At 37.2% G+C, this 144,179-nt stretch overlaps 2 protein-coding genes across 4 annotated transcripts; both read left to right on the forward strand.

The window, feature by feature from the left end:
• The first annotated feature begins 24,271 nt into the window (after positions 1 to 24,271).
• IBSP (integrin binding sialoprotein) lies at positions 24,272 to 38,458 on the forward strand. 3 transcript variants are annotated; one of them, XM_047719917.1, is made up of 7 exons: positions 24,272 to 24,345; positions 26,782 to 26,849; positions 26,943 to 26,993; positions 27,090 to 27,167; positions 31,383 to 31,448; positions 36,183 to 36,347; positions 37,154 to 38,458. In XM_047719917.1, exons 2-7 carry the CDS (start codon positions 26,796 to 26,798, stop codon positions 37,688 to 37,690), a joined length of 951 nt encoding a protein of 316 aa, XP_047575873.1. In that variant the 5' UTR covers positions 24,272 to 24,345; positions 26,782 to 26,795; the 3' UTR covers positions 37,691 to 38,458. The 3 variants fall into 3 exon arrangements, with proteins under 3 accessions (XP_047575873.1, XP_047575875.1, XP_047575874.1); XM_047719919.1 differs by having other exon boundaries at positions 36,186 to 36,347; XM_047719918.1 differs by lacking the exon at positions 24,272 to 24,345 and adding an exon at positions 26,017 to 26,114.
• Positions 38,459 to 52,976: 14,518 nt separating this feature from the next.
• Positions 52,977 to 65,272, forward strand: MEPE (matrix extracellular phosphoglycoprotein). Its single transcript, XM_047712999.1, has 4 exons — positions 52,977 to 53,030; positions 57,452 to 57,505; positions 58,425 to 58,517; positions 63,581 to 65,272. The coding sequence occupies exons 1-4, from the start codon at positions 52,977 to 52,979 to the stop codon at positions 65,057 to 65,059; spliced, it is 1,680 nt and encodes a 559-aa protein (XP_047568955.1). The 3' UTR covers positions 65,060 to 65,272.
• The last annotated feature ends 78,907 nt before the right edge of the window (positions 65,273 to 144,179 follow it).

Raw genomic sequence — 144,179 nt, forward strand, 5'->3', positions numbered from 1 at the left:
TTTTTCTTCATTTAATTGTTTTTTTTTCAGTGACCCATAATTCATTGTTTATGCACCACACCCAGTGCTCCATGCAATATGTACCCTCCTTAATACCCTCCACTGGGCTTACTCAGCTCCCCAACCCCCTCCCCTCCAAAACCCTCAGTTTGTTTCTCAGAGTCCACAGTCTCTCATGGTTTATCTCCTCCTCTAATTTCCCCCAACTCACTTCTCCTCTCCATCTCCCAATGTCCTCCGTGTTATTCCTTATGCTCCACAAGTAAGTGAAACCATATGATAATTGACTCTCTCTGCTTTTAAAAAGACATCGTATCATGCATCTTTCCCAACCAAAACAGTAAGAAACTAGAAATCAATCACAAAAAAAATAAAGTTTTGGAAAGAAAACAAACACATGAAAGCTAAATAAGATGTTACTAAACAATAAATGGGTCAACGAAGAAATCAAAGAGTAAATAAAAAAGATACCTGGAGGCAAATGAAAATGAAAACACAGTAGCCCAAAATCTTTGGATGCAGCAAAAGTTGTTCTAGAGGGAAAGATTATAGCAATACAAGCCTATTTCAAGAATAAAGAAAAATCTCAAATAACCTAACCTTACACCTAAAGGACCTAGAAAAAGAATAGCAAACAAATCCCCAAGTCAGTTGAAAAAAGGAAATAAATGAAATAGAGATTAAAAGTGTCTTTTGACTATTTAAGAGCAGAAGTAAAGGGCACAGAGAACAAAACAACAACAACAACAACAACAACAATATAACTGATCAATGAAACCGGTAGCTGGTTCTTTGAAAAGATCAACAAATTTTTTTTTTCTTTAGCCAGACTGATAAAAGAAAGACTCAAATAAATAAAATCAGAAATGAAAGAGGAGAAATATCAACCAACAAAGGATTAAGTCATTAAGTTATAAAAAATTATATGCCAAAAAAATGGACAACCTAGAAGAAATGAATAAATTTCTAGAAATATATAATCCCCCAAAACTGAATCTGGAAGAAACAGAAAATTTGAACATAAAAATTACTAGCAATGAAATTGAATTAGTAGTTAAAAAACTCCCAACAAAGAAAAGTCCAGGACCAGACAGCTTCACAGGTAAATTCTACCAAACACTTAAATAAGTTAAAACCTACTCTTATCAAACTATTCCAAAAAATAAAAGAGGAAGGAAAGCTTCCAAATTTATTCTATGAGGCCAGCATTACCCTGATGCCAAAACCAGATAATGGTACTACAAAAAAAACTACAGGCAATATCTCTGAGAAACATAGATACAAATATCCTCAATAAAATATTAGCAAATTGTTTTCAACAACACTTTTAAAAAATGATTCACCATAACCAAGTGGGGTTTATTCCAGAAATACAAGTGTGGTTCAATATTTGCAAATCAATCAAGATGATATATCACATTAACAAGAGAAAGGATAAAAACCATATACTCATTTTAATAGACGCAGAAAAAGCATTTGACAAAGTACAACAACCATACACGATAAAAATGCTCAACAAATAAGTCTGGAGGGAACATACCTCAACATAATAAAGTCCATAAGTGAAAAACCAACAGCAAATATCATAGTCAATGGCCAAAAGATGAGAGCTTTTCTTTTTTTTTTTCTAAAGATTTCTTTTATTTATTTGACAGACAGAGATCACAAGTAGGCAGAGAGACAGGTAGAGAAAGAGGAGGAAGCAGGCTCCCTGTTCAGCAGGAAGCCTGATGTGAGGCTCGATCCCAGGACCCTGGGATCATGACCTGAGCCAAAGGCAGAGATTTTAATCCACTGAGCCACCCAGGCGCCCCGAGAGCTTTTCTTGTAAGATCAGGAACAACACAAGGATGTCCACTCTCATTGTTTTCATGCAACATAGTGCTGAAAGTTCTAGCCACCACAACCATACAAGAAAAAGAAAGAAAAGGCATCCACATTGGTAAGGAAGAAGTAAAACTTTCACTACTTGCAGATGATATGATATTATATATAGAAACCCCTAAAGACTCCAACAAAAAACTACTAGAACAAATAGATGAATTCAGCAAAGTCACAGGGTACAAAGTTAATATACAGAAATATGTGCATTTCTAAAACACTAATAATGAAGGAGGAGAAAGAGAAATTAAAAAAAAAATCCCATTTACAATTGCACCAAAAAGAATAAAAAACTTAGAAATAAACTTAACAAAGGAAGTGAAAGACCTGAACAACTAAAACTATAAAACACTGATGAAAGAAACTGAACATGAAACAACATGTGGAAAGCTATTCCATGCTCAAGGCTTGGAAGAATTAATATTGTTTAAATGTCCATAGTACTCAAAGCCATCTACAGATTCAAAGCAATCCCTATCAAAATATAAATAGCATTTTTCAAGAACTAGAACAAATAATCCTAAAATTTGTATGAAGCCACAAAGATTTCAAATAGCCAAAGCAGTCTTGAAAAAGAACAAAACTGGAGGTATCATAATTTCAGATTTCAAGATATACTACACAGTTATAATAAAGGAAAACGGTATGGTACTGGCACCAAAACAGACACATAGATTAACAGAACAGAATAAACCCATGTTTATCAGGTAAATTAGTCTATGACAAAGGAGATAAGAATATGCAACGGAAAAAAGACAATCTCTTCAACAAATGGTGCTGGGAAAACTAGAGAGCTACATGCAAAAGAATGAAACTAACTAGACCACATTCTTACACCACACACACAAAAAAACTGAAAATAGATTAAAGGCCTAAATGTGAGACCTAAAACTATAAAAATCCTAGGGGGGGGGGAAAACATAGGCAGTAATTTCTTGGACATCAGTCATAGAAACAGTTTTCTAGATATGTCTCTTTTGGCAAGGGATACAAAAGTAAAATGAAACTGCTGGGACAACACCAAAATAAAAAGCTTTTGCACAGAGAAGGAAACAGTCAACAAAACTAAAAGACCACCTACTGAATGGGAGATGGTATTTATAAATGATATATCCAATAAATGGTTAACATCCAAAATAGATAATTTATAGAATTCAATACCAAAAAACTAAACAATCCAATTTAAAAATGGGGAGAGAATCTCAATAGACATTTTTCTAAAGACATACAGATGGCCAAAAGACACATGAAAAGATGCTCAACATCACTCATCATCAGGGAAATGCAAATTAAAACCACAATAAGCTATCACCTTACACCTGTCAGAATGACTGAAATTAAAAAAAAAAAGAAAGAAATAACAAGTATTTGAGAGGATATAGAGCAAAAGGACCCCTTGTGCACTGTTGGGGAAATGCAAGCTGGTACAGCTAGTGAGGAAAACAATATGAAGGTTCCTCAAAAAATTAAGAATGTAGGGCACATGTTGTGACAAGCACTGGGTGTTATATGCAACTAATGAATCACTGAACACTACATCAAACTTATGATATACTATATGCTGGACAATTGAACATAGAGAGATATGAGATATAAGACATAAAAAATTTAGAATGGAATTACCATATAATTCATTTATATGGGCATTTACTCAAAGAAAACAAAAACATTAATTTGAAAAGATACATGCATTGTATCTTTCCATTTACCCAAAGAAAATAAAAACACTAATTTGAAAAGATACATGCATTGTGTTCATTTCATCATAAGGAAGCAACCTAAGGGTCCATCAACAGATGAATAAATATCTGATATATATGTATATAATAAAATGCTACCAGCCATAAAAAAGAATGAAATCTTGCCACTTATAACAATAGAGATGGATCTAGAGGATATAATGCTAAGTGAAATAAGTCAGAGAAAGACAAATACCACATGATTTAAGAAACAAAACATTCTTTTAAATTTGTTCTCATGATTCTTATTATTTTTTTAACCTACTTACCATTACAACTAGATATGTAAATACAACATATTCCATGATAAGTTTTTAATTTGAACTTTTTTCATACATATACCTTTCTTTTTTTTTAAGTATATATATAGATATAAGCTTCAAGGTAGTCCTTTTTTCCTATTCAATACTACTCCTATATATAAACCAGCTTTAATTTCCCTATATCTCTGGAAAGTTGAGTTCTTTAACAAAGATAACAAGATACACTGAGAAAGAACTGAAATAACCTTTGTGCCCACAACAAGGGTTTATAACCACCTTCCCATCTTATTCTTCTGTCAGTGTTTCTATGTATTTGTTTTTGCACTATATAAATCTTATTCTCGGGGTTCATTTTGGCTGAGTTTTTCTTTCTTTTCTTTTTTTTTCCCTTTTTTTTTTTTTTTTTTACTTTTGTTGGTCTTTTTGTTTGTTCATTTTTGTATGTACCTTATAAATGTACCTTATAAATCTTACTTCTGGGGCTAATTTTGGCTGTTTTTTTTTTCTTTTCTCTTTTTCTCTCTCTTTTTTTCTTCTTTTTCTTTTTGGTGGTGACTTCAATTGCTCTGAAGCTTTCTAAGGTGCACCTTGACTGTACTGTGGTTGATATATTCAGCTATACATCCCCTCAACCAACTCTCACCAAAATGACTAGGAGGAGGAACACCCAATAGAGGAAAAATTCAGAGAATGTGACCTCTGCCACAGAACTACTGGATATGGACATAAACAATGTGTCAGAAATGGAATTCAGGGTAACAATTATCCAGGCAATGGCTAGGTTGGAGAAGACTGTTAGTGGCAACATAGAATCTCCAAGGGCAGAAGTGAGGGCTGATCTCTAGTACTTAAATATGCTATCAATGAGATCCAATCTAATCTAAGTACTCTAACAGCTAGGGTAAATGGGGCAGAAGATCAAATTAGTGATCTAGAAGACAAGCTGATAGAAAAGGAGGATCAGGAGGATGCCAAGAACAAACATCTTAGATGCCACGAAAACATAATTAGGGAAAAAATGACACCATGAAATGTTCCAATGTCAAAATTACTGGGATCCCTGAGGAGGTGGAGAAAGAGAGAAGACTAGAAGATATAGTTGAACAAATTCTGGATAAAAATTTCCCTAATCTGGGGAATGGAACAAGTGTTCATGTCCTAGAGGCAGAGAGGATACTGCCAACATCAACAAGTCTAGAAATACCTCCAGACTTAATTGTGAAATACACAAATCATAAATTCAGAGAGGAGGTGTTAAGGGCAGTTGCGGGAAGAGATTCCTTATGTACAGAGGAAGGACCATCTGACTAAACATCAGATCTGTCCACAGAAACCTGGCAAGCAAAAAAGGGCTGGCAAGACATATTCAGGGCACTAAATGAGAACAACATGCAGCAAAGGCTGACATTCAGAATGGATGGAGAAATAAAGAGCTTCTAAGACCGGCAAGGTTTAAAAGATAATGTGACTGGCACTACAAGAAAGATTATGTAGCTGGCACTACAAGAAATATTAAGGGGGTTCTGTAAAAGAAGAAAGAACCCAAGAGTGACATAGAACAGAAATTTACAGAGACAATCTATAGAAACAAGGACTTCATAAGCAACATGATGTCAATGAAAACGTATCTTTCAATAATCACTCTCAATGTTAACAGCCTAAATGCTCCTATAAAACGGCACAGGGTTGCAGACTGTATAAAACGACAGGACCCATCCATATGCTATCTTCAAGAGACACATTTGGAACCTAGTTACATCCAGACTGAAAGTGAAGGGATGGAGAACCATCTTTCACGCCAATGGGCCTGAAAAGAAAGCTGAGGTAGCGATTCTCATAACAGATAAATTAGATTTTAAGCTGAAGACTGTAGTCAGAGATACAGAAGGACACTACATCATTTTTAAAGGGTCTATCCATCAAGAAGATCTAACAATTGTCAATATTTATGCCCCCAACATGGGAGCAGCGAACTACATAAGCCAACTGTTAATCAAAACAAAAAGTCATATTAATATGAATACATTAATTGTACGGGATCTTAACACACCACTCTCAGCAATAGACAGATCATCAAGCAGAAAATCAACAAAGAAACAAGAGCTTTCAATGACACATTGGACCAGATAGACCTCATAGACATATATAGAACATTTCACCCGAGAACAATACTCGTTATTCTCAAGCGCACATAGAGCTTTCTCCAGAAAACTGGAGTCCACATACTGAGTCACAAATCAGGGCTCAACCAATACCAAAAGACAGATTATTCCCTGCTTATTCTCAGACCAAAATGTTTTGAAACTGAAACTTAACCACAAGAAAAAGTTTGGAAGGAATGCAAACACTTGGAAGCTAAAGACCATCATGCTCAAGAATGTTTGGACCAACTAGGTAGTCAAAGAAGAATTTAAACAATTCATGGAAACCAATGAGAATGAAGACACATCAAAACCTATGGGATACGGCAAAGGCGGTCCAAAGGGGGAAATACATAGCCATTCCAGCCTCACTCTAAAAAAATAGAAAAATCCTGAATATACCAACTCTCTTTACACCTTAAAGAACTGGAGAATCAACAACAAATTAAGCCTACCCCATGATAAGAAGGGAAATAATTAAGATTAGAGCAGAGATCAATGAGTTAGAAACTAGAGATACAGTAGAACACATCAACAAAACTAGAAGCTGGTTCTTTGAAGGAATTAACAAGATCGATAAACCCCTGGCCAAAATAATCGAAAAGAAAAATTAATAAATTATAAAATTATTATAAAATTATGAATGAAAAGGGACAGAACACGACTAACACTAAGGAAATAGAAACAATCATCAGAAATTATTATCAACAGTAATATGCCAATAAGTTAAGAAACCTAGACAAAATGGATGCATTCCTAGAAACCTATAAACTTCCAAGACTGAAACAGGAAGGAAATGACAATCTGAATAGTGAGTATCTAGTAATGAGATTGAAGCAGTGATCAAAAACATCTCAAAAAACAAGAGTCTAGGACCTGACGGATTCCCTGGGAAATTCTACCAAACATTCAAAGAAGAAATAATACCTATTCTCCTGAAGCTGTTTCAAAAAATAGAAACAGAAGGAAACTTCCAGACTCTTTCTATGAAGCCAGCATTTCCTTGATCCCTAAACCAGGGAAAGACTCGATCAAAAAGGAGAATTTCAGACCAATACCCCTGATGAATATAGATCCCAAGATCCTCAATAAGATCCTAGCTAACAGGATCCAACAGTACATTAAAAAGATTATCCACTATGACCAGGTGGGATTTATCCCTGGGATGCAAGTATGGTTCAACATTCGCAAATCAATGTGATAGAACAAATCAATAAGAGAAGAGAAAAGAACCACATGGTCCTCTCAACTGATGCAGAGAAAGCACTTGACAAGATACAGCATGGTTCCTGATTAAAACTGTTCAGAGTATAGGGACAGAGGGAACATTCCTCAACTTCATAAAATCTACCCATGAAGAACCCATGGCAAATATCATTATCAATGGGGGAAAACTGACAGCCTTCCCATTGAGATCAGGAACATGACAAGGATACCCACTCGCTCTATTGTTGTTCAACATAGTACTGAAGTCCTAGCAACAGCAATCAGACAACAAAAAGAAATAAAAGGTATTCAAATTGGCAAAGAAGAAGTCAAACTCTCTCTCTTCGCAGATGACATGATACTTTATATGGAAAACCCAAAAAGACTCCACACCCAAACTACCAGAACTCATACAGCAATTCAGTAATGTTGCAGGATACAAAATCAATGCACAGAAATCAGTTGCTTTCTTATACACTCACAATGAAAATATAGAAAGGGAAATTAGACAATCTATTGTATTTACTATAGCACGAAGAACCATAAGATACCTTGGTATAAACCTAACCAAAGAGGTAAAGGATCTGTCCTTGAGGAACTATAGAACAGTCATGAAAGAAATTGAAGAAGACACAAAAAGATAGAAAAGCATTCCATGCTCATGGATCGGAAAAATAAACGTTGTTAAAATGTCTATACTGCCCGGAGCAATCTATACTTTCAATGCCATCCCGATCAAAATTCCACAAGCATTTTTCAGAGTGCTGGAACAAATAATACTAAAATTTGTATGGAACCAGAAAAGATCCCGAATTGCCAAGGAAATGTTGAACAAGAAAAAACTGAGGACATCACATTATCTGATTTCAAGCTATATTATAAAGCTATGATCACTAAGACAGCATGGTACTGGCACAAAAACAGAGACATAGACCAGTGGAACAGAATAGAGAGCCCAGGTATGGATCCTCCACTCTATGGTCAACTAATCTTTGACAAAGCAGGAAAAAATATCCAGTAGAAAAAAGACAGTCTCTTCAATAAATGGTGCTGGTAAAATTGGACAGCAATAAATGGTGCTGGTAAAATTGGACAGCTATGTATAGAAGAATGAAACTTGACCATTCTCTTACACCATACACAAAGATAAACTCGAAATGGATAAAAGACTTCAATGTGAGGCAGTAATCTATCAAAATCCTAGAGGAGAACATAGGCAGTAACCTCTTTGACACTGTTGGTGGGAATGCAAGCTGGTTCAACCACTCTGGAAAACAACATGGAGGTTCCTCAAAATGTTGAAAATAGAACTACCCTATGACCAGCAATTGCACTGCTGGGTATTTACCCTAAAGATACAATCGTAGTGATCCGAAGGGGCACGTGCACCCAAATGTTTATAGCAGCAATGTCTACAATAGCCAAACTATGGAAAGAACCTAGATGTCCATCAACAGACGAATGGATAAAGAAGATATGGTATATATACACAATGGAATACTATGCAGCCATCAAAAGAAATGAAATCTTGCCATTTGCGACGACGTGGATGGAACTAGAGGGTATCATGCTTAGTGAAATAAGTCAATCGGAGAAAGACAACTATCATATGATCTCCCTGATATGAGGGAGAGGAGATGCAACATGGGGGGTTAAGGGGGTAGGAGAAGAGTAAATGAAACAAGATGGGATTGGGAGGGAGACAAACCATAAGTGACTCTCAATCTCACAAAACATACTGAGGGTTGATGGGGGGAGGGGTGTTGGGGGGGGAAGAAAAGTGGGATTTATTCCAGATGTGCAAAAATGGTTTAATATCCAGAAATCAATCATCATGCTAAGTAAGTTAACAGAATGAAGGATAAAAATCATATGAACATCTCAATAGATGAAGAAGAGTATTAGAGAGAATTCAACAGCCATTCATGATAAAAACTTAACAAAGTGGGTATAAAGGAACCATACCTCAATATAATAAAGACTATATATGACAAACACACAGCTAACGTCATACTTAATGGTAAAGAGCTGAAAGCTCTTCCTCTGAGGTCAAGACAAAGATGTCTACTCTTGCCATTTGTACTGTAAGTCCTGGCCACAATAATCAGACAAGAAAATGAAAGAAATATTTAAATTGGTAAAGAAGTAAAATTGTCATTATTTGCAGATGACATGATACTATAGAAAGAAAACCTTAAGGACTTCACCAAAAAACTGTAAGAACAAAGAATGAATCAGTTAAGCTGCAGGGTACAAAATATACAGAAATATGTTCTGTCTCTCTACACTAATAATGAACTAGTAGAAAGAGAAATTAAGAAAGCAATCCCATTTACAATTGTACCAAAAAGAATAAAATACCTAATAGTAAATTTAATCATGGACATAAAAGACCTGTACTCTGAAAACTAGAAGACACTGATAAAAGAAACTGAAGATGACACATATAAATGGAAAGATATTCCAGGCTCATGGATTGGAAAAACTAATATTGTTACCTTAATATATAACTCATACTACTCAAAGCAATCTAAAGATTCAAAGCAATCTATAAAAATATCAAAAGCATTTTTCACAGAAAGAGAATAATCCTAAAATTTGTATGGAACCATGAAAAACCCCAAATAGGCAAAGCAATCTTGAGAAAGAAGAACAAAGCTGGAGGTATCATACTCCCAGATTTCAAACTATTCTACAAAGCTAAAGTAGTCAAAATAGTATGGTACTATCACAAAAATAGGTATATAGATCAACATAATGCCTAGATAAACCCACACTTCTATGGCCAATTAATCTATGACAAGGGAGGCAAGAATATACAATGGGGGGAAAAGACAGTTTCCTTAATAAATGCTGCTGGGAAAAGTTGAGAGCTATATGCAAAAGAATGAAACTGGATCACTTTCTTACATCATACAAAAATAAACTTAAAATGGATTATAAAACTAAATGTAAGACCTGAAACCATAAAACTCCTTGAAGAAACATAGGCAGTAGACTCTTGGACATCAGTCTTGGCAATATTTTTTTTTGTTTGTCTCCTCTGGCAAGAAAAACAAAAGCAAAACCAAACAACTGAAACTACATCAAACTAAAAGGCTTTTGCAAAGAAAAGGAAACCATCAACAAAATGAAAAGGCAACCTACTGAATGAGAGGACATATTTGCAAATAATATATCCAATAAGGGGCTAATATCCAAACTATACAATGAACTTACACAACTCAACCCCAAAAACAAACCAATCTGATTAAAAAATGGGCAGAGGATCTATATAGACACTTTTCCAAAGAAGACATACAGATGGCCAAAAGACACATGAAAAGATGCTCAACATCACTAACCTTCAGGGAAATAGAAATCAAAACCATAATGAAATTATCACTGTTACTGGTGGTAGAGTCTGCATTGTGTGAATGGAGGTTTTGGTTCTTGGATTCCCCATGAAAGATTTAAGTGAGGATCCATGCTCAAAAAAAGACAGCTAGAGGAAGGTAGCAAGTATAAAGCAGTTTATTATGGACACTACACTGTCAAGAAGGGAGAGTGGGAGGCCCAGAGGTGGCAATTGCACTGGGGCTAGGGCTGTTTTTCCTTTTAATATTTGCAGAAGTTATGGGTCATGACCATCTTCCCCCCTTGGAGGGTAGAAGTGTTGAAACCACAATGTAAATATACTATAATGAAGCTATAGGTTACGCTGGGCAGAGGTTGAAGAGGAAAGCACATGCTCTATACCTGGGGCTCTTGTTCTGTCAGCCCTGGGGTGTTGCAAGCCATGAGGTCAGGACGGTAAAAGCCACAAAGTCAGGGTGTTGTGCTGTCAGCATTCCAACATGTCACCTATTTATTACCGCCTTTGCCTCCAGCTGAAGTCTAACTAATTGCCTACTCTATGATCACCTCACAAAAGTTAGAATGGTTAGTATCAAAAGAGAAGAAATAACAAGTTGGTGTGCATGTGGTAAAAAGGGAACCCTCATGCACTGTTGGTGGAAATGTAAATTGAGGCAGCCACTTTGGAAGTTTGTACTTATTAATCCCATTCATCTATTTTGCTCATAGGTGGGGGGCCACCTTCACCCCCACCCCTCCAGCAATCTCGGGTTTCTACTCTATATTTAAGAGTGGAAATGATATACGTCACTTCTAGTTCTGTTCTCCAAAATAAATCTCCCACTGTATGATCTGCTTTATTTCTCCCATCTGCTTGTTGGTTCCTTATAACCAGCATGACTTAAAAGCTCATATATTGTATATCCCAAAGCCTCTATCTGCCTGGGCCTTTAGGATGGTATGGAGTAGAGGCCCCAATTCCACCACCAGACAGAAAAACTCAGACTGGGATTTTATTTATTAAACCAAAAACATTAGAGGGTTTTATCCATCAGAGTATGTCCAGTTTGATGCATTAATTTGCCTTATGTAAGTTCAACCACAGAATCATCTACATAAAACAATGCAAAAAATGTTTTTAATTTAAATCTTGTCACTGTCTATAGGATACGAGCCAGCACTCAAATTATAGTCTCAATATATTCTCATTTTGATACATAAATTATGATACCTCTGATTACATTTTATATAAATTAAATTTTCTACGACCTTAACTAGAACATCCCATTTAAGGCAAAACTAATCAATGGGATAAAAATCAGATGAGTAGAAGAAAAGACACTTCAAATTAATACAGAGTAGAGTATTTTTTTTTTAATTTATTTGACAGACAGACCACAAGCAGGCAGAGAGGTAGGCAGAGAGAGACAGGAAGAGGCAGGCTCCCCACTGAGCAGAGAGCCTGACTCGGGACTCGATCCCAGGACCCTGAAACCACGACCTGAGCTGAAGGGAGGCCTCAACCACTGAGCCACCCAGGCGCCCCCAGAATAGAGTATTAACCAGAAAATGTAACTCATTGTTCTGCCTTGATCAAAGAACACTATTAACTCATCCTGCTCCAGGAAATAATTTCTCTCACTTTTCTCAGAAGTGTTCTTAAAAACGATATTGCTGTGAAACCCTAGATGTACAATTTACATCAATTTCAACTTCCTTCATTATTCTGCTCAGTGATTAATAGTCTTAAGAGTAAGTAGTACACTATTTTGTCAAATTGGGGTTAATTCCTTCACCATCTGAGTGGCTCAGTAGGAAGAGGGTCTTTACATCATGACCAAAGGCATTTATTTTATAAAATTTACTTAATTTATAAAGAATAAATTAGAGTTATTGACATATAGAGATTACTTCAGGAGAGTTTAAAATGTCTTTTACATTTACTGTAAAGTGAATGACAATCATATAACATTGAATCTAGTTATAAATTAAATACTTACATTAAAGTACAAGTAAAAGGGTACAGAGAATAATGAAGAGGCAGTAGAGGAATACTATTTCTTAGCAAAAATGTGTTTTAGGAAATTATAATCTTTAATTCTTCATATTTTGGGATAAATGTCTAGATTGTGTTAATCAAAGTCTAACTTGAGGGGCGCCTGGGTGGCTCAGTGGGTTAAGCCGCTGCCTTCGGCTCAGGTCATGATCCCAAGTCCTGGGTTCAAGCCCCGCATCGGGCTTTCTGCTCTGCAGGGAGCCTGCTTCCTCCTCTCTCTCTGCCTGCCTCTCTGCCTGCTTGTGATTTCTCTCTGTCAAGTAAATAATTAAAATCTTTAAAAAAAAAAAAAGTCTAACTTGAAATATGAATTTTACTTTAGAAAACAAATGAGGCAAAAATAAATTTTCTCCTACTACTATCATAGAAGAACTTCTTTAAGCTCTGAATTTTCTGTCCCTTTCTTACAAAATATCCCCACAGGGACCCTGAGATGGACAGTCACACCCTTGCAATCCAGTACTTCATTTGATATACTCCACTGGCTTCTTTAAGTCCTTTAGATTCGATTGTTCCAAAATAATCTATTCTTTTGTGAAGTTCCCCTCTAGTACTAAATAGAAACTACTACCATTTTTTTAAAATTTTTTATTTTTTCAGCTTAACAGTATTCATTATTTTTGCACCACACCCAGTGCTCCATGCAATCCATGCCCTCTACAATACCCACCACCTGGATCCCCCAACCTCCCACCCCCCACCCCTTCAAAACCCTCAGATTGTTTTTCAGAGTCCATAGTCTCTCATGGTTCGCCTCCCCTTCCAAAACTACTACCATTTTTAAAGTGCTTATTTAAATTACAGTTAGTTAACATACACTGTAATATTAGTTTCAGGTGTACCATTTAGTGACTCAATACTTCCATGTAACATCTGGCACTCATCACAAGTCCCCTCCTTAATCCCTATCACCTATTTAACCCATTCCCCACTGACCTCCCCTCTGGTAGCCATCAGTTTGTTCTCTATAGTTAAGAGTCTGTTTCTTGGTTTTCCTCTCTTTTTTCCCCCCAGGTTCATTTGTTTCTTAAATTCCACATATAAATGAAACCATACGATGTTTGTCTATCTCTGACTTATTTCACTTAGCCTAATACTCTCTAGTTTCATCTATGTTGTAATTATGTTTTCCTGTAATATAGCTCAAAAGCGCCTGCTCTACATTCGAGTTCATACTTAATTAAGGTAAACGGGCAGAGTGTCTGTTTCTGTTGGTGCTACCGTGTCAAAGAGTGAAAAGCCACCACCCGTGGAGACCAGACATGGTCTTTGTGGTGAAAAGCGTGTTGGCCACCATGAGAGACAGAAGTTCCCTATGGATTGGGATGTTTTAGGAACTTCTGTCTCTCATGGTGGCCAACACGCCTTTCACCACAAAGACCATGTCTGGTCTCCACGGGTGGTGGCTTTTCACTCTTTGACACGGTAGCACCAACAGAAGCAGACACTCTGCCCGTTTACCTTAATTAAGAATGAACTTGAATGTGGAGGAGGCACTTTTGAGCTATTACAGGAAAACATAATTACAAGGAGGACCTGGCTCTGGTTTGAATCAGCCTGAAATTGTAGGTAAATCCTTTGACCCTTCACCCTAGATGTAAAGCTACAACACCAAAGGAAGACATCATCTCCTGATGCCAGCTCATCAGATTTAAAGAAAAATAAGGAATTCCATGTGTTTTAACAAATTTTCTAACACTGTAGAATTAGATCACAAAACTTGACTTTTAATGGGCTCTCCAGTCCACCATCCCATAATTGTATTTACTCTTTTCCTTTCCTTTTTTTATTTTTTGAAGGTTTATTCATTTATTTGACAGAGAGAGACACACAGTGAGAGAGGAAACACAAGCAGACGGCGTGGAGGAGGGAAAAGCAGGCCTCCCACCAAGGAGGGAGCCCAATGCGGGGCTCGATCCCAGGATTCCGGGATCACGATCCAAGTAAAAGGCAGATGCTTAACAACTGAGCCACACAGGCACCCCACTATTTTCCTTTTTTGATGGAAATACTGAATCTGGCCTATTTGGGCTGTCACTTAATTTTATATTTCTATCAAGGAATGACAAGTTCTAGGTCTTTAGATATTTCTACCTAAAAATGAAAAAGAATATCAGACTTTTTTTTTACATATAGAAGTTGTTCTTCCAAGATGGAAGATAGGTAAAAATAGGCATTTTAACATTTTTGATAGTAATAGTGATGATATAACAAAAGATCATGATTTCCAGAGTTGTTATATTTTTTTCTTAATCTGATTTATTTTATTTTTGACTTGGTCTATATAACTCACCATCACTTTATTCCATCTAATTCTATTATGGTATTTTAAATTTTTTTATATTTTAAAAATTGAGGAGACATGGCTCTACAGGGAGAGTATGAAAACATATATATAAACCATCTTGAGTTTAAAAATCCCTCCAAGAGGGGTGCCAGGGTGGCTTAGTTGATTAAGTGTCTGACTCTTGATTTTGGCTCAGGTCCTGATTTCAGCATTGTAAGAACAAGCCCTGCCTAGGGCTCTGTTCTGGGTGTGGAACCTGCTTAAGATTCTCTCTCTCCCTTTCCCTATGTCCTTCTCCCCATTCTCTCTCTCCCTCTCAAAAAAAAAAAAAAAAATCCCTCTAAGATATACATTTCCTAGGCATTTATAATTTTGAATCTAAATAACTGACATCTTATTCTTTAGGGTAAAAGTAGGTAGTATTAGGAGGAGGAAGAAACTCACATCTGCAGCTCAAATTCTGGAATAGTAGGAAGACTTCATCTTCAGTAATAAGGGTCATATACAAGAAAATCAATCATTCAGTCAGTCATCCAATATTTAATAAGTTCTTTCTATACTTACAGTACCATGATAGCAATAGAGGAAGTTATTTGAGGATATAGAAAAAATCAATTTATTAACTAGAAAATATCAAAAGAAAAAGAAAAAACTCTAAAATCAGAAATTTTTAGGACAGAAAATCTAGATGAAAACCCAGGTAAGGGGATAAACTAGTTTCAAGAAAATGAGACATAGATAAATTATTCTTCCAAAGGGGAGACATTTGCTTGGAATGTGCTAAGCCAGAGGTATCTCTAAGAATCTACACTGGACACATTCAAGCAAAAAATATCAAAGTAAATCCCAATAAAAGTCCATCAAATGGCCAGCTGGCCTCGGATTTCCAATGAGTGTTGTAAACTTTATGGTTGATGCAATGCAATGAGCCATATCATACAAAATTACAGCAAGACCACAACTAAAGACTGGCAGTGACTTGTTTTCTGTGGAATCACAAACTGTTATTATTGCGGATCATTGCAGAAGGCCCAAGGCAATGAAAAACCTATGAAATACCAAAAATATAACCCCAGCTAGTAACTAAAAGACCATGTTTGTGAATTGTGAAATCTCAGAAATTATTTCGGAGAAAACATTTTTCAGTTTTTCACCAAAGAATGTGCTGATTTGATAAACACACACACACACACACACACACACACACACACATATAATATTGATATTAGACATTTAACACCGCAAAGTGAACATTCAGGAAACAATCAGGTTATTTACAAAGTAACTGAATAATTCGGTAATAGCATGAAACAGAAGGTTCTATTACTGTACTCTGGTAAGTAGAAATTTGCTAGCAAAAAAAAAAAAGAAGGGTGATGAAAATTATTAAATAAAGAGCAAGATTAAAAGTATCCCCTAATCTGGGGCGCCTGGGTGGCTCAGTGGGTTAAAGCCTCTGCCTTCGGCTCAGGTCATGATCCCAGGGTCCTGGGATCGAGCCCCACATCAGGCTCTCTGCTCCGTGGGGAACCTGCTTCCTCCTCTCTCTCTGCCTGCCTCTGCCTACTTGTGATTTCTGTCTGTCAAATAAATAAATAGAATTTTTTAAAAAGTATCCCCTAATCTGTCTGTATGTAGAAAAGAGTTTCTGATTGTTTCTTCTTTCCTTAACTGTGGCTGGTACAGATATAGACATGATAACTGCCTTCTAGAATTCATTATAGATTCCCTTACCCATTCTTAGATATTACAGTGGTATGTGACCTTTCAAAGCCCAACTCTTTCCAACAAAATCTTATTCCTTAGTTTTTGATTTTTCTCCTTAGGGAGACATTAATTTAAATTAAATTTTTCTCCTAAGTGGGCAATAATGAAAAAATACTGTGAAATACTGTTAGTCTTTTAGGTATTCGTTCTTAGTCCATCAGCCATTCTTTAGTACATTTATTGAATAAATGCCCTACTCCAGGCACTGTGATGAGTAGTTGGAGATACAGTGGTAAATAAGATCCTTTCCCTGTCCTCAACAAGTCCTAATCCATCCAAACAGCAAAAGAGATAAGCAACCAGCCACGATAGAGGACGAGTGCTTAGAAACACAGAAGAGGTATCCAACTCAGCCAAGGCAGAGATAAGAATCAGAAGAGGATTCCTGAAGGCTGTAACTTCAGACTGAGTTCTGAATAACAAGTCAAAGTTAGACAAAGATAGCATGTATAAAAGCTCCCAGAAAAAGACATGGGGCACAGGGAAGGAAATGCAATACTTTAGCATAACTTAAGCTTAGTGTGAAGCAAGAAAGTGTAAGGGGTGGGCTGAGGTCTTATGTAAAAGCAAGAAACTGAAGAGCTTTTTTATTTTATTTTATTTTATTTATTTATTTGAGAGAGGAAAGAGCATGAGAGGGAAGAAGGTCAGAGGGAGAAGGAGACTCCCTGCAGAGCTGAGAGCCTGATCCTGATTGAGCTGGGAGACTCAATCCTGGGACTCCGGAATCATGACCTGAGCCAAAGGCAGTGGCTTAACCAACTGAGCCACCCAGGCACCCCTGAAGGGCTTTCTATATAACATTGAGAGTTTAACTTTTATCCTGAAGGTATTAGAGCCATAGATTTTAGGCAAAGACTGAAAATATATTATTGGTGTTTCAGAAAATTTATTTTGGTCATGGTATAGAAAACAGATTGGAGAGAAAGTAAAGATGTTCTTATATTAGCCCAGGTGAGATAATACTGGCCTCAAATAAGTATAACAGTGGTAGTGGTGGGGTGTTGGATGAAAGTAAGATTTGAGGGCTGTGGGACTGATAGGAATCGATAGGACTACAGTGAGATGAAAGAGGAAAAGGACAGATAGGTGATAAGGATGATATCCAGATTTCTAGCTTAAGCAAACAGAAACAGAACAAAGAGCAGTTGAGAATTTGAGGTAATTTTGGAACTTCCAGGTAGAGATTTCCATTGTAAGTACAATATTCTACCCTGAAGTGCAGGAGGAAAACCCATATTAAAATCCAAATGAGTAAATGAAGCCATGGAAATGGAAGAGATCCAGAGAGACCCTGGAGAATGAAAAAAGGAGATGGACAAGGACAGAACCTTGAAAACAACATTTAAAATATGGTAGAGGAAGAGCAGTACATAAAAGCAATTGTGAAGAGGAGTGCCTGGGTGGCTCAGTCGTTAAGCATCTACCTCCCGCTCAAGGCATGATCCCAGTGTCCTGGAATGGAGCCCCACATCAGGCTCCATGGGGAGCCTCCTTCTCCCTCTCCCCCACTCCCCCTGTTTGTGTTCCCTCTCTCGCTGTGTCTCTCTCTGTCAAATAAATAAATAAACCTAAAAAAAATAAAAGCAATTGAGAAGAAAACCAGACAATACAGTACCATGCAAGTGGTAGGTAGGTAGAGCTTTTGAAAGAGGAGAAAACAGTCAGTGGCATCAACTAACAACGGTAGCAGAGAAGTGACTGAAAGTGTTCATTCCAGCTAACCAGCAAGCACTCACTGATTAACCAGAATGAAGTCATTGGTAACCTTTATGAGATAAGTTTCCACAAAGCTTTGGGGGCAAAAACCCATATTGCAGTAGGTTGAGAAATGAGCAGAAGGTAAAGAAATTGGGTTATTAAAGTTGACAGCTCTCAAGAAACTTGTGAAGAGGAAAAAGAAGTTTATGAGTAGCTGGATGGGAATGCGTATGGACAAAGGAGGGTTTTTGTTTCTGTTTTATGAAACAGATTTGAAAATTAAGTACCAATGAAAGGGAGTCAATGGAGAAAGAGAGTAGGTGATTAAGAGAGAAAGACACCTTAGAAAGCTATGGAAAGATCCAACAATGCTTAACTGTTATTCATTCCTCCCAAATCTTGAAGAAAGAAGATTTGGAGAGAGAAACAAATTCAGGAGCTTTCCCTTGGAGACAGGAACCACCTCAAGAGAACAGTCTGTTAGTCTGTCCTTAAAACTACCATCTGCTAACAGCATTGTGTGTTAACCTCTGCCTTATCTTTTAGAAAGGGCAAGGAATCAATTGATGGATCTCACTAATGTTCACCTGATGTCAGTTTCTATGAGAATATCCAGTCTTATGTAAATAACCACAGATGTGGTTTCCCTGATTCTATATACAGTAATATAAATAGGTACACTCCTTGCCCTCAAGAAGCTCACAATAAAAAACAGATGACAGGGACACACATCTACCACCACCACTACCACATGAGGTCACGATATTACAGTAAGAGAACATGACACTTCTTATTTTTTTTATTTTTTTTAAAAGATTTTATTTATTTATTTGACAGATAGAGATCACAAGTAGGCAGAGAGGCAGGCAGACAGAGAGAGAGAGGAGGAAGCAGGCTCCCCATGGAGCAGAGAGCCCAATGTGGGGCTCGATCCCAGGACCCTGGGATCATGACCCGAGCTGAAGGCAGAGGCTTTAACCCACTGAGCCACCCAGGCGCCCCGAGAACATGACACTTCTTAAACAGGAATTTATATTAGGTACAAGTTTGATATTTGTTATTTCTGGCTATGGATTACATGAGAGTTTTATTGGAATATTGGGTGGGGTTAGGAAAAGCATTACTGGACTTCCACAAAAACAGAGGAGGCCTGGGAAGTAAGTGGGGAGGGAGAGCTTGACAGATCTATCAATTCTGAGGAAAAAAACCTGTTGTATGTAAATGCTCAGTAAATGACAGCAATTCACTGATTATATAAAGTCCTAGATCCAGAAACTCATTAACGGAAAAACTAGGTTTTTCAACTAGGTTCAACTAAGGTTGAACAGATAAGCCTGGATGGAAGACAGAATGCATTCTGGAAATCAAAGGATTAAAGGGGTATGAAATCTTAGACTGGTAAATGTTTCCAGGAATGGAATATCAAAGAGCAATCGGGCTGATGAGACAGTTCAGGAGAATATTGCAGAGATGAGTGTTGGTACCCAAACTAGATACTATTAACTTTTGGTTTCAGAGAGAAAGCGTGGATATGGAAGTAATAATAGAATTCAGTAATAAACAGAATGTTGGCATAGCCAAGATTATAGCATTTTTCTAATGGAGGGGAAGAAATTTTATCATTTATTCTAGAAAATTCTAGGTTATTAAGATTTCAATTAAGAGCTACAAAGAGGGGATGCCTGGGTGGCTCAGTTGGTTGGAAGACTGCCTTCGGCTCAGGTCATGATCCCGGAGTCCCAGGATCGAGTCCCACATCGGGCTCCCAGCTCCATGGGGAGTCTGCTTCTCCCTCTGACCTTCTCCTCACTCACGCTCTCTCTCACTGTCTCTCTCTCAAATAAATAAATAAAATCTTAAAAAAAAAAAAAAGAGCTACAAAGAGACTCACATGAAAACATGTTTTGAAAGTATCTACTTTTTTGACTTGGCTATTCCTAAGTCTCATATAGAGCATCTTGCAATATATTCTAGCTGGCAAGAAGTATAAATGATATTGGAAAAGAAAGTTGGGGTCAGACTTTTTATGTTGAGAGAGTTTATCCAAGTCAAACGCTAGCAAGAGAAAGCACCAGGACTCCACCTTAATCTCTGATTCTAAATCTTGTAGTCACAGAATATTTTGGAAGGGGAAATAGGCAACATGCCCACAATTGGAATATTACTACTATAACCTGGCAAGAAGTAATGAGGATTTGAACAAACAGGGACAAGAAAAAAGAGAAGTTTGGATTTCAAAGAACTGTGGAAGTTGTGTTAATAGAATTTGACAACTGACTACATGGGGTAGGTAAGAAAGAAGGATACATCATAATGAATATGGGGTTTCCTCAGAAATGACTCACCACACAGTGCAACTTGGTTGTGGCATGCCAATGAGATGAATATGTGTCCATATGTCATCTAAGAGAATCAATTCATAACAACCTGCTTAAATAAAGATTATCATAACAATGAGACTACAACAAAAAGCATTGTTGAGACAGCCCTGATTATAGAAAAAGCAGAGTTAGTAAGGATCTGTGATTTTTCTTCTCTAACACTACTCCCTAGAAAAAATGCTCCAATGAGCATGCATGAATATATCTAATCAAGTGAGAGGTAGAGTTTGACTGGACTAGAGGGTTACTGGAAAGGATATATCAGCCTCATATAACTTATTAAAACTAAGAGATTAGAGAATATTAGAAATTGAAAAAGTGCTTAAGATTTAGCTCAATTATTTCCATTTAAAAAAAACTGTTTATAGACCATTTCCAACATACACAAAGTGAAAAGAACAGTATAATGAAACCCTAGGGTAACCTATTACCAATTCAATAATTACCAATTTATAGCCACTCTTGTTTTGTCTTTATCCACACCCCCAAAATGGGGAGAGGAACTGAATAGACCTTTTTCCAAAGACATACAAATAATCAACAGACATATAAGATCTCAACATCACTAATTATCAGGGAAATACAAATCAAAACCACAGTGAGATCTCACTTACACCTGTCAGAATGGCTAATATCAGAAAGACAAGGATGTGGGCAAGGATGTAGAGAGAATGCCACCAGTAGGGTGGTAGGAATTTGTTGGTAGGAATGTAAGTTAGTACAGCCTCTGTGGAAAACAGTATGGAGGTTCCTCAAAAAATTAAAAATAGAAATACCATATGATCCAGTAATTCCACAATTAGCTCTTTACCCACAGAAAACAGAAACACTAGTCTGAAAAGACATATGCACACTTATGCTCATTGCAGCATTACTTACTTGTGTCCACTGATGAATGAATGGATAAAGATGTGGTATTTAAACACAATGGAATATTACTCAGCCATAAAACAGAATGAGATCTTGCCATTTTGACATGGATGGACCTAGAAGGTATTACACTAAGTGAAATATGTCCAACAGAGAAAGACATATGTCATATGATCTCACATATATGTGAAAACTAGATAACAAAACAACTAACAAATAACACAAAAAGCAGAAACAGACTCATAAATAGAGAGAACTAGCTGCCAGAGAGGAGGAGAGTGGAAGGATTAATAAAATGGATGAAGGGCAATGGGAAATACAGGCTCCCAGTTACAGAATGAATAAGTCACAGGGATGAAAATTTTCTCTAACCTGGTATATATAGGCTTCATCAGATTCAAGTCCAATTATTTGGCAAGAATGCTTCACAGGTGATAGAGGCACACAATGGCTGGCTCTTTTTTGGTCTAGAACCTCCCTTATTTTAATTTTTTAAAATATTTTATTTATTTATTTGAGAGAGAGAGAGAGAGAGCATGCACACAAGTGAGTATGAGTAGGGGAAGAGCAGAGGGAGAAGCAGACTCCTTGGTGAGCAGGAAGTCCAACCCAAGACTTGATCCCACGACTCTGGGATCATGACCTCAGCTAAAGGCAGACACTCACCTGAGTCCCCAGGCACCCCATAAACCCTCCTTATTTTCAAAATATGGATGAAACTGAAGCCTCAGCATTGTTAAATACTTCATACAGTGATAAAATCAAGAACAAAACCCCAGCCTTTTCATTTTCTATTGTCTACTCCCTTCATTATGTCATATATTGCTAACATCTTGCTGAGTGATTATAGTACACCAATTACTCTGCTATGTGTTATATGAAATATAGTCCCACCACTCACCACTTATTACCCAAGCCATAAATCCACAAGTCATTCTAGGTTTCTTCACTTCTCTTACTTTCACTAAGTTCATTAATTTTATCTATTTAGTATCTCTCTCATTTGTTCCATCCTTTCCACCCCCACAGCTGCTATTCGGACCTTTCTCATTGCTTTCCTGAATCACTAAAATAACTGCTTGAAGCCCCCCTCCTTCACAGTTATCTTGTCTTTTTCAACCAAGATCTACCTTGTCAATAAAAGATTGTTCTAAGTTACAAGTCTAAATATATTCTTTTTTTGCTTTAACCCTTTGATAATCTCTCATTTCCAAGGTGGAGTCTATATTCATTAATGCAACCTACAGTACCCTCCATCACCAAGGCTTGTCTATCCAACCATCCTCATCTTCATTACTTCAACTCACTATATTCCAGTTTATTGAATCATTGAAGCTTTCTGAATATGCCAGCAAGGATATATAGTGATTAAAAGTAGACTCTAGAATTAGACTTGAATTTAATCTCTATATTCCCCCATTTACTATCCCATGCAACCCAGAACATACTTACCATCTCTGTGTCCCACTTATCTCACCTGTAGAATAGGAATAGTCTCATTGAATTATTGTGTGTGTGTGTGTGTGTGTGTGTGTGTGTGTGTGTGTGTGAGAAGGGGGTCTGAAATAGCACAAGTAAAAAACTAGCAAAAGAGCACTCAGTGCATAATTGGATAGTGTTGGTGTCATTATGCTGTTCATTCATTTCTGTATCCTTTAAATCTATTCCCAAGAACACTTTACTCTTCTTTCTTGATAACCCCTCCCTTATTAATAATCTATAAAATTCTAATTCTGATTTCTAAACCTTGTAGATATTTGCATTGCTGTGCCCTATGGCTATAAGTCTGTCTCTCTACACAACTGAAAATTTTAGACAGGGACAAGATCCTTCTTATATCTGGTTCTTCATGTCCTAGGACACAAGCTCTCCGCTGTCCTGGTTCAATGGAAAACTCAATAATTCAAGTTTGGTAAACTGAACAAAATTGATGGTGTTGACTTCAATGATATCAATTTAAATTTCTGAGTCACTAAAGCATATTTTAGGAAAAATATAAAATAGTTGATATTAAAATATTAATTGCTCATCAGCTCCTTTTCTTTGTCATCTTTTTTTAAAAAAGGTTTTATTTATTTATTTGACAGAGAGAGAGCAGGGAACACAAGCAGGAAAGGTGGCAAAGGGAAAGGGAGAAGCAGCCTCCTTGCTGAGCAGGCAGCCTGATGCAGGGCTCGATCCCAGGACCCTGGGATCATGACCTCAGCCGAAAGTAGTTGTTTAACCAACTGAGCCACCGAGGCACTCTATTATTTCTTTTTTTACTAAATTAATAATGTAGGATTATATCTGATGACAGTAAGTTTCCTTTCAACAGTGAAAAGTTTGTATAATTATAAAATTTTTAAATGGTTAAATCTTTTGCTACTTATTTTAATTCAAATCCAGTATATTATTATATATATTCAGAACTCAAACTATTCATCTTCATCTGAACCTTCAATTAAATTCCACAATGCAAACCTCTTGGCACTAGAACCACATTTCATGTTTATTCAACTGAGACTGTGTCTTGAAAAAGTGTTGAAGTTTGGGGGTTTTCTGGTGAGAATCCACATTCTGACATCACCTTGCCCATGACAGCGATTGGCTGCTGGAAGGCAAAGAAGAGTTTATAGCCAGTCACAGCAAGCAAATGAGTGAGACAGCAGAGGAAATATTCAATCTGTGTCACTCACTCCTGTAAGACTGTCTCCTCACTCCAGAACTGCAAAAGGGTAAGATTTACTATGATGGCTTCATTTTCTTAAAATTGAACACTCCACAATTTACATCTCTAGACCTGGCTTTTAATTTTTTATTTTAATGTTGATGTTACTGAATTGTGTAGAATGGCTATGTAATTTAACACTTGTTTACCATTAAACTAGTACCTCAGAGTTTAGATTTTTTTCCCAAAAGGTTAAGCTTATTAACCTACGCATGTAAGTAAGTCCTTAATATTGTGCACATAAACTAGAAAATTTTGTGGCCTACTTTCTATGTCTCCACCTCACAAATAACTATTTGTTTTCTCCTTGTGATGTATTCAAGATAACCTGAGTGAAATACTATTTTTCACTTGTAACTCTGCCGCAATGAATGCATATTTCACCATAAATTATGCCTAATCTATACTTCAGTTATATACAATGTCTTTTCAATACATTCAAAGTGTAAATATCCCGTATCTCTAAAATCAGTATAGAAAAATACATAGTACTAAAGAAATAAATAATGGTAGCTCATCATACTTTTCCCAATGAAAACTTGTAATTAGACTTTTAAAACTATCCGTTAAGAATGTTTTAATTGTTGTCTGGGTTAGTAGTAGTCAATATAGACGTCTTTGTTTTTTATGAATCACAAAGTAAATAAAATGAGATTTATGGAGGCAGCCAATTGCTGCCTCCATGAATCACTTGGTTCTTTTTATATTATTCCTGCTATGTTTTCACTTAGTTGTTTTGACAGTGTGCTATGAGAAATTTATGTAATCAAAACCCTTTCTACAGTTCCATGTATTTAAGTTTTTAGCTCTTTAAGACATCATAAACATTTCGACTCTTTTAATCAAGTTGCAAGGCAATAATCTCCCTGCTTGCTAGCAAGCCTGATCATGGGTAACAAAGCTCAAAGTATTACTTTAAGCACCCCAATAGCAGTAAAAACTTCTTAGACAAATGGGTCCACTTCAGGGGCAAAGCCTCTTTTATTGTTGTGTGGCCATTAAGAACTTTTACTAAAGTAGACAGAACTGTGAGGAAGTCTGTAGACATCAAAATCAAAAAACCCAGTCTGCCACAAATAGAGTGTGACTTAGGACCCAAGACACTGTCTCCAGGCCTTAAATTTTACTGTGTGTAATGTTTTAGTGTTAGATATTCAATAAGGAAGCAATAAACGTGGCTAATGACAAAATGCAGAATTGAACTACAGAATACAGTATATGACATGGCTTTCATACATACATTTTAAGTATTACTTTTTCAAGTGTGTTTATGGGGAAATTGCCATCATTGTTACATATTGCTTCTAAAATGTTGCCAGAACTGTCACTCTCAGTTAAACACTCAGTTAAACATATGTCAGTGCAAATGGGTGGGTATTAGCAGGCTTTTAGCTAAGTTTATTCAACCTCTATTAAACTAGGATTTTATCAAATAGAATGAAATTAAAGTAGGATAGGATTTTACTATCTCTCTCTTTTTATTTATGAGGTATCTAGGTGGAAGTGAGATCTTTGCATGGCCGCAAAACCCAGGACTGTTTGAGAACTATTCCCATTCTGAGAGTCCATCTTCAATTCTTCTACAGAATTGAATTCTATAGAATTCTTCCATAGAATTGAATTCTTCCATAGAATTCCATAGTCTCCATGATGACTACTGCTCTGACCCTGAAAAGCCCTTGACCCCCCCGTGACAGTCTCCCCACTAGTGATGGAAAGCTTAAATCGCACGGAAGAATAACCTTATTTGAGGAAATCTGCCCCTGATATCCCAAGGTGAAACTCTGATGAACTCTTCCAATAGACTTATCCTTCGACATGGCTGTCTGGTGCTATGTGCTATGAGAATAGAGTTTCGCATATTATGGATCATTTCATACACAGAAAAAAAATACAAAGTATTCTAAGGTATTCATAGGAAAATGTCTCCTATTTTCCATCTTACAAATAAAACTTTGGTTCAAAACCCATATAGAACCAATATATAGAATATATATATAATCACTGGTGTAAAAGCAATCATTTAAATGTTTTCAATTTTTGCTTAGTTTTCAATTATATATTAAAAAAAAAAAACCAGGTCACATAACTATACTAACGATTCAATTCCTTAGCTGATATTCCTATATCAATGATATTAAGAAGACTCTTTGCCCCAATGTGAAGTACACCAAACATTAAAGCCCCTTATAGTAATGAAATGGTCTGCCACTGACAAATCACAGCTGATAGGGTAAAACCAAGTATGGAACTAAAGATTACAGGTAAAGTTAGTTTTCTACCACTTAAAAAGAACAATTTTAAAATAAAAGCCAGAAAATTTGTCTTAGTCAAAACTGTAACTGGACAGAAATGAAAACAAATATTTCATCTTCTAGTATGAGTAAAAAAGTTACACTCTTAGTTTTAATATTTATTAACTTTACCACTTCATTAATTCCAGAAGCAATCACCAAAATGAAGACTGCTTTAATTTTGCTCAGCATTTTGGGAATGGCCTGTGCTTTCTCAGTAAGTTCTATATTAAAAACCTATAGTTATTTCCTTTTTTGCCTTTTTATGTAAAAGATAGAGTATGTAATAATTAAATGTTTTTTCAAACAGATGAAAAATTTGCTTCGAAGAGGCAAATTGCAGGATTCTGAAGAAAATGGGGTAATTATGTTTAGCATCATTCTTGGTCTGACTATATACTTCCTCTAGATTTATTGTACATTAAATATGAATATATCATTTATTTTGGTTACGCAGGTTTTTAAGTACCGGCCACGATATTCTCTTTACAAGCATGCCTACTTTTATCCTCCTCTAAAACGATTTCCAGCTCAGGTAAGTATAAAAAATAATTTTTCTTTCCCACCCATTACAATTTAAAGGGGATCAAATTTAACTATAAAACAACTAAATTCAATTCTCACTGAAAGTCAGCCAGAAAGATTTACTTATTATAAAAAGTTTGTTTTAATACAATACAATAAAATTTATTCCTAAGTTCTCTTTTAAAGCAGAGATATACATATCATTTGGGCCCAGTCTAGAATGATATAATAAAAGCAAACACCTTGGTACAGAGTTCAAGTATTCTGGTTAACACATTGATGAAATGAACACTTTATCTATTGCTGACAATTAAGTCAGTGATAAGGTCACTAACTGTCATGTTATAGTTGAGACAATACTGTCATACAGCGGTTAACATCTGATAATTTAGAGCCCTTTAACTGGTAAGTTAAAGACTAACTTCATGGGACTCCTGGGTGGCTCAGTTGGTTAAGCGGCTGCCTTCCGCTCAGGTCATGATCCCAGGGTCCTGGGATCGAGCCCCGCGTCGGACTCTCTGCTCAGCGGGGAGTGTGCTTCCTCCTCTCTCTCTGCCTGCCTCTCTGCCTACTTGTGATCTCTGTCTGTCAAATAAATAAATAAAATCTTTAAAAAAAAAAAACACTGCTGATAATCAGTGGTGATTGCTGAAGATTTTCTGAACCTCTGACCTGTGTTGGTCACGATAACAGAAGTGTGGCTCAAGAATTGTAGAGGAGAGAGAGAAATTCATGAAGTGAATTATGAGAGTGTCTGTGAGAAAAACAAAACATCCTTAAAATTTGTAAACAAAAAAAGAAAATAACAAACACTAAAAATAAGAATTTGTGTTTTTACTAGGTTACTAGTGAAGAAAGCCTTTGAAAACTTGAGGGTGTGGTGTTGATTTAAAATACTCAACAAACCAGAACTGTGCTATTTTTACTACTATACAGTTTGGGTTCAGGGCACCAATTATGCACCATTTGACCTGGGACTCCTGAGATGCTAAAAGCAGTCAAGATGCTGAAAACGATGCCTCAGCACAGTGGCTTGGCAGAGCATCCTACCATATGTTGGGCTAACCCATTTCTAACTGAAACAATGATAGGAAATGATAATCTTAAAGTATTTATAGCACCATAATAATTATGGGGAATGTGTGTGGCCACAGAAATATGAACACAGATGATACAAGAGTTGTGGGTTTTCAGAATTGTCTTCCATTCTTTGGTACACTTCAGACCCACAAATAAACAGTGCTCATTTGAATGTTTGCCTCATTCTCTTTCTTAAAGTAAATGAAATGATAAAAATTTAAATTTCTGGGTAGCTCCACAATTTTTCTAAAATATCACAGAGATATTCCCATCTGTAAATTTTTATAGATATATAAATGTGATCCAGTTAAAACAGCCATAGTGAAAAGATATTAGGAGAGGTTATAGTTTTCATTAATGATAAATTCAAAGTTCAAAAATCTCTGATTTTTAATATACAATATTTAGAGAAATTATATGCAGACAAACTCATTTCAACTAATGTAGAATTTGTTATTAGTAAGACAGTTGTATTTTAAAAATATCTGGGGGCGGGATGCCTGGGTGGCTCAGTCATTAAGCCTCTGCCTTCGGCTGAGGTCATGATCCCAGGGTCCTAGGATGGAGCCCCCCCACAACGGGCTCCCCTACTCAGCAGGGAGCCTGATTTTCCCTCTCCCCCTGCTTGTGCTCTCCTGCTTTCTGTCAAACAAATAAATTAAAATACTCAATAAAATATATGCCCCAGTCCAACAGTCTGGTCTGACCTGGTATTGATGATTTATTCTCCTACTTTACAAAGCTTGATTTCCAGAATTTTTTTCCCTTACATGTCTACTTATATATTTCCCATAGCTCTGTATTATTTATCCTGCTAAATCTATCAAGTATTTGGTGCTCAGATTGTCACCCCAAAATGCATTAAGCTGTATTGGCTTTGAAATTTTTGTTTTATTCAAACAAATCTGTGTTTACATATGATCAGTTCTTTTTTTTTTTTTTTTAAGGTTTATTGATTTATTTTAGAGAGAATGTGCACAAGTAGGGAAAGGGGCAGAGGGAGAGGGAGAAAGAGAATCCTCAAGCTGATTCCTGCTGAACATGGAGCCCGACATGGGACTCGATTCCATGACCCTGAGATCATGACCCAAGAGGAAATCAAGAATTGGCCACTTAACAGATAGAGCCACCCAGGCACCCCTACATATAATCATTTCTAAAATACCAACTTCCATGAAATATGTCATATCAATTATAAAGCTATAAAAAGTCTACCTATAGCTTATCTATCTGCTTGGCTATAGAAATGGAAGCATAAATAAGCTTAACAACCTAAGCATTTTTAATTAAGGAAATGCCTTCTTTCAGGAATCATATGTTATTTGAATTGTATGTGAATTCTTTGAGGGCAGAAACTTTATATTTCTTTCATTGTACTGATCTCAGCTATCACAGTATCTGACATAGGGAAACTGTCCATGTTTCCAACTTTCTCTCTTGCTACCATCCTCATTTTCAAAATAATGCCTGAAACATATCTTTTGGGATTGAATAAATGGGAATGATAGAAGTTGAAAGGAGTAATGGTGAAAATGCATATACATACATATATGTGTGTGTAAGTGTGGTGTGTGTATGTGTATTTGACTTCTGGAAGAATAATATGTCTTAGTTACAAATTGGCATAAATGAAAGAAAGGACAAAAAGAAAATGTTAAGGCTCCCGGGCATTTCATGAAGCTTTAAAATTGTTCTCACTGCAGACACTAATTGAAGAGTCATGTGGTTGGGACAGCAAGAAGGCTAGGGGTCAGGAAGCTTGTAAAAAGATTCAAACACTCCCACTGAGACAAAATACGTTGCAAAAATATGCTGTCCTCTCTATTAACTAACAAAGAGAAATAGTTTACTGTAATTCCATGCTTTATTTACCCTCTAGGCTGGGAAAGTACAACAATTAAGGTCATGGAAGTGGAAGAGCAGGTCTAATTATTCTCTTTTCCACCCAAGGTTATTCTTGGCTCAAGGGGACAAGCATTCCCTTTTCTTGAGTGGATGGCATGGCCACTGAAGAATGACCCCTACAGAACAGCCCTGGGCAGGACTGGAACATGAGTGAGGAAATACTCACTGAGGTTCTTCTGCAGCTATATTTTCTAAGACTCACAGAACTTAACTAGGTCATCAGAATCAAAGCCAAGATTTGTAGTAAAGAAAAAACAGCATCTTAAGTCGAGTATCCATTTATCTACCTGGTACCATTAGAGGTGGTTGCAGAAAGAGAAAGAAAATTTAATTTATCAAGATGAAAAATCTCCTCTACTGTCTTAAAGTTTCTGACAACAGGTGTTTAGACTTATATTTCCTTTTAAAAGGAAGCGAAGCTTGTTAACTTATATTTTTATATGCAGACTCCTTGGTTTAAAATATTCTCATTCAATATTGAGCTCTTTAGAGGGATGGTACTCTATAACTCTCCTAAATGAGTAAGTGAATTAATTTTGTTTTTATATAATTTTTACCTCATATATATATAATCTCATTTATATATAGAGAGAGGCTTATTTTATGAAGCAGCTTTAATTAGACTGAAAGATACTAAAAATTATGTGTAAATTAATTTCAAATCAAATTCTAATTTAAATTCATCAGGACCTCGTTATTTAAAAGAATCATTCTTTTATAAATAAATAAATCATTTATTTTACAATAAGCCTAATCATCATTTCCTTTATATTTTATAAAGAAAATAAAATAACATGATCTATGTGCTAGTTCATTTGCTTTGAACCAGGTGGAGAAGTCACAACTGCTCTGGGCTTGATTCCTTCTCTATAAAATAAATTGAACCAGATAATCCTCTTGTTCTTAAAGAGTTAGACAATTCTGTGATTCATTGCTCTACAAAATGTTTCAACATATTTCCTGTGTATCTCATTTCATATCTTGATCACTAAAGATGCCTTTTTCTAACCTTATTTTATATATCCCCAATCTCCTTATATCTCTCAGATTCATATGAGAACTGTTCTAATAAATCAATCAAGATGGTAATTCTCATTAGGGTAAATATTTGTACATATTTTATCTTAATTCAATCAGCAGGAAATTTTCTTTGGTGTCGAAAGTATGTGTACATAAATATGTACATAGATATCCATATATGTATGAATTCACATATATATATATACACTTTTTTTTTTAGAGCAGTAGTGACTCATCTGAAGAAGATGGAAATGGTGACAGCTCAGAAGAGGAGGAAGATGAGGAGGTAAGGAATTTCTGCAGGATTTTTCATAACAAACCAGGCACCATAAAAACAAATAGGAAACTGGTCTACTGTAGCCTGGATTCAGCAAATAGCTGTTGCCAGTTTACCAGCTACCCACAGTCTTCTATTTTGGACAAGGGGAATGTTATTGAAATTGGAATCAACTAAAATGACTTGTTTAAAATACTACTGCAATTTGACATTAAAGTAACCTGTAAGCGGTATACAAAACCAAAAATGTCTCCATTATAAGTGTAATTATAATTACATTATAATGTCTCTGTCATAATGTATTTATAATTAACTTATAATAAATTATAATTATACTTTATAAATTCTGTTAAAAAGAAAAGAAAGTATTATTTATACTTAGGTGGACAGAACATGATGGTAAAAGACAAGTACCTAAACTCAGTGCAATACTTGTATTAAGGATTAAATTTAAACTCAATTTACTAAGTAGGTAGTATATGAAAAGCTAATCTATATCCTCTACAATGGTATTGCAATTCATTGGTCTTTCTTGACCCACAAAGTAGGGTTGTTCTTATGTGGGAATTATATGGGAATTTCATATGTCTTTTTGTCTAATAATAAAATTTATGTTCTTATAGAAATATGAATACTCAAGATGTATAAATATATATAGCATTGTATAGTACTATAGATTCTACACATAGTACTGCACAGCTCTCTATAGTACTACAAATTAGTAGAGTTCACAGTTAAAATTCATCTGTATATCATGGAAATTGTGCTAACATATTTATAACTGACACACTTGCTCAATATACTAATTAGGTATATTTTCCTGGAGAGTAAATTATAGCTATCCATTTCTTTGGGGACCTTCTAAATTCGGGTATTCTTAAGTGTTGCTTATGAATAGGCAGTGACAGTAAAAAATGGATCATATATAAACATCTGTTATCTTGAAAATAAAATGGTATGGGAACTTAAAATGTGACAAATAATTAGTTTGATTTTTTTAACCATAAAAATCATTTTTATATGATTTGATAGTTTTAAAAAGTATCATCTCCAGTACTATAATTTACCCTAATAGCTTAAGGAAGACCTTACAAGAATATCAAGCCAGTACCAGGAAAAATGCCACCTACTAAATCCCACAGAATTTTACCCAGAGTTCCATTTAGTAATCTTACACAACAACTAAGCTGAGGTAATCCATTTACTACAACTGTTTGCTGTACAGTGATCACAAAATTGCCTTGCCAACTGGATTTCCCAATTAGATTGCATACCTTTTGGCAAAGATTCTTCATTTGTTATGACAGTGGTTGGGAATGGAGGAAGATTAGGATTTCTTTAAAACTGTGATGAAATCATGCATACTCAGAATGTTGTCAACAATCTCTGAACATTTAACATCTTCCCAAAACTTATCTGAAACTTTTCATGACCCAGAGGACTAGAGACCATATGTTTCATCTCTGGTTTGGGTAGAAGCAGTGCTGTACTCTCCTTATACCTCCTCACATTACCTAGCACAGTTTCTTATACAATATATGGTATCTAAAAATATCTGGGAGTTTGGTTTTGAAAACTTCAGAGAATAAATACTCCAAACATCATTCATTGAAAGTGACCATAGGAAAGTGGTTAAATAAGCCTGGAAGCTTCTATCCTGAAGAGATTCTAGAACTTCCTTTTTCCCCATTTCCTCCCTAAAATTTCATTGGCAATTCAGGTTAAATACATAGAATCCCCAGGAATTGTATTCATATGAGAGGGTGCTAGGGAATGTTTTCTATTTGGCGATCAAACATTTTTTTCCATTAAAAAAACTTTTTTATTTAAATATAATATACACAATTATCATGTGTATAGAGGTCACTGAAATTTCAGAAACTGAACACACAAGTGTAACCCATATCAAAAAGCAACACATACACTGTGCTCCATTTCATTCATTAACCAAAACTGCCAAGAGTAACTGCTATTTTAAGTCCTAACAAGATACTGGCTTTGCCTATTTTTGTGTATTATGTAAATGGAATCACACATTGTACATTATTTTGTGTGTTGTCTCTTGTACTCTCAACTTCAAAGATTGATCTGAATTGTTCTACGACTGTGTATCATTCATTATCACTGTCAGTATCTCATGAAGTGAATGTACCAAAATGTATTACTCTCCTGTTGATGGGCATTTGGGTAGTTTCCAAGTTTGGGCTATTGTGAACATTCTAGTACTCCTTCTGGTGAACATAGGCATTTATTTCTGGAGGCCATTTTACTTAGAGATTAAACTTCTAAGTCAAAAAAGTATGCTTATGTTCAATCTGAGTAGAAGCAACCAAAGCAGGTATACTGTGATCTCCCTCTGTGTATCAGTTGCTTCACATTCTCACCAACACTTCTTTCATTTTAGCCATTCTAAAAGGTTAATAATACTTTTTAAAAAAATTATTGCTAATTTTTCTATTCAAAAAGACATTTGATACTTAATGCCCATTAATAGACTGACCTGTTTTCCTTTTTAATTCACTGCAACAGGATATCCTTAAATAAAGTATCTAATAAAGAAAGGGCTTTGTAGGAGAAAATATAGAAGTTCATGAGTTGAGAGTTTGGATCTTTAATCATGACCTCACCACTAATGAACCATCTATTTGATGGGTTTTTCATGAGTAATATGACAGTACAGAACCCTAATTGTATGTTCTAGTCTAAGAATCTTTCCTCTTTCTCCCCTGAAAGGTTTAGTCTGTTGGAATAAAGCATAAATGAGAAAAAATAAACAGCATGGTGTTTGTAGGTTATTTGACACAATTAGCTTAGAGACTGTTTTGGGGTGGATTCTAGCAGTCCCAAAAGTTTACTGGAACAGTGGAATTTACAAATTTGATGAAATAAACATATTCTTCTTTAGTCACTTTGTTTTAGTAATAAGGCAGCATAAATCTGGGTTGTGTTTATTTTTAAATTTTTATTTTTTATATAAACTCATTTTCTCCTTCTAGTATTTTGTTTTGGAATCTGTGGATTATCTTAAGTTTTTATTTGAATTCCAATTAGTTAACATACAAGATAATATGAGCTTCAGGTATACAATACAGTGATTCAACTCTTCCAGTGAAAAGTGTTCGTCACAAGTGCCCGCCTTAATCTCCATTGCCTATATAGCCCATCCTCCCACCTCCCTCCCCTCTGGTAACCATCAGTTTGTTCTCTGTAAAGAGTTTGTCTCTTGGTCTGCCCCTCTCTCTTTTTTTCCCTTTGCTTGTTTTATTTCTTAAATTCCACATATGAGTGAAATCATATGGTACTGTCTTTCTCTGACTTATTTCATTAGCATAATACTCTCTAGCTCCATCCACATCATTGCAAATGGCAAGACTACATTCTTATTCATGGCTGAATAATAATCCATTATATATATGTATACATGTATGTATATGTATATGTGTATGTATCACATCCTCTTCATCCATGCATGTTTTAAAGTCTTGACTTTTAATATTAGCTATGAATCACATTAGACTAACTCCATTAACAAACAACTGCCTAACAACATAAAGGCCAAGAATACAATCTTAAATAAGATTATAGTAATATTATAAGATTATAAGAAGCTTTCATTTGAGGAGTGTTAATTTTTTTAAAACCTCTTTCTGCAATAACTTTATATACCACTAAAAATTTCTTGGAGTGCTTAGTTTCCTCATTGCATGGTAAAATTGACTGTCAAATGCCTAAAGTTTTCTGAATATTGCATACAATACAGAACTAGCTTATATGTTGGCAGATGACTTCTGAATTAAATTTTTTTTTGTCTAAGTACACTTGAAAGCATTATGAAAAATACTCACTTTTTTGCCAGTAAATAAGACAATGCAATCAATTTGTTTGAAGAGAGGCATTTCCATAAGAATTCCTTTCAGAAAAAATATCCTAGGTGTAGTGTGGACATTCATATAAATCCTCTTCCTCATCAAAAACATCACAGTGCATTACAAAGGGCTCAGCTTTTTAAACTAGAAAGATACAGCTTCATCACACATAAGACCTTAAGCAAGTTATTTAGCTTTTCTGAGCTCACCTTCCCTTTCTAAAGTGAATAATAATCCTACCTTGAAAAACAGGTCTAAGTTCTCAGCTGATTTGTCAGCAAATGTAAGAATCTATTTGCTACCATGTTTTAATAGTACTGATAAGACCTTAAGAGCCTTGGCGTGCCTGGGTGGTTCAGTCATTTAGCATCTGCCTTCAGCTCAGGTCATGGTCCCATGGTCCTGGGATGGAGCCTCACATCTGGCTCCCCGTTCAGCGTGAAGCCTGCTTCTCCCTCTCCCACTCCCCCTGCTTGTATTCCTTCTCTCACTGTGTGTGTGTGTGTTTCTCTCTGTCAAATAAATAAATACAAAATCTTAAAAAAAAAAAAAAAGACTTTAAGAGCCTAAGGCATCCAGGATATAATATGAGGATATAGTCAGTTATGCTGAAATTATTATAAAAGTCTATTTTATTGATTAAATAGAATACAGAAATGTCTAAAACAGACTATGGTGAGATAAATAGAAAGAGATAATTGAGTTGAGTTCTAAGAAGTGAGAAGTGTAAATGGCACAAGAGGAAGAAATTGTTAGCATTAGGTGATGAGCTGGCTGAGGAATACAATGTTTTTCTCAATTGTGGCTCATGACACCAACAAATTTTGAGTTCTCTTCCAGCTAAAATAACTTATCTTGCTCTGGATATTTTCACCAGGAGACTTCAAATGAAGAAGAAAACAATGAAGAGAATGCAAATTCTGATGAAAACGAAGATGAAGATGAGGCTGAGAATACCACCCTTTCTACCACACCTGGCTATGGAGAGACCACACCTGGAACAGGGTATATAGGTCTAGCTGCAATCCAACTTCCCAAGAAGGTAATCATTCCTCAAAAATGTTAAATCTGATTTCACTTCTTTATTGAAATCAAAGGTTATTTCGACACCAAACAGGATGTTTTATATTATCTTCATTAACTCATTGAAAAAGCAAGAGCAGGGGCACCTACGTGGCTCAGTGGATGAAGCCTCTGCCTTCAGCTCAGGTCATGATCTCAGGGTCCTGGGATGGAGCCCCGCATTTCTGCTCAGCGGGGAGCCTGCTTCCCCCTCTCTCTCTCTGCCTGCCTCTCTGCCCGCCTCTCTGCCCACTTGTGATCTCTGTCAAATAAATAAATACAATCTTTAAAAAAAAAAAAAAAAGAAAGAAAAGAAAAAGCAAGAGCAAACTCAATATCCCTGTTTATAAATAAGGAAAGTACTCATCCCAGGTTATTACACTGACTTCCTACAGTATAGCAGAAAACTAAGGACAAGCAAGCATCTTAGCAATGGATAAAAGGTCCTGCAAGATGCCACTGTATTTCAGGGAAGAGGGCTCTAAGACAAAGTCAAGAGCAAAGCTATAAGAAGCATCTCCCACAGAGAAGGCTTATTTATCAAGTACATTCTTCTCCGTCAAAACCCAATGACAGAGGTACTAATCCTGAATTCTTAAAACACCCACCAAAGGTGTTTTTGAATTTTTAAAACACCCACTAATTCTTTTATAAATTAAGCTAGCTTCAATTCAGAAATACATCTAGAACAAGGCCTTAGTATAGCCTGAGTTGAATGAAGTTAATTGTCTTAGGTTTTTACATTTTCACACCTAGATCTGGATTCTTTCAAACTTTTCCTTACAGGCTGGGGATAAAAGACACAAGGCTACAGAAGAGGAGGAAAGTGATGAAGAAGAAGAGGAAGATGAAGAAAATGAAGCAGAAGTGGATGAAAATGGGCAAGGCATAAATGGCACCAGTAGCAACAGCACAGAGGCAGAAAATGGTAATGGTAGCAGTGATGGAGATAATGGAGAAGAAGGTGAAGAAGAAAGTGTCACTGAAGCCCAGGCAGAAGGAACCACGGTGGCTAGAAAGCAGGACAATGGTGGCTCTAAGACAACAACCTCTCCAGATGGTAGGTTTGAACCTACGACTCCACCACCAGAGCTCTACGGGACTACCACCCGACCGTCTGGGGAAGCCACCCCCACCGGATATGAGGAAGAGTACGAACAAACAGGGACTAATGAATATGACAATGGATATGAAGTCTATGAAAATGAAAACGGGGAACCTCGTGGGGATAATTACCGAGCCTATGAGGATGAGTACAGCTACTATAAAGGGCGTAGCTACGATGGCTATGATGGTCAAGATTATTACTACCGCCATCAGTGAAGGCCCAGCCTGGGATGAATTCCTCCATTCTGGCATTTCATGTGGCTACCATTTTCAAAGTTCAACTCAGGAAGGTGCAATATAACAAATGTGTATATTATAATGTGGAATGGTGCTACTGTTCCAAAGTAATTTTCTGTAATTGCTTCTGCAAGTAATGGGCTTCTTGTTGCTTTTCCCTGGTTTATTATTGAAAGGTTATTGTAAATCAGGGCCATTTAAACCTAAATCCATGAGATGGAGTTCAATTACATGTTCTGAGGTTGTAGTTCTATAAATAGTATTTTTAACATGTTTGTACTATTATTAACTGCTAAAACTACTCTTCATGCAAGACGTGCTTCTATGAATTAACATTAATGACACTATATATAAATATGTGTAGTTCTTTAATCACCTACCTACCCAGCACTGTATATTATGTTTAATTATCAGCTTCATGTATTTTTATGTGATCTTTATGTATATTCTATCCATGGGTTCTATCACAAATAAAAATGCAGTCTTTCAAATATGTTACAATTTTAAAAAAGAGAGAGAGAGATTCAGAATTGAAAACAATGAATCCAATGGGGGACAACTAAGCTAAAGGATAAAAGCTTATTTCCAGTATGGTTTAAAACTCAGAAGAACTCTAAGTATTTTGTCATGGATAAATCAATATAACTAAGATTTTGGCATGCTTGTAGGCAGGGTCAACCATATATATCAGGAGAATAAATGGCTCTTTAGAGTTGCCAGGTTTAACAAAAATATAGAATGCCTAGTTAAACTTAAATTTCAGATAAACTATGAAAAACTTCTTAGGTTAAGTATGTTCCATGCACTATTTGGCCTCTGTGAATTATTTGGGACATATCTATACTAGATAAATCACTCATTATTTATATAAAATTCAAATTTGATGGAGCATCCTATTTTGTATCTGGCAACCCTACTCTGATTTGATTTGGTTTTAGGTGGGGTAAGGAGAAGGATGAAGTAGAAAACTCACACACACACGCACACACACACGCACACCATTATAGAGTGGTTGCAAACATCATGATATCATAATGCTTCACCCCTATATACTTCAGTATTTAGTATAAAAACAAGAAATTCTCCTATATTGCTACAATACCATTCTCATTCTCATTCTAAAGAAACTAAACATTGCTATGATAGTATTTTGTAATATACGGATCATATTCACATTTTTCCAATTATTCTAATAATTCATTCAATCCTCACAGAACTCTATCGGTAGATATTTTTGTCATCCCCCATTCTATCGATGAAGGAACTGAGTCAGGCACAAAGAGATATACAGCTTGCACAAGGTCACAAGTGGCAAAGCTGAGGTTAAAACAAAGGCAGAGTGGTTTTAGAATCTGCACTCTTTACCATTATATTCTATTCGTTAGTGTATATTTATCAGTAATGGATGTCAAGCCATAAGTGAGCAGGAAAGCTTTAATAATGAGAACACTGGTGAAAAGTAAGCTTGCCTTGTATCACAATTTTCTTAGCCAGGTTTAATGACTTGAGCCCTAAAGAATATTTTCTTTTTCTTTTCTTTTTTTGTAAAGATTTTATTTATTTACTTGTCAGAGAATGAGAGAGAGAGAGAGAGCACAAGCCAGCAGAGTGGCAGGCAGAGGAAGAGAGAAGCAGGCTCCCCGCTGAGCAAGGACTTGATCCCAGGACCCTGGGATCATGACCTGAGCCGAAGGCAGTGGCTTAACCAACAGAGCCACCCAGGCATCCCAAAAGAATATTTTCAAAGCAAGGGTCTTCTCATATTTTGGCATAAGTTTTTACATATTGTGCAAAGTGCATGAACTCTCAAGTTAGATGGACTTGAGTTAAGTAAATTAATATCCTCCTCTAGTCCTCATCACCTCATCTCTTACATGTGGTGTGTACTCAGTAGTTGCTGTTCAGAGCCCAACATGTTAATGAGGTGCTCAGGATCATCATCTCTCTCCTCTCCACTCCCCTTCCTTTCTCCATCTTTTTTTTTTTTAAAGATTTTTTATTTATTTATTTGACAGAGAGAGATCACAAGTAGACGGAGAGGCAGGCAGAGACAGAGAGAGAGGGAAGCAGGCTTCTTGCTGAGCAGAGAGCCCGATGTGGGACTCGATCCCAGGACCCTGAGATCATGACCTGAGCCGAAGGCAGCGGCTTAACCCACTGAGCCACCCAGGCGCCCCCTTTCTCCATCTTAACACTTGGGTGCATCCAATTGTTATATAATTACCTGGTCCTTCCGAAACTCAAGGAACATTTTTTTTCTTGCCCTAATGCATCTTTGTAAACAAAAGCTTTTGATGAGATTGAGGCCTTGGGGACAGTCATCTGATCAGCAACATCAGAAATGCAAATTCTGGAGCACCACCCAAGACCTACTCAATGAGAAACTGGGAGTGGACAGGTGATTCTTGTGCACCTTAAAGTCTGAGCACCATGATTTTCATTGATATAGTAGCTAATGCTTATTATACACCTACTGTGTGCCACTTCTATTCTAAGCATTTTACATATATTACCTCATTTTTACATACATTACCTCATTCTCAACAAATACTATAAGTCTACCACATTTTACAGGTAAGGAAACTGAGTTACAGAGACATTTAGTAACTTGCCTGAGATGATGCAGCTATGAAGTGGAGGAAAGGAATCTACTCCAAAGTGCACATCCCATATATCTCTCACAGCTTCTTTATAGAGAAAAGTCACCCTTTTAAAAGAGGAAAATTTGGATAAGAGCGCATGTAGTAACCCTATCTAAGTTTTTACTTCTTTGTCCTTTGGTATTAATAAGAAGATATAATTTTACAGGTTTCATGTCATAATCAGGTGATCAAAAAAGGATCTTTTTGAGAACAGAGACTGTGAGTAAACAAGGAAAATAACCCTTTATGCTGTTGTAAAAATAGGACAAAACTGTCAAGCACTGCCCAAAAGGCAGTGTGATTTGTAACAGGGCCATAAGGATCTCAACTGCAGCTGCTAGGTTTGCATGTCATAAACACTGATTCAGCCAGCAGGGAGACACCAAGCTCAAATGAAGTTAAACAGTTTATTACTTTCACAGAGAGCAAAAGCAGGATCAGCATGGTGTCAGCTCTCTGGGCCCAGAGGATGATCACTGAGCCGAAGGGTCCAGATGACAGACAGCACAGGAAAGTAGGTCATTCCGCTGTGGAGGAGCCAGCTCTCACATATGGCTAAGTAGAGAGACTTAAGAGGAAATCTGCAGTGGAGCCTTAAAGGGGAAGAGGCTGAAAGTCTTAGGATCAACTGAAACCAGGGAGATGGATGAGAAATAGCTTTGGACCAACTCCCAAAAGAAGAAGAGGTGGGAGAGCTACTGTCTCTGGAATTTCTGCTCCAGGCTGCTTATCCCTCCTTGCTCCAGAAGGAATCACAGGGTATTTGGCCAAGCCTCAGGTCAGACTGTAGTCAACCTTTGCCCATGTGGTCCATATGGGGACATGCCAGATTCTCAGGAAGTGGCGATAGAGTTCTTCGCCTACACATCTCTTCCAGATCCCAAAGTCTGGGAGGTTTATGAGTTTCTTGGATCACATAAAGAAGGCTGGCCACATAAGGGAGTTTGGGTAAATTAAGATAGGTCTTAGGACATGAGGAGGAATACTTCTACAAGATGAGCCCCAGCAAACATGCGGGCCCTCACCAGGCAATGGTACACTAAAAGTCTTCTCAGCATAGGCTATACTATGGGGGTGCATGGTCTGTGGTTATTAGTGTGGCCACAGGGCAGAGAGGGACTCTGTCCCTCTCTCTGTGGTCACTCTAAGTCCCATCCGCTCATTTCAAGCCCTTCCTACCTCCTTCAACATGATGCCTCTCAATCAATATCCTCCCTGGCCGGCAGTCAGGTAACCCACATTTAATCAGTGGGGAACACTAAATATCACCCTGCCCCGCTTTTCAATTTACTATTGTGACATATTCTACACCCTGCTTCTTTCATGACTAACCCTGCTGATTTTCTGTTACCCTTTCTGAACCGAAAAACCAAACTTTAACTTTCCATTTGGATTCCTTTCATTAAACAAACAAAACAAAAAATCCCCAGTCTATCTCTAGGTAAGTGAATACCTCTGAATGACCAAGAGAAGAAATAATGAAAGTGGGAGAAAAGCAGAAAAATATAAAAACACTTTGTTGGAAAGGATAATCTAATGTCAGGAAATACGAGTCTCACTTTAAAAAAAAGAATCAATACTAGTTAAAGGGAAACCATGAAGCAATCACTCAGACTTTTGTTTATCCAAGTGCGAATATTTGTAAATATTTCTGCCCTTGTTTAAACTATTCAGTGGGTTAAGAACTCATTAACTGGACTTGTTGGTTAATTGTAAAAGTTCCCATGCAAATTACTCTGGTCTTTCTCAGGTCTCCCCTCTTCAATTTTATGACTCCTAGAGTACCAAAAAGATAAGACCTGTATCAAACTACAGATGTTGGCAAGGATGAGAGAAAGGGGAACCCTCCTACACTGTTGGTGGGAATGCAAGCTGGTACAGCCACTCTGGAAAAACAGTATGGAGGTTCCTCAAAATGTTGAAAATAGAGCTACCCTATGACCCAGCAACTGCACTACTGGCTATTAACCCTAAAGATACAAATGTAGTGATCTGAAGGGACACAGGCACCCCAATGTTTATAGCAACAATGTCCACAATAGCCAAACTATGGAAAGAATGTAGATGTCCATCAACAGATGAATGGATAAAGAAGATGCAGCGTGTGTGTATCTATATACACACACACAAACACACACACACACACACACACACACACACACACACACAATATGGAATGCAGCCATCAAAAAAACCAAAATCTTGCCATTTGCAACTAGACGGTATTATGCTAAGCGAAATAAGTCAGTCAGAGAAAGATAATTAGCATATTATCTCTCTGATATGAAGAAGCTGAGAGGTAGGGTAGGGGGTTGTGGGGGCTAGGAAGGAAAAAAAATGAAACAAGATGGGATTGGCAGTGAGATAAAGCACAAGAGACTCTTAGTCTCACGAAACAAACTGAGGGTAGCTGGGGGGTGGGGGGAGGGATAAGGTGGCTGGGTTATGGACATTGGGGAGGGTATGTGCTACGGTGAGTGCTGTGAGATGTGTAAGCCTGATGATTCACAGACCTGTACCCCTGGGGCAAGTAATACATTATATGTTAATAAAAATAAAAGATAAAACATGCATCAGTGTGAGAACTTGTCATCTCTTTTTAAAAAACACAAATTTAACCCTCACTATTTTACTCAGGGGTCAGCAAACTTTTCTGTACAGCAGGAGTCAGTAAACTTTTTCTTTAAAGGACCAGTTAGTAAGCATTTTTGGCTATGCAGCTCATATGGATTCTGTCACAACTACTCCAATCTGTCATTGTAGCAACAGCAGCCATAGATGTATGTGAACAAACAGATACGGCCGTGTTCCAATAAAACTTTGTGATGATGGAACGGATTTGGTTCACAGCCCATAGATTACTGACTCCTATTTTAGATGATTATATAAAGTCATAACCATGATAAATTGTTTAATTTTGGGGCGCCTGGGTGGCTCAGTAGGTTAAGCCTCTGCCTTCGGCTTGGGTCATGGTCCCAGGGTCCTAGGATCAAGTCCCGCATCGGGCTCTCTGCTCAGCGGGGAGCCTGATTCCCCCTCTCTCTCTGCCTGCCTCTCTGCCTACTTGTGATCTCTGTCTGTCAAATAAATAAATAAAATCTTAAAAAATAAAAAACTTTAATTTTAAAGTTTAGCTGCTGTTATCACTTAGGATATAAACAAACTATTAGTAAATTGATGATCTTTCCTTTTTTTAACTTGAAGTTTGGCCCTTTATTTTCAACTCACTTTAAAATTCAGTAAAATTTCTGGTGTTTGGTACAGCAACTCTGAGTCAACAGAGGTGTCCAAATGAAATATTATCTCGAAGTAAAACTCAGTAAGATTAGCACTTGAATATGTGGACTTAGTAGACTTTCCCCCCTCAATGGGTAGGCATCATCCAACCCACTCAGGGCCAGAATAAAACAAAAAGTATTTTGTTTTTGTTCCCACCTGGCTGCTTGAACTAAGAAATCTGTCTGCTCCTCCCCCTAGAGTGGGTTTTATGCCATCTGTTCCCCTCACTCAGACTGGATTTATATCACTGGCTTTCCTAGGTTTCCAGGTTGCAGATGGCAAACTATGGGACTTCTCAGCCTCCATAATCATGTGAGCCTATATGGAAATAAACAAACAAACACACACGCACACATGCAGACACATACATACATATATGGGCTCACATACATATGAATATATATATATAAATCTCCTACTGGTCCTGTTTCTCTGGGGAACCCTCACTAATACAGGTACACCAAACATTCTGAATTGAATGCCTTTTGAAAGCTCAATACCTGCACTGTTATCAGAGATTGACTTGGGCACACTGTAGTCTCCAAAAATGATTCCTATGGTATGCCCATTCTACAAGCTCTTCGGCAATGAGACACTGTCACTTCTCTACATCAAGGCATGGAAAAACTACTTCTGCACTCCTCTGGATCTAATGGCTTTGACCAACATAATGACAATGACTCCATAACAATTCCAGGCTTAACTCACAAAACTGGCTTAACAACTTCTTCTGTCCGGTTGAGACCTGGAATTCATGAAATATAAGACAGAGGAGCCCACTTGAGAAAGAACAGAATATGATAGAATGTAATTTGCATGGGAATTTTTATTAAGCCAACAAATCCAGTTAATGAGCTTTCAGCCCACAGAATATTTTAAAGTACTGAGCCACCATGTAAGAAGTCCAGTCTGTTCTACCAGAGAGAGAGAGGTCATATGGAGAAGCACCAAGGCACCATCTTGGATGGACAGTTCAGTCAAGTCTTTGGATAACTTTGGATAAGACTTTGCACTTTCTCCTCTCTTAATGTTCCAAATGAAAGATCCCAAGTGAGGATCTCATAGCTAAACCAAATCACACTACAGAACCTTGAGAGAAAATAATATATTGTTTTTTTTAAAGATTTTATTTGTTTATTTGACACAGAGAGAGAGAGAGAGCACAAGCAGCAGACAGAAAGAGAGGGAGAAGCAGGCTCCCTGCTGGGCAGAGAGCCTGACATGGGCTCAATCCCAGGCCTCTGGGATTATAACCTGAACCAAAGGTAGTTGCTAAACTGACTGAGCCACACAGGCACCCCTATATTGGTGTGTTTAAGACCAATAGATAACTGGAACAGGAGTTGACAAGCATAGAGAAAATCTGGGTTCATGAGAAGTAAGAAAGTCATGAGAGAAGAGCTAAAATAAAATACTAACACTGAAAACTAAAAACTGAGAAGAGGGCATATGCTCCAATTTGGTAAAAAAATATTAGTATGTGCCCAATGCAATGAATAACTAGCTGGTAAATGTTGTCATATTCTGTCTCCTAAGGACAAGATTCTCAGTCCTGAAAAACAAAACGACAACCTCTGAAAAACACTATTTTGAGAATGAAAGATATTTCCCCTCCTTGAGGTAACAACAAAGTTTTACAGCCACTTCCAGCAATGTCACCATGTCCTGAAGGAAAAGACTGGTATCATTATAATTATATTTTAACTACATCCTCTGAGTTACATTTTAAGGTGTAATAAGACATCTTTCTAATATAAAAATAAAAGTAAATTATATTGACATGTCTTCTCTCTGCTAGTAATAGCTGAAAGAGTAAACAAATAGCCAAGAGAAATGAACACAGCTAGCTTCATGCTGCTCTGTGACCCTCCATGTTTCCCTATCTGGCTGAAATTTTTATGTACTTCTGTTGAAATTCTCAAATACTGAGAGGAAAAAAAATAAAAACTAAAAATAAAATTAATTTTAGGGTAGATGAGAAAATTGGTTGCAAGTGATGTTTTAGAAAAAGTGACCTTTTTTTAATTTAGGATGAATATTGATATACACATGAATGAACATATTTAAAACAAAAACCTTTTCTTCTCTAAACACAGGATAAGACTCCCAGCACACCCATTCTGGACTCCATTCTGAAGATTAAGGGGGAATAAATACTTCTATGAAAACCCTAAAGCCTTGACCAATCTTTAAAATGTCTTCTTATAGACATTTTATAGATAAAAAGGAAATTACTCAACACAGCCCGTATTTTCTAATCACAACACTGTACTGATACCCCACTGAGTCTGGAGAGGAAATGTACATGTGCTGTGTAAGTAAATTAGAAAAAAAAGAATTAATATATATATATTTATATACTATATATAATTTCTGCCTCTCCCTCTCTCTGTGTATAATAATATGTTTACCTCTAAGATGATACAGAGAAATGTGTTGCAGAATAGTGTTAAAAATAAGTTGGGGGAAAAAAATAAGTTGGGGATCAAGATACCAGAAGATAAAATCATTTCCTGTAATATTTTTTTAAAAATATCTATCAAAGCAATTGGGCTTAGAGCACAAGTACAGGGAAGATGGGTGGAACATTCCAGAAATAGATGGGAACACAAGACAAAACAACTGAAACCTCACTCCCAGATGAGGGTCCAATAGCTAGAACTGATAGTGTAGGTTCCTAGTTAACTAACATTTTATATGATTGCACTCACTCAAGTGAAGGGTAAGAAATGAAAAAGCCACCACAAAATGCAACATTGACATGGGCTACTTTCATCTTAAAATCTCTTTGAGGAGCGACTCTGGGTCAGTGTGACCCAGGAAAGCCAGGCTAGGTATGTAATCTGTGGAGGTGTCGTCCATTCTTCAACTGTCAGCCAAACACCAGAAGAAAATCCAAGCGTCCATTTCTTGCCTTCTCTATTGCTTCCTAGTTTTGTTTTGTTTTGTTTTCCAGTTAAATAGGGATGGTGTGAGGATAATTTATTTTTTAATAGAACACTGTTCTTTATCTCTGGTTATTTATTCCTAACAAATGTTATAGCAAAACTGTTTACGACACAAAAACATTTAGAAAACTTAACGTTGAATTTTTGTAGTTCAAGCTTAACTAGAGGCAAGTCAAGAGGGTAGAAGTAACAACTCCACCTCAGAGAACTTTAGCAAATGATCGCTCTAGGTTGTCCCCACCCCACCCCCCCCACCCCCCGCCGCTGCAGTTTCTTCTCTGCAACCTTAAAACCAGAATAGGCTCTTTTTTTTTTCTTTTGTCAATTGTAGGTTCTAAATTTAAGGCCCAAGTTGATTTTTTTTTTTTTTCCTGAAGCTCTGAATTCATTTTAACTTTGGGAGCATATATATTTAGCTACTGCCAGTTTACTCCTTGCTAGGACTAGTAGCTAAGCAATTTTTTTTCTCTTAAAATTCAAAGAATTTTCTCTTATTAAACATGATACATCTATATAGAAGTAAACATTTTCCCGTCAGTGACATATAGGAGAAATACCTCACAGGTTCTAGGCAGCTTCACCTGGAACATCTCCGCGGTAAGCCCGTCCACCGCAAGCATTTTCCTCACATACCTAACTAACCGTAAAGCAACTTTGCCGTAAAAGATACAATCACGAAAAATAAAAGGGGCATTCATTAAAGGGGGCATAATGAAACATGAAAAATGAATAACAACTTTAAAAAAAACTTTGCTCCAAAATACAAAATATTGAGTACATTCAAAATGTATAGTGCAGATTTGAGGTAATAGCACACAAATAACTGATTTTATTCTGTAGATTATATCTAGGCCCGTGTTATCAAAGTCTTCCATTCATAGAATTCTACTTTTTTTTTTTTTTTTTTGCCTGAAGATTCATCTCATTGGCATCACATCTTTTCTTTTTTCACTAAAATTTTTTCCTCCATTAAGAGAAGTATAAGGAGGCCTGGGTGGCTCAGTCAGTTAAGCATCCTAGTCCTTTTCTCTTTTTCTTTTTTTGAGTTTGAGTTTGGAGTGGTTTATTATGAAGTACTGCTGTAACAAAACAGATACAAAAAAGTACTGCTGTAACAAAACAGATACATTACTGCTGTAATACTAAACATGGAACCGTCAACAAGCATCCAATCAATTGTAAAAAAAAATTGATTTAAATAAATCATTAGTGTCATCACAATACTGATAATTGTGTTCCCTTAAAGATTTTTTTTTCAACCTTTTACTTTTCTAAATGAGAAAATAGTATTCATAAAAAATTTTTTTCAGAAGATACTCAGATTTTTTTTCACATCAGAAGCTAGTGATTTGAAAACCAACACTTCAGTGCAGCTGCTCCATATCATATGAAACATCTGAGTCTTGATTTTGGCTCAGGTCATGATCTCAGGGTGTGAGAAGGAGCACTCCCCCCCCCCCACCAGCTCCATTCTCAGGGGGAGTCTGGTTGAGATTCTCTCTCTCCCTCTCCTTCCACCCCTCTCTGCTGTGCTTGCCTATGCACATACACTCCTACTCTCTCTCTTTCAAATAAATAAATCTCAAAATAAAATAAAATATAAAATAAAAAAACAGAGACGTATCAGTTTCCAAATACTAGGATGCATATTAGTAATTGAACTTTGTGTCCCCTTGTGAAAGCCTTCTACACTGTTGTTTGTTCTTGGCATATTGTCACATGTCCGGTGGTAAATGTCTATTAAGTTCTGTGGGAAATGTAGGTTCAAAACTCTGCACCATTGTATAGACCATTATGAGGGTAAGGTTTAAATAATGTAAAAATGGGAGTACTGTTGTCAATGGAGAAATCAAACCAAATGGTTAAGCCAAACTGTCAAACAGTAATTTTTTTATCTTTTATGACAAAATTGCCTTACAGCCAATTCCTTATGTGGTGAAAATTTTTTTTAACTGGGATTTTTTTTTTAAGATTTTATTTATTTATTTGACAGACAGAGATCACAAGTAGGCAGAGAGGCAGGCAGAGAGAGAGAGAGAGAGGAGGAAGCAGGCTCCCTGCAGAGCAGAGAGCCCGATGTGGGGCTCCATCCCAGGACACTGGGATCACGACCTGAGCCGAAGGCAGAGGCTTTAACCCACTGAGCCACCCAGGTGCCCCTGTGGTGAAAATGTTTTTGAGGAAAATGCTCACAGCAAAGTTATCATTCAATGAAAGTTTAGCTTGTGACTATGCTCCTCATTTTCAGATGAAGAAATGGAAGTTCCGAAAGATCCCATTTAGTTGCTTAGGCAACTGACCATAACAAACAGGTGGTAGAGTCAGTTTGTTTTTTTTGTTTGTTTGTTTTTTTAAATTTTATTTATTTATTTGACAGATCACAAGTAGGCAGAGAGAGGGGGGAAAAGCAGGCACCCTGCTGAGCAGAGAGCCCGATGCGGGGCTGGATCCCAGGACCCTGAGATCATGACCTGAGCCGAAGGCCGAGGCTTAACCCACTGAGCCACCCAGGCACCTCTAGAGTCAGTTTTTGAACTCAGGTCTGTTTGATTCCAAAGCTACTAGATCTAAATGTCTCTGTCATTAATGACAACACTCAAATATTCTAAAATCCATGGTTGAATGGTGAATCAACCATAGCTCCAGCCCAACAGCTCAAATTCTAGTCCTGGCAAGTGTTTTAAAAACCAGCTCCAGACACTCAAAAAGGATCTGCAGAATTTCGACAGAGCACAAATAGGGATTCAGCCGAAACTAGAAAAGACACCATTCTCTCAGCTAAAGCTGTCCAAGGGTTGTTTTTTTGTTTTATTTTGGCTTTTGTCTGTTTTGGAACTTGGGAGAAATGGGAAGTTACATTTAAATCTCATTATATATTATTTACAGTTTGTTAAAATTGTGTTTAACCAATTCTTATCATTTGGTATGGATTAAATAATTCTTATATTATTGTACATTAATGCTTCAATTATAGTTCTAATGTAAATTATCCCTCCAGGTATTGTAATATTTTTAACCCGAACTATTGCAATCATTATTTTGGCACACAGAATGGGCAAAAGAGGAGAGAGCAGGCAATTGCTCCAGAAAGGCTTATTCTAATATGGGTGTACTCCCTGTTTCACTGAGAAAGTCAATGTCCTAAATTGACCATTCTGTAATATTCATATCCAAACCAAAACTCTCAATGTTTCTCCCCAAACCACTTCTTCGACAGTTTCCCCCATATCAATAAAAGACAACTTCAAACTTCTGGTTGCTCAGAGCAAAAAACTTTGGAGTCACCCTTGATTCTTGATTTTCTCTCATACTCCACATCTGGTATGTCAATGAATCCTACTGGCTTTACTTTCAAAATATATCCAGAACTTGACCAGTTACCCCATCCCTTCTGTCATCACTCTGATTCCTAATCACCATTTGCCTGGATTACCTTGAGAGCTTCCTAGCCCATGTCTGCCTTTTCCTACCTCAATTACTCTACAATTACTTCTCTGCCTAAAACCTCCAAGGGTTCCTTCTCACTCAGGGTAAGTCAAGAGCCTTGCAATGATCTATACGCCCTATGTCATCTGCCATCTACGACCTTTTTTTACCTCATGTCCTGCTACTCACTTCATTCAGTCTTTCTAACCAAAATGCCCTCTTCTCTATTTCTGGAACAAGTCAGCAGTCTTGTCTCTGGGGCTCTCATCTTTTCCTTCCTTCTACTTAGAATTCTCTTCCCCTAGATGCCATGTGTTTACACAGCTCAAAAGTCACCTTCTCAGTGAGGCCTTCTAGTATTTCAACTCAGTGTCTCCATGACCTGACCCCCAGTGTTTGTCATCCCCTTTCCTTACAATACTTTTTCTTCTTAGAGTTTGTCTTTGTCACTATCTACACAATATATTTTACTTATTTTGTTTATTGTCAGTTTCCCCACCAGATTATTTTTTTTCTGTCTGCTTTGTCACTGCTGTTTCCCCAGTGTCTGTCACATATTAGGTACTCAATACATATTTGTTAAGTGTTGCTGGGTTTAATACAGAAAAAATTGAAATTATAAACTTTCTACACAAAAGGATAGCTAAAATGTTTCCACTTACAAACTTGTTATTCAGAGAGTCCTAATTAATAGTTCTGAAATCAATTTGAATTATCTGACAACATCATACACCAAACTGAGGTATTTATATGTTCTGTTTATCCTACTTTCTGGAACATTTGATAGCAGCTTTTCACCACAAAAACATTTTTAGATTAAAATTACTTTGCCCCCTATGGTTATCTGTGGGCACTGGTAACAAATTGTTTGCTAGTGCTAAGTGAGTCTATGCTGATTGGCCATTGGGAACTCTAACAAACTTTAAATTTCAGCAAAATTTGCCCAGAGACTGCTAATCCTGTGGAAGAAGCCAGGTATTCTGAAGGTAAAAGATACCAGGTAATTTGGCTCTCTTGATATTCTTGATAGCAAATAGCTTTATAACATAGTTTACATTTTAAGGTATATGTCATCCGGTAGGGAGATTGCTTTTGAAAATAAATATATATTGAAAGTATTCTCTGCTCAGCACAACTGTGTAATATTTAGTGCTTTGTTTTATAAAATACAAAATGTGTTGCCGAGTTCTGGAAATCATCAACTAAAATTGGTAGCTTGATAACAACTTCTTCTTTGATTAAGTCTTAGCATTATCAAGATCCACCATAATTTAAAGACACTAATTTTACTCTTTACCTTCACTTACAAACCAGAATAAGGATAATGTGATCACACTCATAGTTGTAAACCTCATCTGTGCAGACATTTCTACTGAGCAACACTAAATCATTTGATAAATTATTTGTAATGTCCTTATCTCTAAAATACTTGGATGGCTAAATTACAGTTAAAATTAAGATCTTGAAAATTATATTCTTTAGAAGAGAGTAGACTAGAGCTTTAGAAAATATTTAACAGTTACATTATTTCTTCAAATAAAAATTTTACCTTGAAAAATTTCAAGATAGCAACAGTATTTATTTATTTATTTATTTATTTAAAGGTCTTATTTATTATTTGACAGAAGGAGAGAGAGATCACAAGCAGTCAGAGAGGCAGGCAGAGAGAGAGGGGGAGGCAGGCTCTCCGCGGAGCAGAAAGCCCGATGCGGGGCTTGATCCCAGAACCCTGAGATCATGACCTGAGCCGAAGGCAGAGTCTTAACCCACTGAGCCACCCAGGCACCCCTAGCAACAGTATTTAGATTATTATTGCCATTAAGAGCATTTTCCTCAGCTAATCTCAAAAAGTGGTGTAAAATTTTTTATGCTCATATTGGTTGCTATATGTCTATGTGGTAAATGCTTAATATTACTCGAAACCACAAGATTAGTAATTCACAGTTATACTGACATTTTTTTTCTATAATGGCTACTTGACTTAAATGAGCTCACTAGGTCCTCTTAGAATATTCACCAAAGTATAAACATGTACCTTTATCCATAGCTAAATGTTAATGTTTACACCTAATTTTGTTGAGCTCAATATAAAATATTATTTGCCTTTAAATCAACTACATGTAGACTTTTCTGTAATAAGACGAAAGAATAAAAATTTATTCAAGATGGCATAGAGTCATCATTAAGACTGCTGGCTCTGTAGTTAAATTGCTTGGATATTAATCCCAGTTCTGTCTCTCAATACCTGGGAATTCTAGGGCAAATTATTTGACTTTCTATCTATTTCATATTCTAAAACAGGAAGAGTAATACCATCGAACTCATAGGGTTGTCATGAAGCTCAATAATTGAATATATATAAAACTTTTAACACAGAGGTATTTTAGTATTTTAGTACTCAATAAATTTTAGCTATTAATATATGGATTACATAAATTGTTTCACTCTCCAGCCCATGAATGGTTACTAGCTCAGAATATAATGAATATAAGGACATATATTGGGGGACTATCCTGGTAGCAGATAAGACTTTATTCCTCACAGTGAGACTTTCTTTGCTGGCACCCATGTAAAGAGTCTGTTATGAGTTGTTACACTAATTTAATATTATTATGAATTATAGAAATAATTAAATTAAATTATCTCTAAACACAAAAGGGAAAAGTTTGGACTGACAATATAACAAGTAATTATATTTATAAAATTCATTTCTATCAACTGACTTCATTGTTTTAATAATATTGGCCAATTTTCACTTTCACATCAGAATAATTAGACATACGAAGGCTCTTAAAGTATCTATACTTGGATATAAATTATACATGATTTTTTTTTAAACAAGGAAATGAACTACTGGGAGGAGGATGTTTGTATATACTTCTGTGTTTTATTTATTCTTAGGAATATAGATCATACTTGACAATGCTTTAGGGTAAAATATTATTATCTTTTTTGCAGAGAGTCTCAAAGATGCAAATTGTCTGTTTGGGACTGCTTCTTTTCAGCGTGACCTGGGCAGCACCAGTAAGCATTTATAATCTCATTTATGCATCATATTATCTTCTGGTGTCTTTATTTTTTCTAAGCAATATTTTTCATTTTTTTAATTAGTAACCCTTACCTAGTTCAGTTGCAATAAAGTACCAAACAAAAAGAAAGCATCCAGCACTTGATACAAATGTCTATCACCAAGGAGGACCTCAATAAACATGTGCTGAATTATAAATGTCAACATATTGCTTTTTAAGAAATGCCAAAAAGTATATTTTTGAGAAAACTAATACCAGCCACAGTGTTTCAAATCAGCTGTTAATGAGTAAATGCTCAGAGACCCAAATTTTAACACATCTAAAGAGATTCTTGATATTTTACTAAAAACTGAAAAAAATTTGACTTGACAGTTTTACAGCTGACCAACTAGATTTTGTAAATACGTTGGCAATGGAAAGAAACCAGACCTTTTCTCTTATTCTTGTAACCCACCAATACTGAAATCCTGCTAATGATTTTCTCTTCATGTGCAAGGCTAAAGATGGGAAGAAGGACCCCTAAGCTTAACATAAATTGAGTTGCAATTTCTTTTTTTTTTTCTCCCTCTGATTCACCCAGATGAGTATTCAGGATGTGACTAAATTATCTTGTGAAAATGCTGAGTGTTACCAATATTTTCTGCTGTGCAGACACAGTGCTAATTAGACAATGTCTGAAAAGCATCCTAGCCTTTCAGAACAACCATTTCAGTTGGAGAGCATGGAAACAAGTAGTCATTCTGTTGCCGGAAGTGCTTAAATATAGGTCCTGAGCCAGTTGAGTGACCAGTGGGGTAACCCAGTGATGAGCATGCCATCCAGTAAGGACAGCAGAAGTTGAGGAAAGTATGACCCCTCATAGCGCATATCCTTTGACAGTCCTACAGTGGGCCATAGTGCTTAAAAATAGACATCTGCCAGGCCCAATTCACACAACTCAGCTCAATCACGACCAAGGGGCATGTGCTTAAGCATAACAGAGATTGAGTGGGTCTTGCTGACCCAGCTCAAACCCACCAGCTGAGGATGAATCTATTTTGAGCAACACATTCCAAGGAGCAGCTGAAGGGGCACCTTCTGAACATTTTCCAGTAACTGTTATGTCAATATCAATCCAGTGACCTCTGGTCAAGAGGAGGAGCCAGCAGGCCACACTCAAGCGTGGGAGAACAGAAAAGTGGGTGTGAGGGGAGGTGGGAGGGATGTATATTTCAGATGAAAAAGGCTCAGCAAGGACATAGAGGCAAAATTTTGAATTGTGAATGACTAAATGTGATGTTTACCTAAATTATTTATTAATAGATTGTGGTATCAGAAATTGGAATATATTGAGTCACTTACATCTGTTTTGGAATTATATTCTAAATTCAAACTGTAGGAGAAAAAAAGTTTTCCTCAATCCTCTTTGTGTTCATGGCTCTGTCATAAAGTTAAGCTGATAAGGACAGATTAACAGGAGAAAGCATACAAATGTTATTAAATTTCTACATGTGCATGGGAGCAGTCATAAGAGAATGAAGACCCAAAAAGGTAACCAAAGCAGGAAGCTTTTACACCTTTTAGACGAAGAAACAACAAATTTATGAAAAATTGATAAGACAAAGGGATTTGGGCTAAAGGTAATCCAACTAGGTCTAGGTAGTCCTTATATTCCTTACTGAGAAAGATTAGGATTAGTTTCACAAGATTTGTGGATTCCTCCAGCGTCATCTCTGAACTGCTAAGAGCTGTTCACCAGTAACAAGACACTTTGTTTCCTACCTTTAGGCAGAAAAGGGGGAACTTTTTCTGCATTTATGACTTAACTGCCTTCAGTTCAAAATAATTCTTATGTCAAAGAAGCATATTTTGGGAGTGACATTCTGGTTTCCTTCAAAGACAAAATTTGGAAGTGGAAGAAAACAAAAGATGGATATTGGGCCATGCAATTCAATTAATATTCATCAACATGCAATTAGACTATAAACACTGTTAAAATTTACTTTATTGTAAGTTCATGACTTATTACTGCCAGCTTTATTAAGGTACTCTATACTAACAAGTATGTTTTTAATTCATGTGTGTGTATGTTCTATGAGAAGATGCTGAATATCCCAAACAATTGTTTTTTTTTCTTACTTAGTATCTAGTCATCTCATTTTTATGTTTTCTTTTTCCTATAACCCCATATTCAAAATTATTTTCACTGTTTTGATATTTTTGGGAAATGATGTAGTGATCTAAATTTACATGCATAAGAGAATTAAAAAACAGCATAAGAAAAAAGTCAGTAATGGATGGAATTATAAATTATAAAATATACCTTGAAGGTACTTAATGTAAAATTCAGAAACATTTCCTCTTATTATTAATATTTTTTGGCAGGTAGCAAGCCATTTAAAAATTTATTATTTTAACCCTGGGAATTTGAGACAAAGGTTTTGGTTAAAATATCTCCTTTACTTCTACAACTGCTACTGCATGTTTAAGTGTAGTTAATTTTGTTTATTCTACTGCCTAACTCACAGGGGTTATTATGGGAATCAGATGAGATTAGGTATACAAGAACAGCTTATAAACTGTAAAGTGCTGTGTAAACAGAAGGTGTTACTAACAAACTATTTTTGTTTCTAGGATGTAATGGACTGTTAGGCAGGTCTGCCTTGGAGCCAAGCCAATAGGGCACTTTTACTAAAGTTTTGAATTTATTTCTGAGACAATTTCATCAATCAGGATCCAGTCAGGACAATAAAATAAAATTCCCATGACAGGGAGTTCAGTAGAGGGATTTTATTTGGAGAATAGTTATTAAGTATAGGACAAACAGAAAGAGCAAATCATGCGTAGTGAGACAACCCAAAGATTAAAACTACTGCTACCCCTTGGGCTGAAGAAACAAGGAAGGATGTGCCCTGAGTGGGGAAGGGCCCCAGCAGAGAGGCAGGACCACAAAAGAGATGTGTCCAGTCCTAGAGATGCAGCCCCAAACAGAGAGAGCAGGAAAAGACATACTTGTTCACTCTATCCTTCTACCCTCCAATCTCAGGCTAGGCCTCCTGTCAGCCAACCCAGACTGAAGGCAGATGGCAAAATTGCTCAAGAAGTGTAGTTTGTAGAGGTCATTCCTGAGAGAGCAGAAGCACAATATCTGAAAGGATAATTGCCTATATTTTATTGCAGAAAAATACAGAACATTAAGGTTTATTCAGGAAGAATACTCTCTAGGTGATCAAGAACTTTTTCTTTCAGCTTTCCCTTGAGGGGTTCTCTTTTTTCTATGACTGATACCACCATGACTCCTGTTTCCACTTTAGCACATGCATTTAAACACAAACAAGTCCCACCCACTGGTTCCTCTTCCCAAATCTGAGATACACTAGGAATTTCAAAAATCAATAAGAAAATTAAAATACAGGGGCACCTGGGTGGCTCAGTGGGTTAAGCCTCTGCTTTCGACTCAGGTCATGATCTCAGGGTCCTGAGTTGAGCCCCGAATTGGGCTCTCTGCTCAGCAGGGAGCCTGCTTCCCCCACCCCTCACCGCCTGCCTCTCTGCCTACTTGTGATCTCTCTCTCTCTGTCAAAGAAATAAATAAAATCTTTTAAAAAAATTAAAATACTGGGAATAAAAGAATCGTTGTGTCTGTTCTTCCACAGCAAACTTGTTCCAAAATTCTCAGGTCATCTGCGTGCTCTCCTGTGACACCAAAATTTTAGCCCAAAGACCTAGAACATGCAGCCTGGATCTAGTCCTTCCTAGTTTCTGGCCTTTCTCCACCTCAATAGCTATCTCTCACCCCAGGTATTCTCAAGATCTTTGGACATGTCTGTTGCAGATCACGAAGAGTATTTGTCCCAATCCGTAGGCCACTCCATTTTCCTTTCCCTGACAGAAATCTCTGCTCAGGTGACTGGGAACAGCAAAGTCTCATCCTTGGACATGATCCTACACCTTATGGACAGAGCTATGGTTTTACTTTTGCTGGACCACCAGCAGCATCAAGTCTTTGCTTGTATAGTAAACTCTAAATTCAAGCAATTCATGCAAACTTATAATTCTCATCACAGGACTCTGATTTTGGTTCATTGATACTAAACAACTTCCAATGTTCCAGTGAAAATATATTTTTCAGTTGATATCAGCAACATCCAAGCTTCCACATCTGGAGTGACACCCCTCCCCAACTTGGCAATTCTGTGCTTGAGTGTGATTCTAATGTTGATGTCATTGTCTCCCTCTGGTGGACGAATGCTGGCACCCTCTTTTGTAAGACTAAAACCAATATTATTGTAATATATCCATCTTGTTTGGTTGGAATGATTTTCCACATTGAATAATACAACCCAGTAAGAGAAAAATAAATGAGACATTTATTGTTGGCAGAAATGGACAAAAGAATGAATGTTTTGTGAAGTTGTATTTCTTGTTTCCTTCCAGACATTTCTGCCACAAACTGAGAAAACTAAGGAAGACTGTGTGGAAGAACAGAGGGTAAACAGAATTATTCTTCTCAGATAAATCTATTTCAACTCTTTTAAAGAAAAAAACTCAGGAGAGGAAATTTTTAACTGTCAAAATATTCCTGTGCACTTAGAATGGAAATGAAAAATTACACAACATAATTTTGGCACTTAATTCAGACAATGTTTGATAGAAAAGAGAAACATTCTGAATGGGGATTTGTTTCTCTTCACTGTGATTTCTTTCTCCAGAAGTAGTGAATAAAAATCCTGGTGTATTATTAGCAAGCTATTTTCGCACACATATACACAAGAACAAAACAACAAGTGAGGGAGGAAACAATGGAAAGGGAGTTAACGAATCTTAATGTGGAATTCTGTTTACATGGAGTTACTTTTCCATATGCATGTAGAAAGTAAAACAAGTATCCTCAGCTTTTCATGTCACCAAATTGCAGCCTACCATGGTTTCTTCTGGCAGCCTCAGAAATTCTGTTCTAGGACCTAACAATCTTCTGTTCTTTATCTCAGCTGAAAATTACAAAGGCAAAATGGCAAACATCAGAGTCTGAATGTTCATGCTGTGTCTTTCCAATTTGACATCAGACATGAATACTGTAAAACCCACATTTCTCCTATTTCTTACAGCCCCTCCCACCTGCAAATATCTCCACACGCTCCCTGTCCATTGAAATTTGGTAATAAAATTAACACACCCAGGGAGAGAGAGCCATTGATAGCCATCCTTAGAGCAAACAGACTTACAGACATGTAGAAAAGAAAGGGACAATGTTTATAGGTGCTCTTCTGTGATTATAAGAAGAACTACCATTTGTCAGAAGCAGAATTTGACTTCATTTAAGTTAAAGAATATCTCGTACAATCAAAAAGAGAGCCAGACAAGTTAATAAGACATAAACACATCTTAATACAATGTTATGTTTTTGTAGATAATGTACAAAGGCCACCATGAGAAACACGGTTATTATATTTTTAAGTATGTTTACACATCATCTGGGAGGAAAAATCAAAGTGACATAAAGGTAAGCTTAATCTCTGAGAGAAGATCCTTACCATGAGCCAAATTCTGGGCTAACCCTAGGGGAAACTGTAGAGGAGACAAATTTATTTTAATTACTCTGGGTTTCTGTCTGTGGTGGGTGCTTTTGCCCTTTTTCCATAGTCCCTGGCTCCTTAAACATCTTTGTTATAGAACTCACACAGATGGGCCACCCTGCAGCTTAGCCCAAATCCTGCCCCGCTTTAGGACTTTCCCCAGCAGGTGTGATGCTGGTGGACCTCTAATGCCCGTGACCTTTGCTTATTGCTTCCAAGTAATGTTTGATCTTTTATAAGGAGGGTTTCTGAACATAATCTATCATGTGTTCTAATGATGAGGATTAGAAGACTAACAGGAAAAATCACTTTAGCCTAAAGAGTGACATGTTTTAGTGTCCCTTAAATTCATTCCAGTGATGACTCCATTCTGGGTCAGAATGCTTGGAAGAGAAAGAATAAGGGCCTTGTCCCTGGAATAGGACAATAATTCTTTTCATTCAGCCCCTTTTTGCAGATTCATTGGCCGAAGAGCTGGAAACAGCTTAAAATGCCATCAGCAAAAGGACTATTTACTTTTTCCAAATCTGGCTTCATTTCCCATGAAAGTGGTAGCTTCTCTTCAGAATGTTATTTTGTTCTGCTCATTATTCTTTAGATGGCGTCTCTAAGACTAACTGCCTGTTAAGCTAATTTGTTACATTGAGTAAGTTAAAACTTATTTGTTGTAATAAATGTATGTTGAGCTCTTCCTATGGTGCAAGATACTATGTGAGATTAAATGATTGAGAAAACTTAACTCTTTCTCTCCAGGAACTTAGAGTTAGAAAAGAAAAGAAAAATGCATTTATAAAATCATTATAAAACTCAAGACAGAATGTGCAAAGTGCTGTGAGAGTAGTACCCCCAAAAATATTATTTTAGGGGCTTAGAGTAGAAAAAGATTAGTTCTTAGTCTGGTGTTTAGGGAAAGCCTACATAATGGAAATAATTGAGCTGGGCCTTGGAGGTTGAGTACAATTTAAGCAAACAAGTGGATGAGAGAGGCCATTCCAGACGAAAAGAATAATATGAACTAGGGCATGGAGACAGAAAGACAGAGCACAGGAAATCAGACCAGCCAACTGATATAAGGACCACCATGCAGTTAGTGCTGCAACCAGAAATCATTTAAAATAACAAATACAAAAAAGATTGACCATCACATTCCACACATTATAACATTTCATAAAACCATTTAATTCCCCCAACAATCCTGAAAGATAACTATCATTTTTCTAATTTTCCTATTAAGAAAGCTGAGCCACAGAGAAGTAAAATAAGGTTTTTAAGATCACATAGCTCATCAACGGCAGGGTTGGGCATCCGGTAACTGTGCTCTTTCCATAGTACACCTACTTTCAATGAACACTTGACTGACGGATCAAGAAAGACCATTTGACTCCTCCTGCCTGCTGTTCCACTAAATATGATTCTCCATTATCCTGACTTCCCTGAATGTGGGTTTTCCATCTCCTTTACCTTCCCTATACCCTTGCTGTGTGAGTGCAAGCCTCCAACCTGTCTATACTTTCTTCCTCCATCTGGGAGCATTTATGTATTTGCACATATTTAATTAATACATTCAAGAAAATGTCTACATGTTCAATAGCAGCCAACAGACCAAAGTGGTGGCCAAAAAAGGTGGGACAAAATTAAGCTGTATTAGTAAAAATAGTAAAAAAAAAAAAAAAATTAGTTAAAAAAATAAGTAAAAATAGGTGGCCAGGGCAAGGAAGCTACTAGAAGCTGTGTGCTCAGGGCTACCCAGACCACATCGGAGTCTGGGGCCATCTGGAACCACACAAGCTAAAGGAGATCTGTAGTCAGATGACAGCCCTGAACATAGTGACCTAATTAATAAAAGAGAACCACAAGTGTCAACTTGGAGAAGAGAAAGAAAGCATCCAGTGAATTTAGAGAAAATCTTAATTTTTCCAAATATTAAAAAGGTTGCATATGAAAGAGAAAATAACCTTAATAATTGTTGCATCAGTTACTAGGTACAGGTTACAAAAAAATTGAAAAATAGAACATAATGAAAATTAGAATATAAATGAAAAGATCTTACATAAAACGTAACAAGCAATTAGCCTGTAAAGTCTTCAAGGAAGGAACAGTTGACCATAGGTCATGAAACTGGGAAGGACTTGCCCTGGGTGACCCTGTGAGGCTGGGATACCTGACCCTTTCTCTAACTAGGTATTGTGTTTCGAGCTTGGGTGCTACATTCTCACAGCATCAATCCGTCCAATATTAAAGTTGTTCTCTTTTTCTCTTGTCTTCATTTTTGCAAATCAATATTCCAGTCCATTTTAGTTATTAACCCACCTTCTGGCTGAACACCAGTAGAAGGGTTTTTTTCCTTTGTAATGTTTTTCTCTGGCATAATCCAAATCCAAGCGATTATATCTCAGTCTTGAACACTGCAAGTCCTCCTTTCTTACCGCTGTGTATGAAAACATACATAGCGCTTTCTTACCGCTATTCCTCTTGAGCTGTTGATTTTTATTTTGTTAATCCCTTGCTTATAAACCTTCACTAGCTCTTCACCCTTTGCAAAATAAAACCAAATTCTTTACCCTCAAGTCTCAGGTTCTAGAATGCTCCAATACCCTGTATGTCTGTGAGAACCCCAGTTGGATATGAGCTCCCTGTCCCACCGCTCTACACCCCCGTCTTTGGTCCTGCAGGTCTACTGCCTCTGCCATTCCATGAGTCATCAGGTATTGCTTAGTGCATGGGGCATCCACCCACATTTCCTACTTGTCCCTGTCCCTCAATTAATGCCTCTTATTTCCATTTCATATTACTCACCAGTTCAAAAGCCTATGTCATGGTGTTGTCAATTTTACCTCACCCTACAATTTGGAGGTAGAGAGAAAGTATCTTATTTATTCTGTTTATAATTGTTCTGTTGCTCAAGAGTTCCCACCCAAGGAGTAATGAGAGGAAGGGGAGAGTGTACAGAAATTAATTTAAATTCAGCCTGTTTAAACTTAAGGTTATCAAATCATTATAATAGTTCTTTAAGTAAGTCCTTTAGTTTGGGTAAAAACACTCAGATACTCTCTCTCTCTTCTCTCTCTAAGATAGCATACAGATATATGAGGCAATAGGGTATGGCTTATATCATCCACTACATACAATATGCCATTTGTACAAACATGGCTCCCACCACAGTGGAAGGAAAGATGTGGAATCCTCAGACATGCATGGGCAATGTTGCTTGACCACTTGTGTGCTATTCCCCCTGCTTGTATTCTAAAATGAAGTCTCTGGCTGCCATAGCTTAGGATCAGCACAGTACAGCCTTGGTTGGGGTCCAGTGGTGTTTCAGTCTCTCTTGGCTCTCGTAGACGATTTAGACCCCTGTGTGTTTGAGTATGACTCACCTTTGTCCATAGTGTATATGTTCCTTCTAAGTGACTCCTTGTAGAGCCACCTTTCATTGATTTAGAGCCACTTCTGATTCCAGAGGGTATCACTGTGGAGGATACCCTCTGGAAAATTCCTGACCAGACTCTCAGACACTTTCATATCTAGCTTATGCCATAGAAATACTGTGAATGTCATGGGCAAAGTTGCTGTCAGCCCCTTCTTCTTTTTGACCCCATTGTCCTGCCAAGCTTATTGCAACTTGGCTGCACCTCAAGTTGGTAAAGTACAGCCTATGAAGCAGCCTTTTTATAGGCTCCCCCCAAAAAGGACAAATGGAGATACATGTATAAACACTTCACTTTCCTTCTTCACTTTCTCTTTTTCATCCCATTATCCCTCAGGAACTTTCCTTGTCTAGATCTCCATACTTCAACTTTATGATCTAGAACTGTAGTTCTCAAATACAGTCTATAGACCTGCAACTATCAACATTACCTGGGAAATGTTATTGAATACAAATGCTAGAGTCTCACCCCAGATCTACTGGATCAGAAACTCTGGCCATTGGTTCCCACAATTTTTGTTTTATCACCTTCCAAACTGTTCTGATAAATGCTAAATTTGAGAACTATTTATCTAAACTATCAAATTTAGTTTATTACATGACAACAGGGAAGAAAAGAAAGGTAGTGAATCCTTTTTCTGACAACAGTTGGGTTTGTAACACTTGCTGCAAATCCTTTGTTTGAATGTCAGAAACTGAGTATTATCTAGATTCATCTATTTGTCTATTTTCTAAAAACGAGGGTGGGGGGAGAAGAAATAAAAAGAAATAGAAAATTTCCCCCTAGGCAGATGAATATCTCTGACGACCAGGGTAAGAACACACACACACACACACACACACAGAAAGGAAGACAGAGAGAGAAAATAATTATTTTTTAAAGTATGACCTCCATTTCACTTGCAATGGCTTATGCAAGATGAGGACAGCTTTTTTTTTTGCTAAAAATATTATTATTATCAATCTTCATTTAAACATCTTATTGTTTAAAGCAGTAATCATAAAAATTTTAACAGTGAACTTTCCACTTTAAGTCCAAATATTTTTCTTTGTCTCAACAACAAATAATGTTGTCATTGAGACTTTAATCATGGTTTCAATTTCTTTTATTTTAGCAAATATGTCTCTGTGTTTAGGGGGACCACTCTTGAATCATATGCTCCTTAAATTCAAATCTTCCTTCAAGAACAGACCCTAATCTACATTTCCAAACTTACTTATTTTTCGCTTCTTTAGGATTTCTCTATTCAAACCATGGAGTTTTATTCGTATTATCTTTCAAATGTTTCCTGTTTCCAGACATTGAATATGCCACTTATTCTTAAAATATTCTCACTACTATCCTATCACATATTTGGATCCTACCCATTCTTCAAAGCTTGCTCATTCTTTATCCATGAAACTTGCTTTGATCATTTCTAAATTATCTCTACAAACAAACCTCTATTGAGTTAATAGTCTTTCTCTTAAGTATCTGGTGGGTAATTCTTTTTAAATCGCTTAGGAATTATTAATTTTTTAAAATTTAACATAAAATAATACTTTATGTTGAAAATTATACTTTAGCAGGAAGAAAAAAACAAAGACAATATTGCTCTTCAAAATTCTGGCAAGAAAAGAAATCAAGAGCCAGCACCTAAAGAAAACATTGCCCAGGAAAGAGAGAAAAACTCTTCCATTCTTGGAGCCAATGAAAATTACCAAAGTAACAAAACCCAAACTCTTTTTGAGAGCAGACAGAAAACAAATGAAGATGATAGTATTAATAACCAAGGAAATGCCCACAGTGACCTAAAGATGTCCATTTATCCTGAATCCACTGGGAATAACGGGGCTGAGGATGAAGACAATGCTGTCAACAAACTCCGTAACCAAGAAGAATATGGTGCAACTCTCATCAGGAATAATTTGCAATATATAATGGAGCCAAGGACTGTGACTGAACGCTTGGCAGAAGAAAACAAAGAGAACAAACCCAAGAATGTTCTAAGCAAAATCCTAGCAAGTATGAATTATGTTAAAGTCTCCTCAAAAGATAGAAAGAATTATCAAAGAGATCCCCAAGCCCAGAATATTCCAGTTAAAAGCAAAAGCACCTACCATACCCAACACAACATTGGCTATCCAAAACAGCTCCCAAAAGTCAAAAAAATCCCCAGTGATTTCGAAGGCAGTGGTTACCCAGATCTTCAAGAAAGGGGCGACAATGATATCTCTCCTTTCAGTGGAGATGGTCAACCTTTTAAGGACATTTCTGGTAAAGGAGAACCTATTGGTCCTGACTTAAAAGGTGCAGATATTCAAACAGAGTTTTCTGGCCCAAGTGAAGCCAATACCATCAGTCCTGATGCAAGAGGGCCAGGTTATAATGAGATTCCAGAGAAAGAAGAAAGTGGCAGAAGTACCATTGGAACAAGGGATGAAACAACAAAAGAGGCAAGCACTGCTGATGTAAGTCTAGTGGAAGGCAGCAATGATATCATAGGTAGCACCAACTTTAAGGAACTCCCTGGAAAAGAAGGCAACAGAGTAGATGCCAACAGCCAAAATGCTCACCAAGGGAAAGTAGAGTTTCATTACCCTCATCCTCATCTACCCTCAAAAGAGAAAAAGAAAGAAGGCAGTAGGGATGTTGCTGAAAGTACTAACTATAATGAAATTCCAAAAAATGGCAAAGGTGGTAGCCGAAAAGATATGGAGCATTCTAATAGGAATCAAGTAATCTCAACTGAAAAACAAAGATTTCCCAGTAAGGGCAAAAGTTGGGGCCAGCTTGCTCCTTCTCATGATCTTGATAATGAAATTAAAAATGAAATAGGTTCCCATAATGGCCTCAATAATGAGGAGACTATAATAACACAGAGCAGAAAAAATCATTATGTACCCCACAGACAAAATTCTACACGGAATAAGGGGGTGCCACAAAGGAAAGGCTCCTGGGGTTACAGAAAACCCAATTCCAGGAGAAGGTTTAGCCCCCCTAGAAAGCATGACAGTAGTGAATCATCTGACAGTAGCAGTTCCAGTGAGAGTGATGGTGATTAGCCACTAGAAATTCCCAGCAGGATTAAGGTTCAAATATCTAGTCATCTGTAACCTGACAGAAAAGGAGAGCCAACTGAGAGCAGACCAGGTGAGAAAGGGCAGAGCAGAGAATTGAGTAAACCAAGAAACCTGGCCTCCTGGGGAGATTTGTTGCTATTGTAAAAGTCACAGTATGAGATTCTATTCAAAGTTACCATGCTCTTTTTCAAGAAGAAAAATTAATTAAGGATATGTGGAATAACATTTGAATAGATGTCATTCAAAACTAGTTTGTAAATGTCACAAAACCCTTCGTTTGCTTTATAAATATGAAAAGCACTAATATTGCTCATATGATAATCTGTAATTAAATAATCTATTAGAAAGTCTGTTGTCTGTGGTGCTTTATTTCAGAGGCAACAAGATTAGTTCTGCTTCTGGCAAAGGCAGTGTTGCGAAGTTAATCTGTTGAATAAAGCTTAACCACATTCCCTCATCCCACTGTGCTAAGCCGGCATTTCCTTCTTCATCTGACCTCCCTGTGCTGTACCGGAGATATCCTGCTTCATAGCTTTCTACACTTCCTTCCTGTGTTGCACATTTATAACTTCTTATAAGGCAAGCTTTATTTCCTAAAACAAAGGTCCATGTTATCGCTTTTCCAGACAAAGAAGGAAATAGGATAAACAGGAGTGAAGGGAATGGGAGGAACAGGGATAATTTGAGAAGGAGAAGCACGAGTGCAAAGACCAGACCAAAACTTACTTTGGTGGAGAGTTTTCATTGGCTGATCCCAAATCACTTCCAGTTTTTTTTCTTTTCCCCAATCTTTCATATAGATGCTTTTCCAGCTAATGGCCTTCTGACACGCTTCTGGAAATTAGACGCAAGCTGCCTGGTAAGGGAGGGGAATAAAGTTCTGGAGGACTTTTGCTCTTCTTGATAAGAGAAGCTTTTACAGCTAGTACCGTGCTTCCTCCTTTCTTACCCTAGTTCTTCGCTTGACATTAACATGATGCTCAGGGGTGCAGCAGCATTTTGTAACCATGAAGAAAAGGTGTGAGACAACAGAAAATATACATATTGGTCTCTGCTCCTGGTTCCTGGCATAGGACTCTGAAAACTCTTATAATTTCCTAAGTGATAAGAGCACTAGGAGCATCTTTTGTTCTAATATTTGGTCTTTGACCCTAGTTCCTGACACTGAGCTCCTAAATCCCTTGGAATTTCCTGGGTCTTTTGTTCTAGTGAGGTGGCTCTTGGTGGGCTCCTAGTTGGGGGCTGGTCACCAGAGAGGCCAGATTAAAAGCTTGAAATTTTCAGTCCTAATCCCCCATTCTTCAGAGAGGGAGGAGGGGCTGGCAATAGGGTTAATAGTTATGCCTATGTCATGAAGCCTCCAGAGACACCTCAAATGTCTGGTGTCCCGAGAGCTCTCAGGCTGGCAAACACGTGGAGGGGACAGGAGGTAACCTACCTGGAGAGGACGTCGAAGCTCTGTACCTCTTCCCACGTACCTTACCCTTCACCTCTCCTCCATCTGGATGTCCATCAGTATCATTTATCATATTCTTTTACAATAATCTGGCAAACAGGAAGTAAACTGTTTTCTTGAATGCTGGGGGTTGCTCTAGCCAATTAACTGAAACAGAGAATGGGGTTTGTGGGAAACTCTGATTTATGTCCAATAGGACAGAACCATAGGTGACAACCTGGACATACAACTGGCATCTGAATTGGGGAGGAGGCAGTCTTAAGGGACTGAGGTCTTAACCTGTGGGATCTGAGGCTATCTCTAGGTAGATAGTGTCAAAATTGAGATAAGTTGTAGGACACACAGCTGGTGTCACAAAAGTGCTTAGTGTGAGGGGAAAACTCACCTGGCTTGTGTCAGAGGTATTGTGAGTGTGGTAGAAGTGTGAGAGTAAAAGAGACACACAGAAGAAATGTAGGTCTTCTAACACAAAAAGACAAAATAATCACAGAGATACCACTAAACCAGCTCCCCAGCTCATCAGCCTCCTGCCCCCAGAATGCTTGCTCTGTGAATAAAACAATTCTCTCTGTGTTAAGCAACTGTTCTTTTTTTTTTTTGATAGCTGAATTGAATTACTATTTCATATACCTTTCTGTTTCTGATATTCTTCTAAATGAGAAGGACCAAGAGAAGAAGAAAGGTAGAAGGTAGAGAAAAGTGCCTACTATTTCTCTTGTCTCTCTAAGATACAAGTTTCCAAAAAGCAGAAATCATGACTGGTGTATTCTGGACAGCACCTAGATTATTGAGTTGAATAATGTATATAACACAAATGAAAAACAGCAATGTCAATACAACACCATGGTGCCTTCAAAAAATCTAAACTGTACATTAGGTTAATAGAAGGTACTTTTTTTGCTAAATAAAAATTGCAATATAAGCTGTGCAATATAAGATTCTCCACATACACCCAAATAATAATAGCTAAATGTGCTGTGCTCTGTTACAATCATTTATCTGCACATTGTCTGACTATATGGGTACCACTACTATCCCCAATTTACAGTTGAGGAAACTGGGCCACAGAACTGTGAGTAAGTGTCCCAACTAGTAAGCTAGGATTTGATACAGGAAGCCATGTTTGCTCTTAAACAGTCACTGTACTGTCATACATCACATAGATAGATAGACATAATACAGAATATGCATTCAATATATGGATGGATGGATATACAGACACATATACATGGACAGTGTGCGTACATATCCATATACACATGCATATGCATGTACACATGCAGACACACAGCAAGAGAGAACCTGCAAGTTGAACCTGAAAACAAGAAATATCTTCTTTCCCTCATTTAGTCTCCATCTTCTAGGTACAACAGTAATAAATGTCCATGAAAAGAGTTAACATATCTCCTAATAAATTACTCACCAACAGAATTCCAGAGTAAGCTCTTCCTAGTACTTTGCTTTTTTATTTTTTTATTTTTTTGTAAGACTTTATTGATTTATTTGACAGACAGAGATCACAAGTAGACAGAGAGGCAGGCAGAGAGAGAGAGGAAAGCAGGCTCCCTGCCGAGCAGAGAGCCCGATGTGGGGCTCAATCCCAGGACCCTGGGATCATGACCTGTGCTGAAGGCAGAGGCTTTAACAACACTGAGCCATCCAGGTGCCCCGTACTTTGCCTTTTTAAAGATAAAAGACAATTTTGGTGCACACGTACACACACACACACCCTGAGCAATTAATGAAATGAAGAAAACTACATCAGAATTTAAATTGCAGAAAAATGAATTGAAATAAACCCTCTATTTATATCCCAGATTATATCAGACTTTTACAAGTAAATGGACTGTTCACATGAAAAACACTTGGTGTTGTAAAAAAAAGAAATGAACTGGTAGAGAAAACGGATGTTTTCTTTGGGTAATTGTAGGCAGGAGCTTCCAAAGGCCATCAGTCTTAGTCTGCTATCTAGTGGAGAAATTGCACATTTCAATTCTCTCAGATTTTCTTCTCACCAGGCTTGAATATTGGTGCACGGTCACTTAAAACACTGACAATGTTCAGATTTTCATCCATTTAAGGGAAACTGGAAATGTTTCAATATCTTCGATGCCTTGCCAAGGGATCCAGACACGGAGGGCTGAGACCAAAACTGAAGGACAACAGATCCGGAAGCACCACCGGCAGTCAGGCCGTGGGTCTGCGTTGTGTCCAAACACAGATTTCAGCCATCAAGCTGTACTGCTTCACTTTTTTTTTTTTTTTAAACAAACATAGATTTCCAAAACAGGGCAGAAAATTCCAGCTTCACAAAGGGGCCTTTTATGCAATGATTGATTGCATAAAATGGGCATATTCTGCCACCTTGTGCCCAAAAAGAAAAAAATTGCTCCAGCCTCTGGCATTTATTCCAATGCTGGCTACTCCCTCCAACCTCACCATCCTACGTTTCTCTGCTTAAAAATATCTACCTTGATTTTGCAGCTAGAGTTCCTCTATTTTTAGCAATCTAGCTAGTCAGGACAATGTATCTGATTCTGCTTGATGTAACATTCAGCTCTGTTGTAAAACGTTTACTGAATGACTACATCTTACAAAATTCCAAGGGGATCAAAAGGAGAGAAGAGATGCTTCTGGCCCTTATCAAGACTATCATTTAGTCAAGGAGAAAGGCGTACAAAAGATACAAGATAACTGAGGTAAATTTAATAATAGAAACATAAATAAAGAGATTATAGGAGTTCTGAGGGAAGAGATGACTCTAGATGAAGGTAAGAGCAAACATAAAGTAAAATCCATTTTCCTTAAGGTATTATACATTCAGAGGTGCTGCAGACAGTCAGTTCCAAGAGACAAATGAGGGCCTGATAGTCAATGACCTTAAACGATATTAGATGTATTTTAGGGCTTAAGAAAGATCACTTCAACTATAGGATGGGGAAGTGGTGGTGGGTGAGAGGTGTAGGATGAATTGGAAGGCAGAAGACTGGCTGTAAGAATATCCATGGACGGGGTGCCTAGGTGGCTCAGTGGGTTAAGCCTCTGCCTTCAGCTCAGGTCATGGTCCCAGGGTCCTGGGATCGAGCCCCACATCTGGCTCTCTGCTCAGTGGGGAGCCTGCTTCCCCCCACCCCCCACCTCTGCCTGCCTCTCTGGCTACTTGTGATTTCTCTGTCAAATAAATATTTGAAAAAAAAAAAGAATATCCATGGACTATTGCTCTAGTCTAGAAAAAACATAATATTGTCTCTTCACTCAGCATATTAGGACCTGCTTTGAACTAAGTAGGTACTCAAGATGGCAACAGTGGCAAAGACATTATGATGCTTTCATAGAAGTCCAGATTTCAAAAACCAACTTCTAATAAGGTAAACCCTGTTAGTCGAGATATTGATATCTGGAATCACAGGTGTTAAAATATAATATTAGGGGCACCTGGGTGGCCCAGTCAGTTGTGTCCATCTCTTGATTTCGGCTCAGGTCATGATCTCGGGGTTGTGAGATCAACCCTTTCATCAGGCTCTATACTGAGTATGGAGTCTGCTGGAGAGTCTCTCCCTCTCCCTCTGCCCCTCTTCCTGCGCGCTCTCTCTCTCTCTCTCTCTCTCTCTCTCAAATAATAAATAAATAAATCTTTTTAAAAAAATACATAGGGGCACCTGGGTGGCTCAGTCCTTAAGTGTCTGCCTTTGGCTCAGGTCCTGATCCTAGGGTCTTGGGATCAAGTCCTGCATCAGGCTTCATCTATAAATAAATCAGGCTTCATTTATAAAATAAAGTCTTCATCTCCCACTCCCCCTGCTTGTGTTCCCTCTCTTGCTGTGTCTCTCCCTGTCAAATAAATAAATAAAGTCTTTTTAAAAAAATAAAAAATAAAAAATATATAATATTAAACAGTCCAAAGAAAAAAGAGAAGAAATAGATGGGTCTGGATTAAAGTCATGGAAAGGGAAATTGGGAACAGAAGGGTAAGTGAGGAATAAAGGCTTACAAAAAACTTACTGGAGAAATCTGAAAAGAAGGAAAACAAAACTCCAATGTACTCTCAAGGCCAAAAACCCAGATGAGAAAAAACTAAAAATGATGAGTGGATTAACCCAACATCTGTAAGAAAATCTACATGAACATAGGTGGTTTTTGCTTTACAAAAGAACAGGAAGAGCTACAAGTGGGCTGTTTTATTGAATGGACGATACCTTATAAATTCATGAGAATAGTGTAGAATAGCATATGTACTCCCTAATTAGGAGTATGATCATTGCTATATTTAATATTAAGTAGATTTTTACTATTGTTAGGTTAACAAATTACCAATAGAATTTAAACAACTATAATTTTACAATTTTTATTTAAAGCAGTAAGATAGAGAAGCTTCTGAAAGATCTGAGAGAGACAAAGAAAAGATTAAAAATGTAAAGAAAACTGCTAATGAAAATAAGAATATAACACTGGGTAAATAGAAGATAAAAATGAAAACAATTTTGTGAATATAAATTAGAATATTTCTATGAAGTAGTCTTTTCTGGGAACATACAAATCCTAAAGAAATCTTAAAATCTGAATATATTGTTAACCAGGAAGGAAATTGGAAAATGTTATCAAAAAATTACTTCTCAAAATATCCCTATTGCCAAATGGATTTGCTAGCATATTCTCTCATAATTTCAATGAATAGATAATTGGCATGATACATGCACTGAGCACTGTTTTGAAAGTAATGAAAAAGATGGAAAGCTGCCCACTTCATCATGTAAAGCTAAAATGACCTTGAGAACAGAGACTATATACAGTAACAGTCACCTTACAGGCAATACAATGGCACTAAATTCATATCTTAATAGTTACCCTGAATGTTAATGGGCTAAATGCCCCAATCAAAAGACACAGGGTATCAGAATGGATAAAATGACCTTGATATCGACCCCTTAAAAAATGAGCAAAATAAGAAAACTATAAGACAGACATCACTTATGAGCACAAATTGGGAAGTCCAAGCAAATTTAATTGCAAAAGTACTTAAAAATTTGTTTTACCTTTTAAATTTGAGTATGGTTGACACATGTGACATTAGTTCCAGTTGTACAACTTAGTTATTTGACAAGTTTATACATTATGCTATGCTCACCACCCATGTACTACCATCTGTCCTGTTACATTGCTATTATGATATCATTGACTGTATTCCTTATGTTGTACCTTTATTCCCATGATTTTTCATTCCATAACTGAAAGCCTGTATCTTCTATTCCCCTCCACCCATTTTGCAATCCCTCCACTCCCCTCTTCTCTGGCAACCATCAGTTTGTTCTCTATTTAGAAGTCTGATTCTGCTTTTTTGTTTATTTATTTGTTTTTTTTTTTTCTTTTTACATTCCACTTAGGAATAGAATGATTCAGTATTTGTCTTTTTCAGTTTAACTAATTTAACTTAATATAATACCCTCTAGGTCCATTCATGTTGTCTCAAATGATCGGATCTCATCCTTTTTTGATGGCTGTGTAATATTTGACTCTCTGTGTGTGTTTGTGTGTCTATATGTATCTATATGTAAATAATAGATATGCCACATTTTCCTTATCCATTCACCTGTTGATGAACATTTAGGTTGTGTCCATGTCTTGGCTATTATAATAGTGCCACAATAAACATAGGGTGCATATATCTTTTCCAATTAGTATTTTCATTTTCTTTGGGTAAAATGCCCAATGGTGGAATTATTGAACCATATAGTATTTCTAGTTTTCATTTTTTGAGGAACCTTGATACTATTTTCCACAGTGGGTATACCTATTTATTTATTTTTTTATTTATTTGACAGAGAGAGAGCACAAGTAGGCAGAGCGGCAGGCTCTCCCGCTGAGCAGAGAGCATGATGAGGGACTTGATCCCAGGACCCTGGGATCATGACCTGAGCTGAAGGCAGACGCTAACCGACTGAACCACCCAGGCACATCTTTACCAATTTATATTGTTTCAAACAGTGTGTGAGGGTTCCTTTTCCTCTACATCTTTGCCAACAATTGTTATTTCTAATCATTTTGATCTCAGCTATTCTAACTGATATAAGATGATATCTTGTTGTGGTTTTGATTTGCACTCCCAATGATTAGCATATTCTTATGTGTCTGTCATCTTATATCTTCTTTGGGAAAGTGTCTATTCAGTCCTCTGCCCATTTTTTGCTTGGACTGTTTGTTTTTTAGGTTGAGTTGTATAAGTTCTTTATGTATTTTGGATATCTTTTTGGATATACCTTATTGTACATATCATTTGCAAATATGTTGTCCCATTCACTAGGTTGTCTTTTTGTTTTGCCGATGGTTTCCTTTGCTATGCAAAAGCTTTTTATTTTGATGTAGCAAAAGTACTTTTTAAAAATTGTTTCAGAGGTAGAATTTAGTGATTCACCAGTTGTATATAACACCCAGTGCTCTTTACATCAAGAGCCCTTATAGAGTCATTCAGTATGACCAAAAAGAATTAATCCTGGATGTGCAAAAGTACTTCTTTAAATAATATTATAGGGCGCCTGTGTGGCTCAGTCAATTAAGCATCTGCCTTCGCCTCAGGTCATGATCCCAAGGTCCTGAGATGGAGCCCCACATCAAGCTTCCTGCTCAGTGGGGAGTCTACTTCTCCCTCTCTCTCTACCCCTCCCCCCAATAGTGCTCTCTTTCTCTCACTTTCTCTAAAATAAAAATAAATAAAAGATTTTAAACATAAATTATAAACATGTAGTATTATAATATTAAAATATTAATGTTCAATATTATACAATCTAATTCTATAATATATCACATCAGTAGCTCCACTCCCACCAAAAAACAATGACATTGTTATTCATTCAACAGATGGTTGAATTGGGTTGAGCTCAGATCAGATCTATTGACCACCTACAATATGCCAGATGCTGTCATCAGTGTTGAGGACGCCCTCACAGAACTTACATTCTAATGAAAGAAAGAAAAGCAGTATACAGATAAAAAAGGAAAAGTATGTTAGATAATAATGAATGTTGTAGAAAGAAGCAGGGAAGGGTATTAGGAATTGCCATTTTTAAACTGAATAGTCTGAGAAGGCTGCACTGGGCTGACATTCAAGCAGAATCAAGGAAGAGGAGGGAGCTCATATGTAGATATGAAGGAAAGAGGCTTTCCAGGAAGAATTAATAGCAAGTATAAAGGCCCTGGGGCAGTATCCTGCTGGGTGTACAGAGGAAAGCAAACATGGTTTGAGTGGATATACAAATGGGCAGTGGTAGGAGAGCAAGTCAAAGCAATGAGATCATAAAAGACAGAGCCTTGTAGACTAAGGAATGAGACAGGAATCTAGTTAGAGATTGTGGACAAAAAGTGGATGGCCAGACTTATCTTAAAAGGATAACTCTGGCTACTGTGATGGAGAACACAATGTAGTCTGGTAAAGCTAGAAGCAGGTTAGAGTTTGAAGGCTGTTCTAGGTGAGGGAGGGGGTGAGAAGTAGTCAGATTCTGTGTGTGTGTGTGTGTGTGTGTGTGTGTGTGTGTGTGTTTGTGATGAAGTAGACACAATTCACTGATGACTGGATATAAGGTTTTAAAAGAAAGAAAAAGGGCACAACCAATTTAAATTTTTGAACTGAGAAACTGGAAAATTATAAAATGCCATTCTCAAATACTCCACACGAATTTCTGGTTTTCAGATTATTAGTAAACAAGAAATACCAGGAAGTAGTATACTTCCTGGTATTTGATATGATAAAGAATGATAAATATGATATGATATGATGTATCATATTTAAATATGATAAAGAATGTGTATTTTAAAAACAAATAATTTTATGAATAACAGTGAAATACCAGTGGCAATTAGATTTAATTTTAAAAACCAAAAAAAAAGAATTTTTAATGGAGAAAATCCCAGAAAACACCAAATATCCTTCATAAGTAGATTGAACAAATTGTGGTAGAGTTACATAATGAAATTTTTAATGGCTTAAAATATTTAATAATGTGGTAAAAGGATACCTTAAGTTAACAGAACAGGATACCAAACAGAATATAAAGTCTTGTATCAGCTTTTTTTCTTTTCTTTCTTTTTTTAGTGTTTATAGTAGTTTATTTACAATTGCCAAAGCCTAGAAGCAACCAGGATGTCCCTCAACAGGTGAATGAATACAGAAACTAAGGCACATCCATACAATCGAATATTATATTTAATGATACAAAGACATGAGTTAATACCAGTTTTCTTAAAATGTATATAAATGTATGCCTACAGAAAGGACTGAAGGGAAAATGTATTGATGCATCTGTGATTTTTCCTTTGAATTTTTCTTTTCTTTTTTTAAATTTTATTTATTTATTTATTTGAGAGAGAGAGAGAGAGAGTGTGTATGTGTGTGTGTGTGCATGCACATGTGCAAGTAGGGAGAGGGGCCAAGGGAGAGGGAGAGAATCTCAAGCAGATGTCACAGTAAGCACATAGCCCAATACAAGGCTCGATCCCATGACCCTGAAAGCATGCCCTGAGCTGAAATCAAGAATCAGATGTTTAACCAACCAAGCCACCCCAACACCCCGAATTTTTCTTTTCTTTTATGATTAGAAAAACTATAAACATTATTTTGACAAAAAACACATGCAAACTGATTTAAGGCTTACTCTCAGATGCTTTTAATAAGTGATCAAGAGTAAGCTAAAATAATAAAATCTCATCTACTCAAAAATACATCATCCCTTTAAACCATAAGTTGGAGAGTCAGAGTGGAGACTCATTTCCATTGGCTAGAGGGAGGCTTGGGTAGGCCCAAGGGGGGCTTTCACACCCAGCTTTCTCTATTTTCAATGATTCCTCAGTCTCCCATCTAGAAGATGTTTGTCCAACTGAGGGGCCTTCCCTAGAGGAGACTCATTCCTTTCAACAGTCTGGGTGTCTGTGAAGAGAGAACTCTAACGCTAAACAGATTATGAAAGTCAACTCTGTAGGAGAACACTACAGACTCACAGATTATTGCTTACAGATTCTGCTAAAGGAAGATTCTATTAACAGGAGATAGCTGCCTAGAACCCCAACCTTTGGGAAACGGAAAGTAGAAAACACATCTCAGATCAGCCCATTGTGAGCTTTTGCTCCTTTTGCACTTTCAACTTTTCCATCTTTTGTTCCTTCTTTGTTTCCTTATTGCACTTTCTGTTCTCTTTTACAGAGACATAGGGTGCAGTCATATCCTGTTAGAGTGACTGATTTGTACATGACATGATGGCTTGCCATAGCTCTAAAGCCACCAGATTACTTTCCACATGGTGGCCACGTCTACACACTGGGAACAAGTTGAGTTTCACAAGAGCTTGTCTCAAGTTCCATGTTTGAAGAGTGTCTGGAAGTTGACTTTAAATCATATTTTCATGGGCATGCTATCTCTTTAGTTTAGACTGAAAGCATTCCCACAATGCCAGATTATTATAGAGGAAGAGCTAGACTGGCCACAGACCTAGAGGAAGCTGATTTGTGGGTACCTGGGAAGATGCCTATGCTGGTAATTTCAAATGTTGATTGTATTAGAATCATTTGAGGAATATGTTAAAAATGAAAATCCTTAAGTTCCATCCATGGCCTTAGGTCACAAATACTACTCTCTCTACTCACTAATGCAGTGTTTCTAAGATTGACTCCAGACCATTGACTCAGAATCACCTCTGCTAAAAATACAGCTGCTTTTCTCACATAATACATCTAGGGTATCAGCACATATAGAACTATCTCAATCTTTTTATTTTTTAAAAAATTTTCAATTTATTCATTTGACAGAAATCACAAGTAGGCAAAGAGGCAGGCAGGGGGGCGGGAAGCAGGCTCCCTGCTAAGCAGAGAACCCGATGCAGGGCTCGATCCCAGGACCCCGAGATCATGACCTGAGCCAAAGGCAGAGGCTTAACCCACTGAGCCACACAGGCGACCCTACCTCATTCTTTTTAAATGGTCATTTCAGTGCTTGTATTTACTGTCATTTTTTTTTAGGCAAACCCTACCGATGAGCATGTGCATAGTTTTTAGTCAATCATTAAAACTAGTGTTACAGTAAACATCTTTGATTGTATATCTTCAGGTATAGAGAAGGGTCAATTCTAATTGTGCCAAGCCTATTTTGGGATCAAAGATACAGAGATGCAACACCAAGTTGCATATGCCTAAAACCCGGTTTTTGGAGCAAGTAGGTAAATACCACACTTCCCATAAATTTGCTCCTGCAGCACTTCATCCCACACACAGCATGTTCCCAGGGCAATTAATTCCAAACACTGGTGATAAACTAGGCCCGGAGTAATCATCTGAAGATATTTAAAATAAAGCAGAACCTCTGGAGCCCCATCTCCAAAGATTCTGATTCCAGTTTCAGGTGAATGTCCAAAATCCATAGTTGGGGAAACTTCCAAGCGAGACTTGTGAGTTGCATATGTGAGAACCCAGAGCCTCCTAAACTGAAAACCAGAAAACAGTCACTAGATGGCAACCTCACTCACTTTTTTTTTTTTTTTTTCTAACTGGTTCAAAATTAAGCAGGACACTTGAGACAAAGTGTCTTTTTTCTTCTTATTTGTGTTTCAATTTGCAGACATCTCCCTATAGGAAGTTATTTTTTTGAATATATAAACAGGTGCCTCTCTTTTACAATGCTCATATCCCATTACTTATCCTAATGAAAAATACCTGTTATTTGTATTAATGTCTGGATCTCATTAAAGACAAAGACCAGCTGTGCTCTGCTTTGTGAGATTAAAGCCCCTGATTAACACTTCGACATTCTCTTCTTAACTCAGCCAACAAAGGTCCATAGATTCATGGAAGAAATGACCTCAGAGGTCATCTAGTCCAGTGTTCACCTAAAGCAGGATCACTTTTTTTTTTTTTTTAATCCCTGATAGCTGGTCCTTTTGCCATTGCTTAAATACTTAAAGTAGCAGGGACACTATTTTCCACTTCTGGTTCTAGGAGGAATGATTTATTCTTTTTCCACATGGCATCTTTCATGCTCTCTACCCTTTTCCTCATCAAATTAAACACTTTTCAATGGCCTTTCATGTTACTTGTCACCAGGTTTGTCACCTCCAATTAGTTGGGCACAATGCCCACATATCATCCACACATCTTAGCATACAATGTTACAATTACCTCCCTTATTCTGGCCACTCCCTTCTGTTAATATAGTTTCTGTAGCATCTACAAGATGCTATGCCAGTGCTTGGCCCAAAATGCAAGCTGAATTAATAATGGTTTCCTTTGTTTTCTAAATTTCTAATCACATAAGCACTATCTTCCTTCCATTTGTTGTTTGCTTGTTACTTGCTCCATAAGAACCAATACCAGACCAACACTGCTCCTTATACTATATTATATAATTTATTTTCTGAATCAAGATGCATAGTGTAGTATTTATGATATTGTTTTATCAACGTTTTTTGAATCTTGATTTTATGATCCTATGTATTAACATGTATTAACTACTGCTGCCAGTTTTTTGAGATGCAAATGTCAAGAAGCAAGAATTTCCTGTCCCCTTCAAAGGTCCTTCTAGCTGGATTAAGAATCATATTGACAGTAGAAAGTCAAATTTAATTTTGTACGTATGGGGATTCCACACAGACATGGAAATTCCAAAGAGAGTCTGGTAACATGAGGGTATGGGGGTAGGTATCTGGGACTTCAAAGGGAAGGAATGCAATTTGCAGGAAGATGAAAAAGAGTAAGTGTTTGGTAAACAAATGTTTGCTGGGCCACTGAGAAACAATGGCACATAGAGGACTTTGACCAAACAGGTGTAGCTAGGTTCCTCTCTGTCTACCACGTCTAGTTCATAATGTAATGTAGTTATCTATTGTGATAGCCCTCTTCCTAGAGTAGGTCCTATACATCTCAATTCTTTTTAGGCAGTTGAAGAGGAAGTAAAGAGCTTTTTCAGAATCGTCTGGGTCTTGATTACATTTTAACTCAAAGTAATCTTCATGCCAAAGAGGCCCATCTTGGGGCCACCTGCTCTACCAAATATATTATTGTCTTTTAACATTCATCTCAGTTATTTGTACAAATTTTGAATAAGGTGGAGGCTAGGGCAGTGCCCTGTTACATGCTAATGTTGGCTCCCCTGTGCTCTTCCGGATTTTTAAAATCCATATGACCAGTATTAGTATTAAAATTAGAATGGCAAAAAAAAAAAAAAAGAAAGAAAGAAAGAAAGAAAGAAAGAAAAGAATGGCAAAATCAGAATCGTGACAAAACTATGCAAAAAATGGTGATAATGTAGATTTAAATACCATAATATCCCCTTTCACTACTTTTTTTCAACATCATATGGGAAGTCCTTACTAATGCAATAAAGCAAAAAGGAGGAAAAGATATACATATATATATATATATACACACACACAAGGAAGAAAGAAATAAAACTTTTTCTGTTCACAGATGCTATGATCATCTATATAGAAACCCAAAGAATCAACCAAATATCAAAACAAAAATAAACTGCTGAAATTGATAAGCAATGATTAGCAAGATTGCAGGATACAAGTTAACATACAGGAAATCAACTGCTTTCCTATATAGTAACAATGAAAAAATGGTATTTGAAATTAAAAATGCTAATACAATTTTCATTAGTATCCCCCAAATTAAATATTTGGGTGTAAACCTAATGAAATATGTACAGATCTATATGAGGAAAACTACAAAACTCTGATGAACAAAATCAAAGAATAAATAAATGGAGAAATATTCCATGTTTATAAATAGGAAGACTCGTCAGGATGTCAATTCTTCCTAATTTGATGTATAAAGTTAATGCAATGTCAGTCAAAATACTGTCAGTTACATTATGTTTAAGTTACTTTACTTATTGGTTTGTTGAAACCAATACTAAAAGTTATATGGGGAGGCAAAAGACCCAGAAAATCAAACACAATACTGAAGGGGAAGAACAAAGTGGAGGACTGACCCCACCTGACTTCAAAATTTACTGTAAAGCTACAGTAATTAAGACAGTGTGGTATGGCAAAAATAAATAAATAAATAAATTTTAAAAAGTAAATAAACAGGTCAGTGGAAGAGAATAGAGAGCCCAGAAATAAACCCACATAAACATAGTCAAGTGAGCTTTGAAAAGGAATAAAGACAATACAATGGAGCAAAGATAGTCTCTTCAACAGATGAGGCTGGAAAACTTGGATACCCATATATAAAAAATTGAATCTAGACACAGCGTTTATACCCTTCAACAAAAATTAACTCAAAATATATCAGAGACTTACATGTAAAATGCAAAACAATAAAACTCCTAGAAGATAATACAAGAAAAAACCCAGATGGCCTTGGGTAGGGTGAATACTTTTTAGATACAACAACAAAGGCATGATACATGAAAGAAACAATTGGTAACCTGGACTTCGTTAAAATTAAAAACTTGAGCTCTACAAAAGCTGCCAAGAGAGTTAAAAGACAAGACACAGACTGGGAAAAAAAATTTTACAAAAAGACACACCTAATAAAGGAATGTTATCCAAAATAAGTAAAGAACCCTTAAAATTCAACATAAGAAAACAAATGACATAATCAAAAAATCAAAAAATATGTCAAAGATCTTAACAAACACTTCACCAAGGGAGATATGCAAGTGACAAGCAAGCATATGAAAAGATGTTCCACACCGTATGGCATCAAGAAATGAAAATTAAAACAATGAGATATCACTATGCACTTATTAAAATGGCCAAAATTTAGAACACTAATAATATCAATTCCTGGCCAGGATGTGGAGCAACAGGAACTCTCATATATTGCTGATAGAAATACAAAATGGTACAGGCACTTTGGAAGATAGTTTGGCAGTATCTTACAAAACTAAATATACTCGTTTTATCAGCCAGCAGTCACTCTCCTTGGTGTTTGCCCAAAGCAGTTGAAGACATATCCACACAAAAACCAGCACAGGGGATATTTATAGCAGCTTTATTCATAACTGCCAAAACTCAGAAGCAACCAGAGTTCCTTCAGGAGGAGAATGAATAAATAAATAGTGTTACATCCAGACAGTGGAATATTATTTATCACTTTAAAAAAAAGAGCAATCAAGCTCAAGATATGCAGGAAACTTAAGTTCGTATTACTAAACTAAAGAAGCCAATCTGAAAAGACTACTGAACTATATGATCTCAATTATATGACATTCTAGAAAAGGCAAAACTATGGAAACAGTAAAAAGACCAGTGGGAGAAGGGGAGATGAATATGCAGAATAAATAGGATTTTTAGAGCAGTGAAAAATACTCTGTATAATGTTATAATTATGGCTATATGTCATCATGCATTTGTCCAAACCCATAGAAATGTATAACACCAAGGGTAAACCCAAAGATAAACTATGGACTTTGAATGATCATGATGTGTCAATGTAAATTCATCCTTGATAACAAATGTACCATTTTGGTGAATGATGTTGCCAATGGGGGAGGCAATGCATGTGTTAGGGAAATGGGTATGTGGAAAATCTCTGTACCTTCCTTTCAACTGTGTTGTGAGCTTAAAACTGTTCTTAAAAATAATGATGGATGACTTTCACTTCTGAGAAGATGGAGTACAGGTATCTTCCCCTATTCCTTCCATTTACTACAACTAAAATCCCTGGACATATATGTAAAACAAACCAAACAATACTCTGAACAATGAAGAGAATTAAACAGACTGGCCAGGGACCATGAATTCCAAGGAATGACAAGGTTTTAAGTTTCCTCAGTTTTATTTTTACCTCATACATGTCAGACTTGGAGCTGGAGATACTGGCAACCCAGAAATGCCAATAATAGTAGACAAAAAATTAAAAATAAGCCCCAACAAAACCCTGCACTCTCTAGTCAAAGGAACAGAAATAGGGAAACCTAGCAAGACTGAACGTTTTAGATAATAATTACTCTACTTCTTCCAAACACTACAGGAAAATGTGTGGCCCTACTCCCACAGATGTAAGCCAAGGCTAAGTGAGGATTCTAGACTTCTACATTGGAGAGGCTATAAGAAGGTGTCCCATGCCCTCACCCACACCACTGGGGTGGTGTAATAGAAGGCTAAGAAGGAAAATGAGACTTTCATTTTAGCCATCCTGTGAGAATCTTCCCCTGTGGTATCCCTGGGAACCATGAGGGGAGTATAGATCCACTTTCATCCTGCACCTCTCTACTGAAGTGATGTCAGAGAACATCTAGTGGAGAGTTAGGACTTTCACCACTACCTAGTGCTAATGATGCCACCCACCTATGATGCCAGTGGAGACCACATGGGAAGCCAGAAATCTCATTGCCTGGAGTAATGTGGAGCCACAGACACACAAGCACTAGATGTTATCAGAACCCATGTGGGAAACTGGAGCTTCTACTTCCCCTGACCCTGATGAGGCAGGGCATACCTCTCCTCTTTTGGAGTGGAGTCAGAGAAAGCCAACCAAAACAGAAGTTAAATAAGGTCCAGAGTCTCATAGTTTATTATAAAAATATCCAGGACTCAACTGAAAATCACTCTCATAAAAAGAAAGAGGAAGATCTTGAATTGAATGAAAAAAGATAATCAATAGATGCCAACACTGAAATGACAAAGATGTTAGCATTATCTAACAAATAACCTTACAGCAGTCATCATAAAATTCTTCAATGAGAAATTTATAAACATATTCCAAACAAATGAAAGAAAGCCTCAGAAAACAAACAGAAATAATAAGAAACAAATGGAAATTTTAGAACTGAAAAATATAGTAGCTGAAATAAAAAACTCAGTGGATGAGTTCAATAGAATGGAAGAGACAAACAAAAGAATCCATGAACTGGAAGATAGGACAATAGAAATTACCGAATCTCAACACAAAGAGAAAAAAGACTTAAAAAAAAAGAGCCTCAGGGACCAGTGGGACTATAATAAAAGTTCTAACATTCATGTCATAGAAGTTGAAGAGGAGAGAAAAAAGAAGCCAGGGATGGAAAAGTACTTGAAGAAATAAAGGCAGAAAACTTCTCAAATTTAACAAAAGACAAAACTTACAGATTAAAAAAGCTGAGTGAACTCCCAAAAAAATAAACCCACAAAAACACCAGCAAGCTAGAAAGATCATACAAGAATCTCTTTTCCAAGTGAACAGAGTGAAAGAGTCTGATGTACCCAGTAGCTTAGTTCATCTAGACTAAGGTCTAGAATAAGCCTCCCAATTAATGGGTATTCTATTTCCTAACCCAAGTAGAAGGTAGCCTGAACCTGTCATCAAAATGTCATTGCATTTGCCTAAGAGTGAATCTTTCATGCAAGGTACTTTTTGGAAACGCCTAAAAGAACAGACAGTGAGGTCTTCTTGTGCCTTGGTTGTTTTCGTCTGTTTGCTAATCCATCCTTAATTGTGTTGCAATTTCTATCTGAGATTGTTTTCAAGTTTCTGCAGAAGGAGTCCTGTAACTCCCAGCCACTCCTAGTTATTGGAGACTACCAATACTTAGAAAAACTTGAAAACTATGACTAGCTGAACTGATGTATGTCATTCACAACATGGTACAAGGCACACCTATTATAGGAAGCAGCCTAAATAAGTAGGCTATTTTCTATAGGTTATATACTTAGAACATATTAAGCTAATCTTCTTTATTTAATAATGCTACTGTCAGCAAATCTTAAATAAGAAGGTCAAATCATGTGGTTTAGATGGAGGAAGGGATAGGATATATTCATCAAATATAATTAAGCCCTAAGGGTAGGGCTTAATTCTTAATTAATTAATTAATTTGGATAGTAATTAGGGACATATACACTTCAGTAGAGATCCCTTTAGGAATGTGAAATAAATAAATGTTAGGAACCAAAGGAAAATTTTAAAATGTAAAAACAAATGTAGATTTGATTCAAGAAAATATATCAATAAATATTGTTAACTACCTTAAAATTTATGGGCTCAAAATGATAACAGTTTTACTTAGCTCATAGACCTTTGACTTGACTAGGTGGCTCTTTCATACTAGACTGCTCAACTGCTCTCTCCTGGGTTCTCTCAGACCACTGTTGTAAGCTGGTTTATTAGCTGAGTGTCGGATGATCTGATACAGCCTCACTCATGTGTCTGGTGTTTGGCAGGCAATATTGCTTAGTTCTCTTCCTCATCACCTTATGTCCTCCAGCAGGCTACCTCTGTCTCATCCTCCTGAAAGTCTTACATGTAAGTCCTTTCCAATACCCTGCTTGCCTCATGGTTGCTAAAGACCCATTGGCAAAAACAAATCACAAAGTCAAGTCCTGAGACACACAACTTCCCAAGTAACAACTACTTAACTAAGGTTGTGTTTAAAGAAGGGGAAATATTGTAGTCATTTTTCATCATTCTCAAAAAGAGTGTGCCAACTTGTGCCACTGTGCATGTTATACCAAGTAATGTTAATCTCTTCTACTGTCAGGTGCCTCCTTAGCGCAGTAGGCAGCGCGTCAGTCTCATAATCTCTTCTACTGTCTTGGTAAATAATTTTCTTGCCATGGAGAAATGGCATTTTCTTCTCATTGTCAGATATGGCATATGAATTAATTTTGAAAGGCTTTATGATTCAGATTTGAATAAAAGGAAAAAACCATATGATCATCTCACTAGATGCAGAAAAAGCATTCGACAAAGTACAACATCTATTCATGATTTTAAAAACTCTAAACAAGGTAGGATTAGAGAGAACATACTTCAGCATAGTAAAGGCCATATGTGAAAAGCCTATGCTAATATATACTCAGTGATGAAAACTGAGAATTCTTCTAAGATCAGGAACAAGACAAAGATGTCCATGGGGCACCTGGGTGACTTAGTTTGTTGGGCATCTGACTTTGATTTAGGATCAGGTGATGATCTTGGGTCCAGAGATCAAGCCCTACATCAGGCTCCATGTTCAGTGGGGAGTCTGTTTGGGATTCTCTCTCACCCTCTCCCATTCCCATTGCCCCTCCCCCTGTTTGCATGCTCTCTCTCTCTTTCTCTCTAAAATAAATAACCTTTAAAAAATTTTTTAAAAGACAAGGATGTTCATTCTCACCATTTTTACTCAAAGTTGTACTGAAAGTCCTAGCCACAGCAATCAGACAACACAACAACAAAAAAATAAAAGGCATCCAAATTGACAAGGTAGAAGTAGAACTTCCACTATTTACAAATAACATGATATTCTATATAGAAAACCCAAAAGACTGCACCAAAAAACTACTAGAACAGACTAATGAAATCAGTAAGGCTGGACAATGCAAAATTGATATACAGACACTTGTTGCATTTCCATACACTAATAATGAAGTAGCAGAAAAAGAATTAAGAAAATAATTTCACTTACAATTGCACCAAAAAGAATAAAATCCCTCAGAATAACTTAACCAAGGATGTGAAAGACCTGTACTCTGGAAAATATAAAACATTGGTGAAAGTAAGTGAAGATGACACAAACAAATGGAAAGATATTCCAGGCTCATGGATTGGAAGAAATAATATTGTTGAAATGACCATACTACCCAAAGCTATCTACAAATTCAATGCAATCTTATTAAAATACCTTCAGTATTTTTCACAGAATTAGAGCAAATAATCCTAAAGTTTGTGTGGAAACACAAAGCAATTTTGAGAAAGAACAAAACAGGAGGTATCACCATTTCAGATTTCAAGACCTACTACAAAGCTATAATAATCAAAACAGTAAGGTATCAACACAAAAACAGACACATAGATCAATGGGACAGAATAGAAAGCCCAGAAATGAACCCATACTTCTATGGTCAATTACTTTATGACAAAGGAGGCAAGAATGTACAATGGGGAAAAGACAGTCTCTTCAATAATTAGTCCCGATAAAACTGCACAACTACATATGAAAGAATAAATCTGGACCATTTCCTTACACCATACATAAAAATAAACTCAAAATGGACTAAAAGACCTAAATGCAAGACCTGAAACCATTAAACTACTAGAAGAGAATACAGGCAGTAATTTCTTTGAGATTACCTCTTGCAATATTTTTCTAGACATGTTTTCTAAGTCAAGAGAAACAAAAGCAAAAATAGATATTGGGATGACATCAAAATAAAAAGCTTTTTTGCAGCAAAGGAAACCAACAACAAAACAAAAAGATAACCTACTGAATAGGAGAAGATATTTGCAAGTGATATAACTGATTAATGTATTTGGGTTAATATTCAAAATATATAAAGAACTCATATAACTCAATACCAAAAGAACCCCACCCAAATAATCCAATTAAAAATGGGCAGAGGACTTGAGTAGATATTTTTCTAAGGCAGGCATACAGATAGCCCAAAGACACATGAAAGCATGCTCAACATCAGTAATCATCAGAGAAATGCAAATCAAGCCACAATGAGATATCACTTTACAACTGGCAGAATGGCTAGAATCAAAAAGACAAGAAATAACAAGTGTTGATGAAGATGGGGAGGAAAAAGAACCCTTGTGCACTGTTGGTGGGGATGCAAATTGGTACAACCACTGTGGAAAGCTGTATGGAGTTTCCTCAAAAAATTAAAAATAGAGTTACCATATAATCTAGTAATTTCACTACTGGGTATTTACCCAAAGAAAATGAAAACACTAATTTGAAAAGGTATATGTACGCTAGTGTTTATTGCAGCACTATTTAGAGTAGCCAAGATTTAGAAGCAACCTAAGTGTTCACTGATAGATATATGGAGAAAGAGGATGTGGTATATACATACGTTGGAATATTACTCAGTAATAAAACAGAATGAGATCTTGCCATTTGTGACAACACAGATGGATGTAGACAGTATCATGCTATGTGAAATAAGTCAAAGAAAGACAAATACCATTTAATTTCACTCATATGTGGAATTTTAGAAGCAAAACAAATGAATAAACAAAAAGGACATAAAAAACAAACAAACAGACTCTTTACACACAGAGAACAAACTTGTGGTTATCAGACAGGAAGTGGGTGAGGGGATAAGTAAAATAGATAAAGAGAACTAAGAGTATATTTACTGTGTTGAGCACTGATTCATGTATAGAAATGTTGGGTCATTATATTATGTACCTAAAACTATTATAAAACTGTATGTTATACTTCAATTAACAATTCTTTTTTTTTTTTTTAAGATTTTATTTATTTGTCAGAGAGAAAGGGAGAGAGAGCGAGCACAGGCAGACAGAATGGCAGGCAGAGGCAGAGGGAGAAGCAGGCTCCCCGCCAAGCAAGGAGCCCGATGTGGGACTCGATCCCAGGACGCCGGGATCATGACCTGAGCCGAAGGCAGCTGCTTAACCAACTGAGCCACCCAGGCGTCCCCAATTAACAATTCTTTAATTAAAAAAGTAGAGTACTGGGGCGCCTGGGTGGCTCAGTGGGTTAAGCCACTGCCTTCGGCTCAGGTCATGATCTCAGGGTCCTGGGATCGAGTCCCACATCGGGCTCTCTGCTCACCAAGAAGCCTGCTTCCCTCTCTCTCTCTCTCTGCCTTCCTCTCCATCTACTTGTGATCTCTCTCTGTCAAATAAATAAATAAAATTTAAAAAAAAAAGTAGAGTACTATGAATTTTATTCATTTATTCAACAAATATCTATTGAGAGCCAAAAAAAGAAAAAATACCAAACATTGAGGGTAAGCAAAAAATCCTGCCTTTAGGAGCTTAAGATCTAGGGTAGATACAGGTCATAAATAAGATAAATAAATTAAAATATATAGTATGCCATATAGCGCCAAATACTAAGGAAAAAAACTAATTCAGGAAGGAGAGTTAGGAATGTGTGGGAAGGGCTAACATTTTACATAGGGTGGCAAGGAAAATTCTCAATGAAAAATAACTTTTGACTAAAAAATGAAGGAAGTTAGGAAGCAAGCCAAAATGATATCAGGTGAAAGAACACCGCTGGCAGAGGTGACAGCAAATACAAAGGCAGGACTGTGACTGCCTAGCATGTTTGAGGAGCATTAAGTATGATTTATATGACTGGCAAAAAGAGAGTAGTCAGAGTAAGAGAGGAGGTCAGAGATACATTGAATTTAGGGCAGGAAAGTGCCGATACATAACACTGTTTAAGTCATAGGAAGTATTTTGGCTTTCACTGAGTGGAATGCAAAAGTATCTGAGTGTTTGAGCAGGGAAGCTCCATCATCCAGACCTACATTTTAAAAGGACCTCTTGGCTGTCTGGTTAAGATGGGTGAAAAGGTAGAAGCAGTGTGACAGCTAAGGTGGCTATTGGGACAATCTAGACAAGAGGTGATGGTGGCTTGGAGTAGCGGTGGAGTGAAGGATTTGGATCCAGGGTGTATTCCAAAAGTAGAGAGGACAGAATTTGCTGGTTGATGGGATCTGGAGGATGAAGGACAGAAAAGACTCAACAATGACTCCAAGGTCTTCAGCCAGAGCAACGGAAGAAAGGAGATACAGTTCTGAGATTGGCAATTCTGTTGGAAGCGTGGGTTTGGAAGCAGTGACTATCAGAAGACAGGTTAACTTTGAAGTGTCTGTGGCAGAAGTGGTTTATGGTCTTCATCTGTCCTCTTATCCACTCCACTGTACACCTGCCCAACTTCCATTTCCAGAAATTTACATCTTTGCCTGATGATGCTTTTTTGCCATAGGAGTCTGCTTTCCACCAAAAGTGGCTGGATGTGCCAAGGAATTAATATCCTCCAAGAGCAGCTGTCAACCAGTAACTGACAGGATTTGGGGTATAAGTACCCCAGTTCCCTCACCCTTCAAGAGGAATAAGTGAGCCTTGTGTTTTACACTGGTCTCCAGAATTCTCCCAGCACTCCATTTGCCCAGAAGGTAGCTGGTTTGATAATGAATCCTTTATTGGATTTCTTCATTTCTTTGTCTCATTTCCCCATTTCCTTATTTTTATCTCCCCTACTCCAATATAAAACATAACAAAAATATAACAACAGAAAAAATCTGCTAGTATTTGAATCCTTTCTGGTAGAGCTGAAATGAAGACAATACCTATTAGACACCCAAAAGGCAATGTCATGGCAGCAGCTGGACACCCAATCTCTAAAACTTATGGAAAAATCAGGCAAGAGATATAAATTTGGAAGTCATCAGCATATAGATAGTTTGGAAGTCATAAGAGAGGATGAGATCATTAACAGTGAGTAAAAATAGAAATGCAGTCTAAGAATGGGTTAGAACCTTTGGTCACACTCAAGTTTAGAAGTAAGAGAACTGGGGAGGAACCAGCAAAAAATGCAAAGAAGCAGCAGCCAGGGAGGTCAGAAGAAACTTGGGCAAATTAAGAAAATATTTCTAGGAATTAATAGTACTGATTCCTGGGTCTCACTGCAGATCAAAAGAACCAGGGTCTCTCTCAGTTCACACAGGAAGCTTGCAGTTTTGAAGCCCTATTGGATATTTTTTAAACACAATAAGATTCAAGAAACACTGAACCTTAGAAACTCCTATCTTCTCAGGGACACCTGGGTGGCTCAGTCCATTAAGTGCCTTCAGCTCACATCATGATCCTGGAGTCCCAGGGTGAAGCCCGTCATCAAACCCCACCATTGGGCTCCCTGCTCGTGGGAGTCTGCTTCTCCCTCTGCCCCTCACCTCTTTCTCTCTCTCTCTCAAATAAATAAATAAAAATCTTACCAAAAAAAAAAGAAAGAAAGAAAAGGAAACTCTTACCTTCTTTTTGGGGAGGGAGGGGGAGTTGTGGTGTAGCTAGCATGGCACAGATAAGACTTTATTCTTTCTTGGTGAGTCCCCAACATTATAGGTGGGTATTTAAATTGACTTCTCTAAAGCTCATCCTTCTACTTAAGCATAGTGTATCCTTATAATTAGAGGTTATATCCATGCACAATTTTGAATTAGCTAAATATGGATCTTTTTCTCTGTAATTGAGGTTATCCTGAGTTGATAATGTTAGTTGCTAGGTGTTTCACATTCTTGAACTAGATCATTTACCCCAAACAGGTCTATAGAAAATGTGGGTCTCGGGGCGCCTGGGTGGCTCAGTGGGTTAAGCCGCTGCCTTCGGCTCAGGTCATGATCCCAGGTCCTGGGTTCGAGCCCCACATCGGGCTTTCTGCTCAGCAGGGAGCCTGCTTCCTCCTCTCTCTCTGCCTGCCTCTCTGCCTACTTGTGATTTCTCTCTGTCAAATAAATAAATAAAATCTTAAAAAAAAAAAAAGAAAATGTGGGTCTTTTTAAGATGTGAAATCAGATCAGAGAGCAAGGTTTTAACTTACTTTAATTCTACAGGTAACTTTTTTGTAATCATGACTAATAATTATAAGATGAGTTGTTAAATTATCAGTATTTATACATCCAAGTGAAATCTCCTTGAAGATAGTCCTCCTAGGAAGCCATATGCTACATATCTGAAAATCTTTAGAAATACCCTCAGTATTCATGACAACTACATTTGACAACTACGTTTGATTTTAGAATTACTTATACTGATACTAATGATAGTTAACTCCTTTTCATGATTTCCTGTAAACTGAATGTGTGCCCCCAGATTCATATGTTGAAACCTAACCCCAATAAGATGGCCTTTGGAGGTGAGGCCTTTGGGAGGTGGAGCCCTCCTGAAAAGGAATTTGTGTCTTTATAAATGAGAGCCCAGAGAACTACCCTACCCCTTTCCACATGTGAAGTTATAGGAAGAGGGCTGTCCAAAAACCAGGAAGCAGGCTGTCACCAGACACTGAATCTGCTGGTGCCTTGACCTTGGACTTCCCACCCTCCAGAACTGTGATAAATAAATATTTGTTGTTTAGGCATTCACTCTATGGCACTTTTGCTATAGCAGCCTAAACAGACTAGGTCAGTTATTAGTGTAAAATGACTCTACAGAGTAGCCTCAAGAAGGTTTGCAACAAAATGTTATAAGTTTAATAGATGAATATAACCACTTCTCGGAGAAAACTCTCAATTGGCATGCTGTTATTAGTAGAATAAAAAAAACTATAGAGTTCCCCAAAGAGACAAGAGCAGTCACATAATTTGCAAAGCCCAGTACAAACGCAGGGCCTCTTATTCAGAGAGCAGGGGAAGGTGTCGTTAGAAGTGTTAAATTATAAAGTTGCTCAAGCACATGCTCCCTAACTCACCAGACTTCACTTAGAGAACACAAGTTCAAAGATAATCATTAATTTAAAGACGGCATCCGCAGAGCATTAGTCCCAGTGTGGGTCCCTTCCGAGTATGGCGTCTACGTGGCAACACAGGACACTCACCCACGAGCCAACCTGCCCATGGAGCCAGCCCTGCAGGATCACTGCTATTTAGATACTAGTGGTTTCTCCTGATAGGAAAGTTAGAGACTGTCTTTCCCTCCTCTTTTAGATAGAAAACTTCTTGTATTTTTAACCTTTGTTTCCTTAGTAAAAGACTAAGAAGATTCGGGATGTCAAGAAGAGGTGTACTCATTAGGGCAACAAAAGCAAGGCCTTTACAGTGGGGTGAGAGGCAGGGAGCTACATGGACATAGTACCTTCCGGGCTGGCTTGCTGAGGCAGGCCAGGAAGTCCAGGACATGGAAGTTTATTTTACCTCAAGTTCCAATAAAACAGCAACATTTCCCCTGTGGGTAGGATTCAGCAAACATACTAAAGGCCACTTAATACAAAATTTCATGGAAACACAGTGGGACAAAACAAGCATCACCCCTGCCCACTCTCTGTCCGACCTCATTTCCTAAGCTTCCTGTGGCTGCCATGTCTAATTCAATAGACAACCACAAAAATATGGGCTCTTAAACAACTTAAGGTTCATTCATAATCTCATCATGTTCTAGGTTTCTGCAAAAATACACCTGAGTGATTTAAAGGGGTAAGCTCTGAACCTAAGTTTCTCTAATTCCCTGATACAGTGCAGTTTCCTATGAGGGCTGTCTTATCTTGTCAATGGTAATTTTCTCCCTGGGGTGAGGTGGAACAGTTAGTTATTTTATATCTCCCATATTCTTTATTATAGCACTAAGCATAGGACTAATTATATACTGAACAGAGTTTAACTATATACCATAATTGGAGGAAATGTGTAGAAACTACACATAAATGTTCCTTTTTTTCCCTCCTCTCCAAATGTAGACTATTTTATTTATTTATTTGTTTGTTTGTTTGTTTTAAACAGAAGGCATGTAAGTTTATCCTCTGGTCAGTATTTTTTTAAAAGGTTTTATTTGTTTGACAGAGAGAGTGAACACAAGCAGGGTAAGGGAGAGACGGAGCGGGAAAAGCAGGCTTCCTGCCTAGCAGGGAGCCAGATGTGGGGCTCAGGGCTCAATCCCAGGACCCTGAGATCATGACCTGAGCCAAAAGCAGACATTTAATGACTGAACCACCCCCGGATGCCCCATATCCAATTTTAAATATAAATCTTGGGGTACCTGGGTGGTTCAGTCACTTAAGCATCTGACTCTTGATTTCAGCTCAGGTCATGATCTCAGGGTTGTGAGATCGAGCCCCAGATTGGGCTCTATGATGGGCATTGAGTCTGCTTAAGATCCTCTCTTTGCCTCTCCCACTGCCCCTTCCCCCAGACACTCTTCACTCTTTCTCTAATAAATGAAGAAATGTAGCTATTAACCCTGATTCACTTCCCTAACTACTACAGTACAGGACAATTTACAATGTTACTCAAATCCTGTATATGCCAATGGTAAGAGTATTGGAGTGAGGTTACTATATTTCTGCCTATACACCATATAAATCCATCAATTTCTAGGCCCATTTATGACACATCACAGACTTACTTCAATCATTGGGAAATATTTTCTGAAAATTTTAAAAGGGTCTCATAACAAAACAAACTTTATCTTTTTTTTAAATTTAATTTCTTTTCAGTGTAACAGAATTCATTGTTTATGCACCACATCCAGTGCTCCATGCAATACGTGCCCTCCATAATACCTACCACCAGGACAAACTTTATCTTAATTGATATTAATCATGTAATAGTTTTAGGAGAAAGTGAGGATATCATAAAATCCATTTTTAAAATATCAGGTATTCTTTCTACTTCCATAGATTTCTTCTGTCATTACTTCACTCATATTAATACTAATACTGAATTGAGGTTGTGCCAGCTATCTTGCCTCACAACTTAGGTCTCAGCAATAAAGAACAGTATCTTTTTATGTGAGGGAAATAGCAATTACTAAGATAAAGTCTGTATAATACAATAGCACTTTAGGATGACATTGGGGAAGAAACTCTTAGACCAATGAGTGAAACTTTCCATGAAGGTTCTCAGACAAAAGAGAAGAAGGCAAATCAGTGAAGGAAGAAATTAGAACAGTAAGGACTAAAATTTCCCCAAAGTGAACATGAGGTAAAAGATTTTCCAGTCACAATGAAAATAGAATTTGCTGACAAGGTCATGATCACATCAGACAGCTCACAACTGGGAACAAGGAATTTAAAAAAAAAAAACACATTATTTATCTTTAACTATAAATTTGGAATGTTTCCAAGCTACATCTGGGAAATGTCCGCCTGCCCTTGACCATTATATTGCTCAATTTTCCCTCTTATATCTCATTTACCACACTCATGCCACCTTAAGGGCAGTAAGGAGTTCACTGACATGAGGTACCTAATATAGTAAAAGACTCATAGAAACAGAGTAGAATGGTGGTTTGCCAGAGGCGGGGGGACATGGGGAGTTGCTCTTTGATGGGTATAAAGTTTCAGTGATACAAAGTAATTTCTAGAGATCTGCTGTAAAACATCGTGCCTATACTTATCAACACTATATTGTACACTTAAAATTTGTTTAAAAGGGTAGATCTCATATTAAATGCTCTTACTATAATTGTTTTAAACGTAGTAAGGAAGCCCTCAATTGCATTTAATTCTAGCCATATTTTGCTTCGTGAGTGGTAAAATTGATTCAGGTGATTCAGACATTCATCACTGGTAAGGTGTTCCTTCTTAAATGAATTGGAACATCTGTGCTCCTAATTTAATGCAAAACCCCTATGCCTTTCTGATCTTTGGGACTTGGCATTATTTTTGAGAAGTCCAACTGGGTATTTGTACTGTAACTGATTAACACACATCCTCACACTATAGTTCAGAGCAGTAAACCCCCCTGACAACCGAAAGACTTTATTCACAATACAATGAACGAGAACAATACTATCTTATTGTTTTAAGATAGTAAATGGAACAAGGTGGACTTCTACTCATTTCCCAAGAATGATATTGATTTGCAGCAAGATCTCTCTGAAGAATCATTTCTCTACCATTAGAAGACAGAGTTCCTTCCTAAGGCCAAGAAAACACTTAGGATGCTTGTTTCCTTTGTAGGTACTAGATCTTTGGACTTCCTGAACCAGTAGCATTCATGTAGATAGGTGTTTAAAGTTGCACAAAACACAGTTTAATGCCTTTGAGGCAGCTGGAAGGAACCGAAACACTCCCTCCAGACCATGCAGCTTTACTAAAGGGGTTCTGGGATAATTAAATGAACTCCATAACCCAGATAAAATCCAGGGTTCATGAGGCCTAGTCTCTTTGGGTGCTACTTTCAAAGAGACACAATTGTTGTGGCTTCTAAATAATATGGACTTAAGGAATTAAATTATTGGAAGGTTGCTAGAGAGCCTATGGTAGCCATATTTCTGTGGCATTTTACACAAGATTGAAAAAGAGCAGATTATCCATCTCAGAGAATTGACTTTCTTGATGAAACCACGTAAGTTCAAAAGTCAAAACTAGGTAGGTGTAATTCTAATCCTTACTTGCTTCTTCAGACAAGCATCAAAGGGAATTCAATTCACAATCCACATCATTTTTAAAATTCCCTTTTCCCATGGAAAAACGGTCCTCTTTCCCATCTCAGCTGAGAATGCATAGCTACAACATGGGTGGGACAGCAAAGGGGAGCGGGAACTGATGGGCAAACAGTGCCAGCCGACTGCAAGTTCTTTTGTGAGAATCCCAATTCTATTCCCTTTCTGCCTACTTTTTAGTCACTTGGGTGTACCACTCTAGCCCAGGCCTGTCCTAAGTAAAACTTTATAATCTGGTCTCCCTTCTTAGCTTCTGGCTTCTCTTATTTTTCTTGGATAACTAGTACCCAGCAACACTTCTTTCAAAAGTCATTCTTAGGGTGCCTGGGTGGCTCAGTGGGTTAAGCCTCTGCCTTTGGCCCAGGTCATGATCTCAGGGGTCCTGGGATCCAGCCCCACATTGGGCTCTCTGCTCAGTAGGGAGCCTGCTTCTCCTCCCTCTCTGCCTGCCTCTCTGCCTACTTGTGATCTCTCTCTGTCAAATAAATAAATACAAATTTTAAAAAAAAAAGTCATTCTTACTTTTGCACCCAATAAATGTCAAGGCATTTGGAATCTCACCTCCTTGCTATCCTTGGGGTAATTTTTTGCATGTTACAGACTAATCCCACAAACTTGATATCTACTCCTCTGGAAATCATTTACATTTCCCTCAAAAAGGAAACCATCTCCCTTCCCCACAAGCATTAAGTTTTGCTGGTAGTTCAGATACCGTAGAAACTGGCAGGGAGATGACCTGGAATAAAATATTCTCTAAATATACCTTTAATCATAAAAGAATAAATCACTGAGGTGACCCCTACTCTGCCTCTTCACACTACTCAGGATGACTCTCTTACCCATCACCGCTCTCCCTGATAATATTACCTATTCCTCTAGACCTGAAGCTTGTGTGGGAAGGGAGGGCATCCTTAATAGCTTTGTAGTCATTGTACCATCTAGCACAGTATGTTGCATATTGCTGTCACTCAGTGAAGCCAAACTGAATTCCTAATTCCATATATTTCTCATTTTAAGAAGTAGTCCTGTTTGGCTTCTGGGGTCTCAACCTCTTCAGCCCTCAGCTAAAAAAAAAAAAAAAAAATCCCTCTTTCTATCTTCTCTATATGCTTAATTAAGATTTCTATGAGAGACAGTAGTGTGGTGGTTGTATTTTCAAGCTTATTTTTGCCTCCAACAAAGAGTAAGCATTACATTTCACATCATGACCCATTCTACTGAAACACACACACACACACATATACAAAGTTTCACAAAACAATGTTATGTAGGAGGTACCCTGCTAATTACTATTTTATTTCTTAACATCATAGTTATGACCCACTGCATCATTCTCAAGACCTAGAAAGTTGGCTGTGATCTGAAGTTTGAAGAGGTTGAGAGCATCTCAGGGTTTTGAGTCAGAATCTGAAATGGGTCCAAACTTGGGCACTTTGATGCTGAACAAATGATTTAGTCCCTATAGGCTTCGGTGTTCTCTCCTTTAAGATAGAAGTAACAATAATGCTTACCTAGAAAGAGTGTTGTGGGAGATTAAATAATACATCCAAAGGCCCTTTGTTCAGCATAAGGCATGCAATAAATGTTAATAACTGTTAGCTCTCATTATTCACTCTTCAAATTCTTTTGAGAAGCTTGGAAAAAGAAGTTATGTAAATGTAACATAGAATACTTTTGTTTCACTATGTGCTTAACTATGTTCTACCATTTTTCTAAAGATTTATTTATTTATTTTAGAGATAGAGGACATGAACAGGGGGAAGGGGCAGGGGAAGAGGGAGAGACTCCTCAAGCAGACCTCCTTGCTGAATCAGGAGGCCAACACGGGGCTTGATCCCAGGACCCCAAGATCGTGAGTTGAGCCAAAACCAAGAGTCAGGTGCTCAACCAACTGAGTTCTATAATTTTATGCCTTTAATTCATTGAGTAATTTTACGTGCCTATAAATCTTGTCTTCTCAGCTGTTACAACTATGCCGGAACGCCTCAAAATTTTTCTTCTACTGCATGTAGCATTAACCCAGAGCTGAGATTCAAGTACTATTGAAGTTCTCATCTAGCTGCTTTTTTTGCAAATGATTTTTATAACATGTAAAGGAAAATGGTAATGTAAAATAGATTAAGGAGTGGGGAAAGGGTAAATTACTTGCAACTGTGCATTAATACCTCCAACAATGGCTGAAATTTATCTTAAAAGAAGATAGTTTTCATTACTGTAATATGGAACTTTTCCCAAACAGTAACTTAAAATAAATATGAGAAGCCCAAATCATAGAATCATGGTGTTTTTGAGAAGTGCCACTTAGAGTGAAAATGTCTTATGAAAACAAGTACTCTCCACTAGCTTTGCCCTCATAAATCAGGAAGCGGTATTCCAAACTGATGTAGGAAAACTGAAAACTGGTTTTCAGTTCAAAAACTGAAAACCAGTTTCTGAAAATTACAAAACCCTATCTTGCTATGCTCAAAGGTATAACAAGATTACTCCCTAAGGGAAGAATATGATCCTGTATTATACTAAAAATGCATTTTTATGAAAGCATTTTATACAAATAATAATAAAACAGTACAATAAAGCTGATGTAAATAATGATATAAAAATAATATAAATAAAGCTGATATAAAAACATTATAAAGAGTAAAATCAATAATTATTCATTGAACACATCAACTAAAAACTGTGGAGGATTAAAAAGTTAAGTGCTCAAGAAATTAATATGCACTTGGACAACTAAGATGAATACATGTAAACTTCATTAGCAAATTGAGTTAAATAATATGTTGAGACAACATGAGAGACATCACAGAGGAATGCATGGCTGATTCAATGAAAGAGGGAAAGATTGCTGTGGGTGAAGATGCTAGGAGAGTGTTAAATTTAAGAATTGACACCAACTGCTCTCTGCAGTCATCCTTGTGGAAAAGGACTGGCACTATCTGTCTAAACCCCTGACAGGAGGAATTAGTTAAAGGGTTACTGAGTGTATTAGGTTCACTATGAACTCAACCCTTGACTAGACCTAGGACATAATAGGGCAATGAAGTGTTTGAAAATTCTGATGACTTCTGTTGTTTACAAATTGGAGAAGAATTATATATTTTATAGACGGTGGATACCACTCTGGCATCCGTTAAGGATCCACACAATTCCCTCCCTTTTTAAATATAGTAGTTGTGTATTTAGGATTTGAGGTTAGACACATGTTAAAATATGACACAGTCTTTCCTGCTGGATAGCTCAGAACACCCAGTTATAATTATGTAAACACTGAAAAAAAATGTTACAGAGGAAGTGAGAGGTTTACATATTAAAATGAACACTAGCATTACCAATGGTACGCAAATATAATTTAAATCTATTCTAAGTAAAAGTTCAAGATTTGTTCCAATTGTCTCTGCCAAATTTTGTTCCCACTTTGTGCTAGAATTTTTGAAGAGTAGAAATGTCTTAGAGAAAGATTGGTGTTTTATATTATCCAAGAAGGTAATTTCTATTAATAATTGTCCCCTGGTGACATCTGGAGCCTTGACAAGACTAATGAGGACAATGGGACTAGTGACTAAGCATTATTATATTGATTTTTCAATTTATCCTCCTTCAATCAGGTTTTCAGGGGACTTCCTGAAGTTGACAACACAGTGGCCCACCAAAGAGGAAATGATTTGGAAAAATAACAAACCCAATGCTAGGGAGGATAATTTGCAGTTAAATATAGTATGTATATATCTAAAATTACTCTGAAACATACTTAAAAATATTAATAGCTAGACAAACCATCAACTAATCAACTAACAATTTGTTGGCCTTGGAGTAAATGAAGAGCCTTTCAATTATCTTTTTAATTTAGTTATTTACTTCGGAGACTCAGAGTACAACCACAGATGAAGAAGAAACATCAACCCTTTGAAGGTTTAAGCAAACACTTTCTGTATGTGCATAATGTGAGTCCACATGAGAGAATCAACCAGGTGCTCTGGGCAACAGGTCTTGTGTTCACACAGCAGATGCCCTAGAAAGATAGCAGAAATGTTTTCCTCTAATTGAACACATAGCTATTACAGTTGTGCTCTTTAATTTAAAACATAAGAAGATGAGTTGACTGTAAAGTCAGTATGAACCAAAGGTTGCACATGTGTTAAAAGGCTAGGAATTATCTTAGTTCATCAAATATATCCTCTAGTCAGATAATACTTGTATCTTGATGGGCTGGAAAGCCAATCGCATGAAGAAGATTGAAAGCGATGTGGTTGCTCTCTTTGTAAAAAAGATCATCGTAGGAATAGTGGCAGTGACTTCAAAAATTTTAAGAGCTAATATGTATTAGGAGTAGACATTGTCTATTTTATGTAGAGGGCAGCCCTTGTAAGTGGAGATTAGAGGAAAGATTTCAGCTCAACAGAGAGAAGAACTTTTTAATGAGCGGAAATGCTCTCATAATAGTGAATTCCAACACAACCCTATAGATTTGAGCTAAGAATGCATGCCTCTCAGGAAATACCAGAGTGCTGATGGAAAATTACATCAGAAGCGCTAAGGATCTGCAATTTTAAGCATGAAAAAATTTTATATTCCAAGTCTCATTAAATTCTATGAACACAATCTAAAACTTTTAGCTCAAGTGAAGTTGCTGAACTCATAGAATTGGACAAAATTTAATACAGGATTATGGGAGAGTAGAAGCTTTATAGGAAATTGAAAATACATTTTTTGCCAGTTCCTGGATTTGAAATGTTTCTCATCAAGAAGAAAGTGCCGAATAGGAACATGATTATATTTACTGGTTGGTTTATTTCAAAAAGTACATTATTCTGTCATTCTTTTGAAATCTAAAAGCACCCTGCTCCTTGAATTAATAAAATATTTTATTTAGACACAAGAGTGAAGGAACCTGTAGGCTGCACTTCGGTTTAAGAAACAAAACACTCTGGTTTTGCCCGTTTCAAAATAGGGAAAATTGTAAGCAGCACTGTTGGTTGCACTAATCATAAGACTCAGTGCTTCTATTTTTCCCCTTCTCTACACACTGCTTAGACTTGTTGCTTTCCTTTGCTAAATATAGCTGGTTTCCTGCTATTTTCACAGCCAACTGGAGAATTTCATTAGGAAGGTGGAAAGCTAACACTGTCACTCTGATGAATAAAACGGTCAGCTGATATCTCTTCTTGCTCCAGTGGAAAAATTTACAACAACTAGAGGTGCTGAGAGATAGAATGGAGTTTTGTTAAAATGGCTAATTAGTGCAATAAGCGAAAGGCAAAAGGTGACAGCCTTCTTCCCACTGTTTTCGCTTATCAGGCAGGTGTTAAAAGCTCTAGTTGAGAGCTGGAAAGGGGATGGTCTTATTATCTTGCTGAAACCTGGCCTCAAGGATGATTTCATGCCTGTAGCCTTATAAAATATGATTGGCTATCACTCTTCTGTGACTCTATGAATGAAGTTCAGGGAGTCTCGCCTCCCCAGATCAACTCTGCAAATTTCCAGGGACTTCTTGTTGCCTGCAGAATAAAACCCACAGCCCCAAACCAGACTTCAAGGTCCAGATATATCTTTCTAACCACACCCACACTTCTTGCCTACATTAGCCCTTTACTTCAACCGAAGTATTCTGTATACCTTCGCCCCAACACACCTTTGTATCTTTGTCATCTTTGTCTGGAAGGCTAATCTCATCTGTCTCATCTATCCCAATGTACCAAAGTCTGGCTCAAATCTCTCCATCTCATCTCTGATTATCCTCCAACTAGAATTCAGTGGTCCCTCTTATCACTTACATGTCATCCCCTAATGCAGTGTCCTGAGCTCCTTCCAACTGACATGGATCATTTACCTAAGAGCCAAAGTTCTTAACTGCTGCCCACCACCATTGGTTAGTGTTATTTAGGATTAAAAGTGAAGTATCCCTCATGATTTAGCAATTGCCAACAATAAGATCCTGCATGTAAATTAAATATCCTCATAGAAATACTGAATTTGCATCAAATTCGTTTTCCACATCTTATCTTTTTTGTTGTTGTTAACTAATTGGAATTTAATTTTTTATTTTTTATAAACATATAATGTATTATTAGCCCCAGGGGTACAGGTCTGTGAATCGCCAGGTTTACACGCTTCACAGCACTCACATAGCACATACCCTCCCCAATATCCATAACCCTACCACCCTCTCCTGATCCCCCTCCTCCCAGCAACCCTTCCACATCTTATCTAAAGCTATAGATAATTTTATTAGATTTTATTTCTGTTTAAAAAATAATGCTTTTTCATTTTTTATTGTAGAATTGTATATAGTTCATTATACTAGAATCCTATTCCCTGCCTAGCCACAAAAGCTGAGTTCACCAATTATGAATTCTCTATATCAATACATAGAGATTTACTTAATATTTTGTAAAAATTGCATAGTAGCTCATCATATGTATATAAAACTATTTGCTCAATCTTCTGCTAAAGGAAATATGGGTTATTTTCCCCAGATTTTTTATTTTAAGTAGTACTTTAATGAGCAATTTGTTCATATATCCTTGGAAATTATCTCTGGAATAAATTTCCTAGAAGAGGAATTACTGGCTCATAGGGTTTTTGGCATTTTTTAATTTAGAAAGAGCTTGCCAAATTATACTTTAAAAACAATGCTAACAAACTCTGCAAGTAATAACTTATAAGTTGTTTTGGTACTTACTAGTTGAAATGACTAATTCAGAAACTTTTCTTATGACTTAAAAATATTAATGCACCACATTTTTTTATTGCACCACTTTATTAAGAAGAAAGATATTACTTTGGTTCTTATAGTCTAGGAATACATGACATTAATTCTAAACCCATGCAGAAGTGTCAAGAAACTTGTTGGTAAAAGTCTATGAACATTAATTAGAAGTTGCATTTGAAGATTTGTGAAAAAACTGAGAACTTCTTAGTAACTAAGGAAATATGAATAGGGCTTGGTTCTTGTTAGGAGAAGGAAAAAAAGGATGTAAGTCTTTCTATTGTAATAGTGAGATTAAAAGTCAATGAAAAAACATAATATTACCATCTGGAAATCCTAATGAATTAATAGATCTAAACAATGTTTACCAATCCCTGTTAACCTCAAAAAAGACACTCAGATGGCATATATCTCTTGATAAAAATACATAAAATGACCTATGATATACTCTTGACCAAAAAGTCAAATCTGCATCTGACCTAGATTTGAAGTCTAGATCTGTTCACAATTCACAGAAAACACAGAAACATATTAGACACTAACACAAAGATGCAATCAGCAAAAATCAGAAAAATGACCCATTTTCTTAAACTACATAGAGGGAGAGAAGAAAGAAAGAAAGAACATACATATTAAAAGAGACTTACAGAGATGTATGGGCAGCATTTGGACCCTTATTCAAACACTACAAAAATAAAATATAAGATAACTGGGAAATTTTAATATTGACTAGATGATTTTTTAAAAGATTTTATTTGTTTATTTTAGAAAGAGAGAGAGAGGGAGCACCCAAGCAGAGGGAGGGGCAGAGGGAGAGAATCGCAAGCAGGCTCCATGCTGGGCATGCTGGGCATGGAGCCTGATGCAGGACTTGATCTCACCATCCTGAGATCAACCTGAAGTCAAGAGTTGGACACTTAACCAGCTAAGTCACCCAGGTAATGCTAATATTGACTAGATAATTCATGAAGTTAATTAAGTATTGTTATTTTCAGGTATTATAGTGGTATTGTGGTGATTTTTTAAAGTCTTTTTTTTTTTTAGAAATACATAGTGAAATATTTTAAAATGAAATTATATGATGTTTGGGTTATGCTTAAAAATACCTTGAGTGGGAAGAGAAGTGGACTAAGGTGTAGAAAAAATAAGATTGGCTGAAAGTTGTTAATTGTTGAAACTGGTTGAGAAGTACATGGAAGTTTATTGCATTACCCTATGTATTTTCTATGTTTGAAATTCTCCACAATTAAATATTCAAAACAAAAAAAGGTTTTCATTAAGATGTTTTGAAATGTTCCTCTCTAACTACTAATATCCCTTTAAAGAGAACAGCTTTAGGAAATTTGAAGGCTCCTACATAATGACCACAAGCTCATTGAATACCCAGAGGCTTGCTTCCAAACCTTCTGCCTGTGACTTTAGACAAGAACAAAACAGGAGCCAGATAGTATGGAAAACATACTTACAAGCAGATTCATGAGCCAAGTGAAAGCTATAATTTAAGGGAAGGAACCAACAGTCCTCTTTAGCTTTAAAAATGTTTTGAACTCTGAAAGGGGCATGTATAGCACTCCAACACAAACGTGTAATCTTTGGCCCAGACAAATGGATGCTCTTGTAGACAATGACCATGTAGAATTTGTCATCTCTTTCACATGGAATTTCTTCAGTTGCACCATCTCACCACATCCTTCCTTAGGGGGTCCTCTTTTTCCTCTTTCACTTTATGTATTCGTCACCCCCCTCCAACCTGTACCAAAGGAAAGAAAACGTATTATTTTCTTTGCCTAGCTATTCAAACATATCCCTGCAAGAAATCACTTTTTAAATACATAATACATTGGATTGCTTCTGACCAGTCTGACTAATGGTTTTTGTAGCAGTCAAAGCCCAGACTGACTAGTTTATCAGAAGACTGAAAATAGTGCTTCTCTACAAGGTTACTAATAGTAACCTTATTTCCATAGTTTTTTGGTTTGTTCTTCAATTGAATCTCAACATCAAGTGACCTTCAAATGCGCCTTTAATTTCCATTCAATCATCATATTACTCCCTCAACTTCTCTATTTCATTAAGTATATGTAGAGTTCACCAATTAGTTGTCATACAGTGTAATAATAGTTTCAGGTGTAGAATTTAATTATTCATCACTTACTTGAAAAAAGAAAAAAATAGAGAACATATTCCCATAGGGGGTGGGGTGGAGGATGGGTGAAACAGGTGATGGGGATGAAAGAGTGCACTTGTGATGAGCACTGGGTAATGTATGGAAGTGTTGAATCACTATATTGTACACCAGATTCTAATATTACACTATATGTTAATCAACTGGAATTAAAATAAAAACTTAAAGAAATTCTGGAAATTAAAGAAAAGACAAGAGAAAATATTAAAAGCATCCAAAGGAAAAAGAAACCACCATTTCTTTGTATAGGAAAAACAACTCTAATGGTATATGATTTCTCATCAGAATTCATGGGCACAATATTTTTCAAGGCTTGAAAGAAAGTAACTGTCAACCCGAATTCCTATATCCAGTGAAAAGATCCTTGAGGAATGAAGAGGAAATCAAGATATTCTTACATGAAGGAAAACTAAGAGGATCTGTTACCAGAAGACACACCCTAAAATAAGGACTAAAGAAAGATCTCTAAACAAAAAGAGAACAGTAAAAGAAGAAATCTTGAGACATCAAGAAGAAAGAATGAGTAAACAAAAATATGGCTAAATATAATTGACTTAGGCTCCCCTCATAATTTCTAAATAATGTTTGATGATTGAAGCAAAAATTATGGATTCACTGAAGAGTCTACCCAACATTTAAAAAAAATTAACACCAATTCTACACAATCTCTTCCAGAAAGTAGAATAAGAGAAAACATTTCCTAACTCATTGTACAAAACTGGTATTACTCTGATATCAAAACCAGACAAAGATAGTACAAAAAAGGAAAACTATAGATCATAATCGCTCATGAATATAGATGCAAAAATCTTTCACAAAATATTATAATATATAATTAAATAATTTAAAACACCATGAAAAAGTGAGTTCATGAGGAAAAGAGACTGAAGAAAGTAAGGGATTTATCCTCAAGTCACAAAATTAGGAGTATGGAGCTGAAATTAGATCTTCCCCTCTCTAAGTCCCTGCATTCTTCATTATACCAAACTATAATATACAGGCAAATAATAATATTTTAAATGCATAAAGACATTTCAAAATTTTAAATGGCTTCTGCATATGTTGTATTATGTAATCTTTGAAATGATCCTATGAGTTCAGAAGGGCAGACATTAGTCTTTTACTTTATTCTTAATGAAACTAAAATGGCAAAAAGTTAAAGACTTGCCTAAGGTCAAGTGACAAACTGAGGCTGAAATCAGGGTCAAAGCCAAATCCCTGAATTTCCAGGCTAGAGTTATGTTTCATAATATCAGACTCCCTCTGGTGTCCCTATAAAACAACAAGGTCATCCCAGCCTAAGGAATTGGAGGAGAATCCTCACCAGCCTCAGGAAGTGGCACTGGGCAGGGAAGAGGGGGTGACATAGCTATGACTCAGAACTGACTGGAGCCTGGAGGTCAGGGAAACCCACCCTTCAGGTGAGGCAATAAGCCACATCCTTGACTACTTGTGTGAGCGTTTAGAAGAGTTCCCCTACTACCTTCCTCAGGAATTTTTCTTTGGCATAAACTTGCCATTTTTGGTTGAAGCAAAATACCTTTCTGAGAATTTTAACTAGATACCCCTTCCTTGACTTCTTGACCTGCAAGTGTTTTTCAGCCCTCATATTTTGAGATGCCTCTGTGCACCCTGGGGGAGGTAATCTTTTCAGGATGTTGACATATTTATAGGGAAAAAGTTCAGGTAATAAGAATAACAACATGAGAAAGATAAAATGAAGAAAACGAACTGAGAAGGAGCTAACATTTGAGGGCTTACTCTCTGCCAGGTATTAGGCCATGTTCCTTACATGAATATTTAATTCTCACAACACCCACAAGGTAGGTGCCATTATTGTCATTTTGCAGACAGGGAAACTGAGGCTTAGAGAGGTTGCGCAGTTTGCCTAAAGTCACAAAGCCTGAAAGTGACAGAATGCAGATTTGAAGCCAGGTTTCCTGACTCCAGAGACTCAAAATACTAGCTCTGTTGGGTGGGACATACTTTGGTCACCCAGAAGGTATATTCTTCTTGAGAGAGTGAACAGCTAATAGCCCCTATCAGGTGCAACTACTCCTACTATTATTAATACTAATCATCATAATTAACACCAAGTGAGCACTTGTATGCCAGACACTGAATGAAGATTTTACACCTATCATTTCATTTAATCCTTGCAACAATTCTATGAGGCCAGCTATTACTATACAGTCAATTAGCAAACAAGAAAACCAAGAAGCAGAGAAAGTAAGTAACTTGCTCAAGGTTAGACAGCAAACAATTGGTTTAATCCAGGAAATATAATTCTAGTACTATCAAATATTTTTAAAAATAATAAAATTTTCACGGAGAGTCTATGGTCAATTAACAGAAATCAAGCTTACCCATTCAAGAAACACTGAATACAAATGTTTGTATTGAGAGTATTATGTCATTAGCTGGTGTATTATGTCCTAAACCAGCGAAGTGAACTAGTTCTTGACAAATCCTGAAGACGAATCTAATGGCAATCATTTATAAGACATGTCAACGGGAAAATTTCAGTGTTTCAAATGTGGCCAAGTTCTAAGACCTCTACAAAGTACCCAATGATGACAAATTTTGCACATTTTTCCCAACACACTTTGTATTCTACACCATAATTTGCTCTTTACTTAAAAATACTAGAAAGTCATTTCATCTACTCATAGGCAAATAAAAAATAACCTGGGTATTTCATAATGTCTTACAACAAAGGTGTTAACCTTGCCTAAAGGAGTAACAAAGAAAAATAGACTTTCAACTGTTTTTTGGGTATTGAGGTTCTCAGAGCTGGACCTCAATATTTCTACACTTTTAAAGAAAGCAGGAAAAGTGCTTAGTAGTACCAGTTGTTTTCTGTTACTCTAGGTGGGGGCAGACTTTCTTTGGGGAAAGTCTGGGTTTGGCACAAAAGTTGATGGGTCATTGGTTATGCAAAAGTAAATGTAAGCATTCTGCGGGAGGAAGAAGAGAGGGGATGGGGAGTCAAACAGCTCTAAGTGTTCATGTGGAAGGTGGACTTCACCTCCCACATGCGGATTCTGTGACTTGGCAATGCTAACTTGAGGGTGGTCATGGACAGTTGATTTCCCTGAGTGGTCAATCTGGAACCTATGAATAGAAGCACCCCCTTGGAATGGTACCTGGCCCCCCACCACCTGCACGTGGGGCATGAAAATAGATGACCCTCAGCAAAGGCATGAGCTCGTAAATGTTACAAATATCCTGGACTTGTATCTATTGCTATTTAATCTAGTATAGAGTTTCATGGTTTTCTTCCTTTTCTGCATTATAACTTCCCTCTGTAATCCATGAGACTTTTGAAAAGCTTTCTAAGTGCTGCTACCTGGTGGTACTTTGCTTTGGGGAAGTAAGGAAGTGGCTCACATCCACATTTGGGAAAATCTGTAAGAAGAGAAGAGGAGAATACTGGAAAGCTGCTTCTCAAATGGTCAGAAGTGACCTTCCTTGGTTGGGAAATGACCAAGGAGGATAAGAACAGTCAGAACAGAGATACCAAGAAAAAAAGAATCTAATGAAATAATCGGATTTCTAAGGTCTCGCTTGCTGGGAGCATGGGCCGTTTGAGTATTAAACAGGAGATTCCCAAAGGCACCTTGGATCAGCGTACTTAATTTTTTCTGTCTTAAAAGATTCCAAATTATTTTTATCATGAAAAAGTAGTCGCTAATGGCTCTACTATATACATAGTGGCCTTAGGAAAAATAGGGTAGAAGGTACTAGTAAAAGCATGTGGTTCAGAATTAGAAATCCCTGGGTCCCTGTTCCATCAATTATTTAGCCTTTCTGAAACTCACTTTCATTATTGATATATTGAATATCTTCATACCAAATTTTATGTGATTACTGGGATGAAATCAAGTGACGTACATTAAGTGACAGAAATTTTGATTTAAGTTATAAATGAACAAAAAACTAAGCAACTAACCAAAAAAAAAAAAAAAAAAGGATTTTACAGTTGAGATGTTAACTGAAGAAATCCTTACAATCATTCCTTCAGTTTTCTGACAAGTCCATTAACATGATATACACCTTATATCACCAAAAACAATAGTGGGGAGACCTCCAATTTCTTTAATACTGACTGTTCAGCACAGTCCCTCACTTTCCCAAAATGTGTACTTTGTATCCTATGACTATTTCTTGGGAAACACTAGAAATAAAGAGCAGTCCTGCCAAAAATAAAGAACAGCCAATGTTTCTTTTGTCCCAGTTCTACCAATGCAAGACAAAGAAATGTTTTCTTTCAGGAAAAAAAAAAAAAAGCTTCTCTTCAAAGGTATTAGGGGTAAAGGGGAAATAAGGTGGCTGTGAACCTTATTTTCATCAAGGACACCTGCTTAGATAGCTTATCTAAGTCTAATCTTTCACACTTACTTCTATCTCAGCTTTCCAGTGCTTCCTACACACGCAAAAAGGAATGTATTTATCTTCCATTGATATAATTTTAGGGAAAAACAAAATACCTTAGATCACTTGCCAAAAAAACCCAGAATCATAGTTGGGTTGTTTTCATTTTGTTTTTTTGGTTTTTTTTTAAGTAAATCCATCTCCACAAGTCATCCCTTCCTTTTGGATACTTCTTAAAGGATACAGAATGGCAAAAACTACCTTCTCATCTAGGAATTGAACTGTATTAAAGGAAAAATAAAGTAGGAGCAGGAGCATTTCCTTTTTCATGCTCATTTTTTTTAAACTGATGGTGAGATCTTGCTTGGCCTAAACTCTTTCCAAAGACGACAGAAAGCTGCCCACATAAAAAAACTAACAATTTAAAATTCTTGCCTCCCTTTTCCTCATTCAAGCTCAAAATATTACCAGTATTAATTTCAGTGCTCTGCCTACTTATTAAATCACAAACCACACTGGCTAGTGAGAAACAAAGAAAGAAAAGAGCCATTATTCCAGTCAAACCAGACAGTTGCACAAATAGCTCTGTAAAAGTCAACTAAATTATGATTTTCACTCCCTCCTGAGTCAGAAGGGAAAGTTTCTAACTATCCAACTATGCAAGTTTAGGGTAGAAATTATTAATTAGACAAGTAAACAGAGCTTATTTGAAAGTGATAAAAGATCTGCAGAGAAAGTATACTTGGGTTGGTAATGATTTGCCAACTTTCCTCTTCCAGTGAAAATGCACTACAGAGCCCAGAGAGCTGGGGATCAAACTGGGCTCCCAGGCCTGTCTCCTACCCAGCATTATCGCACAGCACAGAATGCCACACTCTGCCATTCTGCTCTACATTGCCCCTACCATGTCTTTCCTTCTCCCTTGCTCTCCTCCCTCAGCCCATCTGCTCCCCATGTCTTCTCCTTCCTTCCCTGAGAAATTCCCCATTCCCATCCTCCTTCAACCACAAAGGGCATTCTCTGTCCAATTTTCCCAAAGTATTTTATATTTCTATATATCACTTACCCTCATTTTTCCTTCTGAATGTTAGCCAGGGGCATGTTCCCTACTAGGCTGTAGAAAAGTCTGAGAATGATGAATCTGTCTTTTCTCATCCATTAGTTCCCTCATGTGCTTTGACATGAACACATGAACAACATATTTTAAATTCTTTCTAATGTCTGTACTTTTTCTTTTTTTGAGAGAGAGAGAGAGAGAGAGAATTCCTGGTCCTACAGTGTTTTCAATCTTGCTTAAAGCACATATGTACAGAAGAGGCTAATTAATAGTATAAGGTAATTGCCAAATGGGCCTCCAGACAAGTTTGTAAATACCACACAAACCCTTATTTGCACCAAAGCAAAAGCAGGCACCCATGGACAAGATTTAGGTAGATAGATGGAGAATAGGCCAGCAGGTGGGGAGAACACCCAAAGAGGACAAGGAATGGGAGTGGGGAGTAGATCAGTCTACCCAGAGTCAAGGGTTTGTTTAGGGAAGAGTGGGGCTTTTTCTCCTGAAGAAACACCCAGAAAGGACCCAAACAGATTTCAGTCCCAAACACCCCCAGCCCCACATGCATGTTCACACACACATACACATACACCAACAATCCCTTCACCACTAATGCCTCTTCCTTTCAAATGCAAATTACTCCGGGAGGTTTACACATACTGCTCACTTAGTAATATAGTTATATTTAATGTGTGTTCTTTTATTAGTGAGCTAGGTTTCCTCCCTTCTCCCCCATTCACCACATACTTTTAAAGCCAAGAATAAGGCAGGAATAGGAAAGATTCCAGGAGAAGAGAAATGTGTAGTTGCAAGGGACAGGCAGAGAAAGGAAGCAAGGAGGAAGACCTTGGTGAGAGGATACAGGAAGTCAGGGATGTATGGTCCAGATGTCTCTGAACTTTAGCCCAGGAAGCAAAGAGCTAAAAAACTCAGAGAAGTTTCATGAAGAGAGGGAGACCTCCTAGAGCTGAATGAACAATCATCTGGCTTTCCAGGGAACAAGGGAAGAAGAAATAAAGACTCACAGGGAAGCACAATGTCCACAGAGATGCTCCCTCAGAAGTGACAGAAATGCAGTGGTGTGCTGTTATTGGACAGACAGACAGACCAGTTAGCACTTGTGCTCCTCCCCTGGCTCTTTTTTTTTTTTTTTTAAGATTTTATTTATTTATTTGACAGAGATCACAAGCAGGCAGAGAGGCAGGCAGAGAGAGAGGAGGAAGCAGGCTCCCTGCTGAGCAGAGAGCCCGATGTGGGGCTCGATCCCAGGACTCTGAGATCATGACCTGAGCCGAAGGCAGCGGCTTAACCCACTGAGCCACCCAGGCGCCCTCCTCCCCTGGCTCTTAAGCATATCAGAGGAATCCAAAAATGCCAGTGTGTCCCAGAGTAGGACAGAAGAAATAGTTAATCAGAGAGCTGGAAATCTTACCAAAGGACAGCCATAGTGAATGAGGGTATATGTATATCCCACAAATCCTATATTTCATATATATATAATCTCCAAGATGTAAAGACTATAGGATATATCCAAGATAAAGACTACAGATGACATGGCAGAGATTCAAGAGATTTGTAATGTCAGCAAGAGTCAAGGTAAGGCCAAGTTAGCCCAGGAAGACCACTGGGTCCTGTTCCAGCTGAGAGCATAGGTCACAAATTCACCAGCTGCAGATTTTTTCAACAGAGGACAACAGAAGATTTAGCATCCATCCTGAGCCCCGAGTGGACAGTGCAAGGAACATAGTAGAGGGTAAGGATTCTTCCCTTGCTTTAACTGAGCAAATTAGTCCTGTAGCCAAGTATAATTGACGTTATGTGAGAATAATCCCCCAAAAGGACCTACTTTCGCTAATCTAGGGAATTTACATATATCCGTTTCACACGTGTGACAATGTGTCAGTGTAGACTTTCGGATGTCTGACTCTCTGACAAGTAAATGGATCTCCTAAGAGAAGCTTGTTCTAGCTCCCAGATCAGAGACTCTCAGTTAATGACACACGTGAAGTTCAAAGGCACCCGCAAACTCTTGGTCTATTACCAAACAAAGACAGAATCCACTCAAGAAGCCATGTATACCGGGGCGCCTGGGTGGCTCAGTGGGTTAAGCCTCTGCCTTTGGGTCGGGTCATGATCCCAGGGACCTGGGATTGAGCCCCGCCTCGGCTCTCTCCTGGGCAGGGAGCCTGCTTCCTCCTCCCTCTCTCTCTGCCTGCCTCTTTGCCTATTTGTGATCTCTTGTCTGTCAAATAAATAAATAAAATTAAAAAAAAAAAGAAGAAGAAGAAGATGATGAAGCAGCCATGTATACCAGACCCAGTCAAGGTCTGCTTACTTCATTACAGGGCCACATTTTGTTGCGTCAGTGCCTTGATATTCTGACCCGGCATTTTGCCCAACATGTCCCAACTAGCCCAGGGAACTTGTATCACCTTTTCAAAGATATCACGATGTTGTATAGAACAGAAAATTATTTAAGAAAAAGAAACACAAGGGGCGCCTGGGTGGCTCAGTCATTAAGCGTCTGCCTTCAGCTCAGGTCATGATCCCAGAGTCCTAGGATCCACTGGCATCAACTCCCTGCTCAGCAGGAAACCTGCTTCTCCCTCTGCCTACCCCCCTGCTTCTGTTTCCTCTCTGGCTATCTCTCCCTTGTCAAATAAACAAATAAAAAAAGAAAGAAAGAAAGAAAATGAAACACAAACTCAGAATGCTATAGGTAAATTAAAGTTCAAGGCCATCATTTCTGTAGGCTGGAAAAAAATCATAGCATTGGCAAGTGTGCTCTCTGCATCTTAAAGTAGTACTCAGATCCTTATCCTCCCATTATACAAAAACAAAAGCAAGCAAACAAAAAAAAAACATTCTTTTAAGCAACAGCCCCCAAAATGCAAATTTTACCAAAGATTTAAAGGGAGACACTTAGAAGTTGATATATACCACACAGCAAAACAACATGATGGAAATTCCCACTAAACATTTCTATTTTCCTATCAATTCCTTGTCAGATGCCAAGTTCAGGTGTTTCCCCCACCTCAATCCTTCCACTAGACCATCTTTAAAACCTCCTCTAGAGGTTCAGCTCTGTCCCTAAACTTGCAAACCTAATCAGAAATGTGAAATCCTGAGTCCTAAAATGAGCCCAGTGGTAATTGAGCAAGAATCTGTTGCTCTTTCATCATTGTCTCAGAAATTTCTTCCTCATCCCTCCACACCAAGTAGATTGCAAAATATTCACCCCAAAGTCATGGATTTATCTACTTTTATTAAATGTACATCACTGCATACAGATTTACAATTGTGTTATGAACACATGCTTGGGGAGATCTGGGTTTATAAATCAGATGGGGAATTTAAAATTAGTAAAGTGATTATATCTTCTCACTTGCCTGACTTTATCCCCCACCTGATGGGCCTAATATCACACAGATCCCTTCTGCTGGGACATAAACACCTACTACTCTGTACTAATACCACACTGAATGGGTGAGCACCATTCAGTTGTAGATGTACAAGAACCATTGCTAGTATAGTCTCTCCTCTAACTGCAACATTGATTAATTTCACACATACATTCTTCCAATCTGCATCACATTTTCATGTAAGTCCATTTTAAAGCATAAAAATGTGATCTCGTACTTAACAAATGTCTTATTCTCACACCTGAGTCCAAATCAGAAGCTCCACAGAGAAAAAAAAAATTGGGTAATTTATTAGCAAACCTATCATTTTCTGATGTGGGGCATTCTTAAAAGCTTTTGGGTTTTGCCCCCAGACAAACCTAAATTTAGTATCATTTTGCCACTTGTTATTTTCCTGATTTTGGACACATAGGTCTCTGAGCTACAAAAAATAATAATAAAACTTACCACTTAGAAGAACAACAATATTGTAACTGAGTTACAATAAAGTGTGTGACAATTTGTGTGAAGAGTTAATGAGATGATGAATTTAAATTCTGGTGCATGTAAGTCAGTACGTGTTAGCTCTTATGAGTCAGGCACTGGGCTAAGGATTTAATGTATGTAATTGTATTTAATCCAGACAACCCTGGGACTTGGGCATTACTATTCCCTCATTTTAATTAATGAGAAAGCTAAGGTATAAAAAAGGTTAAGTAACTTACCTATATTGATTATCAATAAGTAATGAAGAGGAAATTTTATGCCAAGTGAAATAGGGATAATAATTCCCTCCTTACAGTATTATTGTCAGGATTAAATTAACGAATCCCATAACATAGAGCATCAGTAGCCATTCAATTTTTCATTTTCTTTCCCTTTTTGCCTTTACATAACCCGTGTTTCACATTCCATCCCATTAAATAACAAATTATTAATACTATTCCTTAGTATTGCTACCTCTGTAAAGCTTATCAACTTTTGCCAAGAAATTTTTTTGAGTAAGACTATTCATATTCTCATATAGAGCATGGCAATATGTATCTATTGCATTGTCATATTCCCAAAACACACCAAGATAAATGCAAACCCTGAAGTTTACCATTTCCTTATTGTCAGAATGGATATTCAGATGGTAAACCAAGTAGCAATTTACTCAGATTAAATACATTTCTAATAGTCACCAAGTAATTCACAGATAAAAAATACTGTCAAGAAGATTGATTTGTTATTAGGGATTTTTTTTAAGACTCATTTTCCTTTTTACCATCCTAAAATCCATACATTTTCATCTTCCTCCTGGTCCCAGGCAAATTCAGGCCTATTTAAATTATTTTCTCCTGGAGAATTTTCCTTTTCTGAGGTCAATCTTATTCCTTATTCATAAGTCTGCAATGGTTCCCTGACACCTATTTCATTAATTGCAAAATCTTTAGTCCAACATTTGAAGCCATCTATGACCTTACTCAAAATGAATATTTCTGCCTTAATCTCACTCCTTATTACATCTATCCCACTCTGTATCAAACTAGTCCCTCAAACACCCATTCACTGGGGCACCTGGGTGGCTCAGTGGGTTAAAGCCTCTGCCTTCGGCTCGGTCATGATCCCAGGGTCCTGGGATCGAGCCCCACATCGGGCTCTCTGCTCCACGCTCCGCGGGAAGCCTGCTTCTCCGTCTCTCTCTCTCTGCCTGCCTCTCTGCCTACTTGTGATCTCTATCTGTCAAGTAAATAAATAAAATCTTTAAAAAAAAAAAAAAACACCCATTCCCTTACTTACTTATGGTATTCCCCTTACCTACATCCCAGAAAGGCATTTTTACTGACCTTTTTTCTGTATTTTCCAAATCTTCTCCATAAATATTTTGCACATGTTTATTAGTTTTATCCCTTAATACTTATAACTTTTGTTGCCACTTGAAATGTATCCTTTTTTTTCTAATGTATTTTCAAATAGATCATTCCTGGATAAAGAACATTACCACCTATAACAAGTGTGTCAGACTCTTATTAGGTCTTTCAGCAATTTACTACAGATTATATATTATTTCCATTTTTAAAAAATATTTTATTTATTTATTTGAGAGAGAAAGCACAAGCCATGGGACAGGCAGAAAGAGAGAGAGAGAGAGAGAGAGAGAGAGAAGCAGTCTCTCTGCAGAGCAGGAAGGCCGATGTGGGATTCAATCGCAGGACCACCAGGATCACAACCTGAGCCAAAGGCAGGCACTTAACCAACTGAGCCACCCAGGCACCCCAATACATTATTTTTAAAATAAATTTTTTTCCAAAAATAACAGTAGCAAACATTTACATGCTATTCATACATACAAGAACTGTTCTAAATGCTTCATGTAGGTAAACTCATTTAATCTTATTGAAGTAAATTTTTATTTTTAACCCTGGTTCACAAATGAAGAAACAGACATACACAAAAATGAATTAACTTGCAAGAAATCCCCAAACCAGGAAGTAAGGAGATTGGGATTCAAAGGCAGTCTAGGTCAAGAGTTTGCATTCTTAACTTCAGGGCATATTGTCTGCTTTTATAAGAAAGAGTCATGGAGTCAGAGGGTTGGGTGTAAGTCTGGGTCTTCTAAACTGGAGAAGTCACTAGCTCCCCATGTTTCAATTTATTCATCAGGAATAAGAGGTGAACAATAGCTACTTTACAGAGCTCTTCCAAGGGCTCAATGAGCAATTATGTGACAGCATCTTGTGCAGTGTAGGATAAAAATAATAGCTACTAGTATCATGGTTCCCTTCTCTCTCCAAAGAGTTTTGTTCATCTCTTTCTGTTGAAATCCCACCGATCTGTCTCTGAACTCCCAAGAACTCTGTACTTCTCTTTTGGTAGTTATCATGTACTTTCCTGCCCACCAGCGATTTGGCACCAATCTGACCTTCCCTGTTAGACTGTAGCCTCCTTGGGAACAGGAACCACACCTCATTTATTTAGGTTTCCCCACAACACCAGTGCCTTGTCTTACACATAGAACCTGCTCAGCAAATATTTGTTGAGTTTTCAAATGCACTACTTGTAAAAAATATAAATACATCTGAGTCTGGTTTGTATCAGCTTATTCACAAAACCATGTGATCATCTCGGAGCTGCAAATTTCCATATAAGTAAACCTGCAAGAGCATCAGCTTATTTTCCATTTACACATTAGTAGGTATTCGTATAGTCCAATTACTACAAACCCCTTGTATGCTCTACAAACACATTATCCATTTGCTTCCATTAAAAAAAAAAATAGTCCCTGGTTATTTTATGTGGAAATGGGTTAATCACAGTGACCTGCCTTGTTTCATTCACATGGGACAGTGGCATTGGTGGAGGGAAACTAAAACAGAGAAGCTATGTTGAAATCATTGTAAGAGGAAGAGAAGCTGTCTCCTCTGAGTGGGGCAGCCTGCCATGCATCACACCCAAGGAGGTTGATTCATTTCCTCCCCTCTCCTCCATCACCTCCAAAGCCTTTTCTCCTTTCTCCACCTCTTTCTGAACCCCTCCACCCTCACTGCTGATAAAGTGAATCACACAGAGATCACCCAACCAACCAGGAAGAAAATCTAAAGTAGGAGAAGAAGAAATACGCTGTTTTTTGGTTTTTGTTCGTTTTTAATTAGAGAAAAATAAAGGGAACTCTTCATTGGGAGATTTCTATAATCATTAGTAGAGTTGATTGTGAAAATCTTCTTAACAATCTTCTTACTGAGGTATAACATATATACTGTAAAGTGCACAAATTATACTGTGGAATGCAATGAATTTTCACACACATATGCAGGGTGTGTGCACATAAACCATGTAATCCCACCCAGATCAAAAGATAAGATGTTACCAACACCGGAGGAAGACCTATGCCCCTTCTCTGTATATAAACACCATCTGCTTCCACAGAGGTAGCTAGTCTGACTTCTCTCACCACAGATTTGCTTTCCTTGTTCTTGAACTTCTTGTCATTGGACATGTCGTGTCATGCTATCTAGCATTATATTCTTTTCTGTCTGGCTTCTTTCAGCATTATGTCTATGAGATTCATTCATATTGTGTACAGTAGCAGGCTCTTTTAATTACTATTTATTATTCTGCTTTATAGAGTTTATGAATAAAGCTGCTATTATGAATGCAGTGCTATAAACATTCTTTCATGTCTTTTGTTAGAACTGAAATATTCAAAGGCCTTTTACCTAATCTTCCTACTTCTGCTTCTTTACCTCAGTTGCTACCATTCCAGGGATCTCCCTAAATCAGCTTGGACCCTGGCTCCCCACAGAGCTCTCAGAGGATCCCTTGCTGTCTATAGACTTCATTATAATCTCAAACCAGGCTTTCAAGGACCTCCATGATTTGGCTACATTCTACCTCCAGGCTTATTTCCTGTCGAATTTCAAGATTTATTACTCTCCCGTAGTCTCCAGTCAAAACACAAAGCTCACTGTTTTCCACACACACAGTCCGAAATTTGGTTTATGAATATATTAATCCCTCCCTATCCAGAAAGTATTTTCTCAACAATTATAAATTAATAATAAATATTTTAATTTTTAAAAACTGTTTGTCTCAGATTATTTTAAAGACATCTTCCTGATATGACATTATGGAAAGGTTATAAAAAGTAACAAAAACTTAAATGGAATTTTCCATCCAGTTTGGAAAAAGCTAGGAGCATATACATGGGACAATTTTGTACATAGATTAAGATTAGGGGCTTTGAGGAATACCGGTTCTGTCACTTTCTAATTTATAATTAATTAATAAAGAAGTTGTACATCATAGAGGCAAAGAGTAAGAACTGGGGAACCAGGCTGCCTGGGTTCAAACCCCAGCTCCACCACTTTCTAGCTGTAAGACATGGGCATGTTGCTAAGCAAACTGTGCCACAGCTTCCTCATCAGTAAAATGGTGATTAGAATAGTACCTTCTTCAGAGGGCTGTCGGAAGGATTCAAAAAGTAAATATATGTAAAGCACTGTATCTGGCACCCAGTAAGTGATATGTACAACTCAGCTACTTAGAGTACTGGTATTATGATACAGCAACAACTACTATTACTAACCTCATTAACAGAACACTATTACTCTTGGGGATTTGAAGTCTTGAGAGACAAGGAAAATTATTAAAGGAAAATTAACTTAGCAGTGTTTTTTAAGAAGAATCCTTCCAAATGAGAGAAAAAAATTCTGTAGGGGCAGAATAGTGGACTCAGAAGTACCAATGGTTTGAACAGAGTATAGTCAGTGAAACATGCCGACAGTTTTAGGGGGCCCACACAACAGAGTCACCAATGTCCAAGGTGAATTCATAATTCAGAATAGGCGTCTCTGAGAGGATTTGTTTCTCCCTGCTAGTTGGGCTACCCATTGTGCAGATGGCAGAACCTGGTACCTAGCAATTCACACTGATGCCATCTGTGTGTCTTGAGACCCATTATCAACTTTATCTTTAGAGCTTGATCATCTCAGGAAAATAATGCTCCCTATGAGTAGCAATCCAAGGTATCCCAGAGTAATCCACATTTTCTAAAGACAGGTTACAGGTTAACAAGAGAGAGGCTAGAGTTTAGTGTCGATGGTGAGTATAATGATTCCTTTTTATATTACTTTATTACCATCTCACAGATAAGTAAACTGAGGCAAGAACAAGTTAGTTGTCTACGATGAAATAGCTCAGAAGAAACAAAAATTGGATATAAATCTATAAACTGAACCCGGGGCCTATACAATTTCAACACAAAGAGCAAAATTTTTAATTTTTTGGTTGGCAGGAATTTGTTACTAGTAACTTTCAACAGATTAAATGCAGTGGAACAGTAAGTTCAGATAAGAAATTCTTCGGTTTTAGGGCGCCTGGGTGGCTCAGTGGGTTAAGCCGCTGCCTTCGGCTCAGATCATGATCTCAGGGTCCTGGGATCGAGTCCCGCATCGGGTTCTCTGCTCGGCGGAGATCCTGCTTCCCTCTCTCTCTCTGCCTGCCTCTCCATCTACTTGTGATCTCTCTCTGTCAAATAAATAAATAAAATCTTTAAAAAAAAAAAAAAAGAAATTCTTCGGTTTTAGATTCAATGAAACAAAAAAGGGGCAGATACCTCAGGGGCTATTCTTTCTGTGGAACTCTATGGGTATAGTTTATAGCTAACAAGAAATGGAGTGTGGAGGAGGGGATACAAGAGCAACAACTGCCCTGCCTTTCATGGAAACATAATTATCTGATGAGAAGAAACAGAATAGGCATCTCAGTGCTATGGAATGGAGGTGTTGGGGGTCACCGAAATCTCCAGGTAATTTATAGGAAGTTTTATGGTCCTACGGTCACATTTGTCCTCGTAGAACCCTTCTAGGTTCCATTACTCCCTCTATATTCCTACCTTACCAAATTTTTCACTTCTGCCGAATCATTTTTAACACCTCAACAATTATGAGTTGGTAAAGAGAAAAGATTTGAAATGCCTCATTTTTTAAAATGGTGACATCTGTGTATTTTACTTAAGGGTTGGAAATTTTCTCCATAAGCCCTGTTATGACTTACAAATGTTAAGATAAAACTTCCTTTTTAAATGTCTAAGGCACTATATTCTTAACCTGAATGTGTGATGACCTGAAGCATTAATCTGCTTAACAGAACTGTGTTAAATGTTGTTTGGAACTCATGGTTGTCTTGGATAGAAACACTAACACGGACAGAAAAAGGAGAAAGACAACTAAACAGGAACACCACACGAACTAAATGCCCTCCCATTTATACTGTATTTAAGACAAGTGCCAAGAGCATTTTGTGTTGTGGTAGGTGAAGCAAGCTGAGGACGTGCTGATGTCAATTGGTTACTTCTGCGCAGAGAAGGCCTCATTACTCCCTCTGCTTTATTTGGTAGGAAGTACTTCATGGAGAGAGGTGGGGTTGAAGGAAGGAAAAGGAGAGTCAGAAGAAACCCATCCAATGAATCAAGTGCCACTTACAATGAAGTTTCAAGGAGACAGAGGACAATAATTATTTTGTAGAATGGGAACTCTGAGATTGCTTCAGGAAGCAAAGGGGTTGGACACATTTTATGTGGGCATATTACCTCTCTGGGGGCTCTAATTCCTCTCGTAGTCACTGCTCCTACTCTTATTTCTTTTAGAATACTGGATTTAAAATATTTTAGAATATTGGGTAATATTTTCTGAGTAAATGAATACATTTCCCTTTTCCATTATTCCATACTCTGTTCCTAAGCGAGACTGCTCTTACCATATTTCATATTAAAGAATGACAATTTCAGGCTAAGTTAAAATCTCTCTCTTGAATTACCATTTTCTGTTTACACACAGGCAATAGCTGTTGTATTATTTTCTGTTGTTAACTTCCACTTTTATGCACCGAAACGTTCTCTTCCCAACCCTGTCAAGTTCAATGAAGCCAAAGAGCAGCAACTGTGCTTCTTCGTTGAATCCCCATAATATACGCTCTATGCACTTGCACATAATAAATACTGATTGCAGAGATTTACAAATCCAAAGGCATATTTGTATCTTTCAGTGGAAACCCTAATGTTTTGCATTCTATTTCTATGAATGTTGCTGTTCTCCATATTTCAACCTATTGTTCTGAGGAACAGGCTATACTGAAATGAAGTTTACCAAGGGAGGGAGTTCGGTACCTAAAAGTAAAGTTGTCCTTATTTTTAGTTAACACATCAAATTCTGTGAGTTCATAATTAGGACATATGTAGTACGGAAAATGCTTCAGGTTCCTTTTGCAAAGATATTTTTTCCACTGAGGGAAGAAAATGTGTAACCTAATTTCAAAACAGAGAAGTTGAACTCAGCTATGATGGGGCATTCATTATTGCAAAATGTCCACCACTCTTCAGGATGTTCTGCTGTAGAGAGGTGACCAGAAGTATAGACTCTAAGCTGTAAACATTCTCAGGGAACTACGGAGCATCTGCTTTTAATTTGTGCTTGGTTGGCTTATACATCAGACAGGAAAACATCTCTGGTTTTAGGAGGTTTGAACAGATGCCATAGAGTAAGTCCCCATTTCCGAATGTTTGTTGTCATTTTGGTTAGTGAACTCCACCTACCAAAACAAAAATGAACACAGTGCTTCAGAAGCTCCCTTTCAGCTTTAACCTTTAAATAAAGAAAAAGGGGAGCAAACCTTTTTGCCTGCTCTCCCACACAGATATATTTTTAACCAATGATCTAAGAAACATTTTCAACCCTTTATATATGCAAACTCTGTAGCTTTTATCTATCTGTTTAACTCTGGAGTTGACTCAACCCTGTTGTGGTTAATGTTGCATTCTAGATCTTGGCCAGGCTTGCATTTAACTCATTAAGCTGATTAATGTTCCATTTGATCATTTTTATGAGTAAACACAATGTTTTAACAGCTTAAGAAATGGGGGTAGCTATGGTTGGATCTAAAACGTTGGTAGAAGTTGCCACTTAAATGAGAAAATTTTAGTCATGTTATGGGAGGTTGACCACACAAATTCTCTGCAGGTATCAAATTTGGTTTTTTGTACAGGTTAACCAATAATTTGGTATAACAATTCCTCAGCATGAAGCATGTGTGAAAAACATATTTCTAAAAAATAATCATAATTAATATATCCTGACCTATGTATACATTGAGTGGATTCCATAAGATATTTAACGCTCTCCAGATTTTAAACAGTTGTCCCAAGACTTTGACTTTTATTAACACTTTACTGCCAGAGAACAGTCTTTTATCCTGAACTTTTGGGTATTTACCTGCTGATTAACTGTACTTAGCACTTACCAAAGATTCATTATGCTTTGTGTATATTTAGATGGGTAGAAAATACAAAAGATGCATAATAATTCTAGTTTTCAGAAAGCTTTGTGGTGTGGTACAGAAACAAAACTAACATCTATGACAGCATTACAGGACTAGTGAGTTCCAAATGATGCAAGAACCAAAATTTTTCATTAGGAAATTGGAGAATATAAATATTAATGTGATCTGGAGGGCAAAGAGAGTTTTGGGAGAGTTTGGACTTGATCTGATCCTTAAACAATGGATGGGTAGGGATGGTTAAAAGGAAGCTGAAAAACATTAGCACCAGATGTGAAAGCAAAGGGTAAGAAATAGACTTATTGTATCAGGAAAACAGAGAGGCAGGGCTGAAGAGATGAAGGCTTATTTATTCAGATTCCTGAGAACCTTCTCTGAAAGCCCCTTTGTTGCCTATTTTTTTTTTAAAGATTTTATTTGTTTATTTGACAGAGAGAGATCACAAGTAGACAGAGAGGCAGGCAGAGAGAGAGAGAGAGGGAAGCAGGCTCCCTGCTGAGCAGAGAGCCCGATGTGGGACTCGATCCCAGGACCCTGAGATCATGACCTGAGCTGAAGGCAGCGGCTTAACCCACTGAGCCACCCAGGCGCCCCTTTTGTTGCCTATTTTAACCTCTTTATTCTTTTTTTTCTTTTTAAAAAAATTATTTAATTAACATATAGTGTATTATTAGTTTCAGAGGTAGAGTTCAGGGATTCATTGTTGTATCTAACACCCAGTGCTCATTCTTTCTAATCTCTTTACTCTTGCTGGAAGTTTCCCATAGTTTTTGCATTAGGGCAACAAACAGCTCTCAGTGGCCTCCATGAAAAAGCAAAATGACAGAGCATTTAGGCTTCCCAGATAGTTACTAAACGATGCACATTTTGGAAGTATATTAGTGCCTTACTCCCTTGTCTAGTACCTCAGTTTAAAAGAGAAAGAGAGAAAGAAAGAAAGAAAGAAAGAAAGAAAGAAAGAAAGAAAGAAAGAAAGAAAGGAAGGTGGCCACATCACCATGATCAGTGATGACGGCCAACCTTTATTTCAGAGATGCTAAGGACAATATCACAGAATGTAGGAGGCATGGCTATGAAGTCATGAGAGTGATTCTTTCCTAAACATGGTATAAGGTAAAACTTGAGATGGTTTTGTCACCTTCAAAGTAATGCCCTTGAAAGGTTGTAGGATTATTCCAATGGTGCTTCCATTCTTCAAGTCGTTTTTAGAACCCTTCTCTTTGAACTGTTCCAGGAGCCTGTAATGAAATTTTTAAATGATCTTCTTTCCTAGAGGCAAACCCTCTACCTTACCTCCTGCTCCTCGCATCTACATCTGCCTCACCTTGCATGCTGAACTCTTCCTGCCCAAACTGGTGCATCTTCCCTTATTTTGTTCCTAACCTCTGCTCTGTCCTTGTCTTATCTATTTCTCCCTTCCGCAGGGTTCAGGAAATTCAGGATATGGGGAGAGGATACATGGCCTGAATCTAGGAGGTATTCTAAATTAGCAAAAAAACAGTGAAGTGAAATAAAGAGAGGTCAGAGATATGGGAGAACTAAAAAAGGTGTAATCTTAACAACCACCACAACCAACAAATACTTTGGCAATGGGTAGGTGCTAGGATAGTGGGGAAATGGAAAATGGATAGAATATCTCAAACAACAGAGGGAAGGCAGCCCAAACACCTGTACTTGTGATGGGAAGTATTAGCATTATAAGCTAAGTAAGGTAACAAATATTCAAAAGGGAGTATTCAGCTTCTCACTTGACTCTGAATTTATCAGGCCAATTTCCATCCACTTCCTCTGGAGTTAGTCTATCTCTGACAAACTTTTGGGGAATGCAGACTTGGAAAACAGAGACTACTACAGAACCCAAGAGGCAAGAGGAAGGGAAATGCCTAGCAAGAGAGGAACTTGGAGTGGGCAAGTGAGAATCTAGACTGTCAAAGAGTATGAGATGTGAAAGAATGGGGATCCAAGAAATACCCAGACAGGACTTAAATTGTATGCACTTCAATGCTTTTCAAGATACGCAATTAAGAAATCGAATACCTTTAAAACATGTTTGGGTGAGAACTCTCCTTCTTGAGCAGCACGCCACATGCAAGGACTTCCATAAGGTTACAAAAACAGATGCAAACACTACATTGCACTAGGCCTATAGAGTCTGAGGTACTCCGCTGTGCTCTCCCACAGGGCAGGAATACAAGTGCTGTTGCTGCTGGCCTGGCATGGAAATGGACACACTGTCCGGTCTATGAATGCAGACTGCTGACCAGAATGCTGAGTAGGCAGGTGCCTTCGAATGCTGTGACATCTATGGAAGCCCCCGGGGAGGATCTAGGACTAGAGAATACAACCTCAGTGGCACCCAGTCACCTCCTCTCTTCTCTGGTGAGCTCACTCAACCTTGATGAGGGGAAAATGCATGTGCACATATGTCTGCTTTCAAATCCTCTTATCATGCTTATCCCAAACAAACTTTATCCCTGATAGGAGAAATAAAGGGAGTGTGTTGTACTCAGTAAGCCTGGAGGTGCAGGGCTTGTTTATACCTTCCACTGGTCTATAAATGAATGGGTATTAATGGAGTCTGTGGAGCTGCCCTGCAAAAGCAGACAATGGAGGCAAAATAGAAATTTTCCATTTTGTGACTAGAACAAAACCAACACAGAACCCTAAACAACAGGATGATGCACTTTGTTCTCTTGGGTAGGTTTTTTTTTTTTTCTTTTCTTTCCTTTTCTTTTTTCATCTGCACCCGCAAATTTTAGGTTAAGGCTGGAAGAATCCAGATATCCACAGTTCTTTACAGAACAGACTGTTTTCAAATAAACACAGGTTCTACTATTTATAGCTGACTGCTTCACTACTTGCTTGTCTTGCCTGTTTCTTGAATGCCCCTTGCCGTAAACAAAACAGGTTGAAGATAGATTTTCTGTGCATCTTAAAACATTTCTTTACTCTTTCAAATGCTGATAAAATTGAACTATTCTGGGAATTTACATCATGAACGTCACAGCAGTTGGAGCACTAGACATATGATTCACTATGATATCACCTCTCTTAATTACCTCCAGCCAACAGTGTTTACTTCTACTTAAGTGTTCTTGCTCAAAGGTGCTCTGCAACTTAGCTGGAAGTCATGGATATGTAACTGACATAAATGTTAAAAAGGAAGATTCAGACAAAGACATCATTTAGCCAGAGCCATTGATTCTATTGTTCCTGTTGAAAGAAAAGTCATTTCTATTGCTGAGTAGTGAATACATTTATACTCTGACACCAGATATGTCTGAACACTTGTGAACAACGATAGAGATGGAAACCCTGGAGTGAGTAAGGAAATGGGGACAAGAAAGAATTACAAACCCATATTCAATTGCCCATATATTTTTTAAAAGATTTATTTATTTTAGTGAGAGAGAGAGGGAAAGGGAGACTGCACGAAAGAAGGGGCGGAGAAAGAGAGAGAGAATCCTCAAGCAGACTCCCTGCTTAGCATGGAGCCCAGTGCAGGGCTTGATCCCATGACCCTGAGATCATGACCTGAGCCGAAACCAAGCATGGGTTGCTCAACCGACTGTGCCATCCATGTGCTACCAATTGCCTGTATTTTTAAAAAATAAAATAGAAAATCAAAACCTATTTATGTTATGCACATACAAAAACAGAAGCTGAGTAGGAAGATGAGGTATTTCCGATGAATGAGAAAATGAAACTTGGAACTTTTAAATGAAAATCAACTATATTTTTTCAATATGTATCTAAGTCTATAATGATAATGCCTTTTATATGGAATTCAATCAAATCAACAAAATTGAAGAATTCAGCACAAATGCAATTAGAGGGAAATATTTGGAAGACCGCCCAAAATATAACACCATAGTTAAAATTAGATATATTTTAGTTGGAAAATATCTTCAACTCTATTTGAGGCTTATAAATCTTTTCTTTAACATGTTACAGGGGGAGATTTAATGATTTTCCTGAAAACTATTATATCTAAATGAATTAATGAATTTTCCCCAAACATCAGGGATAATCCATAAGAGTTATGCTGGACAAGTGGCTGATCCACACAAATGCAGCCACTGCAGGCCCCATTTGAATCCTGGTTGCACAGCTCTTTCAGCACAAGTGTTATTGGATTACAAGTAAATCACTGTACTTATAATTTCATCTTTACGCCCACTGAAGAGTCAGCTGTCAAAGGACTACTGATTGGTTTTCACTGCCTAGTGAGCTGCAAAGGCTGAATTTTAATACGAGGTATATAGGGAAAACCAGCTTTTCTTAGTTGTTTGGGCTGTCCATATATGAGGACATTAAGCTTACTTGAAAGGAAAAGGACACATCTCTTCTTTCCGTTTCATAGGACCTGGCTTTCTGGTGATCTTGCTCCATCAGACTAAAATAAAAAATTGGTAATAGTGAAGCTGGTTCAAATAATTTCTTTTATCTAACCATGAAAAAATTGGAAGGCTCAACTTCCAATAAATGTTAACTTCTACCAAGAATTGAGGCTGTGATGGTCACCAGTAGAACAGGTAAACTGCATTTTAGGAACTCACAGTCACTGGCCACTATCATGTACAGAATACAGGGTGACATTAAGAATACAAAATGGGGGCCGCCTGGGTGGCTCAGTGGGTTAAGCCGCTGCCTTCGGCTCAGGTCATGATCTCAGGGTCCTGGGATCGAGTCCCACATCGGGCTCTCTGCTCGGTGAGGAGCCTGCTTCCTTATTTCTCTCTGCCTGCCTCTCTCTCTGCCTACTTATGATCTGTCAAATAAATAAATAAAATCTTAAAAAAAAAAAAAAAGAATACAAAATGGGGGGTGCCTGGGTGGCTCAGTGGGTTAAGCCTCTGCCTTCGGTCATGATCTTGGGGTCCTAGGATTGAGCCCAGCATTGGGCTCTCTGCTCAGTGGAGAGCCTGCTTCCCCCTCTCTCTGCCTGCCTCTCTGCCTACTTGTGGTCTCTCTCTGTCAAATAAATAAAATAAAATATATTTTAAAAAAAGAATACAAAATGGTTAAAAAATCAACAACGAATTTCTTGTGTTTATAATGTTTTATGTTCTTTTTTATCGTTTTGATTTCTTTCTAACTTGGTGAATCCCTAATATCTTATGCTAAATTTACAATTTTAGAATTGGAAGGGATTATCTAAGGTGGTGGCCCCCTGATTTTTAAATTATGTTAACTAGTAAAAATTTCCCAAATTAGATAACTGGTTTAAAGTTGTCAACTTTATATTTTGTCTGATACACTAAAAAACAAGAGAACAAACAACTACTGTGTTTGTGTGTGTTTATATATATATATATATAGAGAGAGAGAGAGAGAGAGAGAGAGGTTGATTTAAGACATTGGCTCATATGATTATAGGGAATGGCAAATCCAAAATCTATAGGATAGGGCAGCAGGTTTGAGTCAAAAGACCTAAAACTCAGGCAAGGGGTACCTGAGCAGCTCAGTCAGTTAAGCGGTTGCCTTGCACTCGGGTGGTGATCCCGGGGTCCTGGGATCGAGTCCTGCATCGTTGACAGGGAGCCTGCTTCTCCCTATCCCTCTGTCTCCTGGCTTGTGCTCTCACTCTCTCTCTCTGGCAAATAAATAAATAAAATCTTTAAAAAAAAAAAAAACTCAGGCAAAATTACCATTTTGCAGTCTTGAGGCAGAATTTCTCCTTCTTCAGGAAAACTCTTAAGACCTTCCACAGATTGGATGAGGTCCAACTGATTGGATAAGGTTCACCCACATATAAGCAGAGGATAATTTGACTTATTTACAGTCAACTGAGTATAAATGTTAATTACATCTAAAAATACCTTTACAGCAACATCTAGACTGGCATTTGATCAAACAACTAGGCACCAAAGCCTAGCAAAATTCACACAAAGAAATGCTTATCACAGTCACAGAGCTGATTCATTTGCTTGGTCAGGTTTCCTGACTTCCTATGGTACACATTCAATCCTACTCCCCTGGACCCAGCTCCATGTCAGTCAAGCTAATGCTACTTCTTTTACATACCGTTCAAGGTAATTGAGAAAAATAAATAAGATTATTTATATTTTTAAACCTGACAATACCAAATACAGAATAAGACTGTAAAAACTAAGACTTTATATCTGTAATGATTATAAACTAGGATTATAGTTCAATAATTTTGTACTTTCCCATATTTGAAAGCAAAGTTAGTGTCTGGCAATGCAATAATTTTACCAAAATTGCAGATGATAACACTACATCAAAAACTAATGATGTGCTGTATGGTGACTAACATAACATAATTAAAAAAATTTCAGATGATGCAAAATCAATGTTTTTTTGTGTGTTTTTTCTTAATTTTTATTTTTTATAAACATATATTTTTATCCCCAGGGGTACAGGTCTGTGAATCGCCAGGTTTACATACTTCACAGCACTCACCAGCAAAATCAATGTTTTTAAGTTAATTTGTAATGAGGTTAATAAAAAAGCATTGTACCAAATTATATAGAGGTAATTATCTCAAAAAAAGAAAAAAATATATTAAAAAAAATCTATGCCCAGTTAGAAGATTTAAATACACTATTCCGAAATATTAGTTATATCTGTTGGTGATATTATGAATACTTTTTTCCTTTTGAATTTTCCTGAAGTTGTTAGCCTGAAGTTTAACAAAGTTCATATATTTACTTTTTTGTAATCATAAGAATCAACTACATTTTTAAACCTAAAGAATAAAAAGAAGTCTAATATTATGTTTGTGTCAGTATGTTATGTCCACATGCTCTTAAATTTTTCTAAATAACACAGTTGTATCCACTCAAATAAGTTGACATTTTCATTTTGGTTTCATCTTGATTGACTGGTTTGATGAAAATCCAAATCACATGCCAGTGAGTAAACTCATTGACCCACATGATCCTGTTCCATAAAAGCTTTTTAAAGGTATATGTCTGTGTTTCATAAACATTTGAGAAGCAATAACTTCGGGAAGAGAGGAGCAGCATCCCTTGACCAACATTTCTGTAAAATGCATGTGCCAAAAATTATAATGACAAAAAAAGAACCCTGATGTCAAACATTTCAGCAAATTATACTCTGTAGTCTAGAAACACTTTCACTGGGAGGAGACCATCAATTTGAATGGATGTGTACTTTCTGTTTTTACAATGCAGTGTAGGCGGATTGTTATAAATGTGCGTGCAGCTGTGTGAGTTCTTAATGTTTAAACATCAATAATAAGTGTCAAGTGTGTTTTTAAGTTAACAGAACCTAGAAATCAGATAGAAAAATCATGCATTTTATTTTACTTCTTATGAGTTAATTTTACAAAGAAAATAAAAGCTAAAACAACTGAAGAATTTATAGGGAAGAAAAATGAAAGTCACAGTGTCAAATTCTTTCCTGACTTCAACTGATATCAAAGGGAAAACATGGCCTGACCCTGTTCATAGAACTTGGGATCACAGTAATGAACAGCCTCCATGAGGATTATGTAGGTTGGGTTTTTTTTTAACTATTATTTATTTTAATAAATAAAAGTATTATTTATTTTAAATTTATCACAAATGCATAAAAAGATAAAGGACATAAGAATAGAGAAGAAGAATACAATATTGTAACAGGTGGAATTTCAAAAACTCAGCCCAAATTGGCTTAAAGAAAAGGAGAATTCATTGGTTCCTACAACTGAAAAATCAAGGGGGAGTTTTGGCTTCCAATTATAGCTGGATCTAAGAATCCATACGATGTCACAAACACCTGATCCCTCTCCATCTCCTAAATTTGCTCTTCTTCATTTTAATTCTATTACTCAAAGTCCTCAACTGCAAACAACGGAAAACAACTGTGGCTAGTTTAAGCAGAAAAAATTAATTTATTAAGGGATTTTAGCTAACTCACTACATTTTCAGAAAGACTTGAGAACTAGATTTGGAGGCTTGTAGTCAGAAACACAACCCCAAATCACATTAAGACTCAGCCCACTGGAGACACCCAGCCAGCACAACGGGACCCAAGAGTTTAATCCCAAGCACTGGGAACTCTTGCTAGAACCACTGCTGTTAGTGTGTCTATAGATGGGATAAAGTTGCCAGTGCCTTCTCAGAATGGAGTCCTTTTTCTTGCTTCACTGGTCTTTTTTTTTTTTTTTTTTAAATAAAATTCTGGCAAGGGTGCGTCCGATTAACAGAGCTAAAGAACACACATATCCTAGGACAAGAGAGAGACTAGGAAGGTAAGAATCCAGCTCTTAATAATAATAATAATTGCAGTAATAGTAATAACAATAGAAGCCTAACACCTGTGTGGTGATAGATAGACGATAGTAAATAGATAGATGTAGATATAGATAGATATCTTCATCTCAATAACCGTATGCTGCATATTACTCTTGCATCCATTTTACTAAGGAAGAAACTGAATAATTTGGTCAAGTTCAGATATTTGGTTGAGTAGAATAATAGATTTGAACCCAGGCAGTCTGATTCTAGAATCCATTCTCTTAACTATATACTGTAGATTCTATACAGAGTGCATTAGCTGTCATTGGTGATATTTAAGAAAAATCTAGGTGACTCCTTGTTAGGAAGATGTGAAAGGTATTTTGCTATTTGAAAGCTGATTGACGATCTTTCTCTCCTCCTCCCAGTCTGCTGTTATGTGGAGAAGTGCCTGTGAAGAACTTAACAATCATTCTTCTTTGGCCCCACAGTGTGGACACTAGTGCATAGGAGCAGGTCAGATGGAGGCGATTGTGTGATTCATGTTTCCCAGTCTGGCCTAGTTCATCAATATGTTGTTTTCTGCAAAGAAAAGTACTTCTGGAAGTTTGTAGCCTGCCTGGGTATTAGCAGTTATCCCGCACTCTAAAAATTGCCCTAGAATGTGTTATCATTGGCCAGTAGATACCCATCCACATTTCCAAACAGCTTCTATAGTCTGGGGCTGCTCAAAGATCTGCATCTATAGGCAAAAGTGCTTTGCTAACCTGGTTGACTAGCCACTCATTACTTTCTCACACACCCACATGATGTCAGGGAGGAAACACAAAGCCTCCACAAGCCTCTTACACAAACTTATTAGTCACAATACAAATTGCACTTGAGAGACAATCTCAATTAATTAAATTAATCTCAATTAATTTTTATTGTCTCACATTTCGGTGTAGTAATTTATACTTTTCCTGAATTGCTCTCATCATGTTAAACATTAAACCTGTAGCAGCAAAGTTAATTAGGTTCATATGTGCTATGGGACAGATATTGCTATCTCCTACCCCAAAATCAATGCCTCCTCTTTCTTCCAGCTGGCAGAGTCCTGTTTCTGTGACAGAGGCTGAAAATGTCAGGTTCAGCTTTTTTTGCTATGACATCATTACTGGAAATCCTTGTTTTCTGCAAGATTAGACCCTAAAAGTAACAGGGGTGCTCAGTATAACTGGAGCTACTCAAGATATAATAAAAATGTATTAAAACAACATGTACTAATCACTTGTGGTTCGTGCATTTTTCTCTATATATGTTATACTGCAATTAAAAATTACTTTAAAAAAGCATAAATAACATGGGAAACATTGTGGAATTCTGAGCCAGTGAGACTGCTGATAAAATGAATGTAGCAGTGGAAACCACCACAAGCTTAGAGCCATCTACAGCTGGAAGATAGGAGATGCCTCTCTGGGGGAGGGATCTCTCAGTGCAGGCACTTATTTTCAATTTTCTTGTTAAAAGTGTTCCTGTCTCTACGACTAAAGACTTTTACCTTTCTTGTTGAAGATAATTAATTTTCTCCTGTTAAATTGCTATATACTATTCCTTTGCTATACCATCACAACTTCCACATTGTACTGACATTATTCTCCTACTTACCAGTGTGTATGAGCTATGTTATTTCCTGGAAATGGGTGCTGGTAGAGAATAAACTGTTCACTCCCCCAGTCTTCCTTGCAGATAAGAATGGTGACGTGACCTGGTTCTGACCAATGAAACAAAGGGAGACTTTGTTGAGACAGCCCTAAGTAGAACGCCACGCTATCCTTTTCCACTTTTGCACTTTGTCATATAAGGATATAACACTTGGAGCAAATGCTGCCATTTTATAACCATGAAGAGACTCATTGCTAACAAAGTGCAGACAGTTAAAGAAAGCAGAAAGGAGGCTGGGTCCTTGACGACATCATCAAGACACTGAAAAACCCTGGAACTACTTATACCCACTCCTAATTTTTAAGTCATTTTGGTCTCAAATACTTCACTTGAGGCTGAAAGCAGTAATGCCCCTAGCATTTCCTATAGAGCACTCATATACCGAGTGTATCGGTTTCCTAGGGCTATGGTAACAAAAATACCACACACTTGGGTGCCTTAAACAACAGAAACCGATCAAGGCTTTAACTCTCAATTTACAGGAAATATAGAGGTGGAGGACTAATAAGACACCACAGAGATTCAATTAGCAAAATCCAGGTTGTTAACCTACTGGACCAGTTTTTTCAACAAATAAATTTCAGGGCTAGGGTTACCAGGGGTACATGGGAAGGAGCAAAAGAGCTGGGAGAACTTATGTATCAAAAGATACTTAAAATAAATGAAATGGAGACTAAAAAAAATTTAAAAAGCTCAATGAAAGTGACAGCTGATTCTTTCAGAAGATAAACAAAACTGATAAACCTTTAGGCAGACTCATCAAGGAGAAAAAGAGAATACCCAAATAAATAAAATAAAAAATGAAGGAGAAGTAACAACCAATAGGATAGAAATACAAAGGATTATAAGAGAAGGCTGAGAAAAATTACATGCCAATAAACTGGTCAGCCTGGAAAAAAGAATAAATTCCAAGAACATACAATATTCCGAAACTGAATCAGAAAGAAATAGAGAATTTGAACAGACCAATTACTAGTAACAAAATTAAATTAGTAATCTAAAAACTCCCAACAAACAGAAGTCCAGGACCAGATGGCTTCACAGGTGAAATCTACCAAACATTTAAGGAAGAATTAATACCTATTCTTCTCAAACTATTCCAAAAATTAGAAGAAGGAAAGTATCCAAATTCGTTCTATGAAGCCAGCATTAGCCTGATACCAAAACAGGTAAAGACACCACTAAAAAAGAGAACTATAGGCCAATATCCCTAATGAACAGAGATGCAAAAATCCTCAACACAATACTGGCAAACTGCGTTTAAGATACAGCCAAAAAAAAAAAGAAAAAAGAAAAAATCATTCACCATGATCAAGTGGGATATACTCCTGGGCTGCAAGGGCATTAATGTTCACAAATCAATCAACATAATACACCATAGTAACAAAATGAAAGATAAAAAATCATATGATCATTTCAATAGAGAAAAAGCATTTAACAAAATTTTGACATCTGTTCACTGTAAAAACCTTCAACAAAGGAGGTTTAGAAGGAACATACCTCAATATAATAAAGGCCATATATGAAAAACCCACAGCTAACATTGCCCTTAATGAGGAAAACCTGAGAGCTTTCCCCCTAAATTCAGGAACAAGACATAGATGTCCATTCTCACCGCTTTGATTCAACATAGTACTGGAAGTCCTAACCGTAGCAGTCTGACAACAAAAGAAATAAAAGATATCCAAATCAGTAAGGAAAAAGTTAAATTTTCATTATTTGCCAGTAACATGGTACCATATACAGAAAATCCAAAAGATTCCACCAAAAATCTGCTACAACTGACACATGGGCTCAGTAAACTCCCTCAACACAAAATCAATGTACAGAAATTTATTGCATTTCTATACAATAATAAAGAAGCAGCAGAAAGAGAAATTAAGAAAAAAATCCCATTTATAATTGCACCAAGAACCATAAGATATCTAGGAATAAGCCAAACCAAAGAGGTGAAAGACCTCACTCTGAAAACTCTAAAACACTGATGAAAGAATTGAAGGTGACACAAAGAAATGGAAAGACAATTCATGCTAATGGATTGGAAGAATAAATATTGTTAAAATGTCTATACTGGGGCACCTGGGTGGCTCAGTGGGTTAAAGCCTCTGCCTTCGGCTCGGGTTGTGATCCTGGGGTCCCCGGATGGAGCCCCTCATAGAGATCTCCACTCAGCGGGGAGCCGCTTCTCCCTCTCCCTCTGCCTGCCTCTCTGCCTACTTGTCATCTCTGTCTGTCAAATAAACAAATAAATAAATAATAAATAAATAAAATGTCCATTCTACCCAAAGCAAGCTATACCTTACATGCAATCCCTATCAAAATACCAATGGCATTTTTCACAGAATTAGAACAAACAATCCTGAAATGTGTGTGAAACCAAAAAAGATCTGAATAACCCAAGCAATCTTGAGAAAGAAAAGCAAAGCTGGAAGCATCACAATTCTGGACTTCAAATTATAAAGCTGTATTAATCAGAACAGTATGCTACCGGCACAAAAATAGACACACAGAGCAAAGGAACATAATAGAAAACCCAGAAATAAACCCACAACTATATGGTCAACTAATCTCTGACAAAGCAGGAAAGAATATCCAATGGGAAAAAAGTCTCTTCACAAATGGTGCTGGGAAAACTGGACAATAACATGCAAAAGAATGAAACTGAACCACTTTTTTTTTTTTTTAATTTCTTTTCAGCTTAACAGTATTCCTTGTTTTTGCACCACACCCAGTGCTCCATGCAATACGTGCCCTCCCTAATACCCACCACCTGGTTTCCCCCAACCTCGCACCCCCGCCCCTTCAAGACCCTCAGGTTGTTTTTCAGAGTCCATAGTCTCTCATGGTTCACCTCCCCTTCCAATTTCCCTCAACTCCTTTCTCCTCTCCATCTCCCCTTGTCCTCCATGTTATTTGTTATGCTCCACAAATAAGTGAACCACTTTCTTATACCATACAAAAATAAATTCAAAATGGATGAAAGACCAAAATGTGAGAACTGAAACTATTAAAAAAACCTAGAAAAGAATACAGGCAGTAACCTCCTTGATATCAGCCAAAGCAACTTTTTTCCAGATACGTTTCCTGAGGCAAGGGAAACAAAAGCAAAAATAAACTATTGGGAATACATCAAAATAAAAAGCTGCTCAGTAAAGGAAATAATCAACAAAGCTAAAAGCCAGCCTTTGGAATGGGAGAAGATACTTGCAAATGACATATCCGATAAAGGATTAGTATCCAAATTATATAATAAACTTATACAACTCAACATCCAAAAAACAAATAATTCAACTTAAAAATGGGCAGAAGACATGAACAGACACTTCTCCAAAGAAGACATACAGATGGCCAATAAACATATGAAAAGATGTTCATTATCACTTACCATCGGGGAAATACAAATCAAAATCTAAACTCCAATGAGATATCATCTCATACCTGTCAGAAGAGCTAAAATCAACAACACAAGAAACAGCAGGTATTGGTGAAGTGATGGAGAAAAGAACTCTCTTACACTGGTTGGTGGGAATGCAAGCTGGTGCAGCCACTCTGGAAAACAGTATGGAGGTTCTGCAAAAAGTTAAAAATAGAGCTACCCTATGATCCAGCAATTGCACTACTGGTATTACCCAAAGAATACAAAAATAGCAATTCAAAGGGGATACATGCACCCCTATGTTTATAGCAGAATAATTACCAATAGCCAAGATTTGGAAGCAGCCCAAGTGTTCAAATGATTGATATATGAATAAGAAAATGTATCATATATATAATATTATATGTAATAATATTCTAGTTACATGTAACTAGAATATTATTCACTTATTAAAAAGAATGAAATCTTGCCATTTTTCAATGACATGGATGGAACTAGAAAGTATAATGCTAAGTGAAATGAGTCAGGGAAAGACAAATACCATTTGATTTCACTTACATGGAATTTAAGAAACAAAACAAAGGAGAAAAAAAAAGAGAGAGGAATCAAGAAACAGACTCAATTATAAAGAGCAAACTGATGGTTACCAGAAAGGGATGGGGGCATGGGTTAAATAGGTGATGGGGATAATGAGTGCACTTGTGATGAATACCAGGTGATGCATGGAATTATTGAATCCCTATATTGTACACTTGAAATTAATATAACATTGTATGTTAACTAATAAACAAACAAAGAAAATAGTTCATTAAACATTTGAGAAATTTGAATACTGGTAGGATATTTGATAATATAAGGAAAAGTTGTTCATTTTCTAGGTAAGACCATGCTATTGTGATTATGTTTAAAGGGTGTGTCCTTTAAAGATAGATTGATGTTTGTTATAGACTCTTTGAAACAATTTATCAAGTTGCCACCAAGCACACAATGCTTCCTGTCACAGCTGAGGTTAGGAAGCTCCCAATCTTTTAAGGGAGCTGCCGGTGAACCTGAACAAACTTTGCCCTGCAGGGAGGTATTATCTTTTTTCTGATGAGGAAATAAATCTGCCCTCTCACCAAGAAAGAAAGACTATACCTAGATTCCGAAGTTACTTGTTGCATGAACATCCTTGAAAATATGACCATGGTATACAAATTCCCTGGAGAATTGTCTCCTAACAATTTCTATTTATGGATTCAGTACATAATTTTGATAGTTTCATTACTAACTTTGATAGTTATGAAACTATTCATATTCTATGTCTTGTATTTGTTTTTGTACGTGTTTTTGAAACTTTGTGCCTTTTATTCACATTTTTATTCTTTTTATTTCTATTTTATTCCTAATATTTTATTCTTTTTTATTCCTATATTGATTATTTCTATTATCTTTTTTCATCAGTCTTTCTAGAGGTTTATTAATTTTATTAGTCTTTTCCAAACTGTTGGACTTTGTGACTCCTCTTTATGGTTTTCTAAATAATTTCATTAATTCATGCTCTTTTCATTACTTTCTTTTATTTTACTTGGGGCTTTATGTTTGTTATTTGTTTTGTTTTGTTTTTACTGTCTCTTTTCTAATTTCTTGAGATGGATGCTTAGATTATTAAATTTCAGTCTTTATTCTTTTTTAGTATATGCATTTCATGCTGTAAATTTCTTTTTTTTTTAATTTTTTTTAATTTCTTTTCAGCGTAACAGTATTCATTGTTTTTGCACCACACCCAGTGCTCCATGCAATCCGTGCCCTCTCCAATACCCACCACCTGGTTCCCCCAACCCCCCACCCCCCGTCCCTTCAAACCCCTCAGGTTGTTTTTCAGAGTCCATAGTCTCTCATGGTTCACCTCCCTTTCCAATTTCCCTCAACTCCCTTCTCCTCTCTAACTCCCCTTGTCCTCCATGCTATTTGTTATGCTCCACAAATAAGTGAAACCATATGATAATTGACGCTCTCTGCTTGACTAATTTCACTCAGCATAATCTCTTCCAGTCCCGTCCATGTTGCTACAAAAGTTGGGTATTCATCCTTTCTGAAGGAGGCATAATACTCCATAGTGTATATGGACCACATCTTCCTTATCCATTCATCCGTTGAAGGGCATCTTGGTTCTTTCCACAGTTCGGCGACCGTGACCATTGCTGCTATAAACATTGGGGTACAGATGGCCCCTCTTTTCACTACATCTGTATCTTTGGAGTAAATACCCAGTAGTGCAATTGCAGGGTCACATCAGGGAGATTCTAATTAAAACCACATTGAGATACCATCTTACATCAGTTAGAATGGCCAAAATTAGCAAGATAGGAAACAACATGTGTTGGAGGGGATGTGGAGAAAGGGGAACCCTCTTACACTGTTAGTGGGAATGCAAGATGGTGCAGCCACTTTGGAGAACAGTGTGGAGATTCCTCAAGAAATTAAAAATAGAGCTTCCCTATGACCCTGCAATTGCATGCTGTAAATTTCTATTTAAGCCATAGCTTTAGCTGCATCCCACAGGATATTTTTTTTAATTTTGGTAAAAAACACATAACATTGAATTTACCATGTTAACCATGTTTAAGTGTTCAGAACAGTAGTGTTAGCTATATGTATATTGTTGTGCAACAGATTTCTAGACCTTTTTCATCTTGAAAAACTGAAAATCTGCACCTATAAACAACAACTCACTTTTTCCCCCTCTTGCCTCTGGAAACCATATTCTTTTTTTTAAGAGTAAATTTTCTTTTTTCCCCAGCTCTATTGAGATATAATTGACATATAACACTGTATAAATTTAAGGTGTACAAAACAATCTAAGTAAATCTGATAATGTTGATTTGGAGATGGTTATATTAATAGATTAGAATTTTCCCCAATTATTATCACTTTCTTTTTATGTGCAATGTGTATTTTGCAAAGTCTAACATTGGGATGTATTGTGTGACACCTACACAAATTTAAAAATGTATTATTATAATATCAATTCCTTCAAATGAAAAATATTTGGCACTCATAAATATCACTGAAAGCTTCAAAATAGTTTTGTTTAAAAATAAAATTTTTAAAACTATAAAATATGTAAGGTGTACAATAGAATTTGATATATGTATATATTCCAAAAGGATAACCACCTTCTACTTTCTGTTTCTTTGAGTTTCACTACCTTAGATACCTCTAAAATAGAACCATATAGTATTTGACTTTTTGTGACTGGTTTGTTTTACTTAGCATAATGACCTCAGGTCCATCAGTGTTGTAAAGTGTGAGAGGATTTCCTTTTTTAAGGCTGCATAATATTTCAGTGGATGTTTATACCACATTTTCTTTATCCATTCAGCTATTAATGGCCATTTAAGTTGCATCTACCTCTTGGCTATAGTCAATAATGCTGCAATGAACACAGTGTGAAATTATCTCGAGATCCTGTTTTTTAATTCTTTTATATATACACCAAGAAGTTAGATTGCTGGATCATATGGTAATTCTATTTTATTTTTTCCTCGATCTCCGTATTGTTTTCCATAGAAGCTGTACCATTTTACAGTCCCATCATCAGTGCACAGAGATTTCAATCTCTCCTCATACTTACCAGCACTTATTTTTAAATGTGTGTGTTATATTTAATAGTGGCCATCCTAATGGGTATAAGGAGATGTCTCATCGTGGTTTTGGTTGGCATTTCCCTATTAATTAGTGACATTGTGAATCTTTTCATATGCACATATGCCCATTTGTACATCTTCTTTGGGGAAATGTCCTTTGAAGTCTTAGAAGCATATTTTAATCAGGTTATTTGATTCTTTGTTGTTGATTTAGGAGTTCTTTATATTCTCTCATTATTAACTCCTCATTGGATGTATGGTTTCCAAATACTTTCTCCCATTCCACAGCTTGCCTTTCAATCTGCTGATCATTTCTTTTGCTGTGCAGAAGCTTTTCAGTTTGATGTAGTCTCATTATCTGCTTTTGCTTTTGTCACCTGTACTTTTGGTGTCATAGCCAAGAAATCATTGCCAGACCAATGTTATAAAGCTTTTCTTCCATGGTTTCTTTTAGGAATTTTATAGTTTTGGGTCTTAGGTTTAGGCATCTCACAAGTTTTCATGCATAGTTTTTTTATAGTCATTAAGTCAAAATAGCCTCTAATTTCAATTGTGATTCCTTCTCTAACCATAAGTAATTTCAAAGTTAATTTCTTAATTACAAAACAGTTAAGTAGATTCTAATTGAATCTCATCAAAAGAGCATGAGTTTTCCTCTCATTTAGCAGGAGCTAGATTTAATTTTGTACCCCTTAGCTCTGTAATGTGTCAAAAGTGCTGCTCAGAATCTTTCTCAATTGCCTCTTAAGGAATCAGCAAATCTCCCTAGAAGAAGAATCTCTAAACAGTATTTTAGTTCTTCACTGCTATTTAAGCTCTCTGATGCCTGCAAGCTGCTATTTTTTTTAAGCTTTTGTTCAGATAACCTAGTTGTTCTCAGTGGATGGATTGGCCCAAATGAATTATTCTGCCATTTCCAGAAGTAAAAGTTTCTTAGATGAAATAGATAGACAAATATACATAGAAATACCTAAAATGCAGTTTAAGTTGCACGGTTCTTCAAAGATTATGTGATTCCTCTCTCCTGCATTTTGGTAGTAAAATCTACTATCCTCACAAATGACATGGGTATATATGGAGGAAGGTAGCATAAATTGACAAAAGGATGAAATTTCACATCTGCATTGTTGTGGTGCGGAGCATGTGGAAACAGCAGAGGCCGTGAGAACTCACAAAAATCTTGGGGAGTATTCTGGATATCCTCAGGGCAGCCTTTTTAAAAATCTTTCTTTAATTGAAGTATAATCAGCATAGAGTTTATATTAGTTTCAGGCATACAATATAATGATCCAATTCTATGCATTACTCGGTGCTCATCACAGTAAGTGTTCTCAGGGCAGTCTTTCTTGAGTATTAAAGGTGACAAGGATCTCTGGATGGCAATGGGGTTCAAATACAAAGAACTATGCAAGTGTCATGCTACTCAGTTCCTCACCTGTTCTTTATCCATGTATATGCTTTTTATCCTTTTATTTAGAGTCGGTGGTGATTATAAAGCATGCAGCAAGCACAAGAGCGAGGCAAAGCTAGAGGTAACAGAGGACACTGTTAGAGGATAGCTACTCACTATATTAATGAAAAGGTAAGAGGATGTTGCTAAGTCTGTTTCTGTTGGTTTCAATAATCTAATTTGTTTTAGCATGTAATAAAATCAGGTTATAGTTTGGAAAACACTTTATTAAAATTTCTGTGGGAAAAATAATTTTGTTATTGCTACTCTTCTATATCCTAGTGCTAAGTTCCTTTTTCTCATTGAAACATCTGTATTACTCATGTTTTTATATCACTCTTATTATAGCAAAATGGGCTACCCACTATGGCAGTGCACTGTAGGGGGAAGTTACAACTATCAGACTTCTTTAAAAATTGTCTGGACCTGGACGGAAGACATTATAATAGGCTTAAATTGTTTCAATGCTTCTACCAGAATAGTCAGGCTGTCAGAAATAATATGTGGTTTGACCAGAGAAATAAAAAATTGGCAGCCTCATACTGGAAGAAAAGAATAAGACTCACAGAACTGAATAAGCCATATATAAGCACAAATTCAGAAGATGCCAATACAAACACACTTACTCTTCCTTTCCCACACACAAAATAATCCATTAATAAATTTATCATCGTAATAAAATTGTTCTAGTAACATGATGCCTATTACTAAAGACTTAATTAAATATTCACCCACTGTGTTCCAGGAAATATGCATTCTATGAGATGTTAATAGAATTCTCAAAAAAGTATTTTCTATCCTAATCAATTTAGGTAGCTTTGCATAGTACACCTGCCTCCTGGAAACTCACAATGTACATTTTAAGTGCTCTGGGAATTCCTACAATAAAGAGACAACTCAGCATTTAACAAAGTTATTTTGGCTACTCAATCATGAAACACTTCCAACATCTTACTGAATTGCTCAGTGGAATTTTGGGGGGCTGGGAGTGGGGAATGGTAATGTAATATCAGGAAATAATTCATTTTCAAACCAGAAATGGGTTAAGAAGTTAGGAGGCCCAGCATTGTTTTTCCAGGAGTTTTGGGTCTGACAAAAATTCAAGCTGTACTCACTACCCCTTCCCTCATGCCATTCTATCTCCCACAACATTTTATTTGTTTGTTTTTCAGATTTCATTTTTAAGTAATCTCTATACCCCATGAGGAGCTCAAACTCACTACCCCAAGACTGAGTCACATGCTCTACTGACTAAGCCAGCCAGGTGCCCCATTAATATTCAGTAAACCAGATGGAGAATGGTCCCCAGTATATGGATATCAGAGGTCACAGATGCTCATTCTGCCCTGAATTATTGTGAGATCTTGAGGAACTTAAAACCTCTGAGCTTCTTTATTGATACAATGGAGTTAATCCTGCTTTTTATTCAATATCAACAAATATTAAAAGCCAATTATCAGAAAATTTACATTCTAGGAAGGAGGGAGGGAAGAAGGGAGAGAAGTAGGCAAAGAAAGATTTTATAGGTATAAAAATAAACAAGAAAATATCAGTAAGTGATAAGTTCTGTGAAAATAATTAATATAGGATGATGTGATAGTATTTGGATGACTACTTGTATTGAATGAGAAAGGCAAGGGAGAGACTCTGAAGAGGTGTTATAGAAGCTGAAATTTGAACTATAGGCAGGCAGATCTTTATGAAGGGATCTCAGGAGAAAGAGCACTGAGAGGTCTTAAACTGGCTGAATGCGATGGGTGGGGATCCTGAGTAGAGGTAAGAGATCAGCTTGGAGAAGGAGGCAAAAACCAGATCAAGTATGGCTTTTCAAACCATGCTATTTGGGTTTTATTCCAAGTCTAATGAAAAGCCACTGGAACATTCCAAACATGGAAGCAACAGGATCTACCCGATCTATATCACAGAATAATTATAAAGATCAAATGAAATGTTGTATGTGAATCTGACCACACTCAGACAGGAAATTTAAGGAGAATTTTTTAAAGAAACTATTGCCAGGGTGCCTGGGTGGCTCAGTCAGTTAAGCATCTGCCTTTGGCTCAGGTCATGATTCCAGGGTCCTGGGATGGAGCCCATGTCAGGCTCCCTGTTCAGTGGGAAGCCTGCTTCTCCCTCTTTCTCTCTTTCTCTGCTCCTCCCCCTAGCTTGTATTCTCTCTCAATAAATAAAGTCTTTGCAAAAAAAAAAAGAAGAAGAAGAAGAAGAAGAAGAAGAAGAAGAAGAAGAAGAAGAAGAAGAAAAAGAAAGAAAGTAAAGAAACTATTTGCCATAAATAGTTTTAAAAAAATATTTTATTTACTTCTTTGACAGAGAGGGAGAGACAGCACAAAGTGGGGGGGGGGGCAGCTGGAAGAGAGAAAAGCAGTCTCCCCACTGAACAAAGGGCCCGATATGGAACTTGATCCCAGGACCTTGGGATCATGACCTGAGCCAAAGTCAGATGCTTAACCGACTGAGCCACAGGTTTTAGGAAACCAACCAGAAGCAGTTTCGTACCTATGGACTACTAAAAGAGGGACTCCAGTACAGTCTAAACCTGAAGGGATTAACTGTCCAATCTCAGAAAGTAATTATGTGGAGAATGCCAAATGAAATTCAGGAAATTGATAGAGACAAGCTGCAGCCTTGTGAAAGGGGGTGGGACAATGTCACTCTCCTCTGCACCCCCATCGACGGAACCCAACCAGGAGGCGAAGAAGTCCACTAATGAAGATGTACACAGAGCGTAACAGGAATAGTGGAGAAAGGAGCCAGAGGAGCAGCAGAAAGGATCCAGCACACTTCAATCTTTTGCTTCTCAGCATCCATTCTCATTCTTTGCCTAGGTGAAAAATTTCTGTTTCAGTCAGCTACCATATCATCACAGTCAGTTTGGTCATATCACCATTCGTAACCTAAATTGTTAACCACCAGCAGCATTCTTCATAAAAGGAGTGAGAGGAGACATGGGGAAAAGAAGGAATTGTTATAAGACAAAGCTGCTCCAATCTCTGCTTCTGTAGGTGGTTAGTAGGCCCAAGTTGTCACCCTAGAGACTTTCTTCCAATTCTCATTCCATATTTTCCTTGTTTTCCCAAAGCACATTAGCTGGATAGCTTCTCAACCTAGTTATCTGAGTCAAATCTGTAGGTCTTATAGGAGCTGAGTCCTTCGATGGCCCTATCTTTATTGTGTTGCCAGGGTTTTCCATCGGAGTAATAAAATCCTAAGTAGACAGGAGCCCCACCTATGTTCTGTACAGCGGTAACTCCATTTCCCCTGGGTAATCAAGACCAACATCCCAGCCAGTACAATAACTTCTTCTCTGTCTACTGCTTCATTAGCTTAAAACTGCCAGTTGGCAGTTTCTATTTCTAATGCAATGGAACTCTTATTTAATTCCCTAATGGATGATTTCCACCCTCCAGTACTGTTAGTTCAGGGAGACCTAGGTCACATAGATGGAAAAAAAATAAAGTCCTCCAAATACTTACTTGGTACAATAATTGGAAAGTCCATTTTTACTTCCAGGTTTCAGTACTAGGGAAGAAGATTTCTTATATTGGCCCTCCATTCTGTAGATAACACTCTGTCCTCATAGGATTTATCTCTTGATGGTGTCAAAAGTGAGCCCTCAGATGCCATTTCACAGTTCTAAGAGACTGACCTGAATATCATGAACGGTGTCATAGTAAGAGCTCAGCAATGGCCTCTGCTACAGGTGGACTGCATAGTGTGGATGAATCAGCCTTGGTGAGAGTGTGCTGTGGTGGTGAGTCCATGCATAGCATCCATTGCTGCCACCATGCCCACTTGACATATACTTCCATTGGCCAGTCATATGAATGGCTAGGAGAAGAGGCTGGCAGACATCCTTAGAAGGAATAATCTTGTCCATTTAATTGTTGAAAGCATTTCTTCACCATTGGGATACTCTCTAATGGTATCTACTTGGAACACACATATCTTTCCACCCTGTGTCCATCCCGGGAGGCCCATCCACATACCTCTCCCTAGACCTTGCAATCAATCTTCCTATTTTTCTGTTCCAAAGCCTATACTGCTGACCTACACAGTTTATGTAAATTAATTCTTCAGATGATCTCTCCTTCTACCTGAAGTGGATAACCAGATGACTGCCCAAAGTTCTGCCCACTGAGAAAATTTTCTCTCATCATTGTCTTTTAGTGCTACCCTTAAGTGAGGTTCTAATACATTACAGCTCTCCATGTATGTTTAATGCCTACATGCTCTCTGCTCACAAACCAGGCGCCTTCCTTCTCCTCTCCCGTCAGCTGGTCATAGAGAATTCCCCCATGAGACTGTAGTTGTAGTCTGCAGAAAACGCAGGAAAGCCGTAAGCAGCTGCCATGGGAGTCTGTGCATGGACTCAGCCACTTGTTCATGTGATTTATTTTGCCTTATGACTCTCCTGGACCCTGTCTCACATATACCATTTTCACTTTATACCGGAATGGTGTGCACATGTCTCAATTTATGGTGCAAGCAATTATGTAACACCCAGTTCATAATGAGCAGTCTGGGTCACATATTCACTTATATTCAAAGGTTGGACATGCAGTTTTTGCCAGGCCAAATAGCAAGCTAAAAGGTGTTTTTCAAGTAGAGAATAGGCGTCCGAGGGTTTCCAAATACCTAAGGGCCTACACTGTGAGCTTGCCCGAAGCTCCATACAGTATCTCTGAAACAAATGCTTAGCACCATTGGATCTAATAGGTCATTAGTGTGAACAGTGGAGACTTGCCAAGAGCCTTTAGCCTTTGCTGCTTTTCTTGCTCCAAGCTCCAAATCCAGCAGCCTTATACAAGGTCTCAAACAAATGGTAGCCCCAGTATCCCCATATGTTATATATGCAGCCTCCCATGTCCAGAGACTCGTGACACGTTGTGCTCATTCTTTGTGGTGGGCACGCAAGACGCAGAAA

Source organism: Lutra lutra, chromosome 2, assembly GCF_902655055.1.
Source record: "Lutra lutra chromosome 2, mLutLut1.2, whole genome shotgun sequence".
Classification (NCBI taxonomy): Eukaryota; Metazoa; Chordata; class Mammalia; order Carnivora; family Mustelidae; genus Lutra; species Lutra lutra.

Excerpts from the sequence above, each read along its gene's own strand:
- IBSP (XM_047719917.1), top strand. The coding sequence starts at position 26,796 with ATGAAGACTGCTTTAATTTTGCTCAGCATTTTGGGAATGGCCTGTGCT. Across the intron at positions 27,168-31,382 it reads TAAAACGATTTCCAGCTCAG|AGCAGTAGTGACTCATCTGA; the intron begins GTAAGTATAAAA and ends TTTTTTTTTTAG. Across the intron at positions 36,348-37,153 it reads CAATCCAACTTCCCAAGAAG|GCTGGGGATAAAAGACACAA; the intron begins GTAATCATTCCT and ends TTTTCCTTACAG.
- MEPE (XM_047712999.1), top strand. The coding sequence starts at position 52,977 with ATGCAAATTGTCTGTTTGGGACTGCTTCTTTTCAGCGTGACCTGGGCA. Across the intron at positions 53,031-57,451 it reads GCGTGACCTGGGCAGCACCA|ACATTTCTGCCACAAACTGA; the intron begins GTAAGCATTTAT and ends GTTTCCTTCCAG. Across the intron at positions 58,518-63,580 it reads AAAATCAAAGTGACATAAAG|CAGGAAGAAAAAAACAAAGA; the intron begins GTAAGCTTAATC and ends ATTATACTTTAG.